The sequence below is a fragment of the Amblyraja radiata genome, chromosome 6 (genome assembly GCF_010909765.2).
Source record: "Amblyraja radiata isolate CabotCenter1 chromosome 6, sAmbRad1.1.pri, whole genome shotgun sequence".
NCBI classification, from domain to species: domain Eukaryota; kingdom Metazoa; phylum Chordata; class Chondrichthyes; order Rajiformes; family Rajidae; genus Amblyraja; species Amblyraja radiata.
The window spans coordinates 53,075,127-53,219,305 of record NC_045961.1 but is presented as its reverse complement, the minus strand read 5'-3'; the positions used below and the strand labels follow the sequence as shown (position 1 = coordinate 53,219,305).

Below are 144,179 nucleotides of genomic sequence, written 5' to 3'. Positions count from 1 at the left end.
CAAATTGACCAATCCCGTGCTTTGTTTTATGGTTTTATGAACTCTGGGTTCATGGGTGCCTCCTCATTACATCAAAGGACATTTATTGTCACGTACACCAATTGGTGTAGTGAAATTTGAGTTGCCATTGGCAGCACACCAATAAGAATAAAACAACATCAAAGAATTTAACATAAAACATAAAAACATCCCCCTACAATGGTTCCCACGGTGAGGGAAGGCAACAAAGTCCAGTCCTCTTCCTCTTGTTCACCCATGGTCGGGCCTATTGAGGCCTCTGCAGTCGCCGCGATAGTGGCCCGATGTTTCAGGCCCTCTCGCCGGATGATGGTGCTCCGGCGTCGGGAGAACACTCTCAGTGGCTTGGAGTGTCTGTAACGGCCGCTTCCTCCCCGGAGATCGCGGCTTACGAAGTACTCAGGCCGCGCTGGTCCAACTCTTGCGATCTTGGCAAAAGATCCCGGGCTCCGCGGTGTTTAAACTCAGCGCCGACCGCAGTTGGACGCTCCGCAACCACAGCTCCGCGATGTTAGAGTCGGCGGTCACAGCACTCCGGAGCTTACCACACGGCGACCCGGTTAAGGCATCGCCCGCTCCGCGACGGTGCTTCAGCGGCATGCCGCCGCCGAAGATGAAGTTCCGGCCGGTCCCGGCAGGAAACGCCGCTCCAGTCGCGAGGAAGAGGCGAAGATGCGGCTCGGAGGAAAGCCGCATCTCCGACCAGGTAGGGACTGAGAAATACAGTCCCCCCCCCCCCCCACATAAAAAGACTAGACCTCCAAAACAAAAACACACTAAAAATAAAAAAAGAGGTGAATAGACGGACAGTTGCAGGCAGGAGAGCCATACTTGACGGTGCCCCCTACTCGATCTTCATCAATAGCAATAGCAAGGTTTCCAAAGATAAAGGTAATGCTAATCTTGCTGATCATTTTGTTTTTCAATTGATTTAGAAAGTTATGATGTGTTGTGAACTGTTAAATAAAAATGATAAATAACAAATGTACAGCTAGGATTAGGGTCAGGGTCCGGGTCAGTCGGTCGTGCTTGTCGGTAGGCCGATGGATGCTGTGGAGGATCGGTCGGGCAGTTGGTAGGCCGGTGAGTGCTGCAAAGGGTCGGTCGGGCAGTTGGTAGGCTGGTGGATGCTGCGAGGGTCGGTCGGGCTGTCGGCCGGCCGGTGTTGCAGCGAGCAAGTGGGCGGACTGATAGAGCCGGCGCTATGGGGTGCTGAAGGCGGCCCGGGCGGTGTGCAAGGCTCCCCACCATCATCACCACGACGATCCAGAAGGGCATGCTGGCCGAGGTGGACTCACTGAGCGACCACATGTAGGGAGCCCGTAGCCGGTCCCAAAGCGACTCCAGCTCCAGCTGTGGGCAGCTCTGGAAGGGGGGGCGAGTTAGGGTTAGTATAGGGTTAGGCATTTTCCTCTTAGTGGAAGATGCCTTAGCCTTCCCCCAGCCTGGCACTGCCCCAGTCCCACTATGGGCGTGATCCCCCACTCTGCACACTGGCAGTCAGTGGGGTTCAGTAAACGGGGAACCCAGAAGAACTGCCCTCACCCATTAATTAGACTGGTTCAGGAGCCGGTCTTCTGCGGCAGTCTCATTCAAAAAACACAGGCAATTATATTAATTATATTATTATTGTATAATATAATTATATATGATTGCAGTCATATTCACAAGATAATATATAGTTTAAAATGGACTGCAACACGAAAATAGGCTTCCCATGGTGTAATATGGGCATTGAACACTAGATGGCGCTTTCCGATCTCATTTTCTAATTAGTATAATTAATTGATGTACAACTTTTGGCACTGACGAGTAATGACTTCCTTCTCAATTATATTTTATCAAAATCTGTGCAAAATTTTATGTAGTTCCGAGATATGGGTCACGAAAGTTGATTTCTAGACACATTTTTGATCTCGGCCCACAGCCTACATACAAAGACAGGTTTTGTTATGTATTATACCTGTGCCTGTGTTTTGCTGTAATGTTCGGAATATATTGTAGTAGTCGCCCTGATGCAACTGGACTTGAATCACTTTTGATGGTATAATTAATTAATGTACAACTTTTGGCACTGACGAGTAATGACTTCCTTCTCAATTATATTTTATCTAATCTGCAAAATTTATGGTGTGATCTCCCAGCAGAACCCTGAGGTAATTTTTAAAGAGTACAAGCTCATTTTTGGCAGCATTATACATGACATAGAAACATGGAAAAATGGGTGCAGGAGTAGGCCCTTCGAGCCAGCACATGGTGAGATCAGCCATGGCTAATCATCTCATAACAGTAGGTACACAAAAATGCTGGAGAAATTCAGCGGGTACAGCAGCATCTATGGAGCGAAGGAAATAGGCAACGTTTCAGGCCGAAACCCTTCTTCAGACGGGTTCTTCAGACTGAAGAAGGGTTTCGGCCCGAAACGTTGCCTATTTCTTTCGCTCTATAGATGCTGCTGCACCCGCTGAGTTTCTCCAGCATTTTTGTGTACCTTCGATTTTCCAGCAGTATCCTGTTTCTGCCTTTTTCCCTTGATTCCTTTCGCCCTAAGAGCTAAATCTAATTGACATAACTGTAAAATCATTATCTGAAAACCATAGGGTTGCTGAAGAAGGATCTCGTCCTGAAACATCACCTATCCCATGTTCTCCAGAGATATTGCCTGACCCGTTGAGTTACTCCCAGCATTTTGTCTTTTTTGTAACCCGGCATTTACAGTTCCTTGTATCCGGAGAGTTGTTTCTTCTGAGGTACACTAAAGTGGCTTAAGTAATTGCTATTTATATATGCATCGGCATAAGGGATGACAAGAAACCTGTCCATTTTAGACATCTGCTTCTCCGAGGCCAGATATAGTCAGTGCAGAATAATGCTTCCTCTTTATTCAATAACTTGATGTTGCTAGAAAAATTACATGTACATGGCACAATGTACAAATGTAAATTCTGTACATTAAGAATGCTAAATTAGTGCCAATTTGTGGTATAAACACGCAATCAGAAATAGGAGCGAGAATAGGTTGTGTGTCCTCTCAAGCCTGCTGTACCAACGATGGCTGATCTCAAGTCAAGTTTTATTCGTCACTTGCACATAAAGTGCAAGTGAAATGAATTTGCCAGCAGCGGTACAATTAAAAAAAGCACACACAATAAAAATTTACCCAAACATCCACCACAGCATTCATCACTGTGGTGGAAGGCTCCGGGAAAGGCCGCACCGATCCTTGCTGTTAGGCCACGGGGGAGGCGACATGGAAAAATTCGCCTCTCTGGAGGAGGCGACCGAAGCAGTTTCCCCCTTACCCCCCCACACAGAGAGACATTAAAAACACACATTAAGACACACTAAAAAAACAAAAAACTAACACTCTGCTGGCAGGGCTGCCGGCTAGCAGCGCCCCCACCGATCTGTCCTGAATGCCATTCCCAAAATCTTTGATTTACCCCGTGGTTTAAGAATGTTTGTTTCAGCCTCAAATTTGTTCCTGACTTGGCTTCACAGCTTTTTACAGTAGAGATTGCCAAAAGATTCACTACCCTCAGAGAGGACGCACAGTGGTGCAGCTAGTAGAGCTGCCGACTCACAGTTCCAGCCCCAGTCAGGTTACATGGCGACCTCCATTACTGTCTTTGTGGAGTTTGCCTCTATCACCATCTGGCTTTCTTTCCACATCCAATGCTGTGCAGTTTGGCAAATTAATTGCCTCTAGTAGGGCGGCGCCGTGTATGAAAAAGTTACTTTTATAACAACTAAACAGGTTCGCTTGATATTCGTTTGATAATCCATCTATCCCTACTCTTATTATTTCCTGTTAACCAACTCTTCATTCATAATAATGTTATCCTCAATTCCTGAGTCCTTAACTTTTGCTATAAGGAAATGGCAAACAAACTGAATCCATTTGCATCAGTCTACACAGCGGAATGCACCAGCAACTTGCTACAAATTCAAGAGAGCCAGTGGGGCAGAAATGAGTGGAATTGTTATTACAGAGAAGAAAATGCTTGGGAATCTGAAAGAACTGAAGGTGGATAAGTCATCTGAACCAGATACACTGCGCCCCCGGGTTCTGAAAGAGGCAGCTTTCAAGATTGTGGAGGCATTTGCAGGGATCTTTCAAGAAACACTAGTCAGGAGTGGTCTCAGGACTGGAAAATTACAAATGTTACTCCGCTGTTCAAGTTGGGAGCAAAGTAAAAGAGGGAAACCTATAGTCTGGTTAGCCTGGCTTAGGTGGTTGGTAAAATGTTAAAAAGTTTATTATTAAGGATAAGGTTTCTGAGTACTTAGAAGCACATGATAAACTAGGTCGAAGTCAGCATGGTTTTGTGAAGGGGAGATCTTGCCTTACAAATCTGTTGGAATTTTTTCAGGAAGTAAATGTAGAATATTCAAAGGAAAGTCAGTGGATGTGTAAGAAGGAACTGCAGATGCTTGTTTGCACTGAAGATAGACACAAAATGCTGGAGTAACTCAGCTCTGGAGGAAAGGAATAGGTGACGTTTTGGGTCAGACCCTTCTTCAGACTGAGAGTCAGGGAAGAGGGAAACCAGAGGTATGAAAAGGTTCAGGACAAGGCAGTGTCTGCACTGATGACCAAGGAAATGTGGAGCCCACAATGGCTGTGGAAGAGATGATAACGAAGGAATATATGGATGCAAACAGTGGAACTAGCAGGCCAACTAGGGTGGGGTGCAGAGAGAGAGAGAGAGGGAATGTGGGGGTACTTAAAATTAGAGAAATCTATTTTCATACCTCAAGGTTGTAAGCTGAAATATGAGGTGCTGATTGGAAATTGAATACAAATTCGAGGAACAGTACATTCAGAAAGTATTCAGACCCCTTCACTTTTTCCACATTTTGTTACGTTACAGCCTTATTCTAAAATAGATTAATTTCTTTTCTTTTTTTAAATCATCAATCTACACACAATACCCCATAATAAAAAAAACAAAAAAGGCATTTAGAAATTTTTGCAAAGTAATTAAAAATAAATAACTGAAATATCACATTTACATAAGTATTCAGACCCTTTACTCAGTACTTTGAGGCAACATTGGCAGCGATTACAGCCTCAAGTCTTGGGTATGACGCTACAAGCTTGGCACACCTGTATTTGGGTAATTTTTCCCATTCTTCTCTGCAGATCCTCAAGCTCTGTCAGGTTGGATGGGGAGCATCGATGCACAGCTATTTTCAGGTCCCTCAATCGATGTTCGATCGGGTTCAAGTCCGGGCTCTGTTGGACAACGACCCTAAGCACACATTCTGAACCACCGCACCAGTCTGAGATTCAGAATACTCTGGAGCAGGTTTTCATCAAGGATCTCTCTGTTTTGCTCAGTTCATTTTCCCCTCGATCCTGACTAGTCTCCCAGTTGCTGCCGCTGAAAAACATCCCCACAGCATGCTGCTGCCACGACCATGCTTCACCGTAGGTATGGTATTGGCCAGGTGATGAGCAATGCCTGGTTTCCTCCAGACGTGACGCTTGGCATTCAGGCCAAAGAGTTCAATCTTGGTTTCATCAGACCAGAGAATCTTGTTTCTCATGGTCTGAGAGTACTTTAGGTGGCTTTTGGCAAACTCCAAGCAGGCTTTCATGTGCCTTTTACTGAGGTGTGGGATCCGTCTGGCCACTCTACCATAAAGGCCTGATTGGTGGAGTGCTGCAGATATAGTTGTCCTTCTGGAAGGTTCTCCCATCTCCTCAGAGGAATTCTGGAGCTCTGTCAGAATGACCATCGGGTTCTTGGTCACCTCCCTGACCAAGGCTCTTTTCCCCCCGATTGCTCAGTTTGACCGGGCGGCCAGCTCTATGAATGGTCCTGGTGGTTTCATAGTTCTTCCATTTAAGAATGACGGCGGTCACTGTGCTCTTCGGGACCTGCAATGCTGCAGAAATTGTTTTATACCCCTCCCCAGATCTGTGTCTCGACACAATCCTGTCTCGGAGGTCTACGGACAATTCCTTCATCTTCATGGCTTGGTTTTTGCTCTGACATGCACTGTCAACTGTGGGACCTTATATAGACAGGTGTGTGCCTTTCCAAATCATGTCCAATCAATTTAATTTACCACTGGTGGGTTCCAATCAAGTTGTAGAAATATCTCAAGGATAATCAATGGAAACAGGATGACCCTAAGCTCAATTTTGAGTTTCATAGCAACTCGCATGTAAATATGATATTTCAGTTATTTCATTTGAATTACTTTGCAAAATATTCTAAACAACTGTTTTCGCTTCTTCATTCTGGGGTATTGTGTGTAGATTGATGATTAAAAAAAAAAAATTTAATCAATTTTAGAATAAGGCTGTAAGGTAACAAAATGTGGAAAAGGTGAAGGGGTCTGAATATTTTCTGAATGCACTGTACCAGTTGAGAGGGAAAGATAGATCAGCCATATTTGAATGGCGGAGTAGATGCAAAGGGCTGAATGGCATAATTCTGCTCCTATGATTTATGAACTTACAACATTTTATGTGGCATCTCATCAAATTCCATTTTAGATACCTAACACATTGCCTATGTCCAGTACTTCCCTTTAATGCATCCTGCCAGCTACATATTTGAAATACTTGTGTAATGTTTCTTACAGCCAGGAGCTAATGGAATCTCTCATTCTGTTGATTTGGGCTTTGGGTTGCATCGGTAAAGTTGAACTTGCAAGGCTTGGGGTTCAACTGGAACGGAGTTAGGCAAGCAGTGTCGAAAGAAGGGACCTGACCCGAAATGTCCCCTCCACCAATGTTGTTTGACCAGTTGAGTTTCTCCAGTAGTTTATTTTTTGCTATTGATTCAAGCATTTGCAGTTTCTTGTGTCTCCACTGATGTAGTGTGAATCTAATGAGTTGTCATTACATTCAAATTTTTTTTACAACTGCAGTGAACTGTTTGGTTCTCTCTGACTTGAATGTCTTATTAGGCTGCATTTTAGACAATTTTACAGTCAAAGACGTACGACTGGTGGTGTGTCGAATGGCCTGCTACCATGTTGTATGACTTTGACTGTATAATTACCTCATTATCTGACTCTTAAAACCATTATGAAGCACTAGTCAAGACCTGATGAAAATTCCTCTTTCAAGAACAAGCTATTCTACCTGACTGGATCTATTGATTTTGGAATAACTAACCAAGTTAGTACAGTTGATTTACAGGAGTCTCTCTAGGAGTAAAACTAGATTACTACTTTCATAAACAGCTGCTTATGCCAACTTTTGTGCTTTCCAGGAACATTGTCAATTGACATTGAGTCAAGGTATTAGTTATTTAGATAAACCAAAAGGTTAGAGACGGTTTATATGGCAAACCTTGGATGAACAGTAGGAAAGGTGGGAGAGAGAGGGGGGGTTTTGGGATGCAGGTCTTAAGCAACCAATTACCACAATTATCTGTGGTGTCCATGTAGAATGAGGGTGCACAGAGGATGCAGACTTCATGAAGTCTGAAGAATGTAAGGATATGGAAGGGCCTTGCTACCTGCTAAACTGAGTAACAAATTGGAGCTCCAGTGCTAGAGAATGAGGTGGGGAAGGCAAAGAGAAGGCCTGTGAATCTTCTTGGGAAGCAGCAGAAAACCTGCTGATCTTTCTACTTTTATCTATATCAGCACAAGGTGAAGTGTTGAACTTCAGTGGTGCATTTACCCTTTAAATGTGTTGCTGTGAAGCTAGTGCATGGAAAAGTAGAGGAGAGGTAAACATCTGGCTCCTTGCCTGAGCAAGGTCTCAATTTGCCCAGGCATGATGGGCTATCTTAAAATTAGCTGCTCTGCAATGTTCTTCCTTTGACACACCACCCGGCATCTGCCAAACTGCTACGCCTTCCTGGTTCTGGGGCCTCATTGGGTGATAATATTGATATAGCTTTGCAGTTTAGAACTAATATGAAGATTGTAGGGTTACATTAGAGCATTAAGTGACAACATGATGGCAGCATTTGAGTCATTTATTTTTCCGTGCTACTGTCCCAACCTGGCTATTTGTAGTAGTCATTTGATGTGTTTTTTGTTGCCTCATGCCAAATTTTTTGGCTGTACCAGGCTCTATTCCGATTGGCACAAACTGTTACACCCCTGTCCATCCCACTTATTAAGACTGTTGCATCCATATCACGTAAACAAATAAATCGAATAGCTGTATCATGGAATCTTCTAGGAATTTACAGCTTGTTAAGAAATATTAGATTAAGTTCCTGTTTATTTTAAATCTATTCAGCTTCCAAGGTTGTTTAGTCATTAGTAACCTCATTTAAAATGCAGAGTTGTTGATAAAATTTCCGTGTACCCTGACAAATTTCAGAAACTTACATTACATTTTAAGCAATTGAATGTGGCAGGAGCAGTTTATATTTGCTTGCAATGATAGCTTTCTTGTGTTGATACAAATTATGTGCTGTGTTTTAAAAAAACTATTCTAGGAGGATTAGTGTGCCCAGTCTTGTCAAACCTGCACTGATGTATAATTATAATGACTTCACATTGACAAGAGCATGAGCCGGGTGTACTTCCTGGTTCCAACAATTAGACCTTTAATAAGATTGCACTCACTGATGGGAATTTCACCTGGAAGGCTGCATTTGGTCATCAATGCTTTAACTAAAAAAGCCTGGCGTACCATATAACTGGGGTTACAGGTTATTGGGACTGATTCAAAGATCTGAAGGAATTCTTGTAACTAGTTTGCACAGTTGTGACAAGTTTGTGACTTTTCTCCTCCATTCATAAATGTAATGGAGACACAAAGTTTTTGTGGGTTATTGAAGGAAGAATTGCCAAAGGGAACAATATGACTAAGCAGATTTAAAAGTTTTTCTAATCAATCCAAGACTAGAAGGCTTAGTAGAACACAGATAGCACTGATGAGTTCCTGGAGTTTAGAGCTCTTAATCCTGCAGCTTCAGGAACTGGCATGCTGAGTAATGGGCAGGACTTTTTAAGAGTTTAAAAAAAAAGTGCATTGATCCAATCTGCAACAAAGGAAAAACATTTGCCCAAGATAAATATTACCAACTATCTGTTGTGAACCAACCACATTGAAGCAACAGCCAAAAAGCAACACCGATGCCTCTACTTCCTCCTGAGGAAAATATGGCATGTCTTACAAACTCCTACAGGTGCATCATAGAAATCATACTGTCGGGTTGCATCACAGCTTGGTTTGGGAATAGCTGCTCAAGGCTGCAAGAAGTTGTAGAGAGTTGTGGTTGTAGCCAGGTCCATCACCTAGTCCATGCATCTCTAAACTAAAATAATAGACATCCCGCCATTGCCTCTGTCTACACTTTACTTTGTTTTGGAGAAGCAGCCAACAAAATTAAAAACCTTTTCCACCCCAGTCATTCTCCTCACCCATGTTGAACAGAAGCTCGGAAGGGCACAATATGAGACACATAAACGGCTACTTGCCCTCTTTTATCAGGCTACTGAAAAGTTCAATAAGCTGGGGAAGAGTCCAATTCTTGGGAAGCTGCACCTGTCAGTGGCCTGCAGTCTGCTGATAAAGCTGAAATAGGAAACTTTGCTGTCACCACGTGCAGAGGGCACCTTGAACTGGGGGGGTGACAGTAGCTAGCAGTACACTTGATTTCTGCCGATTGTATCCCGCTGTAAGTTGTCTGAGTGAGCCTGTTTTTTTAAAAAAGTAGTTGATCCGAAAATCTGCTGGTCTGTTTCTAGTGACCAACTAGCTGAAATGTGTTGAGTCAGCATCTATTTTAAAGCTCTTGGCCTTGCTCTGTCTACCCAGCAGGTAATCAGCTGTTTGTGATTGGTTCTGGTTGATTACTGTGCAAACACCTCATAAGTGATTATCTCGCGCAGGTTGGAGTGAGTAGTGATTACATTTTGAAGTGGGTCCTTTTGACCAAGTTGAGGAGATCTAGTTGCTCAATGCTCTTTTGAAATTACTTAATATCGGGAGCAGCACTTGTTTTGGGTGGTAACTTATTCCATTCCCTTATCGTCCTTTGATAAAAGGAATATTGGTGGTAAAGTTTATTGTAATTTAGTGAGTTGATGATGTAGGGATCGTTATTTTGTCTTGTTTCATGGCAGTTGGTGCTCTGGGATTACGGAAGATTTGATTGCGTGATTGTGACATAGGGTGTCTGTTGGACGCAGTATTAAAGTTATAGCTGACACCCAAGGAACTCTGGTCGGAAAGAATGCAAGCAAAGGCGGCAGCATATTGTTGTTCAATGACTCATTAAATCAACGGCGGTTGACATATCCACATTGCAAGTGGTTTATCATCCCAGTTATTGGAAGTGCTGTTCAGTGTTTATTCTCAATTAAAAATGTTAATAAGCGGTTTTTGCTTGCCCACATACAACAAGTTTTCCCAATAACGTGATAAAGCAGTAAATTGGTGCCAATAATATACTAAATTCTTAATTTCTGATGTTAGAAAATTGGAGTCCTGCAGAGAAATATTCCTTTGCCACTTACCTATGCAGATAAAATTCAGTGACCAGTTATCCTTATCTTCAGAGATGCACAAAACTGCAGATGTTGGAATCTTACGCAAGGAGGATCTGAGAGGGTAAAGCAGCATCGGTGGAGGGAAATAGCCAGACGATGTTCCGCTCATCCTTGGGCTACTGTCACTCCCCCCCCCCCATTCAAGATTCCCCCTGCACATATTTAGTTGACCATGGGGAGAACATGCAATCTCTGCCAAACCAGCACCAGAGTCCATGATTGAACTTGGGTCCCTGGAACTGAGGCAGTATTGGCCGATCCTGGTCCAGATACTATAAAAAGAATATGCAAGCAATGGGATGGCTTGCAAAGATGATACCAGAGATTGGTATTGGTTTACTATTGTCATGCGTACCAAGATACAGTGGAAAAAGTTTGTTTTGCGTGCTCTCCAGGCAGATCGTACCATACACGAATACAATCAAACCTTGCATGAGTACAACATGTCGTGCAGAAGTAGAAAGGAAACTGGTGCAGTGAACTATTTTTTTAACTCTTTCGTCCAAGGAAGTTGATTTTGAGTTTCACTCATACTTTAGGGATTCATGTATTTTTTTGACTCTGAAAAAGCTGTGTCTGAAATTTTGTGGATTAGGTTTGAGCAGTTTGGTTTTGTGTGTTGCATGTGGTCGCATGTTGGAGATGGCACAGTGGCGCACCTAATGGAGCTGCTGCCTTACAGTACCAGAGATCTGGATTCAATCCTGAACTTGGTTGCTGTCTGTTTGAAATCCTATTAAATGCAGTGCAACGCTTGTAGTAGCTTGTATTAGTTTTGATTTATAATCAGGTAGTCATTTTGAGACAGATAGAAAATACATTTGTCTAGTGATTCATAATGTTGATGGCAATGCAGGTGCAAGCAAACTTATTGAGAGGTTGGACCTTGGTAAACTTGGCGTAAATGCTTCCGGTTGTGGGAATAAACCTTCAGTCAAGTGCAGTATCTCTGACAATACCTACTTATTGTACCTTCTGGGAAATTGAGCAGTTGTAAAGCTTGTTTGTTGCGTTTTTTGTTCATCTATTCTGAAAGCACATTATGTGAAGTGCTCACAGTTTGCCTCAAGGCTAAACAGATAAAACCCTTGCATGCTATCATTTTTATTTTATTTTCCATGATAACTTCTCCGGCCAATTAATTTTGTATGATTCAATGGAAGCTGGCAACAGTGCATGAGTAGCTCTAGAAGATTTGCTTGATTATTTTCTTGCTTGTCATGGTAAATTGCCAGTTAATAGCTGACTAAAACTGGAATTTGTTTGAAAGTGTCTTTTTTCTCTCTCTAAATTGGGGAGTGGCTGTCCACAGTATACCAAGATTGGTAAGATTTGGACTGTGGCTACAGGTTCTTGCCAATATGGAGCAATTGCTTGGATTTGCTGGTTTTTGTTTTAATGATCTCTCTAAGCTCATCTATGTAGTTCTGTTGGCAGTGGCTAGTTAAACACTGCCAGGACCAGTACAATGAAACATGGAGTAAAACTCATGTTCTAGCTCAGCATCGCTACCTATGGACGAAAATTGGCAGCTATGTAAAGACAGAAAATGCTGGCAAACTCCACAGGTTAGGTAAGATCAGCAGCAGAGTTTCTGGTTGATGGCCTTCCATCAGAATTGGGGGATGTTGCAGATAAGGCAATGTTCTGAGTTGCAGAGAAAGAGTATACTGGAAAGAATTAAAAGGCCCATTGGTGGTAAGATAGATTGACAGAAGCGCTGATGGTATCAGCTGAAAGAGGGTGAAGTCTGAAGGATAAGGTGTAACTGGGGGAGCTATTAATAGAGTCTTGCAGTGAGGAAATAGGCCTTCAGCCCAACTTGCACATACCGGCCAACAACTCCTATCTGCTCTAGTCCTACCTGTCTGCGTTTGGCCCATATCCCTCTAAACCTGTCCTATCCATGTACCTGTCCAAATCTTAAACGGTGCAATAGTATCTGCCTCAACTACCTCCTCCGGCAGCTCGTTTCATACACCCACCACCCTTTGTGTAAAAAAAAATTACCCCAAAGGTTCTTATTAAATATTTCCCCCCCCCCCTCACTTTAAACCAAAGTTTTCTGGTTCTCGATTTCCCCACCAGGTCAAGAGATACCGTATGTTTACCTGATCTATTCCTCTCATGATTTTATACACCTCTTTAAAGATCATCCCTTCATGCTCCTGCGCTTCAAGCAATAAAGTCTTAGCCTGCTCAACCTCTCCCAATAGCTCAGGCCTTCGACTCCTGGCATTGCCCTCGTAAATCTTCTCTGCACCCTTTCCAGCATGACACAACATCTATCCTATAATATGGTGGCCAAAACTGAACACAATACTATAAATGTGGCCACCAACGTCTTGTACAACTGCAATACCACCTCCTAACTTCTATACTCAATGCTCTGACTGATGAAGGCCATCCCATCTACCTGTGATGCCACTTTGAACGAACTATGTACCTGTACTCCTAGATTCCTCTGCTATACAACGCTCCCAAGTGCCCTACCTTTCACTGTGTAGAGGTTCTGCCCAGGTTAGTGCTCCCAAAATGCATCACCCCACATTTATGTGTTAAATTCCATCAACTATTCCTCAGCCCATCTGGCCAACCGATCAAGATCCTGCTGTAATTTCTGACAACAATCTTCATTAACTACAATACCACCCACTTTTGTGTCATCTTCAAACCTGCTAACCATGCCATTGAAATCGAAATTATACAGTGTCCCCCCACCCACCCCCATTTCAGGGCACTTACGTGGAGCTCGGAGAAGCAGCAATCAATCAGAAGCAGAGAGAAGAGACTATTGGCTTGAAGGTCTGGGAAAGAAGGTGAGTCAGAGGGAAAAACAGTTTTAAACTGAGGAATTTGGTTTGTTAATAGGTGAATTAGGTAATTTATCTGCCAATATAAGCAAGGTTGCTCTAGAGCCAGTGGGGGAGCGCGAGCCTTTGGCCTTGAGAGGGAACTGCGAGCCTTTGGCCTTGATAGGGAAGCGCGAGCCTTTGGCCTTGAGAGGGAAGACAATAGACAATAGGTGCATGAGTAGGCCATTCAGCCCTTCGAGCCAGCACCGCCATTCAATGTGATCATGGCTGATCACCCCCAATCAGTACCCCGTTCCTGCCTTCTCCCCATATCCCCTGACTGCTATTTTTAAGAGCCCTATCTAGCTCTCTCTTGAAAGCATCCAGAGAACCTGCCTCCACCGCCCTCTGAGGCAGAGAATTCTGTAGACACACCACTCTGTGAGAAAAAGTGTTTCCTCGTCTCCTTTCTAAATGGCTTACTCCTTATTCTTAAACTGTGGCCCCTGGTTCTTGATTCCCCCAACATCGGGAACATGTTTCCTGCCTCTAGCGTGTCCAAACCCTTGACAATCTTACATGTTTCAATGAGATACCCTCTCATCCTTCTAAACTCCAGGGTGTACAAGCCCAGCTGCTCCATTCTCTCAGCATATGACAGTCCCGCCATCCCGGGAATTAACCTTGTAAACCTACGCTGCACTCCCTCAATAGCAAGAATGTCCTTCCTCAAATTAGGGGACCAAAACTGCACATAATACTCTAGGTGTGGTCTCACTAGGGCTCTGTACAACTGCAGAAGGACCTATTTGCTCCTATATTCGATTCCTCTTGTTATAAAGGCCAACATGCCATTCGCTTTCTTCACTGCCTGCTGTACCTGCATGCTTACTTCCATAGACTGATGTACAAGGACCCCCTGATCCCGTTGTACTTCCCCTTTTCCCAACTTGACGCCATTTAGATAGTAATCTGCCTTTCTGTTTTTGCTACCAAAGTGGATAACCTCACATTTATCCACATTAAACTTCATGCATCTGCCCACTCCCCCAACCTGTCCAAGCCACCCTGCATTCTCATAGCAAGCGCGAGCCTTTGGCCTTGAGAGGGAAGCACGAGCCTTTGACCTTGAGAGGAAAGTGTCTTTGGCTCAAGAGTCTTCGGAGAGGAGACTGCCAAAAGCTGGAGAGGACGGGATGCGGTGAACACATGACGGGTAAGATGATTCAGTGTGATGCTTGCAGGATGTGGGAGGCCTTTGGCTGCTACAACTATGGTAAGTGTGTCCAGGTTCAGCTCCTGAAGGACCGTGTTGGGGCACTGGAGGAGCTGCTGGATGACCTCAGGTTGCAGATACGCGTCAGGAACTTCAACACATCTGCGACCGTAATGCTGACTGCTCTCAAGACACTGGCCATTCTCTCCACATATGCTGCCTGACCTGCTGAGTTCCTCTAGCACTTTATTTATTAGCACAATATTTCAGCATCTGCATTTTCTTGTGTCTCTTTTGCATCCTTGTCTCACATCTGAAATATCAGTAAACTGCAACATTATGCGGCAGTTCTTTCCTTCTTCCAACCAGGTTTCTGTAACCTCTATGATATTGTGGATCCATGTACTCATCTGCATTACCCACACACTCCCAAAATACTTGTTTAGTGCCTACATCGAAGCACACATTTCCTCCTTTATCCAGCATGGTCAAGCTTCCTCCCTATTCAAAACAATCTTAAAACCTTTGGAGTTGTGATCGCTAACTCCAAAATGCTTTTGCACTGTGAGAGTGAAGAAATTAATATATCAGATGCTGAATTCTTGAATCTGGTTGAACTATCTGATAGTTTTGTTGAAACTTGATGGATGTGACAAGCCAGTTCAGTTTCCTGATAAATTAATGGCTGCCTCAAATGGCAAACCACCAGGGTGCTGATTTGGTATTTGTTAGGTGGGGAATTAAACAATGTATATTGGGTTTTCAGCAAGAACCAGTTAACCTTGGAGCGGTGGAATGCAAAATGTGTGAAGTCAGGAATCTCAAGAAGAGACTCTGGATGAGTTGTTTGATGACTAACTGCATGCTGGTATCTTTCTTGATGTGTTCTCAGGGCCGAGAGTATGAATGGAATCATTGCTGCGTTTGATCATTGTAAGATTGCATATTGTGACGTGTTACTGACACTTCTTGCTGGGAATCTAAGAAATTCCTGCCCTCATTGCTGCACAGAGAACCAAATGTTGCCCAGGCTATTAATTGCCCCATGCCTTGGTGTGGAGTTGCAGAGCTAAGGTCTGCACCCTGGCTGGTGCGGTAGGTGTGGTTATTCCTGAGCACAGGTGCCACCGGCTCTCTGGGTTGATGGACTGCCATGAGTTAAATTGTCTCTTTCGCACCTAACATTGGATGTGCTATAAGTCAGGTAGCAATGTATGTAGGTAGCATTTGTTTGAGTACTTTAACCAGATGATATCAGACGTATGCACAATACTGTTTGAAAATAGTTGCAGTATGCAATGATTTCAAACTATTTACATACCCCCATATCTTTGTAAGATGTCAATTGTTTAAGTTTACTATTGAGAGATATGTTAATACAACTTACAAACTGCGGTTTGCAAGTTGTAGGAGGAGGGGGCTGTGGACCCCCTGCAGGACCAAAAACAAGACCAGTCAAAGGGCGGATGAGCTTCTAGCGAGCCAACGGTCATCCACACTTACGTAGAAGTTGCGATCACTGTCTTACATAGCATTGTAAGGAATGATGATAAAGCACACACACCAAAATCCTATACTTCCAGCAGCGGAAGTGCGCATGAACTGGAGGACAGAGATGTGTGGTGCGTCCGACACCATTCCCATTGGAAACCAGCACCACTACGTCGCTAATGTTTTCAACGATGATGATGAATTAATCTCTAACCTCCTCAATCACTCTACTGCTCTGGTTCCCAAACTCCCTACCATGTGAGTTTAGAGTCTCCCAAGTAGCTCAAGCAAGCCTCCCTGCAAAGAAATAGTGCCAGATTCAGATGTTTATTTTTACTTTAGAAGGTCTTTATTCAAACTATTAGGTAGATATATCAAAAATGTTCCTCTTGAATAAAATTCAAAAGGAAAATAAATTATTTTGAGTGATGTCAGTAACAACTAAATTCAGAGCATGTGACAGCACACGAGTGTAAACTATTTGTCTTGATTTATTTCTAAACATGCAGTCTTGCAGAATATTGTATCGACATATTTTGTTGGCCTAACTATAGTTCACAAGGACAACTCTGAAATTGTTTTGTAACTATGAATATACTGAATACTGAAGATTATTTTCTTGTGCTCATCAATATCTTTCCTTACATTTTAGGTTGGGATTGTTTGGCAGGCCTGGTCTTCAAAGATGGATTGTAAACCGCTTATTTCTTTTGGACGTCAGCTTTTCCGTCGTAAATACGTGGACTGCAGTACCGAAGAAACCAGACTTGCCAGATGCTTGAACACACTGGACTTGGTTGCGCTTGGCGTTGGCAGCACTCTTGGAGCGGGCGTCTATGTATTGGCTGGAGCAGTGGCCCGGGAAAATTCTGGACCTGCCATTGTTATCTCGTTCTTGATTGCAGCTCTGGCATCTGTGCTTGCAGGACTCTGTTATGCCGAATTTGGTGCAAGGGTCCCCAGGACAGGTTCTGCTTACCTTTACAGCTATGTTACAGTTGGGGAACTTTGCGCTTTCATTACTGGCTGGAATCTCATTCTTGCTTACGTAATTGGTAAGTGCAGGATTACTGTAGAAATATATACACTGAACATTTCACTGATGTTGAGGGTGGAGATTTGATGTCTGCATGATAGAAGAGGAATGGTAACTTTTTCAAAGAGCCTGTTGGGTAGGTTAGTGAGATACTGATATGTACAGACAAAGATCTTGGGTTTGATGACCACTGTTTTTGGACTAGTTCCTGGATCTCTGCTGCTGAGTGAAATTTAGCTGATCTGAATTAAATTTCAGGCAGTTCAACGACTTGTTAGAAAAGGTGAGTGTGAGTGAATATGCTTCAGGTATGTTCATCATGAATGGAGTCTTCACCCAACTTGTTTACTAATGCTGATTTAAGTTTTACATGAATAATTATCTCTCCTGTCTTTTGACCTTGCTCTTCCATTATCCTTTGAGTCCTTCTGCAATTCTGTATTACAACAACAGAATACACAACATTATGGCAATCACTGGAAGTTGGGAATAATGGCAGGTTGCACCATCTCCCTGCTAGCCTTCACCATGGCGATGGAAGTGATTATCCGAGCTTTCAAGTGGGTCGTAGGAGGATAGCGGCTTCAGTCTGGGCAGCGGCTACCTCCCATTCGCGCCTACATGGATGACATGACCACCCTGACCTTAACCATTGCATGTACCAAGCACCTGTTGGAAAAGCTTCATGCTTCATGTAGACAAGCGATTCCACATTGATGAAATGCCCATTCCGATGGTGTCAGAGCTGCCAATCAAGAGTTTAGGACGGTAGTATAATGCAAGCCTCAAAGACTCGGACCAGTGTGACAAACAGGGAAAGAAACATCAAAGGCCTTGCTAGCGTAGACAAGACCTCGCTTCCTGGTAAGCTGAAACGGTGGTGCCTGCAGTTTGGATTGCTCCCCCGTCTGATGTGGCCTCTGACGGTCTACGAGGTTCGCATCACAAAGTCGAGAAGCTGGAGAGGACAGTCAGTTCATACATCAAGAAGTGGCTTGGACTTCCACGTTGCTCTGGAGCTGCCTGTCTCTAACTTCACAGAAGAATAAAAATGCACCAAAGTGAGGCTGGACATGACCCTGACCGAGTCTCAAGATGAGCGGTATGAGCGGCTGCTCCCAGACTGGCAACTGGGAGGAAGTGGACCCCATCGGAGGCTGTACAGCAAGCAAAATCTGGTCTCAGGCATGGAGACATTGTAGGACAGGTGCAGCAGGGAAGAGATGGGATTGGACTCAATAAACAATAGACAATAGGTGCACGAGTAGGCCATTCGACCCTTCGAGCCAGCACCGCCATTCAATGTGATCATGGCTGATCATCCACAATCAGCACCCTGTTCCTGCCTTCTCCCCACATCACCTGACTCCGCTATCTTTAAGAGCCCTATTTAGCTCTCTCTTGAAAGTATCCGGAGAACCGACCTCCACCGCCCTCTGAGGCAGAGCATTCCTCAGACTCACAACTCTGTGTGTGAAACAGTGTTTCCTCGTCTCCATTCTAAATGGCTTACCCCTTATTCTTAAACTGTGGCCCCTGGTTCTGGACTCCCCAACATCGGGAACATGTTTCCTGCCTCTAGCGTGTCCAATCCCTTAATAATCTTATATGTTTCAATGAGATTCCCTCTCCCAGCCGCCCCATTCTCTCAGCATATGACAGTCCCGCCATGAACCTACGCTGCACAGTTATGCTTAATAGTGTTGGACATTCCCACCCCGAGAAAAAAGTTCTGACTGCCTGCCCTACCTACTATCTACTTCCTTGGTGTCCCTCTGATTATCCTTGACCGGACTTTACTGGCTCTACCTTGCACTAAACATTATTCCCTTATGGTAGACAAAAATGCTGGAGAAACTCAGCGGGTGAGGCAGCATCTATGGAGCGAAGGAATAGGTGACATTTTGGGTCAAGACCCTTCTTCAGACTGATGTGGGGGTGGGTGGGTGGGGGGGGGGGGGCACGCGGGAGAACATTGGAGGAAATGTGGGAGACAATAGACAATAGGTACGGGAGTAGGCCATTTGGCCCTTCGAGCCAGACTCAGGACAAGTCGACCCACATGGCACAAGGCAACATCCACGCAGAGAAAAAAGCTGGTAGTTACTGAGGTCCGTCAGCAAGAGGAGGCAGAGAGATGCGCAAAGGCAGTCTCAGTCCAAACAGGGCCAGTGGACTGCCTGGGAAAACATGGAGCATCGTAAGCTTACCTGGAAGGATCTGTGGGAGATGGAAGGAAGCCGCCTTAATTTCATCATCAGAGCCACCTACGATATTCTTCCCACACCCAAGACCCTAAACCAGTGGCTTAGAGAGGATCCTTCATGCTCTCTCTGCCAAACCCCAGCAATATTAAGGCACATCCTCACTGGCTGCAAAACCAGTCTTTTACAAGGCCGCTACACCTGGAGGTACAATCAGGTCCTGCTACAACTGGCGATAACCTTGGAAGGAAGGAGAGCTACCACCAATGCCCTCCCTCCCCCAACGCCTGGTTTCTCGAACACCATCCCTTTTGTAAAGGCAGGACAACTTCCAGAAAAGCCATTTGCAAGAAAGGAACTGACTTTCCTGGACATTGCCCGGGACTGGAAAATGCAGGCTGATCTAAACCAGAAGCTCATCTTTCCACCAGAAATCATCACAACTAATCTCAGACCGGCAACAGGAACGCAAATTGAGTGTAACATAGAAACATAGAAATTAGGTGCAGGAGTAGGCCATTCGGCCCTTCGAGCCTGCACCGCCATTCAATATGATCATGGCTGATCATCCAACTCAGTATCCTGTACCTGCCTTCTCTCCATACCCCCTGATCCCTTTAGCCCCAAGGGCCACATCTAACTCCCTCTTAAATATAGCCAATGAACTGGCCTCGACTACCTTCTGTGGCAGAGAATTCCAGAGATTCACCACTCTCTGTGTGAAAAATGTTTTCCTCATCTCGGTCCTAAAAGATTTCCCCCTTATCCTTAAACTGTGACCCCTTGTTCTGGACTTCCCCAACATCGGGAACAATCTTCCTGCATCTAGCCTGTCTAACCCTTTAAGAATTTTGTAAGTTTCTATAAGATCCCCACTCAGTCTTCTAAATTCTAGTGAGTACAAACCGAGTCTATCCAGTCTTCCTTCATATGAAAGTCCTGACATCCCAGGAATCAGTCTGGTGAACCTTCTCTGTACTCCCTCTATGGCAAGAATGTCTTTTCTCAGTTTAGGATACCAAAACTGTACGCAATACTCCAGGTGTGGTCTCACCAAGACCCTGTACAACTGCAGTAGAACCTCCCTGCTCCTATACTCAAATCCTTTTGCTATGAATGCTAACATACAATTTGCTTTCTTCACTGCCTGCTGCACCTGCATGCCTACTTTCAATGACTGGTGTACCATGACAACTTTATGCTTGAATATCAAGTTACCTGTTTGGAATGTGCAACTTTTCAGGCAGCTCCAGTAGCAAATGGGAATTTTATCACAGGGGTTTAGGGAGGTGGATAGGGGTGTTTTGACAGTTATTTGCCATCTGAAATTTGTTGTGTGATTGACAAAGTGGAGAATGGGCTTATTACATCTTTGATATTTCTGCTTTTAATGTCAATTGAAGTTAGTATTTCAGAGATAGACACAAAATCCTCCAGCGAGACAGGGAGCATCTCTGGAGAGAAGGAATGGGTGACATTTCAGGTCGAGACCCCTCTTCAGACTTGAAACGTCACCCATTCCTTCTGTCCAGAGATGCTGCCTGTCCCGCTGAGTTACTCTAGTATTTTTTGTCTATCTTTGGTTTAAACTAGCATCTACAGTTCCTTCCTACACACTTAATATTTCATGGTTTAGGCTTGTTTATCTTTGGTGTTAGCCCGCAGTAAATTGAGGCTGGTTGGCCTGTAAGGCTTTATCACGATGTAATTGCAGAAATCCATTGATATGTGAGAACATATGGGGATATGGGGAGAAGGCAGGAGCGGGGTACTGATTGGGGATGATCAGCCATGATTACATTGAATGGCGGTGCTGGCTCGAAGGGCCGAAGGGCCTACTCCTGCACCTATTGTCTATAACATACAACAGTGCAGCACAGGATCAGACCCTTAACTCCACAATGTCTGTGCCCAGCATGATGTTGATCCAACTTCTATCTGCCTGCATATAATCTGTATCCCTCGTTTTCCTGCATATGTGCACGTTCCGAAACAAAACTATTATATCTGCCTCCACTGCCACCCATGGCAGCACGTTCCAAGCACTCGCCACCCTCTGTAAAACAAAACTTGGCCCGCACATCTCCTTTTAACGGTAGAGTTGCTACCTTGCAGCCTCAGAGACCCGTGTTTGATCCTGATTACAGGTGCTTTCTGCACAAAATTTGTACATTCCCCCTGTGACCGCGTGGGTTTTCTCTGGGTGCTCCAGTTTCTTCCCACTTCCTGAAGGCATGCAGGTTTGTAGGTTAATTGGCTTCTGTAAATTGTCCCTAGTGTGTAGGATAGAACTAGTACACCAGTAATCGCTGATTGACACGGACTCTGTGAGCCCTAGGGCTTGTTTCCACTTTGAATCTCTGAACTAAGCTGCCTCCTTCTTAATCTCAAACTATCCTTGCCTGTTTGTATTCTCCACACTGATTTCACCGTCCACCATGTACTTTTCCTTGGTGAAAACAGATGCAAAATACTTGTTTAGAACTTGCATCCAAGCACACATTTCCTCCTTTATCCAGCACGGTCCAGCATTCACCATATTCAAAACAATCTTAAAACCTTTGGAGTTGTGATCGCTATCTCCAAAATCACAATCACAATAATACTTTATTAGCCAAGTATGTTTTGCAAGTTACGAGGAATTTCATTTGCCAAGTCAGTCGTACAAATAAAAAGCAATGGAACACACAAAACACATTTTAACATAAGCACCCATCACAGTGACTCCTCCACATTCCTCACTGTGATGGAATCCGAAAAAAGTTCAATCTGTTACCTTTGCTCTCCCGCGGTCGGGGGGCCTCGAGCCCTCCATCGACGGGATGATCTTGACTCCCATAGCCGGTGACGGGCCCTCCGCGTCGAGGCGATCAAGTCCTGCATGGGGGGGGGGGGGGGGGGATGTCTGCTCCCCCGCGCCGGACGATCTGACCCTGCATCGGGGCTGGTCGTTGTAGCTCCCAACATCCACGGCCTCTCCCTAGACTGCGAGCTCCCGATGTAAAGTCCGCAGGCCGCAGTTGGAGCGATCCCAGGCAAGGGATCGACTCCGATATAGGTCCACGCCCTGCAGTGGGGCCCAAGGTCAGTCCGAGGAGGCCTCCAGCTCCATCGATGGTAGGCCGCAGAGCGACCGGAGAATACGACCCAGAAATTTATTGCATCTCCGGCAAGGTAAGCAACTGGAAAAAAAAGTTTCCCCCGACCCCTCCACCTCCCCTAACATAAAACAACATTTACACAAACTTTTAACACACACTAAAAATAAAAAAAGACAAATAAGTAATCAGACTGTTGGCGAGGCTGCCAATCGTGCAGCGCCCCTGGTGGTATATGCTTTGTGAAGTGAAGAAATTAATATATCAGATGCTGAATTCTTGATTCTGATTGAACTATCTGATAGTTTTGTTGAAATTTGATGGATGGGACAAGGCAGTTCAGTTTCTTGATAAATTGATGGCTGCCTGAAATGGCAAACCACCAGGGTGCTGATTTGGTATTTGTTAGGCCTTGTGTGTTAGGTGCGAAATTAGACAATGTATATTGGGTTTTCAGCAGGAACCAGTTAACCTTGGAGCAGTGGAATCAGGGCTCAAAATTAACGGCTGCCCGGGTGCCAATGGCGACCTAAAGTCCCGCCGGGCAACCAAAAAGCCTGCCATTTTGCCCGGCTTGGCAAGCACCCAGGACACCTATTGTTCAACTCTGAGCCGGGCCCCCTCTCTATCTCTCTCTCTGTCACTCTCCGCCCGCCATCCGTGTCCGGGTCTCCATTCTCCGCTCGCTCCTTATCCGCCGGCATGACCCGCCGCCTTACACATGCGCACTGCCACGGCCTGCACATCCTCCCCCTGCACATGCGCACAACCATGGCCAGCACATCATCAGCCGCCCTGCACATGCACACTGCCACGGCAACTGGCCGACGCCGGGCACTTTCTCCCTCTCTTTGCATTGTGGGAGATCTGGCCGCTTTGCTGTCCAGTCGCCGCCTTGCCGCGACCGCTGAAAACCAACGCAGAATGGGGATGTTAGAGGGGCGGTGGAGAGAGGGGATGAGGGGAAGGGGAGAGAGGGGTAGGGGGAAGGGAGGGGGGAGAGAGAGGGAGGGAGAGAGGTGGGGAGAGGGGAAGAACGGGGAGTGAGGGGGAGACGGGTAGCGGGGAGTGGTGCAAGAGAGGGGAAGGGGGTGGTGCGGAGATGGGGGTGAAGAGGGGTGGGGGAAGGGGAGAGAGGAGGGAGGGAGAAGGAGGAGGGGGAAGGGGAGAGAGGGGGAAGAGTGGAGGGAGGGGGAGAGTGGTGAGGGAGGGGGAGGGTAAGAGTGGGGAAGAGGAGAAGAGGGGTAGGGGGAGTGGTGGAAGAGGCAGAGATGGGTAGGGGGTGGGAGGGGTGAGGAGAGAGGGAGAGGGGGGGAAAGGGAGGAGGAGAGGGGTGGGGAGGGGGTGAGAGAGGGTGGGGGGAGGGGAGGGAGAGGGGGAAGAGTGTGGAGGGAGGGAGAGGGGTGGGGGAAGGGGAGAGGGGTAGGGGGAGTGGTGGAAGAGAGACGGGTAGGGGCAAGGGGTGGGGGGAGAGAGGGGGAAGTGTGGAGGGAGGGGGAGTGCGGAGAGAGGGGGAAGAATGGGGAGGGAGAGAGAGGGGTGGGGAGGGAGATGGGGAGGGGTGGGGGCAGAAAAGTGTAAGAATGGGGAGGGAGGGGGAGAGGTGTAGGGGGGAGTGGGAGGGGGGATAGGGGGGAGTGGTGGAAGAGGGAGAGAGGGGTAGGTGAAGGGGGTGTTGGGAGAGGGGGGGAAGGGGGAGAGAAGTGGAAGAGTGGGGAGGGAGAGGGGTAGGGGGAGTGGTGGAAGAGGGACAGAGTGGTAGTGGGAAGGGGCGGGGGGAGAGAGGGAAGGGGCGGGGGGAGAGAGGGAAGGGGGTGGGGGAGAGCGAGAGGGAAGGGGGGTGGGAGGAGGAGAGGGAGGGGGAGGAGAGAGGGATGGGGAGGGGGAGAGAGGTGTGGGGGAGGGAGATGGGGTAGGGGAGGGAGGGGGAGAGGGGTGGGGGAGAGAGGGTAAAGAGTGGGGAGAGAGAGTGGAAGGGGGAGGGGTAGGGGCAGCCCATCTATTCCCCATTCTCTATCACCCCCAATCCTCTTTCTCTATTCACATAAACGTGATCACGCGCTTCGACACAGGCTGTGGGGGGGGGGGGGGGACTGGGGCTGGTGCAAAGGCATATGTAAATTAGATCCATTCCGATTGGATATCTGTGAGGAATGGCATTGTGACATCACACGATGGAGCGTTCACCAACATTCTATGGGTGAAAGCTGTTTTTTTTTTAACATTTTGAAATTTTGGGGGGGTGGGGGAAGGATTTTATTAAAAAATGTGTACATAAACACGACGAAATTTAATGAGGAGTGGATTTCAGAAGGTAAAAGTGAAATCTCTACCGAAATTGATAAAATCTCGGAGTTTCAGCGTGTGGTCTTGGAACCAAGGAATCAAAGGCCAAAAATCTAGTCTGAAAAAATATCTGAAAATGGAATCTGACACACGCACACACACACGCCCACACACGCGCGCGCGCGCACACACACACACACACACACACACAGTTTTAATATATAGATAGATATATATATATAAATAAAGGGTCTGAAAAAGGTTCCTGCACATCTTTGAAATGTGGAAAGAAACAAGAGCACCTGGAGAAAACCCATGCGATCAAAGGGAAAAGGAGCAAACTCCATTCAGACACCACCCATATTCAGGTCTCTAGCACATTTATGCAGCAACTTTATGGCCAATGTACTGCCCCATTGTCTTGAACTGAATTAAAACATACAGTAGCTGTAAAGGGGAACTTAGCATCACTTAGAGATTTAAGACTGAAAATGGATAGTTTTTTAGTAACCAAAGTTATCAACGTATAATTTTTTGTGTGTTGGAAAATAAAATATAGTGGCACAGCTGGTGGACTTGCTGCCTCACATACCAGAGATCTGTTCGATCCTGTCCTCGGGCACTGTCTGTGTTGAATTTGCACCTTCTCCCTGTAAGCGTGTGGGTTTCCTCCCACATCCCAAAGACGCATTGGCTTTGTAGCTTAACTTGTCTGTAAAATTGCCCCTAATGTGTATGGAGTGGGTGAGGAAAGTGGGATAACAGAACTTGTGTGAATGGGTAGACAATAATGCTGGAGAAACTCAGCGCGTGAGGCAGCATCTATGGAGTGAAGGAAATAGGCGTTGTTTCGGGCCAAGACCCTTCTTCAGACTGATGTGAGGTTGGGGGGGGGGGGGGGGGGGAAGCGAAGAAGAAAGGAAGAGGCGGAGACAATGGGCTGAGGGAGAGCTGAGAAGCGGAGGAGAAAGCAGGGACTACTTGAAACTGGAGGTAAACTGCCAAGCGAAATATGAGGTGCTGCTTCTCCAATTTACGATGGGCCTCACTCTGGCCATGGAGGAGGCCCAGGACAGAAAGGTCGGATTCTGAATGTGAGGGGAAGTTGAAGTGCTGAGCCACCGGGAGATCAGGTTGGTTATTGCGAATCGAGCGGGGGTGTTAGGTGAAGCGATTGCCAAGCCTACGCTTGGTCTCACTGATGTAGAGCAGCAGATGCAATAGATGAGGTTGGAGGAGGTGCAGGTGAACCTCTGCCGCACCTGGAAAGACTGCTTGGGTCCTTGAATGGAGTCACGGGGGAAGGTAAAGCGACAAGTGTAGCATTTCCTGCATTTGCAAGGAAAAGTGCCAGGAGAGGGGGTGGTTTGGGTGGGAAGGGACGAATTGACCAGGGTGTTACGGAGGGAGTGGTCTCTGCAGCAAGCCGACAGGGGAGGAGGGGAAGGAGAGAGAAAGCAAGGACTACCTGAAATTGGAGAAGCCAATGTTCATACCGCTGGGGTGTAAACTGCCCAAGTGAAATATGAGGTGCTCTCCCTCCAATTTGTGGTGGGCCTCACTCTGGCCATTGAGGAGGCCAGGACAGAAAGGTCGGATTCGGAATGGGAGGTGGAGTTGAAGTACTGAGCCACCGGGAGATCAGGTTGGTTATTGGGAACTGAGTGGAGGTGTTGTGCGAAGCGATCGCCAAGCCTGCACTTGGTCTCACTGAGGTTGATACGCTGAATAATCCAACCAGATTTTTGTTTGGAAGTGTAAAGAAATAATAGAAATTGCATTCATTGCAACGTGTAAAAGGAGATGAGATACTGTATTGTAATTTTGCTGCATGTCATTGTGGTATATATCATGTCTTGATTGGGAATATGTTTAATTTGTGACTTTATTTGAAGCAGAAATAATATGTGAATGCTTCATTGAGCATAATTCCGAATGGTAACTACGCACTTCGTCCGAGCACATTATCGCACGCGTCATGCAAGCCGCCTTAAATGACCACCTAAACTGTCATTTGGCAACCTGAAAAGCTGGCAACAGAGAGAAAAAGTTAAGTGAGAGCCCTGGGAATGCTAAGTGTGTGAAGTCAGGAATCTCAAGAAGAGACTCTGGATGAGTTGATTGATGACTAACTGCATGCTGGTATCTTGCTCAATGTGTTCTCAGGGCCGGGAGTACGAATAGAATCATTGTTACGTTGGATCATAGTAGGATTGCATATAGTGACATGTTACTGACACTTCTGTGCTGGGAATCTAACAGAAATTCTTGCCCTCATTGCTGCACAGAGAACCAAATGCTGCCCAGGCTTTTAATTGCCCCATGCCTTGGTGTGGAGTTGCAGAGCTAAGGTGCGGTAGGTGTGGTTATTCCTGAGCACAGGCTCTCTAGGTTCCTGCTCTCTAGATTGACCGCCATGAGTTTATTGTCTCTCTCACACCTAATGCTGGATGTGCTGTAAGTCAGGAAGCAATGTAGCATTTGTTTGATTACTTTAACCAGATGATATCAGCCGTGGGCACAATACTTTTTGAGAATAGTTGACATATGCAATAATTTCAAACCATTTCAAGCTCAACTGTTAGTAAGATGTCAATTGTTTATTTTACTGTTGTCAGATATGTTAATACAACCTGCAAACAGTGGTTTGCCTCATTTAGATAGTGAATGATGGTTCATTTATTCTCTGCTTTGCTTGCATTAGTCGAATGTCACAGAATTTTTCTATCACAAATGTTACAATGGACTGTTATTTAAAAAAAACTGAAATGCAGTAATATAATTCGAAAGGTCAGTTTGTCTACTTTCTCTAACATTGCTTTAACTATTACAGTCTACATGTGAAAATGATACATTAGATATAAATTCAGCTTAATTGAAATGTTTGAAACTCTTGACATAGATTCTTTGTGTTTAACATTCTCATAAGGAAATATTAATTCTAATTTCTGATGTAATAACCAGCAACAAATAGTGTTTTTTCTCTCTGATATAGGAACTTCAAGTGTTGCAAGAGCATGGAGTGCGACATTTGATGAGCTCATTGGTAGACGCATTGAAATATTCTGTCATCAACATATGGCAATGAATGCCCCAAACATATTGGCAGAGTACCCGGATATTTTTGCTGTATTCATAATCTTACTGCTAACAGGCATGTATTATTCTGCAGTACTACTTACTGATTTCAAATCTTGTGATTCATTTAGCTACTTTAAATGTGAAGTGACAGAATGTGTACAACAGACATTTAAGTAATTACAAATTTAATTGATGTGACATGACTGCAATACTCTATGGAAATTAAGCAAAGATCTTTTAATTTTCAAATAATAATATAATATATCTTTTATTGTCATTGCACGTCAGTGCAACGAGATTTAGTGTGCAGCTCCACTGATGTACAAGAAAGGTAAATAAATACAATACATAAATAAACAAGCTGAATTGATTGACGTGACCATCTGAGGGAGACTGTCCAAAGGGGGTGGGTGGGGGGGCACTCATCAGGGCCGGTTCAGAGCCGCTATAGCTCTTGGGATAAAACTGTTCCTGAGTCTGGAGGTTCGGGCGTAGAAGGCCTTGTAACGTCTGCCGGAGGGAAGTAGTTGAAACAGACCGTGGCAGGGGTGTGATGAGTCCTTATGGATGCTGAGGGTCTTCCTGAGGCACTGCGTGTGGTAGATGCCCTCCAAGGCTGGTAGCCCTCCAAGACTGCAACCATGTAGGTATTTGCATAGGGTCCTTACTAGATTATCATTGCAGGAATTGCTTAAACCTTAGGGACTAGTTTACTTGGCTGTTGTTCTGGAAGAGGAAGAGTTGTTTGATAACTTATGGGTATTATTAGCAGTACCACTATATATTGTCTGCCCATAATTGCATGAGAATATGATGAATCTCCCTTGTCTTTCTACTGAAGATATTTTCTTGATGCTGTTGAGATACGGAGTTCCATGATTTTTACTCCACTTGACCCAAAATCAGTAATACAGATAAGACAAAGTATTTCTTAGTTTTATACTTCTTGGGTCCACATCTTTAATTTGGCCCTGAATGAAGCAAGGTGTTGAGTATTCCAAGTGATTTTACTTTTATTTGATATTTCACCATTGTTGCTATATTAATAGTGCTCTCTGTTTGAATAGCTTCTGAAGGTTTGACGGACTGAATACAGTCTGGGTTTGGATTTAATATGCATGTCTGTGGACTCAACATCATCCTTGGTTTCCATTAAAAACAAGTGCTGGAAGAACTTGGCTGGTCAAGCAGCATCTGCGGAAAGAGAAACCATTAAATGATTCAATGGCTGCATAATTTCATCCTGTTAGACATCCCCTTTGTTCCACCCATTTCTCACCCCACCTTCTCAACTTGCTTTTTCTCTCAGTTCTGATGAGGAGCCTTAAAGGGCTTTCTCACGGTGCGACCTGACGCAAGACTTAACAAGAGTTTAACATCGTGGGAACCTCCTGCGATAACAGTACGGCATTCGTGGACCACCGAGGACCTCCGTGGCGCTAACGGCAGGTAGTCGTGTAACTTTGTACGGTCGGGAGAAAAGGAGAAAATTCAAACATTTTTGAATTTCTCCAAGAGTGACTTGAGCACTTTTTGGTGAGCGTTGCAACATTGTATGAACGCAGATGCCAGTGCGATATCCGTGCGATATCCGTAATGACTCTTGCGGGTACCGTGGGAACTCCTGCGAACGGTAAACCCGGAAGCTTGACAGAGGGGACATAAGGTGAGTAAAAAAGGTGGTCTCAATATCGCCAATGGACCATGTGTCCATCGAGGACGTCCCACCTAATTGTCATTGTTTGAGAATCTTTTTCACAGTAAGACTTGCAGAGATGCCTCTCAGAAAAGGGCAAAGAAAGGGGTCAAAGAAAGTCAGAAAGTTTTTAGCCATGCAGGTAAATGAGGAGGAGACTCAGCAAGAGAGACAGGTGGAGAGGCAAGAGCAGATGCCAGAGATACCACTGCCTGTGGGCTCCTTGGAGCAGGGAGAGGGTGATCAAGGTGGATTTGAGATTGCCTCCCCAGTAGCTGTTGCCTCCCCAAAAGCCTCAGCAGACGATAACATAAAGGGAAGATGGCAGAAGGTAAGGCCATATAACTTCAACAGGGAACAAGAGGGGGAACTGGTGGAGTGGTACCAATGCAATGAGATTCTCTATGACAAATCCAGAGAGGATTATAGAAATAGGGAGAGAAAGCGCAACCTGTTGGAGACGAAGGCTGCGGAGTATTCTTCACCTCTTGGTAGAAAATGAAATAAGACAATCAGCACGGTAAATGTGATACAAAGTCTTTATTCCTATTTGACAATATAAGAAGACGAATTCTGTCACATATTGAGAGGAGATGCATCACACAAAACATTTGTCTGTAAAAGGGCCTCGCAAACACGAAATACAACAAATGAGGCACGCGAGATTATTTAAAACACATTATATCATAGAAACATAGAAATTAGGTGCAGGAGTAGGCCATTCGGCCCTTCGAGCCTGCACCGCCATTCAATATGATTATGGCTGATCATCCAACTCAGTATCCCGTACCTGCCTTCTCTCCATACCCTCTGATCCCCTTAGCCACAAGGGCCACATCTAACTCCCTCTTAAATATAGCCAATGAACTGGCCTCTTCCATCCATCATCTTCCATCCATCCATCCATCAACCTCCGCTACAAGCGTGAACTCAGGCATTTAAAGGGACAATGCAATGTTCTAAACGGCAGGTTTTGCGGACGAACATCTTATAGGAAGCACTTTTCAGAGGACAACACTAGGAAGTCAGCTTATAACATGCAGTAGTGTTCCTGTGGTCGGCTACCCATCATTATAGCTGTCCTGCCATGGCACACTCCCCAATTGTGAATTGTAGTAAGCGCAGAGATGGTCTCTTTGCTCATTCACACTGGATGTGCCCGAGTTACCTTTCAAACGCTGCAGTGAGACCATTTTCAACTTGCTCGCACCATTTCTCCAAGCACCTAGTGTTACTTCCCCTGTGTCACTGTCCACTATGTCACCGTCCCGGATGGATGTTGCTGATCCAGCAGCTGCACCTCTCATTCGGATCAGGTTGTGCAGAACACATGCTGCATATACTATACTCTCCACATTCTTGGGCCTCTGCTCCATTGTCTTGAGCACCCCTAGGTTTCAATACCATACTATGCAACTGGATCCTGGATTTCCTTTCTGAAAGACCCCAGTCTGTGTGGGTGGGGAAGAACACCTCCTCGGTCATCACACTGAGCACCGGATCCCCTCAGGGCTGTGTCCTGAGTCCGCTGCTCTTCACATTGATGACACATGACTGTGTCGCCAGGTCCACTACTAACCATATCATCAAATACGCGGATGACACAACAGTAGTGGGCCTCATCCGCAATAACGACGACCAGGCATATAGAGAGGAGGTGCAACAGCTCGTGAGCTGGTGCAGCAGGAACAACCTTCTCCTAAATGTGAACAAAACCAAGGAGATTGTCGTCGATTTCAGAAGGAAAATTCAGCCCAGTCACACTCCACTTTTCATCAACAACTCAGCAGTGGAGCAGGTGAAAAAGATCAAGTTCCTGGGGGTGCATATAACAGACACCTTAAACTGGTCCACAAACATTACATCTCTGGCAAAACGAGCACAGCAGCGGTTGTACTTCCTCCGCAGGTTGAGAAGTTTACACCTCCACCCTCCCATCCTCGCCACTTTCTACAGAAGCACAATTGAGTCGGTCATGACCAGCTGCATCTCTACGTGGTGCGGCAGCTGTACAGCTGCGGACTGGAAGTGCCTTCAGAGAGTGGTGAGGACAGCGGAAAAAATCATTGGGATTTCTCTTCCTTCAATCATGGACATGGGGTACAAGCGCTGTCTGATTAGAGCTAAGGGCATTACCAGAGCCCCCACACACCCACAATTCGGACTGTTTATACTGCTTAACTCTGGGAGGAGGTACTGCAGCATGAAGAGCGGGACAACCAGGTTCTGCAACAGCTTCATCCCCCAGGCCATAAGATTACTGAACAATCAACAAAACCGAGGCTAGAACTTTTTAAATATCGACACTTTTTAAAAACTTTTTATATATATTTATTTTACAGAACCATGCACATGAGGCATTTTTATGGACGCACCTAGCACTTTTACTTTTACTATTTACCTGATTGGAGAGTCAAATGCAACAAAATTTCGTTCAAGGTGCACTGTGTCTAGGTGTATATCTGAATGACAATAAAGTTTTCATTCATTCATTCAAGCATCTAAATCTGTTTGCCAAGATGCCAAAATAATTTTCTACTACCCTCCTGGCCCTTGACAGCCTGTAATTGAAGATCCTCTGTTCCCTAGTTAGATTCCTCTGTGGATATGGCTTCATAATCCAGGGCCGTAGTGCAAAGGCTTCATCAGCAACCATCGCATATGGGATGTCCGGGCTGTCTTCTCCTGACAGAGGTTCTGGATCAGGCATGCCTGCTGTTCCACCTTCCATTTTCTTTCCAAGCCAGGTTTCTTTCCAAATCCGGCCATCACCAACACTTCCAGGTGTGCCCACATCCACATACAGGAAGTTGTAGTTATAATCAACCACCGCCATGAGTACAATTGAGTGGAATTTCTTGTAATTGAAATAATTTGAGCCACCGTGGTTTACGAATTGCCACATACTTGCCATCCAAAGCCCCACATGTGTGAGCAAAGTTCCACCTGTTTTCAAACCCCAGTGCAACTCTCTTCCACGCATCTGGTGTACTGGGGCATTCCATCACTTCAGCTGAATAAAATTGGATGATCGCCTCACAGGTTTCTCGGACAATACCACAGATGCTGTAGGTGGCGACAAGAAAGTTGCAAGATAGACTTTTATAAGAATCGCCTGAGGCCAAGTAGCGGAGGGTGATTGCTATGCGCAACCCTGGTTCCAGTGCCTTTCTCATTACAGTGTCAGTCTTCTTCAGCAGAGGTCCCAAATTATTCTTTAACTCATTAAAGAGCTCGGGTGAAATTCTGACAACGTTTTTGAATGCACTTTTATCCTCTTCGCACTTTTATCCTCTCCGTTGAAACATGGGCTTAACCCAGTGAGACTTCCTCTTAATTCTCTTTTTAATTAATCTCACCCTTCTGCCTTCACGCAAGCGTTTTCGATGCACGTTGCGCTAATGCATACAGCGCGTCAATGAAAATAACAACCAGCCTGTACTCGAACCAACTTTGTATAGGCATGTCTGCAAATGAGCCAATTCTACGAACGGAGGATATTTATATAGTGTGTGAAAAAAAGTGACATCATTTGTGCCACGTGATTAACTACACTACAGTCCACGATGTTCATTCACGATTAACGGGAAAGATCGGGAGACGGACAAGTCACTCGCACAAATGACAGAATTGCCGAGTACCGTGGGAACTCTTTATCTACCCCCCGTTATATCGTGCGGAACTCGTGCTGGACCACGACCACTTCACTCTGGTGACATCTTGCGTCAGGTCGCACCGTGAGAACCGGCCATGAGACTGACTTTTTCCACAGATTGACATTTGATTGACTTTTTCCACAGATGCTGCTTAACACACTGGGTTTCAGATTCCAGCATCTGTAATATTATTTCCTTTCCTTAGTTTCCATGTCAACCATATTACAGTTCAAACTTTTAGAAATTCTGTTAATTTGTATAATCTTTTGGATAAACATTTAGTATGTGTGTGGGTGTTCAGAAGGATTTTATAAGAGGAGTACTCGTTTTTGATACGTCATTTTCTTTTTGTGCAGGATTATTATCGTTTGGCGTGAAGGAGTCTGCAATGGTGACCAAAGTCTTCACCTGCATCAATGTACTTGTGCTATGTTTCGTCATGGTATCCGGCTTTGTAAAAGGTTCATTGAAAAATTGGCAGCTCAGTGAGAATACCTTTATTAATGGGACAAACAATACTGGCTCTGAGAAGTGAGTGGGAAAAATGTTACCTAATGATTAACTTGAAATGGAGAAAACATTCTGTCTGCCTTGTCAGTAAGAGTGAGGAAGAAGTAATGTGCGAACTAGAGAGAGAGAGAGAGAGAGAGAGAAATTGACATAAAAACAGAAATACTTGCAACTGCAGAAGGAAGCAAATATCACAAAAGCTATTGGACAAATCAATAGTCAATATGTGAGGGGTGAAGTATGAGGCCTGTGAATAGTAAAATGGGGAGGGAGATAGAAAATATGAATTATAGAATACAGAACTACAAGTGAGATACAACTTATAGAGGAAGTCCAAATTCAGCAACGTCAGAGAAACTTGAATAAATCAGTTGGTGCTTTATAAAATGAGTTGTATTGGACAACATTGATGACTAAAATTAATTGCCCAGAAATTGGTGTTCGTACCCTTTTCACTGTGCCAATGAGCACCGTGTTCATTGGCTTATGGCTGTGGAATTCTGTTACACTAAAGGCCTAAGAGGGTATCCCTGTACTAAACAGGGCTTGCACATTTGGGGCCTTTCCCATGTGCCTGTTACAATTGTGACATTGATATATGCCATTGGAGGCATCCAAAGTAATTGAAACTGAACGTGCTGCCAAGAAAGAGTCAAGTTTGTCACAATCCAAATAGTGCAGATCAATAAATGGCATGATGGAGCCTTGAAACAGGCCCTTCTGCCCAAATTGACCACGCTGAATATGTTGCTTAATCGGGCTAGTTCCATTTGCCTGGACCATATTCCTCCCAATCTTTCTTATCCATGTACATTCCAAATGTCTTTTAAAAGTTATAATTGTACTTCCACGTCCCCATCTACACATCACTCGCTGTATGGAAACCGTAGCCTCTCACATCTCTCTTAAACATAGAAACATAGAAAATTGGTGCAGGAGGAGGCCATTTGGCCCTTCAAGCCAGCACCATCATTCATTGTAATCATGGCTGATCGTCCCCAATCAATAACCCGTGCCTACCTTCTCCCCATATCCCTTGATTCCACCAGCCTCTAGAGCTCTATCTAACTCTCTCTTAAATCCATCCAGTGATTTGGCCTCCACTGCCCTCTGTGGCAGGGAATTCCACAAATTCACAACTCTCTGGGTGAGAAAGTTTTTTCTCACCTCAGTCCTAAATGGCCTCCCATTTATTCCAAGACTGTGGTTCTGGACTCGCCCAACATTGGGAACGTTTATCCTGAATCTAGCCTGTCCAGTCCTTTTTATAATTTTATATGTTTCTATAAGATCCCCCTCATCCTTGTAAACTCCAGTGAATACAAGCCTAGTCTTTTAAAACTTTCCTCATATGGCAGTCCCGCCAACCCAGGGATCAATCTTGTGAACCTACGCTGCACTGCCTCAATCACAAGGATGTCCTTCCTCAAATTAGGAGACCAAAACTGTACACAATACTCCCGTGCGGGACCTTATCAAAGGCTTTCTGAAAGTCTAGATACACTACATCCACTAGCTCCCCTTCATCCATTTTACTTGTCACATCCTCAAAAAATTCCAGAAGATTAGTCAAGCATGATTTTCCTTTCATAAATCCATGCTGACTTGGACTAATCCTTGTACTGCTATCCAAATGCCCCATTATTACCTCTTTAATAATTGACTCCAGCATCTTTCCCACCACCGAAGCCAGGCTAACTGGTCTGTAATTCCCCGTTTTCTCTCTCGCTCCTTTCTTGAAAAGTGGGATAACATTAGCTATCCTCTTCTGGGACATCTGGGAGATTGTTTGTGTTTTCCTTAATGAAGACAGATCCGAAGTACCTGTTCAACTCTTCTGCCTATTCCCTGTTCCCCATAATAACTTCACGCGTGTTTGCCTTCAATGGACCCACGTTTGACTTTGCTATTCTTTTTCCCTTAACATATCTAAAGCTTTTACTGTCCTTCTTTACATTCTTGGCCAGCTTCCCTTCCTACTTCATCTTTTCAGCCTGTATTGCCCGTTTTGTTTCCTTCTGTTGTCCTATGAAAGTTTCCCAATCCTCTGGCTTCTGGCTACTCTTTGCTGTGTTATACATCTTTTCTTTTAGTTTTATTCTATCCCTAACTTCTCTTGTCAGCCACGGTTGCCTGCTACTCCCCTTAGAATCTTTCTTCCTTTTTGGAATGAAATGATCCTGCATCTTCCGAATTATGCCCAGAAATTCCTGCCATTGCTGTTCCACCGTCATTCCTGCTAGGATCCCTTTCCAGTCTACCTTGGCCAGCTCCTCTCATGCCTTCATAGTCCCCTTTGTTCAACTGCATCACTGACACTTCCGATTTAACCTTCTCCTTCTCAAATTGCAGATTAAAACTAATCATATTATGATCACTACCTCCAAGCGGTTCCTTTACCTCAAGTTCTCTTATCAAATCTGGTTCGTTGGACAACACTAAATCCAGAATTGCCTTTTCTCTGGTCGGCTCCATTACAAGCTGCTCTAAAAATCCATCTCGGAGGCACTCTACAAACTCTCTTACTTGGGATCATGAACCAACCTGATTTTCCCAGGATACCTGCATATTGAAATCCCCCATCACCACAGTGGCATTACCTTTGTTACATGTCAGTTTTAACTCCTGCTGCAACTTACACCCTACATCCGGGCTACTATTTGGGGGTCTGTAGATAACACCAATTAGTGTCTTCTTGCCTTTACAATTCCTCAACTCAATCCACAGTGACTCTACCTCATCAGTCCCTATGTCTTCCCTCGCAAGGGACTGAATTCATCCATCACCAGTAGAGCTACCCCCCCTCCTCTGCCCACTTGCCTGTCCTTTCTATAGGATGTATAACCCTGAATATTAAGTTCCCAGGCCCGATCCTCCTGCAGCCACATCTCGGTAATCCTCACAATGTCATATCTACCAACCTCTAACTGAGCCTCATCTACTTTACTTCTTATACTTCGCGCATTCAAATACAATACTTTTAATTCCTTACGCATCTCACCTTTCACATCGATCCCTATTACACTTGGCCATACTCTCCTATCCCTTTGTGAGCTTTCTTTCCCGTTAATTCTGGGGTCATTAACTATCCCTTTACTCCCTTTCCCTTTAACTCCGCCCTTGACTATTCCATTTGACACCCCCCCCCCCCCCCCCCCCCCCCCCCTCATATTTAGTTTAAAACCACCTGTGTCGCAGTGGCAAACCTGCCTGCCAGAATGCCGGTCCCCCACCCGTTAAGATGCATTCTGTCTCTTTTGTACAGTTCCCCCTTACTCCAAAACAGATCCCAGTGGTCTAAGAATCTAAATCCCTGCCCCCTGCACCAGTTCTTCAGCCACACATTCAGGTCCTGTATCTCCCTGTTCCTGCTCTGTCCAGCACGAGGAACTGGAAGCAAACCGGAGATAACCACCCTGGTTATCAGCATTTTTCCGAGCTCTCTAAAGTCACGCTTCAGAATATTCATCCCCTTCTTTCTGACATCGTTTGTGCCAACATGCACTACAACTTCCGACTTTTCACCTTCGCCCTTGAGGATTTTCTGCACTCTGTCCGTGACATCCTGGGTCCTGGCACCAGGGAGGCAGCACACCATCCTCGAATCCCGTCTGTTGCCACAGAAACCCTTGTCCGTACCTCTCACAATGGACCCTTCCCCTCAAACATTAAACCTCTGTCCTTTAGCTTTTGGCTCCCCTACCCTGGGGAAAAGACTGGCAGTTCACCTTTTCTGTGCTCCTCATGATTTTAGACGATCATCCCTCAGTTTCCTACCTTCTAGGGAAAACAGTCATAGGCTATGCAGCTTCAGTCTCTTGCCTTCAAGCCATTTTTCTTTTCCAATTGGCTAGCTTGCCCTGAATCCCATATGATCTGACCTTCTGGACCAACCTACTATACCACCATGTAATGCCTTGTTAAAGGCCATGCTGAAGTCCATGTAGACAACATCTCCTGCATTGCCCTCATCAATCTTCTTGGACACTTCTTCAAAAAATAAAATGAATCAAATTTGGGAGAAATCATTTTACATGCTGACTATTCCAAATCAGTCTTTACCTTTCCATTATGATGTAGATCCTCATAATTCCTTTCAATAACTTGTCCACCACTGATGTAAGGCTCATTGGCCTGTAGTTCCAAGGGTTTCCCTGCCTTTCTTAAATAAAGGCACTGCTTTGACCACAATTTTCAGACACCTCACCCATGGCTATCAGTGGTACAAATATCTCTACCAGGGACCCACAATTTCTTACCTAGCATCTTACTATGTCCCAGAGTACACTTGATCAGGTTGATCTGATTGTGATCTCAACTCCACACTGCTATTTGCACTTGATACCAAGAATCTATCTACTTCTGCTTTTAAAGAATAAGGTTCAGACTTCCACCATCCTTTGAGGAAGAACGTTACAAAGACTCACAGCTAAAATTGTATGTCATCTATCTTAAGTGCGAGACTCCTTATTTTCGTTCTAGGTTCTTCCATAAGGGGAAACATTCTCTCTATCTTCACCTCCTCCGTTCTCGGGACTCATCGGGTACCAGTATCTTTCAATCTAGTCCATTGTTATTCTTATTTAACACCACCAGATAGATGCGAGCTCAGTCTGTCTAATATTCCATCATAAGGTCCATTCCAATTATTAAGGGCCTGTCCCATTTAGAAGACCTCCACCGCGACCTCTGGTGACCTTAAGCGACTAAAAAAAAATCAAGGTCGCGATGATCTACGACCTTCCTCGACTGTGTACGACCTTCCAAGACTATGTTGTAGACCTCCTACGACTATGTTGAAGACCTCCCTCGACTATGAAGAAGACCTCCTTCGACTATGTTAAATACTGGCTTCGACCACGTACGTTGGTCTCTGGAAAATTATTGTGAACAATACAAGCAAGGAAGGAACTAGTTTGGAGGATGTTAGTAAAAATACAACTACTGCTGTTTGCAGTAGCCCTTTTGCTTCAGCAGCCTTTTAAGAAAGGCAGAAGGGGAAGAGCAAGGGTGAAGAGGAAGTACAAGAAGAGGTCTCAATGGGTGAATGGAGATGATGTGATGGACTGTCCCAGTACACCAGATGACTGGAAGAGAGTGGTGCTGGGCTTTGACAAAAGATGGAACTTTAAGTAAAATGGACAAGCATGCCATTCTTGTCCCTGTCTCTGTACCCCTCATTTTCCTTTTCGTACAGGATGGCATTCTGCTGGAACCATTCCTCAAGGACCCCCTCCTGCTGCCTGGTGAAGGTGTAGGTCATAACCTTCCTCCAGCCCTCCCTTACCACCAATGGGGCATCTGCCTCTGATGCTGTGTCAGACACAGGAGAAAGGGCTGCTTTGCTGTCTTCAAATGAGGCAGTGAAGGATGGGGTGGTGGTCTCCTCCTCCAGGGGTGTCTCATGCAGGGTTACCTCCTCCTGCATTATCACCTCCTGTGGCATCACTTCCTGCCACTCCTGGGTGGGCAACACCTGCATGGCAGGTTTTTTTTAGGGTTGTGCCCTCCCCCTGAGCTGCTGCCTTTTTAGTGCCATCTCTTAAAACACAAGTCTCCTCCAAAAAACTCTCCAGCTATGAATGAACATGCCTTGGAGTGACAGATGTGACGTTCTGCTGTTTAAATAACTTTTTTTTCGACTGACCTTTTTTTCACCCCGGAGCTATTACCTTCGACCACCTACGACTAGCATCACGACCTACCTACGAGTAAAAAGTCAAAAAAAATGTTTTCCATGGCGACCTTTTTTTACTCGTGAACATTTTTTATCAGGCTGGAAAAAACACCGCGACCTACTTGAGGTCACGAGTATGCGGAGACCACTCACGAGCATGAAGAAGAATTACGAAGATCTCCTACGACCTCGTGGCGACCATGCTGCGAGTATGAGTGAAGGGAAAACTCGGCAGAGGTCGCCAATTAGGTCGTGAGAGTGGGATAGGGGCTTTAGTCTTGTAAACTTTCACTGAACTTACAGTTTAAGGAAGGATTTAATATTTAACACAATACTTTAGATGTGTTCTCACAATGCCCTCTAAAACAGGAACATAACACTCCTGCTTCTCTATTTGGATCTTCCAGCAATGAGCAATAACATTCTAATTACTATTTGAATTAGTTTTAGTGCTGGCATGTTATTTTTATAGTTCTCTGCAGATCCCATAGATTAGATTAGATTAGATTAGATTAGATTCGTTTTATTGTCATTCAGACCTTTCGGTCTGAACGAAATTTTGTTTCCCTGCAGTCATACATATAATTTTTAAAAATGGCAAAAACACACAATCAACACAAATTTAACATCCACCACAGTGAGTTCACCAAACACCTCCTCACTGTGGTGGAAGGCAAAATCTTAAAGTCTCTGTCTCTTCCCCCTTTGTTCTCCCTCTGCGCCGAGGCGACGGTTCAAACTCCGCGGGTGGTTGCTGCCTCCGCCGCAACTCCAGGGCCGAGTCGGGTCTCCGCCGCTGCTGCTGCTGCTGCCGCCGCCGCAGCTTCTGTGCCGAGCCGGGTCTCCGCCGCTGCTGCTGCCGCCGCCACAGCCTCGGGGCCGAGTCAGGTCTCCGCTGCCGCTGCTGTTGCTGCTACAGCTCCAGGGCCGAGCCGGGTCTCCGCTGCCGCTGCTGTTGCTGCTACAGCCCCAGGGCCGAGCCGGGTCTCCGCTGCCGCTGCTGCCGCCGCCACAGCTTCGGTGACGAGTCCGGTCTCCGCTGCCGCTGCTGCCGCCGCCACAGTTTCGGGGCCGAGTCAGGTCTCCGCTGCCGCTGCTGCCGCTGCTACAGCTTCGGTGCCGAGTCCGGTCTCCGCTGCTGCCGCCGCCGCCGCCACAGTTTCGGGGCCGAGTCAGGTCTCCGCTGCCGCCGCTGCTGCTGCTACAGCTCCGATGTCGCCAGCTCCGCCATTAGGCCTCGGCGCAGACGGAGACGGGGACTACGACCGAAGAAAAAGTCGCATCCCCCGAAGGAAGAGACCAAAACATGTTTCTCCCCCCCACCCACACACATACACAACTTAATAAAACAAAATTAACTAAAACATGACAAGGAACAAAACGAAAGAAAAAAACAGACGGACTGCAGGTGGGCCGCAGCTGTTAAGTATAGTACTTTTTATCTCTCATCATTTATATAATTTTTCACATCATAATGATAAAGTAACATTTTTCTACATTATATTGCTTGCAAGTTCGTGTCCGCTCACTTAATTATAGATCTGTTATGTACCCTCTGACCCCCTATGTCCCCCCTCCAACCTAATTTTATCTCTTGACACTGAGCTTTTTGCATGTTACTGCTTCAATGGATTGGTCAAACATCTATTTCTTTCCTTTCCTTTTCACAAACCCATGTTGAGTTTGCCTGGTTACCTTAATTCTTTTAATATTTACCTTTTTAATCTTTGCTAATATTTACCTTTTTAATCTTTAATTTTCACACGGCAGATAATGTTAACTAACAAGCCTATTTTTTTTTTAAACTGTTTTTTGTCTCTTTTTTCAAATAAACGTTATGTTTCTTTTCCAATCTCATGGAACTGTTCCCTAAATTGGGAGAATTGTAGAAATTTTAAACCAAAGCATTGGCTTGCTCCCTAACCTAGCCCCTCCTTTTGGGATCCTGGGATGAGGTCCATCAGCCCATATTTTCAGTTTTAACATCAAAATATAATAATAGGAGTGGTTTGCAGTGCTGTTAATTACAATCACTTTATCTTACTATCATACTTCTACTCCCACATATCTTAGCCTTTTTGTTTACAAACCTATTTCATTTAAAGCTAGTTAACTACACAGGTTCACCTTATTTGAGAATGTATGAAGAAATTTCTCTTCATCTAAATATCTTACTCCCTGTGACCTCTGATTCTGGACAATCCAGCCAGGTGAAACATTCCGCTGTCTCTGAAATCACTAAGGTAGATCTTGAGAAACAATACTTGGCACAGCTATTATATTAATCACGATCCCAGACTGCTCACTCATAAAATTAAATTCTTTAATTTTTTCTTCCAGTTTCACTGAAGGAGACGGTACCTGGCATTATGGCTCCGGGGGATTTATGCCATATGGCTTTTCAGGAGTGCTTTCGGGTGCAGCGACGTGCTTCTATGCCTTTGTAGGATTTGATTGTATTGCAACTACAGGTGAGGAGAAAACAAAGTCATGATATATGGATGATATTTGTTTTTAATTGGCTGCACGTTTCTGACCACTATCTGAACAAGTTTTTCTTTTGAAACTGTGCTGACCACTTGATACCCCAGTTTAATTTTGATAGAAGCCAAAGGATTGTTTTGTGCTAAACTGCCAGTGCTATTTAAGATCCAGCTTTTGATTCCTGAAGGATACATGGTGATGTAACTGGCTTGCATTAGGCTTCGGGTTACATTCCCCCCCACCACCCCCTCATCCCCATCCCTCTTGCCCTATAAAATACTATTAATAATTGCAACCTGGGTACTTTTTGGTAAAGAACTGGTGATAAATTTGAGCTGTTTGAACCAGACACAGTAAAGTCTATTGCAGGGTATCGAGAAGCATGCAGGAAATTAAGAGCTAAACTGTAACATTTCCAACAGTTAATACTACTTACCTGGGCTTTCCTTTCACTTGAATGTGGCTGTTGAGCTATTATGATGCACCAGAAATGTGCAGTCTAAGGTTTTACATTGCTTTTCCACTTTGTTTTAGGTGAGGAAGTAAAAAACCCCCAGCGAGCCATTCCGATCGGAATCGTTGCTTCCCTTTTGATCTGTTTTGTTGCCTATTTTGGAGTATCTGCTGCCCTTACTTTGATGATGCCATATTATTTACTGGACAAGAACAGCCCATTGCCAGTCGCTTTCAAATACATTGGATGGGATGGGGCGAAATATGCTGTTGCAGTGGGTTCGCTCTGTGCTCTCTCCACCAGGTATTTGCACAATCTTGTTTTCTTAAATTGGTCATTGATTGGATTGGATGCAAATGTTTCTTTAGAAATTTTGACATTTAGTGTGCATGAATAAGTATGCATTTTGGTCCTGAAAATTCACAAAATGAAACGGCTGAACAGTAAATGTTTAAGGAATCATTATCGTTCACTGCTAATTTTCCATTTAATCAAATGTTCGGGTGGTCAAAACTTTGAAACTGCTTAAACCATTTAGCTATGTTGGCATTAAATTCATTTCAGAGGCATGATTTGAAGTCTTTATTTTGTTTGGTTCTCGTTTGTTTGGAACATACATATAATATTGTTGTTAGTACCAGCGTATTTAATGTTGTAAAGTGGATAGAGAAATGATAAAAGCAGTCGGGTTCTTCAGTTAGTTTGAGCCTTTTGGGGAATATGGTAGCGTGCAGTGGTGGGGCTGATTGTTGTGCTGATTCCGCTATATCTTTTCATCACTAGAGTGCACGTTAAGAATTTCAACAAGGCATTAGACGTTTTTGGCTTGCTGCATGTTATTGCTTGCTTCTAGGAATTCAAATTACTCCCTTTACCCCTCCTAATGAGTCTGTAGACAATCAGGCTCAATAGAGAGTGCCACCATTTTGGTGCTGACTGTATTCCTAGTAGGCATTGACTTGTCTCTGTTCCTTTGAATGGGTTGTTTAAAGTTTTAGAAATGTTTTACTGATTAACATTGTAATCATCTTTTTCTTTCTGCTGGGCAGTTGCTGTGAGGCATATCTGTAAAAGACAATTGCTTATTACAGAGCTTGGCATGGCCTCAGCATTGTGCTTATGTTAGTGTTCATTAAATGGCTGAGTAAGATGATGCTGATTTCAAGACCATCACAGTCACGTGAAGATCCTGGCACCTGAAACATGTGACTCTTCCCCCTAACCTGCTGTCTTGAGATTTTATTTCAAGTTTTCAATATCTGCATTTTCTTGATTTTCTTTTAAATTCATGTTTTTTCTTCACCTTTGGCAGTTGTACAGATTTGATTGCAAACTTATAGACTGTCATTGCAATACTGCAGGGTTGTTCTGTTGGAAGTGACATATTTTGGCTTCCCTCAAGTGGATATGGTACATTGAAGAAGAGCAAGGAGAATAGGAGTGATAGGAGAGTATGGCAAAGTGTAATAGGGATCGATGTGAAAGGTGAGATGCGTAAGGAATTAAAAGTATTGTATTTGAATGTGTGAAATACAAGAAGTAAAGTAGATGAGCTTGAGGCTCAGTTAGAGGTTGGTAGATGATGACATTGTGGGGATTACTGAAACGTGGCTGCAGCAGGATCGGGCCTGGGGACTTAATATTCAGGGTTATACATCCTATAGAAAGGACAGGCAGGTGGGCAGAAGAGGGGGGGGGGTAGCTCTGCTGGTGAGGGATGGAATTCAGTCCCTTGTGAGGGAAGACATAGGGACTGACGAGGTAGAGTCACTGTGGATTAAGTTGAGGAATTGTAAAGGCAAGAAGACACTTAATTGGTGTTATATACAGACCCCCAAATAGTAGCCCGGATGTAGGGTGTACGTTGCAGCAGGAGTTAAAACTGGCATGTAACAAAGGTAATGCCACTGTGGTGATGGGGGATTTCAATATGCAGGTAGACTGGAAAAATCAGGTTGGTTCAGGACCCCAAGTAAGAGAGTTTGTAGAGTGCCTCCGAGATGGATTCTTAGAGCAGCTTGTAATGGAGCCGACCAGAGAAAAGGCAATTCTGGATTTAGTGTTGTCCAATGAACCAAATTTGATAAGAGAACTTGAGGTAAAGGAACCGCTTGGAGGTAGTGATCATAATATGATTAGTTTTAATCTGCAATTTGAGAAGGAGAAGGTTAAATCGGAAGTGTCAGTGATGCAGTTGAACAAAGGGGACTATGAAGGCATGAGAGAGGAGCTGGCCAAGGTAGACTGGAAATGGACCCTAGCAGGAATGACGGTGGAACAGCAATGGCAGGAATTTCAGGGAATAATCCGGAAGACGCAGGATCATTTCATTCCAAAAAGGAAGAAAGATTCTAAGGGGAGTAGCAGGCAACCGTGGTTGACAAGAGAAGTTAGGGATAGAATAAAACTAAAAGAAAAGATGTATAACACAGCAAAGAGTATCCGGAAGCCAGAGGATTGGGAAACTTTCATAGGACAACAGAAGGAAACAAAACGGGCAATACGGCCTGAAAAGATGAAGTACGAGGGGAAGCTGGCCAGGAATGTAAAGGACAGTAAAAGCTTCTTTAGATATGTTAAAGGAAAAAGAATAGCAAAGTCAAATGTGGGTCCCTTGAAGGCAGACACGGGTGAAGTTATTATGGGGAACAAGGAAATGGCAGAAGAGTTGACCAAGTACTTCGGATCTGTCTTCACTAAGGAAGACACAAACAATCTCCCAGAAGTACTGGAGGACAGAGGATCTAAGAGGGTAGAGGAACTGAAAGAAATTTTCATTAGGCGAGAAATAGTATTGGGTAGGCTAATGGGACTGAAGGATGATAAACCCCCTGGGCCTGATGGTATGCATCCCAGGGTCCTCAGGGAGGTGGCTCTAGAAATAGTGGACGCATTGGTGATCATTTTCCAATGTTCAATAGATTCAGGATCAGTTCCTGTGGATTGGAGGATAGCTAATGTTATCCCACTTTCAAGAAAGGAGCGAGAGAGAAAACGGGGAATTACAGACCAGTTAGCCTGACTTCGGTGGTGGGAAAGATGCTGGAGTCAATTATTAATGAGGTAATAATGGGCCATTTGGATAGCAGTAAAAGGATTAGTCCAAGTCAGCATGGATTTATGAAAGGAAAATCATGCTTGACTAATCTTCTGGAATTTTTTGAGGATGTGACAAGTGAAATGGATGAAGGGGAGCCAGTGGATGTAGTGTATCTAGACTTTCAGAAAGCCTTTGATAAGGTCCCGTACGGGAGACTGGTGACTAAAATTAGAGCACATGGTATTGGGGGTAGGGTGTTGACGTGGATAGAAAATTGGTTGGCAGACAGGAAGCAAAGAGTAGGAGTGAAGGGGTCCTTTTCAGAATGGCAGGCAGTGGCGAGTGAAGTGCCGCAAGGCTCGGTGTTGGGGCCGCAACTATTTACCATATATATTAATGATTTGGAAGAGGGAATTAGGAGCAACACTAGCAAGTTTGCGGATGACACAAAGCTGGGTGGCAGTGTGAACTGTGAAGAGGATGTTAGGAGGTTGCAGGGTGACCTGGACAGGTTGAGTGAATGGGCAGATGCATGGCAGATGCAGTATAATATAGATAAATGTGAGGTTATCCACTTTGGTGGCAAAAACAAGGGGGCAGATTATTATCTCAATGGGGTTAGGTTAGGTAAGGGGGAGGTACAGCGAGACCTGGGTGTCCGTGTACACCGGTCACTGAAAGTTGGCTTATAGGTACAGCAGGCAGTGAAGAAAGCTAATGGAATGTTGGCCTTCATAACAAGAAGATTTCAGTATAGGAGCAGAGAGGTTCTTCTGCAGTTGTATAGGGCTCTGGTGTATAGGGCTCCTAATTTGAGGAAGGACATCCTTGTGATTGAGGCAGTGCAGCGTAGCAGGGCTCTCGTTTAACTTTTTTTCCCTGTTGCCAGCCGGGCAACCTTGGCAGCTTTTTAGGTTGCCAAATGACAGTTTAGGTGGTCATTTAAGATGGCTTGCATGACGCGTGCGATAATGTGCTCGGACGAAGTGCGTAGTTACCAGTCGGAATTATACTCAATGAAGCATTCACATATTATTTCTGCTTCAAATAAAGTCACAAACTAAACATATTCACCAATCAAGACATGATATATCCCACAATGACATGCAGCAAAATTATAAGACAGTATCTCAACTCTTTTTACACATTGCAATTAATGCAATTTCTATTAGTTCTTTCCACTTCCAAACTAAAATGTGGTTGGATCATTCAGCGTATGATCAACCTGTGTCAATAAATCCTGGACCATGGTAACATATATGCTTAACCATGCACACTACAGATTGATGCAAGCATGTTTTCTGTGAAGGACCGAAAATTACCATAACATGGCCATAGCATGGGTCGTTATTGCTATTGGTACAGAAACACTCTCACTTCCCACATAATTTATCCACAACAAAATATACAGGTTGCAAGGAAATTTCTATAGGCATTTTATGATAATAGGTGTTAAAACCGACCATACCCACCTGACAGGTTAAACATTACACTAACTGACAAGAGATGGCCAAAGGCCATAACTGCAGCAAATATTCTTTTGGTTATATATTTAAAGGTGTCAAGACGCCACATTACCAGACATTCAGATTAGATGTATGTGTTGTGAACAGCAATGAAGATACCCAGTTTGTAAGCACAAGATTAAAAATAAATTATTGATAAACGCCATTTCCATCATTCCCACTTCAGAATTAACGTTAAAATTTCAACTGAAATATCTCCTGATCAAATTTGTGATGTATATGATCGACTGTAGAAGTAAATCCTGGATAAATCCAACGTATAGTTGTGAATGTTGCTCATTAAATAACTACAGTACTGATACTCCATATTAAGAGCATTGATTTGCCGTTAAAATGAATTATGTAATAACATGACAACGGCAGCAGTGACAATCGAACACTGCGGTTTTAATGTTTCACGTGTTCACAATATAATTAATCCATCTTTATGGACTAAAACAAATAATAACATTGGGAATTAAAACACATTTGATTGCATTCCGTTATCAAACATAGTCAGTGTTCGCTCTGAAGACATTTCCAGCACAATAGGGTCAGGGAGGGGGGTGTGTGTGAATCAGTGCGGGGTGGATAGATGGCGGGGGTGGGGGGGGGGGGGGGGGGGGGGCGGTTGCGGGTTAGAAGGCAGTCGGTGCAGAATGGATGGATTGAGGCAGGTGAATTCGTATGTGTTGGTTAGAGTAGGTAAAATTGTGAGGGGAGAGCAAGGGGGATGTCAGTGGTGTTGAATGGGGGGGTTCAGTACGGGATGGATGGGGGTAGACAAAAGTGCTGGAGAAACTCAGCGGGTGAGGCAGCATCTATGGAGCGAAGGAAATAGGCAACGTTTTGGGTCGAGACCCTTCTTCAGACTGTTCCCCCCATTCTTCTTGAATGGGAGGATCAGTACAGGATGGATGGGGGGTGATCAGCACAGGATGAAAGGAAGGAGGTTTGTCAGTACAGTGTGGATCGGAGGGTCTGTGCAGGATGAATGGGGGATCACTACAGGATGAATGCGTGGATTAGTACAGGATGGATGGAGGAGAAGTGCAGGATGGATGGGAAGGGGGGTAAGTACAGGATAAATTGGGGGACCAGTGTAGGATGGATGGGGGGGGTGGCAGGAGAATCAATGCGAGGTGGATAGGGTGATCAACGCAGGATGAATAGATGGGGGGGGGGGTAGATGGGGATCAGTGCGGGATGGAGAGGAGGGGTCCCAGGGTAAGGGGGGGCGTACAAGAGAGAGAGAGAGAGAGAGAGAGAAGGGGGGTGAGGTGGGGAGGAAGGAAGGTCAGCGCTCCTCGGACAACATCACCCCGCTGCCTTGGCCGTTGGGATTTCCTCGCCCCCTCCTCCGCCAGCCAACAGCAAGGTGCGGGGCCGAGCGGTGCAGCTCAAAGATCCTATAGCCATAGGATCTTTGGTGTAGCTGCTTCAGAAGGGTCGGAGCGAATGACGGGCCCCGAAGAGCAGCAGCAGCCGCGACAGCGGCTCCATTCCCTCCTCCTCCCTGATAGCGGCCGTTGCTTGCAAATCCGCTAACGGCGCTTTCAAAGCAAACCCTCCCGCACGCCGAGGCCTCCCCCTCCCTCCCTCCCTCCTCCCGGCCTCGGCAGGGGAGGGAGGGTTTGCTTTCATATGAGGAAAGATTGAAAAGACTAGGTTTTTTTTTGTATTCACTGGAGTTTAGAAGGATGAGGAGGAATCTTATAGAAACACATATAAAATTATAAAAGGACTCGACAGGCTAGATGCAGGAAAAATGTTCCCAATGTTGGGCGAGTCCAGAACCAGGGGCCATAGTCTTAAAATAAAAGGGAGGCTATTTAGGACTGAGGTGAGAAAAAACGTTTTCACGCAGAGTTGTGAATTTGTGGAATTCCCTGCCATTGAGGGCAGTGGAGGCCAAATCACTGGATGGATTTAAGAGAGAGTTAGATAGGGCTCTAGGGGCTGGTGGAATCAAGGGATATGGGGAGAAGGCAGGCACGGGTTATTGATTGGGGACAATTAGCCATGATCACAAGGCGGTGCTGGCTCGAAGGGCCGAATGGCTTCCTCCTGCACCTATTTTCTATGCTTCTAATATCCCTTGTGTCCTGGCTACTTCTATATCTCTGGACTGGTCATTATCACATCATTGTTTCTGACAAATTGGTTGCTCCACTTCCTATATATACTACAGTGACTTTGCTTCATTGTCCAAAGTGGTTTAAGACCCCCTGAAGTTGTAACAGCCACAGATCTCCATTCAATGCTGCTGTGATCTTTTCTTCACTTCTTATCGAGTCTACACACAAAATTAGAAATTGCTCAGCCAGAGCTGAACACACTTCTCGGCATCTGCATACAATGGTGTCTGTCTTGCGCTTTTTTGGCTTCTTGTGCGTGGTGGTGGAAAGATTGGTGAAAACAGGGCCGAGACGTGAACGTTCTTTCCATGACCCATGACCTTCATGACTTTCAATTACTAGCTCTATGACTGTGTCATGGGTTATGTGGAAGATTCTACCACATTCCCCAGATGATGACAGAATTAGTCTTTTTTTCAGCATTTTTCACCTTCAGGAATGGTCTGTATCTAATCAATCAAATGCTCTACATTTCACCCAGAGAGTTGTGAATCTGGAATTCTCTGCCTCAGAAGGCAATGGAGGCCGATTCTCTGGATGCTTTCAAGAGAGAGTTAGATAGAGTTCTTAAAGATAGCAGAGTCAAGGGATATGAGGAGGAGGCAGGAACGGGGTACTGATTGTGGATGATCAGCCATGATCGCAGCGAATGGCGGTGCTAGCTTGAAGGGCCGGATGTCCTACTCCTGCATCTATTGTCTATTGTCTATTTTATCGTCTTGCTTCTTGCAGTTCCACTTTATAGACAATGAAATACTTCAAGCATAGTCACTGTAGTAAATGATGGGGATGGAGCAGCCAAATTGTCACTAACCATATTATGATAATGATTTCAATGAAGACTGCTCCCACCTCACCTAAGCAACAGTTGTTTCCTGGAGAATCTATCACAAACCCTGCTTTGCCGCAGTGTGCCTCCTGTACTATGGTTGTGGATATGAAGTGCAAAAATATGTTGTCAACTCCAAAATCGATCTCAGTAAAGTTTCATAAGAAATTGCCATCACACCTCGAGTGCCGGATCCTCTAAAACACACTTTAATTCATGAACTTTTTGTTTGGTAAAGATCACAGAGCAACATTTACATTTAGAATCGGAGAGTTTGGCCCAACTCAACCATGCCGACCAAATTGTCTGAGCTAGTGCCATTACCTGCATTTCATCCATATCCCTCTTTTCTAACCTTGTACCTGCCCAAGTGTCTTTTAAATGATGTAATTGTACCTTCGTCTACCCAGCGGTGGGTTTACGTAACTTCCTCTTTTTTTGTTCCACTAAATCTGTGTTCTCAAGTTTTAGCTTCCCCTGTCCTGGGTAAAAGACTGACCAACCACCTTTATCTATGCCCCTCGTGATTTTATATACCTTTTGTAACGTCACCCCTTGGGCTTCTCTGCTCCAGGAAAAAGGTGCAGCCTATTCAGTTTCTCCTTATAACTCGTCCTCCAGTCACGGTAACATGGTTGTGGATCTTTTCTGCACCTTTTCCAGGTTAATGATGTCCTTTCTAATAGCTACGTAACCGGGACTCTGCACAGTACTCCTAGCGTGGTCTCATCGCTTGTGCAGCTGTAGCATCATGCCCCAACACTTACACTCAATGCCTTGATTGATGTAGGCAAACATGCAAGATGCCTACTTCACTTTGCCTGTGCTGCAACTTTTAGGGACCTATGCATTGGTATATGTGGGATAATTGACTGGGATTTTTATTTTCACTGTATATATTACTTTACATTTTATTATTAACTTTTGGTTATTTATTTTATATAACATTGGGGTATTTCACAATATTTTGTACATTTTAAAATTCTTGAAATTTTATTATTTAAAAGGCCAGTGTATTTCATTGCTGATATGTATTTGAGCTACTTGCTGTATAGAATGAGTTAAGTATGTGTTTGAATGAAGGCTTCAGATCCCTCGCGTCCCCGGGACTAGCTGCAGTTCGTACAGAGAGAGAGAGAGAGAATTTGAGATTTTAGAGAGAGAGAGAGAGAGAGAGAATTTGAGATTTTAGAGAGAGAGAGAGAGAATTTGAGATTTTAGAGAGAGAATTTGTGATTTTAGAGTAAAAAGAGATATTTTGGGGTAAAAACTAGCCTCTTTATTGCCGGGAAATACGGTGACCTTCAAACTCGCACGTCATTGGAAACAAGAGCACCTAGAGGAGACACTCACGGTTATGAACGTGCAAACACCACACAGACAGTGCATGAGGCCAGAATCAAACCTGGGTCTCTGGTGCAGTGGGGCAGCGGCTCTACTGTACTCCCCCACCCCCCCCCCCCCCCCCCCCTCCCCCCCACCCATCCCTTGCGAGCAGTGGTAACAATAACCATGAAGGTACTAATAGTAAAACCCATCAGGTTCACTGATACTCTTCAGGAAAGGAAATCTGATAACTTGTCTATACGTTAGACCAAACAAAGGTTGCTGTTTTATGGTTGTTGTTTGCAATTAACTGCTTGTGCCTTTGATTGTACAATACTAATATGGGATGGACTGTGTTTCTCTATTAGTCTTCTTGGCTCCATATTTCCAATGCCGAGAGTAATATTTGCAATGGCAGAGGATGGACTGCTGTTCAGGGTGTTGGCCCGAATCAACAAAAGGACTAAAACGCCACTTATTGCCACAGTAGTATCAGGGGTTGTTGCAGGTAAGGCATTCTAACAAACAGTGAATGTCAGGGAAGGTAAATGTATTGGGCCAAATGAACTGCTAGGAATGTTATTGAACTGCTAGGAATTTTTTCTCAAAATTATGAGCAGAGGCCTCCTCCAACTTTTAGTGTGCACTTGCTTTGGAAATCCTCCCTCAACTCACTGAAAAAATGTCTGATTCTGTGTGGCATTTCTTCACAGCAGTATTGAAGAATGATTGACCGCTTACTCAAATTCACATTTTGTCGCTTGGTCAGATTGTTGTGCCTGCCACAACCACATTTCCAAATTTACATTTCCCATATATCAACTTAAAAAACTGAGTTTGAACTCATTGGAAAAGTTGGAATAAATCCTCTTTTAAATCAAGTGCTTCTATTATCCTTTTGGTGTCCTTGTGTTTACCTTCCCTGTAAATCCAAGTCATTTGCTCTTAAAATTCACTTTCTCCCTTGCAGCCTATTAGGTTCAATGTTTCCGTTGCCAAGGATTGTGTTTGCAATGGCACGGGATGGTCTGCTGTTCAGATTCTTGTCTCGTGTAAGTGAAAGAAAAGCCCCAATAGTTTCAACCATTGCAGCTGGGGTACTTTCTGGTAAGCGTTTGAATGAAGTTCTAAGAACTGGACTGCAGTGGATTTTTGAGTCAATAACATTGCCCTGTGACTGCATAGCTAACCCGTGTGAGTATGGAGATAAGCTTCGAGCACAGAATTTGTTCAGAGTTATGTATTGGCTTTTACTCGTGTTTTAAAACAAAAACCCAATTTTATGTTCGCTCCAGATTAGCTCGTTAGCTAGGTAGCCTCAACAAAGAAGGCGGAACAGTATGCACAGTGTCTTTATCTGGTATCAGTAAGAACACTTTAAATTGTGAACTGCCCATCCATCTTCCTGTAGTGGTTGAGGAAATCCTGTCTGGCCGGTGGAAATTTGCCTTTGAACAGTGATGGTTTAGAATATCAGGGATTCTTAATTACCAATTATTTGGTTAGGCTTTGCTCGCTGATTGGGCTTTGGGTTACCTTGTATAGATTTACAATGATCCTTATGCATGTTAGAGTATTACAGCATGGAAACATGTCCTTTGTTCCAACTTGCCGACCAAGGTGTCCCCTCTACACTAGTTGCACCTGCCTACGTTTGGTCCATAAACCTCTAAACCTGTCCTATCCATGTACCGATCCAAATATCTTTTTTACCTGCCTCAACTACCCGCTCATTCCATATACCCACCACCCTCTGTTGTTGATGACATGTTTTCTTTTATGAAGTTTAAATATTGTAATTTTTGAGGCTCTGTTGTTGATGTAGCTCAACGTGAACTTTTTCTCACGCGCTACCAACTGCCGCATGTATCTGATATATACATTTTTTGGGGGGAGATTTACTCCATATGAGCCTGTAGTGGGTATTAAATGTCCAAATCTACTGACCACTGAATACCAGCTGATCTTTTTTGAGAGTCTGGCCAATGTTTAACCAATTCTGCAACTAAAAATACCTAGTGTCTTTGCTTTCTTTGGGACATTGCTATTACATAATGGCTTCTTTGGTTGGCTAAATAACTCCAAGAGGAAAAATAATTGTGTGTAGTGTGAGAGGCCCAAGTGAGATAAAACACCTATACAAACCTGTATTCTTGCTCAAAACACGTAGTGCTGGAGGAACTCAGTGAGTCAGGCAGCATCTGTGGAGGGAAATGGACAGACAAAGTTTTAGGTTGGTGCCCTTCTTCAGACTGAACACATTATTCCATCCACAGATGAGTTTGCATGCAGATGTGTCCAAGGAATAGGCAGTTTGCACAATTGCTATTTTGCCGTTTGTACTAAAGGCAAGGCTAACCTGCAGAATAAGGAAAGCTATGCTTGTGATGTGTGGAAACCATACACAAATTCTCTTGGATGTTATGTTAAAGTAATTGTTCTATTGGCAGAAATTTAGAATTTTATTACTCTCTTGCTGCAGCTATCATGGCATTGTTGTTTGACCTCAAGGATCTTGTGGATCTTATGTCGATTGGGACCCTTCTTGCCTACTCACTGGTGGCTGCTTGTGTTCTGGTGCTCAGGTAATTGAAATGTGTTTCTCTTCAGGGGCAAATCATCTGTTGTCCTTAATATAAATGCAGCTTAAGACCTCTGCCCTTTAGGTAAAGGGCTATTTTTTCACATAACAGACCAGTCTGTGAGGTTTAAGAGCAGGACTGTCATGCCTGGATGAGAAGGGGATGTAACAACACTGCCATTTTGCTCCTGTGTCCAGTACTGCACACTTCCTTTGCAGTTTGAGTTCAGCTAGCCATAAACGATTTCAGTTGACTTAGAAGGTTGACTTCAAAAAAAAATTGTTGAGATGAATAACATGGCCATTTCCTCATTGCAGATATCAGCCTGACCAATTTTCTAATGCAACATATCAAATGGCAAATACCTCTGATGATACAGATTTGACTGAATCAGCAAGCACAAGTGACTCTCAAGCAGAGGTTTTGCAAGGAAATTACGGATTATCATTGAATGCCGTGTTATTTCCTGAAAATATACACCCTACCCAGCAGTCAGGATCTTTAGTCAGTACATGTGTGGGTTTCAATGGTGAGTTTATTAAATTGCTTCTCCTTCCCCATATTTTGCACTCTATCTTTCACTTCGCTCTGTCTATTGTACTTGAGTTTGACTTGTTTGTATTTGTGTAATATTATCTGATCTAATTGGATAGCAAGATTCTGACATTTGCAGTTCCTTGTGTCTCCATTTTACTGCTGGATGGAATTTGTTCAGTCCAGTATGGTCTTGCACCCCAAGATCCCTCTGTTGATCCCTCTTGGGGTGCATAGTAGGTGATCCAGAAGATTTAAATCGCATGGGATCCAGCACTTGAAAGTGCCAATTGAAGTGGATAAGTAGTAAAGAAGGTGTATGGCATGCTTTGTTGGTTGAAGCATTGAGTATAAAAATTGGCATGTCATGCTGCAGCTGTATAAAACTTTGGTTAGGCCACACTTGGAGTCCTGATCGTATGTAGTCCTGATTGCCACACTGTAGGAAATATGTTTTGAAGAGGTTGCAAGTGGAGTTGCATATGAGGATGTTGCTTGGATTGGAGTGTGTTAAGGGCCTGTCCCACTTTCATGACCTAATTCACGACCTCTGCCGAATTTGCCCTTGACTCGTACTCACAGCATGGTCGTCACGAGGTCGTAGGTAGGTCGTAACAGACCGTGAATCTAGTCGTAGGTACTCGTGGCATAAAGTAGGTCGTGGCGTTTTTTCTAGACTGATGAAAGATGTCCATGAGTAAAAAAGGTTGTGAATTAGGTCGTGAAAGTGGGACAGGCCCTTTAGCTATAAGGAGAGGTTGGGAACATTTGGATTGTTTTCTGAGGATCATGGGAGTCTGAGGAATGAGCTGATAAAAATTCAGAAAAACCATGAGGCTTAGTCAGAATCTATTTTCCCAGGGCATAGGTTAAACGTAGGATGGGGAGAGTTTAAAGACTATTTGAGACACAAGTTTTTTTTTTTAAATGGTAGGTCCCCAGAGCGTACTGCCAGGGATGTAGTAGAAGCAGATATGATAGTAATGTTTAAGAGGAATTTCAATTAGACATGAACAGACGGAATATGTGGTCCTGACTGTGTGCGGGCTGATGAGATTAGTTGTGATTTGCATCAGGATTGGCGTGGTCATTGTTGGCTGAAGGGCCTATTCCTATGTGGTATTGTTGCATTTCCTTTATTGCTCTATTAAGACAGTTTAGCATGAAACTGCTAAAGTATCTCTGAAACAGCTTTTAAAGGTATCTGCTAGGCAAGCTGACCTGGACGCAACAGCCAGACCTGGGGCAAAAGCTCTCTCTCTCTCTGTGTCTCTCTCCCCCTCTCCCTCTCCCTCTTTCCCTCTTTCTCGCTCTCTCTTTCTCCCCCTCTTTCTCGCTCTCTTTCTCGCACGCTCGCTCTCTCTTTCTCGCTCTTTCTTTCTTGCTCTCTCGCTCTTTCTCGCTCTCTCGCTCTTTCTCTTTTAGATTATTGGCTTCAGAGGAGGCCAATTAATAGTTTTGAAAATAGCAAATACAGATTTGACTGATCAGAAACTACGGAATCCTATATTTATTTATTTTTAAGCATGCAGGTACAGCAGGCAGTGAAGAAAGCGAATGGCATGTTGGCCTTTATAACAAGAGGAATCGAATATAGGAGCAAAGAGGTCCTTCTGTAGTTGTACAGAGCCCTAGTGAGACCACACCTGTAGTATTGTGTACAGTTTTGGTCCCCTAATTTGAGGAAGGCCATTCTTGCTATTGGGGGAATGCAGCATAGGTTTACAAGGTTAATTCCCGGGATGGCGGGACTGTCATATGCTGAGAGAATGGAGCAGCTGGGCTTGTACACTCTGGAGTTTAGAAGGATGAGGGGGATCTCATTGAAACATACAAGATTGTTAAGGGCTTGGACACACTAGAGGCAGGAAACATGTTCCCGATGTTGGGGGAGTCCAGAACTAGGGGCCACAGTTTAAGAATAAGGAATAAGCCATTTAGAACGGAGATGAGTAAACACTTTTTCTCACAGAGTGTGGTGAGTCTGGAATTCTCTGCCTCAGAGGGCTGTGGAGGCAGGTTCTCTGGATGCTTTCAAGAGAGAGCTAGATAGGGCTCTTAAAAATAGCAGAGTCGGGGGATATGGGGAGAAGGCAGGAATGGGGTACTGATTGGGGATGATCAGCCATGATCACATTGAATGGCGGTGCTGGCTCGAAGGGCCAAATGGCCTACTCCTGCACCTATTGTCTATTGTCTATAATGGTAAAGGACTGAAGTGATGGAGATTTTTAAGACGAGGGTAGAAAGGGGGCCAGTTCGTTCCACAAATGGTAGAATCCAGAAAGTGGGGATAGTCTTGAACTGTGACAAAATAAGGCACCTCGCGCTTTACTCTTGCTTTTAGAATATAGTGCTTGCTCATTTAATACCAAAGCCAGATTTGCATGTCTGTATTTTTGAAGTAACATGCTTAAATTTATACCTGGCAAAGTAAAATATTTAATTTACATATTTTTGAGATGTGCACTGCTTTTCAATAACATAATCTGTGTAAAATGTGAGGTGCCTGTAATTGGATCGTTTTGAGAATGCTTTGTGCACCTCCAGAATATCTCTTTGCTGACTTTAAACAATGCACAATAGACAAGAATTAGGATTTTTTTTTAAACTGGTACCATGGATAACAAAGTACCAAATGATATCTTGCTTTTCTATCCCAACTTGAGCCAACAAAGAAGAATTTCACAAGTTCCCAATAGGAACACCACTAATGTACTTTGCTTTCTGTTGCAGGGTTATTTATTCTGATATTGTGCCTATTCGCTGTTTATGCAAAAGATCCTTTGTTGGAGGGGAAACCCTGGTCCATATGCTTACTGCTTGTAATAATGCTTCTGTGCACGTTTTTCACTGTCATCATTGCTAGACAACCAGAAAACAAAACAAAGCTCTCATTTAAGGTAAGCATTCTGAGATTTCTCTGTTGTTGCTGGAGTTGCTTGATCGATTTCTCTGAATTTAAACTTACCTCAATATATATTTTTGGTTTCATCTAATGATTTTTAGGTACCGCTCTTGCCCTACTTGCCTGTTGTCAGCATTGTTGTGAATGTCTATCTAATGATGCAGTTGGACAGAGGCACTTGGATACGGTTCGCTATCTGGATGGTAATAGGTGAGAAAGAAAGTATTTGTATCTTTGGATTGCAATTCTCACCAGTTTGTATTTCCTCTGAGAACATTTTGTATTGGTGATCTCGCTTTATAGCTGGGGGTGGGTCAAGCATCAAGAAACACGAGTTGTAGGGAAAACATTGTTTATTTGCTACTTTTTGCTTAGATTCCAAGACAACCTGGGTAATATAATAAAACTGAACTGCGGATGCTGATTTATACCAGATAGACACAAAATGCTGGAATAAATCAGTGGGTTTGAGTAAATGGAGTAGGTCAGGCAGCATTTCTGGAGAAAAATCACCTGTCCATTTTCTCCAGAGATGCTTCCCGACTTGCTGAGTTAGTCCAGTATTTTGTGTCTTTTATGTCCAACCCTATCAAATAAGTTTTTTTTAACTTTCTGATTGTAACGGTGGGATTATTTACATTAGGAAATGTAGCGATAATGAATAAATGATTGCCAGATGATTAAAAAAAATAAAAAATTTGGGGAATTATATTTCTTGTATGGCTGCAGCTTTCAGAATGAAGTTGAATTTCAAATAAGATGCCTTTTTATTTCCTTTTCTTGACAGGCTGTGTCATTTACTTTGTGTACGGAATACACAACAGCTCAGAATCTAGTTCTTCCAGGCTTCCCACTGACAGAACTGCAAGGGTCTTTAAGGACACAGTGAGTGTGTCAAATGGTGAGGCTGTACCTCCAGAGAAGGAAGCTTTCTTACACAATATCGATGAGGATCCTGCAGATAGTAGGAACACAGAGGATGATGTTTAAATCAACAGGGGTTCACATTCTTCTAATTATGTGTCTGGCATCTAACTTGAACATTTAAAAGTACAACTGAATGAATGCTACTTGCATCATGTAGGGAGGGAGTATATTTGTTCGAACATGCAGGTGAGGGTTTTGAGTACCAGTGAGCATTTGTGACTAAGGGTGACGTTGCTATGTTACTTCAACTCCTTGTTTTTGTATAACCTCCAAACTACTGGTGACATTATTTACACCAAGTGGTTCAAACAAAATGATCAAAATGATTTTAGAGCTATTTATTGGGTTTTAGGGACGGATACTGTTGGGGATACTGAACTTTTAGCTTGTGATTATGCGCACAAAGTGTAGGTGGATATATATTTTTGCAAAAGAAATGCTTTCTTTGGTCAAGTGAGCACTTGTAGAATAAGTTGATAGAACGTATAAAAGTATCTATTTTTACCTGGGCTTAGAATCTCTATGGTGCACTACTTTCCTTAAGCTTCAGTAGAGGATGCTGAATGTCACAACGTGGACAATCATTTCCTGCCTGTGAGCTACAATTTCAGACTGTTTCATTTGACTTGTTTAAAAGTTAGTTGCTTAATGAAACATTGTAGTAAATCCAGCAAAGAAAGCAATTTATTATGTGGGGACAGAATAAGACATTTTCTGATGCTGATGCTTTTGTTAAGTGTGGGTTTTTGCTATGAACTTTTAATTTAATTTATCATCCCTATAATTGGTTTGATTCTATAGTTCAGATTTATATAATATTTCCAGTGGGTAATGTTACATTGTCTTTACGTGTTCTTCTGTAGGTTCACATGGTGAAAGTAATCATATTACTGTTCTTCCGATAGTGCACCAATCTTTAGTTACAGGTGTATGCTTTTATTTTTATGTGAACGAATTTGGGCTTGAAATCTGTCTCATCAAATATTTCTCCTCCAGAGAGGAGCGACTTCTGTTGAATGTTAGTGAAAGCATTTACAATCTTTAAAATCAGCTGGTTAATTATTTGAAACAGCATTGACTACTCAATCAATCAATATTTCCTGTGGGGTGCAGATTAACAAAATCATTTAAGTTATTCCCACAAAGTTAAGGTGATTGGGGAAGGTATTAACTTAAATTCTGGAAATGTGACTCTTCTCAAGCACGAAATATCACAAGTTTATGACTAGAAATTAGTTTGTATGACATTATAACAAACAGTGAGAAATGGTATATTCACTGATCAAATGGAAATTTAACAATCTAGACCTTCTAGTTTTGTTGGCTTGCATTCATTTTGAAAATCTTCTTGGGATGATTTATCTTATCAAACATTTAACCAACCATTTCTGATGTCAAGAGATGTCAGCCTAAGGCTTGCAGTGAGGAGTCTACAGGCATTGTTATCAGGAAACTTGGGCTATTATGTTTTAATTAAGCCCAGGCATCATATGCATTCATATTTTTCCTGTCCTATCAGTGTCGTCTTTAAAGTTAAAGACATGGGCTTGTTATAAAAACTGAACTTTCATTTCATGTATCTGTTATTGCAAGCTTTATTCATTGATATAAATTTGCTTGAAAGCAGAAATTTGAACTCGAGAAAGACCAATGAAAGTACTAGGAAATGGTGTATACACAACACTATTATATCCAGTTTGGTAGACAACAGATCATTATAGTTAACTATCTTGAAAGCTATGTGACGGCAGTGGAATGTAAGGCAGATTCTTGTCATTATTTACAATGTGAACACCTGCAAAATTTAGGTTTAATCACAGACCACATTATACAACGTTGGGTTACAGAACTAGCAAGCTACTAAACCCGTAAGCAAATTTTCAAAGGTTGTGTCTGTAATAGCAAAAGATACTGAGCAAATTTTTGGCATCAGGTATCACTGGAAATGAATAATGGCAATGTCCCAGATGATGGCCATTGATAATAACAAAATGCCAAGTCCTCATCACTGAGTATTAGACCTATTTTAATCATGGATGGTGCTGTGTGTATAGCAACATGTGATGCATCACGTGCATCACGTCCTGGGGTCAGTGTAACACCGGGTGCAATTTATTAATAGTATTTAAAACTAGTCCATAATTCAATACCAGTCGCACAGGGATTCCATTCCTTAAAGAATATTAATGAATGATATAGTGTTTGAAAATTATGTTATGGTCATTGTATTCCATGCCAGGTGACAGATGTCAGGATTTATCAAATTCAAAATTGCACATCATTTTGGGATTTGCACCTGTAGCCCACGTGTTCATGGGAGTAAATAAATAAATAAAGGGAATTTGCAGCTGAAACAGGTGAATCATTTGTGAAAACTCATATAGGCAAGTGTTTCTTAATTAATAGACTGCTGGTAAATAATTCCCCATTACAAGATGATGTAACTGCACAACGTCACTGATTTTTCACTGTTGCTAAACAGGAAAATTGTGTTTTTAGCTGACGTCTTTGCTTCAGGTAGAGCAATGTCTCCTGTTCAAGAATGTGAGATGTGGGTGACTAAAGGTGAGGCAAAGAAATGGAAGTGCTGAAAAGGGAGATTTACGGAAGATGGAGATTTTTGAATGTGGAATTGTTGAGCCACGGCCGGGTTAAGGGAATGGATGAGAGAAAATGATAGTGAAAACATTAAATCAGCATTTTATATTTTATACAAGGGTTTATAATTAGTATGTAACTTATCAATTTAAACAATATGACGTTGAGGCCACATGTAAAGCAGTTTGCAGGGTTTCACAGCATGTTACTGAATGTATAAATCCATAAAGTGTAAATTCACACACGAGTCAAGGAGTAAGAAGGTATAATTCTGAGAGTAAGATATCGGGAGTTTTGCATTACTTCCGAGATAGAAAAGAAGAAATGTATTAATATCCTGGTGAAGAATAATTAAAAGGCCATTCCCCCAGGCAAGGACATTAATGACAAAGGTATAGGCAATTTAAAATTGTGGTGATTGGAGTACTTGATTAGATTATTGAACTACAAAAGGTTGTGTCATAGAGAGTACATATCAACATCTTTTAAAGAATAATGGATTACCAAAAATAGAAATATTTACAGTAGGGAAGGTCCTCCACCAACATTAAAAATACAATATATGAGTAAAGCGCATTCAGTGAGAGGGTCTGTTTCATGAACATTCGGTACTAATGGAATGTTTTGCTGCAGACTGTTGCATGTATTTGAAAATCACAGCAAATAATCAAAGATATATTTGTAAATTTGGTTCCAGTTTTTCTAAACGGTGATTAAATGTCTGCTTTTGGCAGTGCAGTGCTGAAAGTTAACAGTACTGAAATTGAATCTATTATTGATACATCCTTTAACTTTTAGTGCAGCATATTTTTGGGGTGGGCAGGTGTAACCAAAGGACTGATGTGTTGCGTAAAATGTGCACTGGGCAGGGGGAGTTTGCAGATCAGTGGATCTAGTCCCCTCCCCCGCTGTCTGTCGTGGCTGGCATGGTAGCATTTCTGCTTCAATCAGAACTATAGAGGTGAAGTCCCACTCCATAGAGGAGTGCACTTCTGAAGGCTGCTGCACTGACTTCACATCAGGGCCTGTCAGCCCAATCTGGTGGACTATTTGGATGAGTAGGACAGATGTATAGTTTTCTAATCGATACTCGTTCCTCAATCAACCACAATTGAGCTGTTTGCTGGTTAACATAGTCTATTTGAACATTTGCTGGTTGGTGTGAAATTGCTTTACGTATTTGGGGTTCTTGCTTCATGACAGTAATTGCACTTCAAGCTGCAGTGTTAGCTGCCACTCACTAGGTACATCCTGAAATGGTGTGATTCAGGATGTACCTAGTGAGTGTCCTCTGGTGCATAAAATTAGTGAATATGAGCTTGATTGTTTGTAAGATAAGTTGTGGTTTTCTTTTGTAACATAGGTTTGATATGATTTCTGAATTAAAACCTAAAAAGCACAGGGAATTACAATAATGCCTTGGGTAATGTATTTGGCATGTAAGTCTGGTTAATGTGACTTTGACACATATTTAATAGATGTTTTTAAGTTTTTGAAGCTTTAATAATAGATACAGTGCCCTCTATAATGTTTGGGACAAAGACCCATAATTTATTTATTTGCCTCTGTACTCCACAATTTGAGATTTGTAATAGAAAAAAATCACATGAAATAACCGCCAATAAGTTCTGCCCAATGGCGCTGCTCCCAAATTCAAACTATAACCAATGGCAAGGGACTGCATCCGAGCGAGGCACCCCCCGCCCCACCTTATGAACAAAAAAATCAATACACCGCACTAAAGACTTCGCACGCAAATCAATACACAGCGCTACAGACGTCGCACGTAAAGGTAATATGCACAATGCTGCCGGTTTGGCGCGCAAAGGTTTAAACAGATCGCTGTCGGCTTAGCGCCTGGGGATTTAAACAAAGAGCTGTCGGCTGCAGCTCTATGGGTTCTAAATATAGCGTTACCGGCCGCAGCGCTATGGGCTTTAAATATAGCGCTACCGACCACAGCGCTATGGGCTTTAAACATAGCGCTATGGCCATAACGCTATGGATCACAGATTGTTCAGGCAACATTCTCGTATAACAAGTGGTTTCGGAAAAAGAAGAAATAGTTGCTCTTCTGGAAAATAGAAACAGAAAAAAAAAAAATGTATAGATGCAGGAGTAGGCCATTCGGCCCTTCGTGCCAGCATCGCCATTCAATAGTATCATGGCTGATCATCTAAAATCAGTACCCTGTTCCTGCTTTTTCCCCATATCCCTTCATTCCTTTAGCCCTAAGAGCTAAATCTAACTCTCTCTTAAACATCCAATGAGTTGACCTCTACTGCCTTCTGTGGCAGAGAATTCACCAGGTTTACAACTCTCTAGGTGAAAAGGTTTTCCTCATCTCAGTCCGAAATGGCTTATCCCTTATTCTTAAACTGTGACCCCTGGTTCTGGACGCCCCCAACATCGGGACCATTTTTCATGCATCTAGTCTGTCCAACCCTTTAAAAATGTTATATGTTTCTATAAGATACCCTCTCATCCTTCTAAATTCCAATGAATACAAACCCAGTCGACCCATTCTTTAATCATACCAAAATAAAATCAGAAAATGGTGCAAAGACTTGGTAGAGAAAATCCAAAGGGACATGGTTATGCACTGAAATGTAGGTCAGAGATGAAACTGCATCCAATAAGGAAATCTCAAAGATAAACGCAAAGTGCTGGAATAACTCAGCGGATCAGGCAGCATCTCTGGATAAAAAGGATGGGCAACGTTTCGGGTTGGGACCCTTCTTCAGACTAAAAAAGTTCTTAAGTCTGAAGAAAGGTCCCCACCCGAAACATCACCCATCATTTTTCTTCAGAGATGCTGCCTGACCTGCTGAGTTATTCCGACACTTTGTGTCTATCTTTGGTATAAACCAGTTCTTTGTTTCTACCAAAAGGAGACTTTTGGAAATAATGAGCAGATTGAACAGTATCTGTGGAGAGAGAAACCTGAGATAATATGGCAGATAATAATAATAATAATAATAATAATAATAATAATAAATACTTTATTGATCCCCTCAGGGAAATTCAGATGTCCAGAAGCCCCCAACCAACAAACCCACAGATTCAAAACGAACGCAGACAGAAAATACATAGAATACAATGTGGACACTACCTGAGAGCAATAAATACTTAAAAAGACCAATAATTAACAATTAAAAATTAAAAATTGCAAAATGCGTCCCCCTACAGCCTAGCGGTCCGAATTATAAAATCTAATGGCTGCAGGGGTGAAGGATCTCCTGAACCGCTCCGTTCTACAGGGCAGGGAGAGGAGCCGGTTGTTGTTCCGAGTGCTCTTTTGACTCTCCAGAATTACATGGAGGGGATGCCCGGGGTATTTCAGGATGACCTGCACCTTGTGCCTCATACGCCTCTCAAGCACATCCATCCCAGAGTCTACTCTCCCCTCCAGCACTGAGCTAGCTCGTTTAACCAGTTTGACCAGCTTCTTGTTGTTTTTTGCACTAATGCTGTTGCCCCAGCAGACAACAGCGTAGAAAATAACACTTGCAACCACAGTGTTGTAAAACATGTGCAGCATATCATTACACACATTGAAGGATTTGAGCCTTCTGAGGAAAAAGAGTCTGCTCTGGCCTTTTTTGTAGATGGCTAATCTTAAAACGTAAGAGATTCTCATATAAATAGAATATACAGTGCCATCCATAATATTCGGGATAAAGACCCATCATTTATTTATTTGCCTCTGTACTCCACAATTTGAGATTTGTAATACAAAAAATCACATGTGGTTAAAATGCACATTGTCAGATTTTAATAGCCATTTTTATACATTTTGGTTTCACCATGTAGAAATTACAGCAGTGTTTATACATAGTCCCCTCATTTCAGGGCACCATAATGTTTGGGACACAGCAATGTCATGTAAATGAAAGTAGTCATGTTTAGTATTTGGTTGCTTATCGTTTGCTTGCAATGACTGCTTGAAGTCTGAGATTCATGGACATCAGCAGTTGCTGGGTGTCTTTTCTGGTGATGCTCTGCCAGGCCTGTATTGCAGCCATCTTTAGCATATGCTTGTTTAGGATGCTAGTCCCCTTCAGTATATAAAGGCATGTTCAATTGGGTTCAGATCGGCTGATTGACTTGGTCACTCAAGAATTGGCCCTTTTCTCGCTTTGAAAAACTCCTTTGTTGCTTTAGCGGTGTTTGGGATCATCGTCTTGCTGTAGAATGAACCCCCGGCCAATGAGTTTTGAGACATTTGTTTGAACTTGAGCAGATAGGATATGTCCATAAACTTCAGAATTCATTATGACAATGGGTACAGGAGTAGGCCATTCGGCTCTTTGAGCCAGTACCACCATTCAATATGATCATGGCTGATCATCCACAATCAGTACCCAGTTCCTGCCATATCTCCTGATTCTGCTATCTTTAAGAGGTCGATCTAACTCTCCTGAAACCATCCAGAGAATTGCCTCCACTACCTTCTGAGGCAGAGAATTCCACAGATTCACAACCCTCGGTGTGAAATAGTTTTTCCTCATCTCCGTTCTAAATGGCTTACCCCTTAATCTTAAACAGTGGGCCCTTGCTCTGGGCTCCCCCAAACATTGGGAACATGTTTCCTGCCTCGAGCGTGTCCAACCCCTTAATAATATGTTGATATGTTTCAATAAGATCCCCTCTCGTCCTAAATTCCAGAGTATACAAGCCCAGCCGCTCCATTTTATCAACAGTCCTGTCATCCTAGGAATTAACCTCATGAACCACTCCCTCAATAGCAAGAATGTCCTTCCTCAAATTTGGAGACCAAAACTGCACACAATATTCCAGGTGTGGTCTCATTTGGGCCCTGTACAATTGCGGAAGGACCTCTTTGCTCCTATACTCAACTCTTCTTGTTATGAAGGCCAACATGCCATTCGCTTTCTTCACTGCCTGCTGTCCTTGCATGCTTACTTTCAGTGACTGATGTACAAGGACCCCAGGATCTCGTTGTACTCCCCCTTTTCCCATCTTGACACCATTCAGATAATAATCTGCCTTCCTGTTTTTGCCACCAAAGTGGATAACCTCACATTTATACATATTAAACTGTATCTGCCCACTCACCCAACCTGTCCAAGTCACCCAGCATCCTCATAGCATCCTCCTCACAGTTCACACTGCCACCCAGCTTTGTGTCATCTGCAAATTTCCTAATATTACTTTTAATTCCGTCAAATTATTAATTAAATTGTAAATAGCCGCGGTCCCAGCACAGAGCCTTGCGGTACCCCACTAGTCACTGCCTGGCATTCTGAAAGGGATCCGTTTATCCCTACTCTTTGTTTCCTGTCAGCCAACCAATTTTCTGTACATGTCAATACCCGCCCCCCAATACCATGTGCTCTAATTTTGCCCACTAATCTCCTATGTGGGACCTTTCTGAAAATCCAGGTACACCACATCCACTGGATCTCCCTTGTCCATTTTCCTAGTTACATCCTCAAAAAATTCCAGATTAGTTAAGCATGATTTCCCCTTCGTAAATCCATGCTGACTTAGACCGATCCTGTTACTGCTATCCAAATGTGCCCCCGTTTCATCTTTTATAATTGACTACAGCATCTTCCCCGCCACCGATGTTAGGCTAACTGGTCTATAATTTCCTGTTTTCTCTCTCCCGCCTTTCTTAAAAAGTGGGATAACATTAGCTACCCTCCAATCAACAGGAACTAATCCTGAATCTATAGAACATTGGAAAATGATCACTAATGCATCCACGATTTCTTGAGCCACTTCCTTAAGTATCCTGGGATGCAGCCCATCAGGTCCTGGGGATTTATCAGCCTTCAATCCCATCAATCTACCCAACACCATTTCCTGCCGAATGTGAATTTCCTTCAGTTCCTCCGTCATCCTAGATTCTCTGGCCACCAGTACATCAGGGAGATTGAGTCTTCCTTAGTGAAGACGGATCATAAGTACCTGTTTAACTCATCTGCCATTTCCTTGTTCCCCATAATAAAGTCACCTGTTTCAGTCTTCAAGGGTCCAGCTTTGGTTTAACCAAATGTTTTCCTCTTCACATACCTAAAGAAGCTTTTACTATCCTCCTTTATATTCTTGGCTAGCTTACCTTCACACCTCATCTTTTCTCCTTGTATTGCCATTTTAGTTATCTTCTGTTGCACTTTAAAAGTTTCCCAATCCTCTGGCTGCCCGCTCATCTTTGCTATGTTGTACTTCTCTTTTATTTTTATACTGTCCCTGACTTCCCTTGTCAGACATGGTCGCCCCTTACTCCCCTTGGAATCTTTCTTCCTCTTTGGAATGAACTGAAACTGCACCTTCTGTATTATTCGCAGAAATACCTGCCATTGTTGTTCCACTGTCATCCCTGCTCAGGTATCTTTCCAGTCAACTTTGGCCAGCTCCTCCCTCATGGCTCCATAGTCCCCTTTGTTCATCTGTAATACTGACACTTCCGATTTTCCCTTCTCCCTCTCAAATTGTAGATTAAAACTTATCGTATTATGGTCACTACTTCCTAATGGCTCCTTTACCTCGATCAAATCCAGTTCATTACACAACACTAAATTCAGAATTGCTTTCTCCCCGGTAGGCTCCAGTACAAGCTGCTCTAAGAATCCATCACGGAGGCACTCCACAAACTTCCTTTCTTGGGGTTCAGCACCAACATGATTTTCCCAGTCTACCTGCATGTTGAAATCTCCCATAACAACTGTTGCATTACCTTTGCGACATGCCAATTTTAACTTGATTTTATATCCAGGCTACTGTTTGGGGACCTGTAGATAACGCCCACTTAGGGTCTTTTTACACTTACAATTCCTCAGTTCTATCCATACTGACTCTACATCTCCTGATTCTATGTCACCCCTCACAAGGGACTGAATTTCATTCTTCACCAACAGAGCTACCCCACCCCCTCTGCCCACCTATCTGTCTTTTCGATCGGACGTATATCCTTGAATATTCAGTTCCCAGCCCTGGCCCTCTTGCAGCCATGTCTCTGTCATTCCCACAGCATCATACTTGCCAATTTCTAACTGAGCCTCAAACTCATCCACTTTATATCTTATACTTCGCACATTCACATACAACACTTTAACTTTGGTATTCATCTCCTCTCTCACACCAGTTACTATCGGCCCTGACCATACTCTCTTATCCCTTCTCGAACTTTCCTTCTCATTAATTCGGGAGTCTTTTGTAACTTTCGCTGTACTCACTTCCCCTATAACTCCATCTTTATACTCTCAATTTGTCAATCCATCCCCCCCCCCCCCCCACTATTTAGTTTGGTTTATGCTACTACCATCAGCAGTTGTATAATCAATGAAGATAAGTGAGCTAGTACCTTCAGCAGCCATACATGCTCAGGCCATAACACCCCCACCACCGTTTTTCACAGATGAGGTGGTATGCTTTGGATCTTGGGCAGTTCCTTCTCTCTTCCATACTGCTCTTGCCATCACTCTGATATGTTAATTTTTGTCTCATCTGTTCACCTTTTTCTAGAACTGTGGTTGTTCTTTTAAGTACGTATTGGCAAACTATAACCCGGCCTTCCTATTTTTACGGCTAACCAGTGGTTTGCATCTTGCAGTGTAGCCTCTGTATTTCTGTTCATGAAGTCTTCTGCGGATAGTGGTCAATGACAAATCCACACCTGACTCCTGAAGAGTGTTTCTGATCTGTCGGACAGGTGTTCGTGGTTTTTTCTTTATTATAGAGAGAATTCTTCTGTCATCGGCTGTGTAGGTCTTCTGTGGCCTTGCTAGTTCCTTTGCGATTAGTAAGCTCAGCTCACCAGTGCTCTCTTTCTTCTTAATGATGTTCCAAACAGTTGATTTTGGTAAGTCTAAGGTTTGGCTGGTCTCGAACAGTTTTATTCTTGTTTCTCAGTCTCATAATGGTATCTTTGACTTTCATTGGCACAACTTTGGTCCTCATGTTGATAAACAGCAATAAAAAGTTTCCAAAGGTGATGGAAAGACTGGAGGAACGACTAGGTGCTTAGAGCTCTCTTATACCTGCATTAAGGAGGCAATTAAACACACCTGAGCAATTACAAATGCCTGTGAAGCCATGTGTCCCAAACATTATGGTGCCCTGAAATGGGAGGGACTATGTATAAACACAGCTGTAATTTCTACATAGTGAAACCAAAATGTATTAAAATGGCCTTTAATAAAATCTGACAATGTGCACTTTTACTACATGTGAATTTTTTTTCTATTACAAATCTCAAATTGTGGAGTAGAAAGGCAAATAAATAATTGATGGGTCTTTGTCTCAAACATTATGGAGGGCACTATCTCTGACTTAAAAATTCTCACCTTGTGTGTGTTTTAATATTTTCGCAAAAACAATATGATTTTTACATATTCTGACATTTTTCCAATCTAAGCATTGAACAGCTTCACTTAAGATTTTATGCTTTAGTTTGCAATTTATTGCTGATTAAAGTTTAAATAAATTAAAAAACTCCCTTTTAAAACGACCAGCTTCCAGTGATGGCGTCCAATGAGGTGGGCGGGCACGATGGCTGGGCTCGGAGCCCGTTTCACACACAGAATATTCCACAAGCTTCGAGTGACGTCAGGGGAAGGGTCGCATTTCCAGAACATTCCTCAAATGCTTCACCACCTCCCCAATGGTGGACCTGCTTCATTCTCACTCCTTGATGCTTCATTCTGACTTAGCCATCTTTAAAGATATGATGTCACAATGAGGTGGGCGGGCACTATGACACAGGTTGGCACCCGTTTCAAACACGCTCGCTCGGGTCCACGCCCGCTTGCGGCTTGGTGGGGAGGCTACTGCCTCGGGCTGAACCCGTCGATTGCGCCTGGGCTGGAGCCGAGCCTGGAGCTGGAGTGACCGGGGCCGAGAAAGAAGCCTCCGGTGGAACCAAGGACGAGTCAGGGTCAGGGACGAGCCCGGAGATGAAGTCGGGGCCTGGGCTGGAGCCCATGAGGCGGCCGTGCTGACGGCTGCAGTCTACAGCCAGGGCCAGGCTGAGTACAAGAACCAGGCCAAGTTCCAGGCCCTGGCGCTCCTCTGCGACCTGGGTAGGTGCTGCGCCAGGGAATGGGAGTGAAGTGAGGAGGATGAGGGAAATGAGGAGGGAGATGGGGTGGGGTATCTACCCCACTCCCTCTCTACCCTCTCTACCCCTCTCCCTCTCTCTACCCTTCCCCTCCCTTTACCCCCCCGCCCCTCCCTGTCTACCCCCTCCCTCTCTAGGGAATGGTGAGTATTGGGACATATGGGTGAGTGGTGAAGTATTGCGTTCGGGGTCCAGCCCTCCCCTGTGACGATGATATATAACACCGCAGTTGGTGGGCCATTGGTGCCAGATGAACTTGCCCAACAAAATAAAACATCTAACCCGCAAATGATATCTACTTCCGTTTTTAGTTTTGTTTACAAAAGCTGCTGTCACTTAGCCACTGATGAATAATACAAGTAACAATTATCTTCGGCTGTTAAGGCATATTTATCTCAGATCCCATGGAATTTCTCCAGAGTGAGGTTCAAATGGGCAAACCCATTATATGATACCTCAAAAGGGAACCCAAGTTCTTTGACATTATGTGACATTATTTTAAATTATCCCCTCATTCAGCTGAAGTATGCAGTGCATTGCTTCATGCTTTACATTTGCATTAAAAGAGTTGTAATTGGCTTTTGTTGTGTCTTGCTTTAAGCTTTGAAAGATTCTGAGTAACATAGTTGGGCTTTGGTTATTTAATGAGAAACTTAAAAGGAAACAACACTGACACAGTGGAAGGATTTCTTGTTTGATTGCTATTGGTTGAAACGAAAGTAAATTGTTTTTCAATGACAGTACAACTTTTTACTTGGTCAAATGGGAAAGCAAGAGTGTCATTGTAAAGTGTAAGTAATTCACAGGTGAGCTGGGCCCATCATGCCTTCTCACCCTGCTTTGCTGTGGTGTCCACTTAGTCATTGGGGAGATATAAATAGAGTGCAACCTACTGATCTATCTTTGGGGATATGATGAGATGCTCATGTGCAAGTGCTTTGACGAAAATCTTGCTGCCACTCACCACCTGTATTCACTGTTCATCTATCTGATCAAGAGCCATCGGTTTTCTTCCTGTGATTTTATCTAGTCCACTCGTTCCCCAACTAATTTTCAAACAGTTACTTTAGAAAAAATGAGGGTCACAGTTTATTGTGGAGTCAATTTTGTGTTCAAACCATATTTATTTTTCCAATAGCAAAGCAGGTTGGAATTGAGCAGTGAGGGAACTAAAAATATATGGATTCTAGTTTCTCCATGGGGAATGGGAAGAGATGCTTTGATGAAGCTATGCAAATGAACAGGGAACGTCATGACCGTCGTTCCTGCCACTTTTCAGTCACACATTAAACAAAAATAATATAAAACAATTAGAAGCTGGAAAACTGAAACAAAAACAGAAAATGCTGGAATTACTCAAATCGGTTAGTCAAAAAGAGAAATTGAATTACCATTTTAGGTCAAAATTTCCAAAATTTTCTGTTTTGCTGGCATTACATCTTAATGTCCAGTCCAGGCTGCTCGTACTTGGAGGCTTACTTTTAAATTCAAAGCAAATCCTTGAAATGGAAAAGGAAGGTAAACTGTCACTACAAGTGTGACTGTCAGGCCTATTAAAATCAGAACCAGTGGGCCTGTGTGGTTTGAGTTAAATGCAACACACCATGAGAGTGTTAGTTGTCTTTGCTGTCTCAGGTACTGGTCTGATGTTACACTCTCAAGAGTCAGATAACTGGACAGCTGGCACATCTGACGGTACCAAATTTGCTGCTTTCATATAGCAATACAGTACCTATATTCTGGTGATAATTGTTTGACCAGTGTTTACAAGATGTAACTTCATTTCAAATGATCTCTGAATATTTTCAACACTTGAATTTGGCTGTTGGGCTTTTTACCTGAAATCACTGTGAAAATGATTTGTGATGGATTTTGAAGTAATCTTGGTGCATAATAATTCTTGGACTAGGTACAGAATTTTCAAATATTACTTTTCACCATGGTGGAAAGAAGGTGGTTAGGTGTACAGGATATTGTAGTATAATGTTACGGGAAGAATTATTACAAATATCTTGACCTGCTAATTGTTCTTACTGTCTTTTTATTGTCTATATTCCACCTAATTGCCAGCTTGGTATTTAAGGCAAAGAGATGATTTAAAAAAGCAACAAATTCTAACAAAATAGGTAATATTGTACTTTTTCTAAAGTGGATTGTTTAGTGATATCATGTAAATAGCCTAGTGATTTCAGTCCAGAAATGGGATGGTTTTCTGTATATAATCGTATGGTTGAGGATTTGTAATTATGTAAAAAAAAAAACCTAAATTGTAAGATTTTTGTTTTGCCTTTCAGTAAATTATTGTCTGGCGCAATTTGCTGTTCTTCACGGGTATTAAAATACTTTTTTTTAAAAATCATTCTGCAGAATACTAAACATTCTATATACTAAATATGTATTTTGCATTCATCTGTAACAAATGGATTGTTTTGGCGATTTTGTTTCTGACTTTTCTGTTCTTGCATATTGTAAATAAACAGCTTTTTTAAATGGCATTTTAATTTGGCCATTTGTGTACTCTGCATTATTTACACATGGAAAATTATCTGGTAAAGGTGTTCCAATTGATGACAAATAACCAAAATACATTCTTAAAACTTGATTATAACTAATTTACTGCAAAGGCTTATTTCTCTTTGAACGCATTATTGGATTGTTTTCTGAACTACACTAAAACTCCAGCAATGGGACTTTGGTGCTGGACTAGCAGATTTTCTTTACTATTAGATATTATTTCAAATAATACTCCAACACATGTTTTAGATATTACACAGAAGGATAAAAACAATCTCGAGTGAATGTATGAAAAAGGAATAACTGGAGGAAATTTAAGAACCTGGGCTGCAGTGTTTTAATGGGATGCAGGAACTGGGGCCTGGTAAACCAGATATTGAACCATCAGCATTTCCAAACAATTGTATAGTGGATTATGAAGTTTCACTGTACTGCAATGCTTTTTCTTTAAGATGAAAGGGAAATGTGTTGACCTGCTGGTGTATGTTTAGTGAGGGGATATCCATTGTCGCCATGTGGATGGCTTCTGAGCTGACTGGCTGGAGAAGAGATACACTGGTCTGGTCCTGTAAAGATAGAGCTTGTAACTGACCAGTTATTCCTTTTTTTTAATACACTGCTCAAATTGCTTTTGAGAACAACCTATTTTAATTAATTCACACAATGTGAAAGCATTATGACATCTTTTGCTTTCCAAAGTAATCTAAGACTTTGAGCTATATTAAAAAAACCAGTTACTTCATGTCTATAAATTAACAAATTGAATACAATTTATTAAGCTACTTGCATGCGTCCATCTTTTATTGTGTAGGAACATGCATGTATACATACAGAATACAGTGCTGTATTACACTCAATTCTCACACAATCCTGGTCAATTGGCAGAAATAAATACAATTCACAGATCATTAAAGACTAGAACTAAATGACACTAGGCTTATTCTACATATCAAACTTCAATTTTGTGTGTCCACAGGACACAGACCCAATTAGTGTGGACATTATAAATACCTGATTTTTATTACTCTGTACACTTTTTTCAGATACTCATCAGATCTGCACTTCAAGTAATAGAAATGACTATTGAAATTGCCCAGAAATGAGTTTAATTTGCATATAAATAATCACATTGTTTCTGATCTCCTGTGGTTAAGATATGCACAATGCACTGTTGCTGCATCAATAAAACCTGTCATAGAACAGCTGTTTGTAATGAAAGCACGTTTGTGGTCCCAGATGACTCGATAGATGCTTACATTTCCAGTGTTGGAGTACCCGATATCCACAGATGCTTAAGGTAAAGCAGTAATTGGGTTGAGTTAAGGGTTCACACCTTGACGTATACTGTAGCCATCTAATTGGTTTTAGCAATTCTGGTCTTAAGAGGGTATTAAAGTCTGTCAAACTGCCACTTCTAAGACTGAATTGTAACTTCTGGGGTGACTTTTTTCTCAATGAACTGCCAATACCTACCACCCAGTTTCATACCACTATGTTATAGCGTGTTTTCGATATATGATGGATGGTATTGGAAAGCTCGCTGTAAGGTTCTAATAGGGTTGCGAATGGAGGAAGTGCTGTAGAAATGGAGCAGCAGTAAAGTGGAACCTTGTTCCTGCCTTTTGTGGCTGCAAGATTCACCAACATTCTGGTCTCCACCTTAGTCGAGCATGTGAATGTGTTCCCTCGAGTCTACCCCAAAAGATCCATTCCTAGCACTAGCTTGTTTTACAAATCCTTCCTTGCCTACAGTAATCCAGCCACTTCTAACATCCATCTTCAACTTCCTACAGTGTAACCATTGTTTACTGACCCCCACATATTCAACATATGCCATTATTCTCACTAGGGTCTCCTTCCTGCAGCAGTAGTACCATGGAGCACAAGGGAGAGGTAGCGACCACAGCTGACTCTTAATCCTTGTGATACATCTGGCCCAGGAGATAACATGATGAAACAAAACAGCAGTGAAGTTTATGCAGATGGACAAGCATCCTGCACCTCGAAGGCCATTGACAAACACGGTACTTCTGGAGCTGCTGCAACATGTGATGTTCTGGCAAGCATCCCAGCTGCACTGCACTCTTGTAGAGACTGGAGAATTCTGTCACGGGTTTGTAGGGCACAATGTTTCCATTGACGTCAGCTCTGCTAAGAATGACCATCTGCATGTAGCGCTAATGGTGAGGATGACGTGAGTGTATGGAGACATTCCCTGTGTTATGAATGTCATGCTGAATTGGATGCTTGATATCTAAACTTCGGTCCTTCATTGGCCACTAACTTCTCTGCAAGACACATTAACTACCATCCTGCACTTCTCCAGTGTTAGAGGGGTAATGGGCTGCTTATACCACTTGTCTCTCTCTTTCCCCCCCAACTCCAATCTTTTCAGCATCCACATATGGCCTTGTAGCCTTACAGCCGAGTTGGCACCTGCAGCCAAATTTGGAACCATCTCATCGACAACAACAAAAAACAGGACCTCTCAGTAGTTTACCTCTTCCCCCTGCAGAAGCCCTTATTGTTTCATGAAAACAAAAGATCAAGTTTTTAGAGTTTTGTTGGTGGATATTTTGTATTAAGGTTAAAGTAATCAATTTCCTATCCTTGGAATCATTGTTAATGGAAGAAATGCATGGAACAATTCACCTGCTTCTGTGCACCACACATCTACCAGACCTGGTGCTAACATTGAATTGAACTGGATCAACCATAAAAATCTGTTAAATTTGTCAAAACTATATTAAGAGGTCAGCCTAAAGAAGGGTCTTGACCTGAAACGTCGCCCATTCCTTCTTTCTAGAGATGTTGGCTGTCGAGATGAGTTACTCCAGCATTTTGTGTCTATTAATAGAGATCCATCAGTTTACATATGTATTAGATTCTCTGTACTTGCTGTCTCTGTGCTGATCAAAGAGAAGGATGATATTAAAGGAACTTTTGCGGCAGCTGCAGACCAAATGCATAAAAAGCGGCCAGTAACAAGGAGCCAGAACAGGGCAATATCCTGTATACATGGAGTGTCATATGATTGCAAAATGTGGGATGATCAAGGGTCAGAAGTAACTAGTAGTGCAAATGTGAGGTTTACAACAGGTTTGCAATCATGAGCCCTCATCTAATGCCATTTTCACCAGTAAATTTAATTAAACCTTTTAGTGCTTTGCAGATGGTACAAAACCTATAACATACCGTGGCTCCCTTTTCATTACATTATGATTTGATCTACTGAACACTCCCAGCTTATATATAGCATTCTTGCATACAAAGCAAAATTCCTTCTATTTGATCATACTTAAGACTTTATCCTAAATCTAAGGGACACTTAAATTCTTTTAGCAGCAATCTTCTCCAATAACAGGGAAGCTTGAATTTTCTAAACTAAGAATTATTTTCCCCCATTTTAAGTATTAGTAAAAAGTTGTTAATATTGTGGTTTGGTTGTTTGGTTGGTTTGGACAAAGTCTCAGAAGTGGTGCCTCTGGAAGTGATTTATCTGATAGATTGTGTAGGAAGGAACTGCAGATGCTGGTTTAAACCGAAGATATACACAAAATGCTGGAGTAACTCAACGGGCCAGGCAGCACCTCTGGAGAGAAGGAATATATGCTTCTCACATTACACATTCTGTATGTGTAATCCCCAATCAGCATTAAGTACTCCAGCCCACCAGTGAAGGTAACTATCTAGCACTGTATGACTCCAAAGGCACTGACAAAATTCACCAAGGTAGCCTCAGTATGAGTTCAGTTAAGGATGAATCTGGTAGAGTAAACCAAAATGGTTAGAATAATGCCACAGCGTCTTTCTAGCTTTCTATATTGAATCATTTAATGAAAGTGAACATAATAACTCACTGCATCTGAATTGCAATTCCCTGTGATTCCAACTTAAATTTTTCATTAAATGTTCCTCCTTGACAAATTACAGCTATCAATTTGGAGATGCACTGTATGGCTGCACCCACTGCTCTCTTGACAGCCTGTGTGGCCCAAATTCCGTTTTAAATTTGCAACGCTATCAATTGACTGTAAAACATAAACTGCATTGATATTTCTGTAAAATACCCCACAAAATTATAATTGCATTGTAAATATATTTATTTCCTTTTGTAATATGCTTTGGTACAATTTTCCAATTTATAGGGACTGGACAAGAATCCTCAACTAATTTCAAGGAGTAGCTAATTATGATTTAATTATTTTGTTATTATTTTTTGGTTGTTTCATTTAACAATTCCATTTCTCATCTGTTATTGTTTCCCAAACCTGTAATATGACTACAGTTTGGCTTTTAGAATTTTAATGCATTAGCTTAAAACTAAGTGCAGGCTGATTTTCTATCTCTGAGGCTCTTTAAGATTTCATCTCTTCCACATCCACATCCATATCTACAGCTGCTGTTGTCACTGATTTACTCTAGTTCAGCCCCAGCTGCTGTTTAAATGTCACAGATTTCTTTCTTGACCTTTTAGAAAACATGCTGACATTTTGTGAAGATGTAGCAAAAATATTTATTTTAGTTCACACTGACAGTTCCTTAGAATTAAGTCTGCAATATAATCTGTACAAGCAAGAGGCATCAATTTTCAGATTGTATCAATGGTTTTGCTTCAGTGACCCTTCAGGAAGAATTGTCTCCTGGCATTCTGTTTATTAATGCTAAATGCTCAGTACTTGAGGTTTTAAGTACTTTAGAGACATTTTGAGCCTTTGTTTCATCATCTGCAGAGTTTTCATTTCGGTACATTCAAGGGAAGTAGGAGTCTTGCAGCAAGCAGTGCATTTGCTTCCTTGATCAATGTTTCAGGACAGTAGGAAAATACCAACAGCAGATATAGGTCTTAGCTTACGAAACACAAACACTTTTCTATACAATAACTGATGCTTTGCTTAACAACGAGCACGTTGCAAAAATAATTTGCAACTTTTGAGGTGTACCTTTCAAAGCTGCTGCAGCGTTGAAGGCCGTGGAGTTCCATCTCAAGCCACTGATGTGCACTTCAGTGATCAGCAGCATTGCCAAGTGAGAGTAGACTGCATGACAACCTTCTTCCTTTACCCACTATAATGGGAATTTACTCAGGGATCACCACAGACTGTTTGGGACATATTTTAAAAGAGGCAACCAGCCAAAATATTTTGACAATTGTGTAAAAATATATAATTCTGCACATTTGTTTAAACACTAACAGCAAGAAGCAAAATCCTGAATTATTTAAAATGTATTACTGAAGGGAATACTAAAAGATAAATTTGGACATAGGTACAAATGTTTTGAAAGCCCATATGATCAAGGAAAATCTTTTGATTTTTGCATACCTGGTCAATAAGAGTCATTAACAGTAGGCCCGGGACTGTTTTGGAAGAGCTTTCTCAGAACGAACTCCCCAGGGTACAACTTTACTAGAAATAATGCACTGAATGTGCATTTAGGTCTGAACCACATCAGCAAGACCGACCGGAGATTTAAAAGCAATCCCTTTTGCTTATTGTTATCTGCTAACAAGCATGCTCAAAGTACAAATGGTGACTTCTCTTTGAGCAGAACCAAGCACTATATTCAGCAGTTAGAGCTGAGCTTCAGATATAACAGGGATAGCGATGGCCCACATATTTTCATTCTGATCCTTTTTCATCATCTTGGGTTGGTGCTCACTGCTGGAGGTGTGAGTGTGCCCTGAGAAGACTGGAAGTTCGAAGTTGAGGAGGACATTTTGATGGGACTGACGGGCTCACCAGTCTGGAGTCTCCAGACCAGCTCCTCATTCGTTCTGCTAAGCCGTTTCTTTTCCTTGCTTTCCTTCTCAACATAGTCGTGAAGCGTTGCATTTTCTTCAGAGAGTTGTCTGCAAAAACATGCAAAAAGTTTTTTTTTCCAGAATTTACTGAAAATCAGGAGTGAAAATAATTAAAATTAGGCCACTGGCAGGAACCATTTTTACTACGGAGGTGATTTCAGCCGTCCTTCCTCCGGTAAATTGAATTTGAAAATAGTTTAATCTGAAATTAAAGGGCATTTTATCTTTGGTTTGGCTCAATATTAGCTCAAGCCTCTTATAGAATCATAGATACAATCAGCATGAAAAAAGGCCCCTCGACCTAACTTACCCACATACCCCATCTACACTAGTCCCACCTATCTGCATTTGGCCCATCCTATCCATGTACCTGTCTAAATGTTTTTTAAACATTGCTTAGTACCTGCCTCAACCACCTCCTGGGGTAGAAGATTTCAACCTTCACGTGGTCCACAAAATTGCTGGGGAAACACAACCTCCACCCGAAGTTCACGTGGTCCGCCCTGTTTCGACGAATGCAATCAACCCGGCGTGCACAATCAAATAAGATTAAATAGAACAAGTTGTCCTACAACTTTAGGCTGCTCATTCTGTACACCTACCACCCTTTGTTTAAAAAAACAAGTTGATCTGAATCAGAGAAGAACACATACTACATAAATAATAATAGGTGAAATTAAATAATAGATGACATTTGAAAAATTAACTACTGCAAATGTTCTACACACTCCCAGCAGGTAATAGTGCTCTTGAGGATTCTATCGAGCACATTTTGGATGCAAAGCTTATGATTTTCTGTTCATTGAGATAAATAAAAAGCTTGCACACTTAAATTTCTGATGAAAGCCTCAGGGACCCGAAATCTACTTGTAATGAAAAGATAACACAAGAGACTGCAAATGCTGGAATACTGATGGAGTAGGGGAGAGAAAGCCTCTTTTCCCTCCACCCTGTCCCTTCCATCCTTAACTTAGACTCCGTTTTACATCTCACCCTTTCTTTATCTCACACCCTTTTGTCTCCTTTCCACCTTCAGTTTTATACACTCTCCACCCGTCTGTCAATCACCCTCCCCCCATCTGTACCCACCTGTTAACTTGCAGGCTTTGCTCCACCCCATCTCACTTTTCCAGCTTTCTCCACACTACCCAATCAGTCTGAAGAAGGGTCTGACTTGAAACGTCATTTGTTCAGTTCCTCCATAGATGTTGCCAGAACCGCTGAGTTACTCCAGCATTTGCTTTTTACTTATAAATGTTCTGCCAATTATCTACAGGATTTATATAGTCGCATTTTACAAGGAAGACTCGCCTTGTTAGGACAGCATTATTATCAATCCTGACTTTCAGGTCTTCATTCTGTTGTTGAAGTACTTGAACCTTTTCTTCTAATACCACGTTCTTCTCAGACTGCACAGATGACAGAAAAAGAACATATTTAAACACATCATTGTGAATATTTCACATAATGGGTGTCAAAGTCTTAGTTAAACATATAGCAAGGGACAAATAATAACATGATGTGGAGTGTTCAGAATATTGCATTGCAAAATATACTGAGCAAGTATGGAGGATTAACTCTGGGGTGGAAGATTGCAACCTTCACGTGGTCCGCCCTGTTTCGACTAATGCAATCAACTAGACGTGCACTAACGGAAGATCAAATCGAACAAGTCACTTTAGGCTGTGCACAACTTTAGGCTGTGCACGCCACACGAAAGAAGAAGAGGATTAACTCTGGAAACCTTCATTAACTAGTACCTCATCCTGGTAAATCATATCCATGATTTTCTCTCCATTATGTTGTGAATCATGGAAACCGCCAACAAGTATCAGGCTGAAGAAGGATCCTAATCCAAAACATTCAAGGGTGGCACAGTGGTACAGCAGTAGAGCTGCTGCCTTACAGCGTCAGATACCCGGGTTCAATCCTGACCTTGGGTGCTGTCTGTACAGCGTTTGCATGTTCTCCTTGCGACCATGTGCATTTTCTCCGGTGTATGGTGTTAAAAGTAATAAAATGTTTAGTCATATGTCTTCTGCTTTTGGTTATTCCCGTATTCTATTTTAAATGAATGCTTTTTCACAACGATCATGCATTTTCTCTCTGCATATGTGTCTGTTTCTCTTGTATGGGACAACAGGAGAGAAATGTCCATTCTGTTGTCATTAGAGTTGCGTTTTTCAAAGTTTACATAGCTATGTATTTTACTTTCTTAAAGGAACAGGGAGAAATAAGTATTTTTCAGCCTTTTACCAGCTTGAATAGAGGCTGTAAAGTCCAGATGCATTGGAACAATGCTGAAGATCTCCGTCATGAGGGAGACCATGAACTCGTACCAACTGTATTGTTGTTAGTGATGGTGTTCAATAGAGGATATATAGGTAAAATAATATAATTTGAAGAACACCTCAATTTATGCCCCTTCTTAACCTTGGAGAAAGGACTACATCCCCACCAAAACTGTTTAAATAGATGAGCATAGTTAGATGTTAGTTTAAGCATTTTAAGAATTCCTTCAATCTGAAAAACATTACAAGGAATGATTTGGCAGACAGTGAAAAACCAAAGAAATGTCAATTTTTATCATTGATGAGCTATGTCACTGAAATTTCAACAATTAAATAGATAATTAAAAACAGCCAGTCATAGAGTTGAAACGGGTCCTTGGCCTAACTTGCCCACATCGGCCAACATCTACACTAGTCTCACGTATGTATTGTCAATATGTCTTTTAAACATTGTGATAGTAGCTGCCTCAACTACCTCCTCAGGCAGCTCAATTTATATACCCACCACCCTTTGTGTAAGAAGTTGCCTCTCAGATTCGTATTAAATCTTTCTCACCTCACCTTAAGCCTAGGTCTCCTGGTTCTTGATTCCCCTACTCTGGGTAAAATACTCTGTAAAATACCCTATATAATCCCCACATGATCTTACAGTGCCCTCCATAATGTTTGGGACAAAGACCCATCATTTATTTATTTCCTCTGTACTCCACAATTTGAGATTTGTAATATTAAAAAAATCACATGTGGTTAAAGTGCACATTGTCAGATTTTAATAAAGGCCATATTTATACATTTTGGTTTCACCATGTAGAAATTACAGCAGTGTTTATACATAGTCCCCCCCATTTCAGGGCACCATAATGTTTGGGACACAACAATGCAATGTAAATGAAAGTAGTCATGTTTAGCATTTTGTTGCATATCCTTTGCATACAATGACTGCTTGAAGTCTGCGATTCATGGACATCACCAGTTGCTGGTTGTCTTCTCTGGTGATGCTCTGCCAGGCCTGTATTGCAGCCATATTTAGCTTATGCTTGTTTCAGGGGCTAGCCCCCTTCAGTTTTCCTTTCAGCATATAAAAGGCATGCTCAATTGGGTTCAGATCAGATGATTGACTTGGCAACTCAAGTATTTACCTATTTTTTGCTTTGAAAAACTCCTTTGTTGCTTTAGCAGTATGTTTGGGATCATTGTCTTGCTGTAGTATGAACCCCTGACAAATGAGTTTTGAGGCATTTGTTTGAACGTGCAGATAGGATGTGTCTATACACTTCAGAATTCATTATGCTACTACCATCAGCAGTTGTATTATTAATGAAGATAAGTGAGCCAGTACCTTCACCAGCCATTCATGCCCAGGCCATAACACCCCCACCACCGTGTTTCACAGATGAGGTGGTATGCTTTGGATCTTGGGCAGCTCCTTCATGCGTTGCTCTTGCCATCACTCTGATATAAGTTAATTATCATCTCATCTGTCCACAAGACCTTTTTCCAAAACTGTGGTTGCTCTTTTAAGTACTTCTTGGCAAACTGTAACCTGGCCATCTATTTTTGCAGCTAACCAGTGGTTTGCATCTTACAGTGTAGCCTCTGTATTTCTGCTCATGAAGTCTTCTGCGCACAGTAATCATTGATAAATCCACACCAGACGCGAAGAGTGTTTCTGATCTGTCTGACATGTGTTTGGGGATTTTTCTTTATTATAGAGATAATTTTTCTGTCATCAGCTGTGGAGGTCTTCCTTGGCCTGCCAGTCCCTTTGCGATTAGTAAGCTCACCAGTGCTCTCTTTCTTCTTAATGATGTTCCAAACAGTTGATTTTGCCAAGCCTAATGTTTGGCTGATGTCTCTACCAGTTTTATTCTTGTTTCTCAGTCTCATAATGACTTGTTTGACTTTCATTGGCACAACTTTGGTCCTCATGTTGATAAACAGCAATAAAAGTTCCAAAGGTGATGGAAAGACTGGAGGAAAGACGAGGTGCTGCATGAAGGAGGCAATTAAACATACCTGAGCAATTACAAACGCCTGTGAAGCCATGTGTCCCAAACATTATGGTGCCCTGAAATGAGGGGACTATGTATAAACACAGCTGTAATTTCTACATGGTGAAACCAAAATGTATAAAAATACACTTTAATGTGCACTTTAACTACATGTGATTTTTTTCTGTTACAAATCTCAAAATGTGGAGTTCAGAGACAAATAAATAAATGATGGGCCTTTGTCACAAAAATTATGGAGGACTCTGTGTACACCTCTATAATCCCCTCTATCACCACATCCTCTTGTGCTCCAAGGAATAAAGTCCTAGCCTGCTCAACCTCTCCCTATAGCTCAAGCCCTTGAGTGCTGAAAACATCCTCGTAAATCGTTTCTGCACCCTTTCTTGCTTAACTTTCCTATAACAGGGTGACCATAACTGAACATAATACTCCAAATGTAGCCTCACCAATGTCTTGTACAACTGTATTATAACCTTCCAACTTCTATACTCAATATTCTGACTGATGAAGGCCAATATGCCGCCACCTTCTTGGCCATCCTACCTAACTATGACGGCACTTTCAAGGAACTATGTACCTACAGTCCTAGATCCCTCTGCTCTACAATACTCCTCAGAGCCCTGCCATTGTGACACCAAAATGCAACACCTCGCACTTCTCTGCATTAAACTTCATTAGCTATTCCTCAGCCCACCTGCCCAACCGATCAAGATCCTGCTGCAATATTTGATAACCATCTTTGCTATCTACAATACCACCCACTTTGGTGTTCTCGGCAAGCTTGCTAATCATGCCAAATTTTAAAGGGCTGTACTTTTTAACCTAATCTAAAGGCCCAACGCAGACCAATTTTACATATTCAGTACAGCTTCAACGACATGTTTCAATGTTAAAACTCAAATTTTAGGACACTATTCTGACACACCCATCAAAATTATACAGATTTACAAACTGACAAATCTGATTCTAAACCATGTAAGTTTTATGAATAGTAATCCATTTTGTTTCTAACCAGTTTTTCCAATTGCATAATTTTCTTTTCTTGGTGATGGATTTGTTGATTTTTCATTTCAAGAACATGTTTTAAACTGTTCATGTCTTCCTCTAAATGCTGGTAAGGTGCCAAGGCAATCTGTGACATTGTAATAAAAAGTACAACATAAATATAGTAACATTTAAGATTAATTCATTTTTACTTCAGTTCTTTGAATCGAATATAATCATACTTGATAAATTATCTTTTGAAGCAACACCCTATATCACTGATGTTAAAATCACCTAAACGGGCTGTCCCACTTGGGCGACCTAATCTGCGAGCTTTGATGAGTGTCTTCGACCTTCAAACTAGCAGCATGGACGACACGTGGTCCAAGGAGGTCCCATGAGGCCGCTGGAACTCTCCTTCATGCTCGAGGGAAGTTCCCGAATACTCGTGACCTCAGCTAGGTTGCGGAAAATTTTCAGCATGATGAAAAATTTTCCGTGAGTAAAATTTGGTCGGCATGGTTCTTTTTAACTCGTAGTGCAGTGGAGTGTGGTCGCTATTTAGCTAAGGCAGTCAATGGCAGCCGTAGGCAATCTCCTTCTCTGACCGGGCATTTTGTTTGGCTCATTGGAGTTTTCAGGACCAAGGAAAACCTACCGGTAGGTAAAATGCCCGCTAAACTTTATTATACTTCTTAAAAGTGTCTCCACTCCTTCTCCCCCATTCTCTCCCCCTTCTCCCACCCTTCTCTCTCCTTCTCTCCCGCTCTCTCACCTTCTCGCCCCCCCCCCCTCCGGATCTCTAAAGGACTTACCGTACTCTGTGGCAGCCGTTTACCTTCCTCTTCATCGCGCAGACAGCGCTCCCCCGCTTTCCCTGGCCCCCGCCTTTGCGATGTGTGTGTGTGCGTGCGTGCGGTCGGTCGATCCAGCTCGCGGTTTTAACGCGGACGGTCGATCCAGCTCGAGGCTTTCCAGGCGAGTGCCCTCGAGCTTGAAGGTCGAAGACACTCTTCTTAACTTGCGGATTAGGTCGCCCAAGTGGGACAGCCTCTTAAGCCTAGTAATAGGTTGTCACTCAGTTACAATAACTTTCTAGAAAAAGGAGCAATGTAGTTCTGAAAATACTGGTTCTTAAAATAAGTGGTAGCATTATCAGTCATTGTTTTGGGAATCACACAAACTGAACCACAAAAAAGCAGTAACAGAAAGACTAACAGTCTATCTAGTTTAGCTCCAGTATTCTGGTCAAACTGTCTGATCACCAATTTCTCTCTGCTGGACATATCAATCCCTTTCCCATGGTATACTATTCAACATCCCTAAAGTGGGTAGTCAATAGACAATAGGAGCAGGAGTAGGCCATTCGGCCCCTCGAGCCAGCACCGCCATTCAATGCGATCATGGCTGATCATCCACAATCAGTACCCCGTTCCTTCCTTCTCCCCATATCCCCTGACACTGCTCTCATTAAGACCCCTATCTAGCTCTCTTGAAAGTATCCCGAGAACCGGCCTCCATCGCCCTCTGAGGCGGAGAATTCCACAGACACAACTCTCTGTGTGAAAAAGTGTTTCCTCATCTCCGTTCTAAATGGCTCACCCCTTATTTTTAAACTGTGGCTCCTGGTTCTGGACTCCCCCAACATCGGGAACATGTTTCCTGCCTCTAGCTTGTCCAAACCTTTAATAATCTTATATGTTACAAAGGAAACAAAGGACATTTATTATCACATACACCAATTGGTGTGAAATTTGACTTGCCATTGCAGTACACAAATAAAGATAAGACACAACATCAAAAAATTTAACAGTCAACATAAAAACATTCCCCCACAATGGTTCCCACTGTGGGGGAAGGCAGCAAAAGTTCAGTCCCGACCCCTGTTCACCCATAGTCGGGCCTATTGAGGCCTCTGCAGTCGCCTCTACGGCAGCCCAGTGCTTCAGGCCCACTCACCGGATGATGGATTTTTGGCGTCGGGTGAACACTCTCAGCGGCCCGGAGTGTCTGGAGCGGCCGCTTCCTCCCCGGAGACCGCGGCTCCGAAGTCCACGAGCCGTGCTGGTCGGAGCTCCGACCCTGGCGACCTCGACGTGAAATCCCAGGCTCCGCGGTGTTTAAAGCTCAACGCCCCCCGCAGCTGGAAGCTCCACAGACTGCAGACCACAGACCGCAGCTCCGCGATGTTGGAGTCGGCGGTCACAGTACTCCGGAGCCTACTGCACGGCGACCCGGGTAAGGCATGGCCCGCTTCACGATGGTGCCTCAGCGTGTGCCGCCGCCGAAGCTGAAGTCCTGGCCGGCCTCGGCAGGAAAACTCCGCTCCAGTCTGTTCGTAGGCCGCGAGGAAAGGGCGAAAACACGGCTCGGAGAAAAGCCGCATCTCCGACCAGGTAGGGACTGAGAAGAATAGTTTCCCCCTTTCCCCCCCCCCCCCCCCCCCCAACATAAAAAGACTAAAAGACCTCCAAAAACAAACACTTTTAACTAACTAAAAATAAAAAAAGGGTGAAAAGACTAACAGCTGCTGGCAGGGCAGCCATACTCAACGGCGCCCCCTTGGACAATAAGATTCCCTCTCATCCTAAATTCTAGTGTATACAAGCCCAGCCACTCCATTCTCTCAGCATATGACAGTCCTGCCATCCCGGGAATTAACCTTGCAAACCTCCCTGCACTCCCTCAATAGCAAGAATGTCCTTCCTCAAATTTGGAGACCAAAACTGCACACAATACTCCAGGTGTGGCCTCACTAGGGCCCTGTACAACTGCAGAAGGACCTCTTTGCTCCTATACTCAACTCCTCTTGTTATGAAGGCTAACATGCCATTTGCTTTCTTCACTGCCTGCTGAACCTGCATGCTTACTTTCATTGACTGATGAACAAGGACCCCCAGATCCCATTGTACTACCCCTTTTCCCAACTTGACACCATTTAGATAATAATCTGCCTTCCTGTTTTTGCCACCAAAGTGGATAACCTCCCATTTATCCATATTAAACTGCATCTGCCATGCATCTGCCCACTCACCCAACCTGTCCAAGTCACCCTGCATTCTCATAGCATCCTCCACACAGTACACACTGCCACCCAGTTTTGTGTCATCTACAAATTTTCTAATGTTACTTTGAAACCTTTCATCTAAATCATTGATGTATATTGTAAATAGCTGCGGTCCCAGCACCGAGCCTTGCGGTACCCCACTAGTCACTGCCTGCCATTCTGAAAGGGACCTGTTAATCCCTACTCTTTGTTTCCTGTCTGCCAACCAATTTTCTATCCATGTCAGCACTCTACCCCCAATACCATGTGCCTTAATTTGGCCCACTAATCTCCTATGAGGGCAAAATGCTTTCTGAAAATCCAGGTACACTACATCCACTGGCTCTCCCTTGTCTATTTTCCTAGTTACATCCTCAAACAATTCCAGAAGATTTGTCAAGCATGATTTCCCCTTCGTAAATCCATGCTGACTTGGACCGATCCTGTTCCTGCTATCCAAATATGCCGCTATTTCACCTTTTATGATTGACTCCAGCATCTTCCCCACCACCGATGTCAGGCTAACTGGTCTATAATTCCCTGTTTTCTCTCTCCCGCCTTTCTTAAAAAGTGAGATAACATTAGATACCCTGCAATCCACAGGTACTGATCCTGAATCTATAGAACATCGGAAAATGATCACCAATGCGTCTACGATTTCTAGAGCCACTTCCTTAAGAACCCTGGGATGCAGACCATCAGACCCTGGGGATTTATCAGCCTTCAGTCCCATCAGGCAACCCCACACCATTTTCTGCCTAATGTGGATTTCCTTCAGTTCCTCCGTCACCCCAGATCCTTTGGTCACTAGTACTTCAGGAAGATTGTTTGTGTCCTCCTTAGTGAAGACGGATCCAAAGTACCTGTTCAACTCATCTGCCATTTCCTTGTTCCCCATAATAAATTCACCTTTTTCAGTCTTCAAGGATCCAACTTTGGTCTTAACTAATTTTTTCCTCTTCACATACCTAAAGAAGCTTTTACTATCCTGCTTTATATTCTTGGCTAGCTTACCTTCGTACCTCATCCTTTCTCCCCGTATTGTCTTTTTAGTTATCTTCTGTTGCTCTTTAAATGTTACCCAATCCTCTTGCTTTCCGCTCATCTTTGCTATGTTGTACTTCTCTTTTATTTTTTTACTGTCCCCGACTTCCCTTGTCAGCCACAGTTGCCCCTTACTCCCCCTGGAATCTTTCTTCCTCTTTGGAATGAACCGATCCTGCACTTTCTGTATTATTCCCAGAAATACCTGCTATTGTTGCTTCACCGTCATCCCTGCTAGAGTATCTTTCCAGTCAACTTTGGCCAGCTCCTCCCTCATGGCTCCATAGTCCCCTTTGTTCAACTGTAATACTGACACCTCTGATTTACCCTTCTCCCTCTCAAATTGTAGATGAAAACTTATCATATTATGGTCACTACCTCCTAATGGCTCCTTAACCTCAAGTTCCTTTATCAAATCCGGTTCATCAAGCAAGACTAAATCCAGAATTGCCTTCTCCCTGGTAGGCTCCAGTACAAGCTGCTCTAAGAATCCATCACGGAGGCACTCCACAAACTCCCTTTCTTGGGGTCCAGTACCAACCTGATTTTCCCACCATATCTGTATGTTGAAATCTCCCATAACAACCGTAGCATTTCCTTTACTACATGCCAATTTTAACTCTTGATTCAACTTGCACCCTATATTCAGGCTACTGTTTAGGGGCCTGTAGATGTCCAATTGTGGTCTTTTTACCCTTACAATTCCTTAGTTCTATCCATACTGACTCCACATCTCCTGTTTGAATGTCACCCCTTGCAAGGGACTGAATTTTATTCCTCACCAATGGAGCTACCCCACCCCCTCTGCCCACCTGTCTGTCTTTTCGATAGGATGTGTGTCCTTGAATATTCAGTTTCCAGCCCAGGCCCTCTTGTAGCCATGCCTCTGTAATTCCCACATCATCATACTTGTCAATTTCTAACTGAGCCTCAAGCTCGTCCACTTTCTTTCTTATACTTCGCTCATTCTTATTCAACACTTTGACTTTGGTATTCACCTCCCCTCTCACTATTGGCCCTGACCTTACTCTCTTATCCCTTCTCGAACTTTCCTTCCCATTAATTCGGGAGTCTTTTGTAACTTTTCCTGTACTCACTTCCCCTTTAACTCCATCTTTATACTCCCAATTTGTCAATCCCTCCCCCCCACTATTTAGTTTAAACCCACACATGTAGCTCTAGCAAACCTGCCTGTCAGAACGTTGGTCCCCCTCCAGTTAAGGTGTAACCTGTCCCTTTTGTGCAGGTCACCCCTACCCTTGTAGAGATCCCAGTGGTCTATAAAGCTAAATCCTTGAGTTCGATGGTGCCATCATTACATTCAATTAATATTGACACAATTGGCTTTTATTGAAAGGATTCTGATTGGTGACCAGGTACATGTAACATAGAACATTTCAGCACAGGAGCAGGCCCTTTGGCCCACAATGTTTGTGCCGAACATGATGTGAAGTTAAACTGATTTCACCTGCCTGTACATGGTCCATATCCATCTATTCCCTGCCCTTCCATGTGCCTGTCTAAATGTCTCTTAAAAGCTACTACCGTATCTACACCAGAGTTTGATGTAATCCCACTGTCTCATCCTCTTCCTACACGCTAGGGGCAAATTGCAGAGGCTAAATGGCAGCGGTAGTGGATAGTGACCTGATACATGACGAGGGAATGGAATTCTTTAATAGTATCCAGATGCAAATCACAACTGTGTATCTGGATACTATTAACATCTATGTTTTTAAGTCACTTCATACAAAATGTGTATTGTTGGCAGGCCAGAAAATATGTTTTCGTTAGTATTGATCAAAATGTACAAATGCCAGAACTGCTGAGTGCTTCCAGCATTTTTTGCTTACATTTTAGATTACCAGCATCTGCAATTTTTTATTTTTTATTAACTATGTAGAACTCTGTCCAATCAGGAATCGTGTGTATCTAATGACACCACCCCATACCTCACTTTAGGCCCTTGTCTGCCACACCACAACTAGCAAGCTGCCAGGGGGAGTGCAGTTGGTATATTGTGGATTGACAGTGATGTATATCTACTGAAGGGTTTCGGCCCGAAACGTCACCTATTTCCTTCGCTCCATAGATGCTGCTGCACCCGCTGAGTTTCTCCAGCATTTTTGTGTACCATGTATATCTACTGTGCAGTTTGTCTGAAAGTGCAGAGTCTCTGAATAGAAAGTTACAACTCCATTTGTGGTAGCTGAGTCCTCAACATATGCCATGCCACTGGGGAGATACAACATGCAGAATCCAGGTCCCGGAATTAGCTGGTACCATGGAAAGTGTAATTATAAACATCAATGTACCAACTGCACTCTCCCTGGCTAGTTGTGGCATGGCAGACAGGGGACTAAAGTGAGGGTATGGGGTGGTGTAAGGCAATTAGAAATCTAAAGTGGCCCTCAGTTTCAATGAGCAAGGTGGTTACAGTGGTTCCACATTTAAGTAAAAGAAACATAGAAAATAGGTGCAGGAGTAGGCCATTCAGCCCTTCGAGCCAGCACCGCCATTCAATATGATCATGGCTGATCATCCAACTCAGTATCCTGTACCTGCCTTCTCTCCATACCCCCTGATCCCTTTAGCCACAAGGGCCACATCTAACTCCCTCTTAAATATAGCCAATGAACTGGCCTCAACTACCTTCTGTGACAGAGAATTCCACAGATTCACCACTCTCTGTGTAAAAAATGATTTTCTCATCTCGGTCCTAAAAGACTTCCCCCTTATCCTTAAACTGTGACCCCTTGTTCTGGGCTTCCCCAACATCGGGAATAATCTTCCTGCATCTAGCCTGTCCAACCCCTTAAGAATGTTGTACATTTCTATAAGATCCCCCCTCAATCTTCTGAATTCTAGCGAGTACAAGCCGAGTCTATCCAGTCTTTCTTCATATGAAAGTCCTGCCATCCCAGGAATCAGTCTGGTGAACCTTCTCTGTACTCCCTCTATGGCAAGAATGTCTTTCCTCAGATTAGGAGACCAAAACTGTAGGCAATACTCCAGGTGTGGTCTCACCAAGACCCTGTACAACTGCAGTAGAACCTCCCTGCTCTTATACTCAAATCCTTTTGCTATGAATGCTAACATACCATTCGCTTTCTTCACTGCCTGCTGCACCTGCATGCCTACTTTCAATGACTGGTGTACCATGACACCCAGGTCTCGTTGCATCTCCCCTTTTCCTAATTGGCCACCATTCAGATAATAGTCTACTTTCCTGTTTTTGCCACCAAAGTGGATAACCTCACATTTATCCACATTATACTGCATCTGCCATGCATTTGCCCACTCACCCAACCTATCTAAGTCACCTTGCAGCCTCCTAGCATCCTCCTCACAGGTAACTGCATCCCAGCTTCGTGTCATCCGCAAACATGGAGATGTTGCATTCAATTCCCTCATCCAGATCATTAATATATATTGTAAATAGCTGGGGTCCCAGCACTGAGCCTTGCAGTACCCCACTAGTCACTGCCTGCCATTCTGAAAAAGACCCGTTTACTCCTACTCTTTGCTTCCTGTCTGCCAGCCAGTTCTCTATCCACATCAATACTGAACCCCCAATACCGTGTGCTTTAAGTTTGCATACTAATCTCTTATGTGGGACCTTGTCGAAAGCCTTCTGAATGTCCAGATATAACACATCCACTGGTTCTCCCTTATCCACTCTACTAGTTACATCCTCGAAAAAATCTATAAGATTCGTCAGACATGATTTACCTTTCATAAATCTTTGTCCAATGAATTCACCACTTTCCAAATGTGCTGCTATCCCATCTTTAATAACTGACTCTAGCATTTTCCCCACTACCGATGTTAGACTAACTGGTCTGTAATTCCCCGTTTTCTCTCTCCCTCCCTTTTTAAAAATTGGGGTTACATTAGCTACCCTCCAATCCTCAGGAACTACTCCAGAATCTAAAGAGTTTTGAAAAATTATCACTAATGCATCCACTATTTCTGGGGCTACTTCCTTAAGTACTCTGGGATGCAACTTATCTGGCCCTGGGGATTTATCGGCCTTTAATCCATTCAATTTACCTAACACCACTTCCCGGCTAACCTCGATTTCACTCAGTTCCTCCATCTCATTTGACCCTCGGTCCCCTGCTATTTCCGGCAGATTATTTATGTCTTGATCATGATCAATTCACCTGTTTCTGACTGCAAGGGACCTACATTTGTTTTAACTAATCTTTTTCTCAGTTTTCTTTCATAATCTATTTTCCCTTTCCTAATTAAGCACTTTGTCCTCCTCTGCTGGACTCTGAATTTCTCCCAGTCCCCTGGTAGGCTGCTTTTTCTGGCTAATTTGTATGCTTCATCTTTTGTTTTGATACTTTCCCTGATTTCCCTTGTTATCCACAGATGCACGACCTTCCCTGATTTATTCTTTTGCCAAACTGGGATGAACAATTGTTGTAGTTCATCCATGCAGCCTTTAAATGCCTTCCATTGCATATCCACCGTCAACCCTTTAAGAATCAATTGCCAGTCCATCTTGGCCAATTCACGTCTCATACCCTCAAAGTTGCCTTTCTTTAAGTTCTGAATTAACAATGTCACTCTCCATCCTAATGAAGAACTCAACCATATTATGGTCACTCTTGCACAAGGAGCCACGCACAACAAGACTGATAACTAACCCTTCCTCTTTTACTCAATACCCAGTCTAGAATAGCCTGCTCTCTCGTTGGTTCCTCTACATGTTGGTTTAGAAAACTATCCCGCATACATTCCAAGAAATCCTCTTCCTCAGCACCCCTGCCAATTTGATTCGCCCAATCTATATGTAGATTGAAGTCACCCATTATAACTGTTTTACCTTTGTTGCACGCATTTCTAATTTCCTGTTTGATGCCATCCCCAACTCCACTACCACTGTTAGGTGTTATACCAAAGAATGTTATACCAAAGAATGTGCATTGTTGGTGACAGATTGTAACACACAATACAAGAAACTGCAAATATAGAATCTTGAGCGAAAAGCAAAGTGCTGGAGGAATTTAGCAGATCAGGCAGCATCAGTGGAGGGAATGGACGGACAATATTACAGGTCATCCAAGAAAGTGTTCCGACCCGAAATGTCGTCAGTCCATTTTCATCATCCACAGTTGCTGCCTGAGTTCCTCTGATCCTCCAGCATGTAGAAACAAAGAACTGCAGATGCTAGTTTATACCAAAGATAGACAAAAAGTCCTGAAGCAACTCAGCGGGTCAGGCAGCATCTCTGGAGAAGATGTGCCTCCCAAACTTTGTTTCGAACAATCACTTGTTTGGCAGCTGTGCAACTGAGCAATCTAATTTCACAACTGGCTTAAAAAAATCATTGGGCTTGTGATCTACATAACCTCTAGAGGTATGGTATACTGAGCCCACAATATATGTCCCCCTGCACAGCCAGTTTCTGGCCTGCAAATAGAATTTACAGAGCTAAATGAACAACAATTATGGATAACAGACACAATGTTACACAAGTGTTCTTGTGGATATAGTTGGTTTGTGACATGCAGAGAGAAATGAAAGATTAAGACATTTTCAGTGTTCCTTAATTACAAATACAAACTTGAGATTTATTTTACCTCAACTTGCTCATCTGTAGATTTTTTTAAGGCCTCTTCAAATCGTTTTGCTTTGTCCTTCAGTGAACGATTCTGAAATATTAATGTGTCGACTTGATCCTTCAATACAAAAACACAAAATTGGTTCAATAAATTGTCAAGACTATTCTGTTTTAAATTGATTCTCAGGGATAATGATTCCCAAATCTGGTGTGTGTCTTGCAAACTCTAACCATTAACAGCACATGTGTGTCCGTGGACTTGCAAACTCTGATCATTAGCAAGTGGGAGAAAACGTTTTGAATGAGGGAGAAATTACAAGGCGGTGATTACTTAAAACAAATGTGTAGAAATGTCTTCTCACAGAGGTTTGTAAATCCCTGGAATTCTCTGCCCCGGTGGGTAGTGGAGGTATTTAATGAGGAGGACTTTAAATTTTACTTTATATATAGTGGCAGATTATTATATCATTCAAGGAATCGCTCCCTCTAGCCACTAGGAGTGGGATGAGGACAGTGTGTCGTTTTATGCATGGGAGCTCTCCACGAGACATTCAAAGCCTCTCGAAAGATGAATCTTCATAACGCACTCTTGATTAATAGTTTCTTTATTGTCAAAGCAAAACAGTAAGATATTCACCCAACCTTCTTATTTGACTCGTACATTTTAACCTAGTCAAACTCCATATGTCTCCGCATAGCTCCACATGGTCGAAAGATATTCCTTCTCCATGCCTCCTCCGAACTAAAAAACTACTAGCTTCTGCGCAAGAATCCCAGCAGCAAACATACCTCCGACTACGTAATAAATCCCACCCACATAATTACAGGCAGACAAAATTTAAAGGCAAATGCCATAATTTATGACATCCAAAATTAAGCCAAATGGGCATTACACTTTAGGCTTTAGAAGTACAGTGTGGAAACAGGCCCTTTGGCATACCAAATTCACACCAACCAGCGATCACCCTGTATACCAGCACTATCCTATACACTGGGGTAATTTACCATTTTTACCAGTCAATCAACCTCAAACCTGTACGTCCTTGGAGTGTGGGAGGAAGCCAGAGCATATGGAGGAAAATCACATGGCGAACGTACAAACTCTGTGCAGTCAGGATCGAACCAGGCAACTCTACTGCTGCGCCACTGTGCCGTTCCAAAAATAAATATTTTGTGAATGATCAGGGAATTGAAGGATGTGGGGAATTGGCAGAGAGAAGGAGTGGTGAACTGGGACAGATCAGGCATGATCATGTTGAATTGTGGGGCAGGCTTGAGGGTTCTGCTGGCTTTTTAATCTGCTGGTCATCTGCCACTTGCACATCATGCTTTGGAAGGAAGACGCTTGAACTCAGAGTCATGCTTGTCAGAATATCATGCACAAAATAACAGTACAATTACTTTCATCACTACCTACATATTTGCAAACAAAGAAGAACATTGTTTTTGTAAAAAATCTGGCTCTAATTAGATTTTGTCTTAACTCCATGTTCCCAAAATGTAACTAACCTGAAGAGAAAGTCTTAGTTTTTCAAATTGTTCTTCTAAAGTTATCCTTTCAAGTTCATGGATGGTTTTTAGTTCTGAAAAAGAAAATGCTCCATGAAATTTTGCATCAAATTCTGTTGAAAGGCTCAAATCCGCTATAAGCAAGGAAGAGAGACAAACAGCATATGGAAACTGTGTCCACGAAGGAACTGCAGATGTCGGTTTATATCAGGGGTCTCCAAACTTTTCAGTATGAGGACCACATTATATATTTCGCACATTTTTGCAGGCCGTAGGAAAAATAAAGAAATGTCAGTTTTATAAATTTAATATATCTTTCTCTCTTTCTCTGTCTATCTCTGTCACTCTCTCTCTGTCTCTCCCTCTCCCTCTCTCTGGCTCTCTCTCTCTCTCTTTCTCTGTCTCTCTGTTTCTCTCTCTCTCTGTCTCTCTCTTTCTGTCTCCCTCTCTCTCTCTGTCGCTATCTGTCTCTTGCTCCCTCTCTGTCTGTCTCTGTCTCTGTCTCTCTCTCCGACTGTCTCTCTCAGTCTCTCTCTGTTTCTCCGTCTCTCTCTGTCTCTGTGTCTCTCTCTGTGTGTCTCTCTCTTTTTCTCTCTCTCTCTCTCTCTCTCTATTCAATTTCAATTAAAAAACTTTATTGGCATGATAAAAAAACATTGTTATATTGCCAAAGTATAAAACATGACATACATGTTTAAAATGCATAAGTATAAATACAAGTATACAGTGCATGGATAGATATGTCCCTGTACATAAACTCGCCTATAGCCCTTTATTGATTGCTACACGTTCTTGCAGCTGTAAGCAGTACAACACAATAGCAAGTTTAGCAATTCAATATTAATTTCTTAGTGTTAGTTAATGTCAATTAGTGTGTGCGTACATATGTGCATGTTGGTCATTCACCGTCTCTCAGGTAACCAGAGCATAAGCATGCTGTTACGTATTGTGCACCAAGATGTGCCGTATTTCCTTTGCCAAGGATTATACAATACAATACAATTACAATTGTATTGTATTGTATTGTAAGGATTATTCTTAGTTTTGATGTATCATCTAGTTCTTTAAAATCAGGGGTTGCCACACTAAGTTTGTCAAAGTATGCTTTCCTTGTTTTGTCAAATTGTTTGCATTTTAGGAGGAAGTGCACCTCTGTTTCAACCTCATCTATCAAACAGTGGCCGCATATTCTGTTTTCTCTTGGTTGCCAGAATCTTTGGCTTTTGGTTTCTTTATCTGTGTGTGTGTGTGTCTCTCTCTCTACATATCTGTCTCGATGTAAACTACCGTGGGCCCCAACTTCTCCAGTAGGATGGCGATGATGTCGGGGGGGGGGGGGTTGGAGGGAGGGGGTGGCGAGCGTCCCTGGAGCCGAGGGAGAGGTCGAGGGTAACTGGCGCGGTGTCTCCCCGCCCCCGGGTGTCAGCCGGTGTGGGGAACGGGTGCGGGAGACACCGCGCCTCTCCCTCCCTGGCTCCAGGGACACTCACTGCCCCCCACCCCCTCGACGCAGGGTGGCGATGGCCTGGCCCGGGGAGGGGGCAGAAAAGGAAACTTACCTGTGGAGCTGTCGGGTCCCTGATGGGGAAAAAAAGATTTTGACGGGAGGGGCAGGGCAAGTGGGGGCGCTGTTTTATCTCGCTTGCACAGAACCCGCTACCACAGAACCCGCTAAATAGCCCGCTGCACAGAATGTGTTAAGAGCTTGCTGCGGGTCAAATAAAATCTCGTGGCGGGCCGGATGTGGCCCGCGGGCCACAGTTTGGAGGCCCCTGGATTATATCAAAGATAGACACAAAATGCTGGAGTAACTCAGCGAGCCAGGTAGCATCTCCTGAGAAAAGTAATGGATGAAATTTCGGGTCAAAACGTTTCTTCAGACTGAATCTCAGTCTGAAGAAGGGTGTCGATCAGAAACGTCACCTATTCCTTTTCTCCAGGGATGCTGCCTGACCTGTTGAGTTATTCCAGCTTTTTGTGTCTATCTTCTTTAGATTGAGTGCTATACTTTAAGAGTGAATGCTTTGCTTTATGAGTTAACGTTGTTTCTCAGTTTCAACCCTGATATAGTTCAGATTTGTACCACCTACCTGATAAGGGAGAAAGGACTTGAGATCCAATGAAACCTTTTGTGCACCCTTCTCACTGAAGGGTTAGTGAGTGCCTTCACTGAATCAGTGCCAACACCAGCCTCTCCTCCATGACATGACATTTGGTCATTTCGCCACGAGGTATAGGTGAGACTGCGGTGAATTCAACAGTGACTCGCCCTCTAATGTTTTCTCGCACTTAGAAACATAGAAAAATAGGTGCAGTAGTGGGCCATTCGGCCCTTCGAGCCAGCATCGCCATTCAATATGTTCATGGCTGATCATCTAAAATCAGTACCCCGTTTCTGCTTTTTCCCCATATCCCTTGATTCCTTTAGCCAAAAGAGCTAAATCTAACTCTCTTGAAAACATCCAGTGAATTGCCCTCCACTGCCTTATTTTAAGTTCTTTCCCCCCCCCCCCTCTTAATTAACCCCTTTGTCCTCCTCTGTTGAGTTCTAAATTTCTCTGTCCTCCGATTTGCTGCTTCCTCTGGCTAATTTATGTGCCTTTTCCTTGGATTTTACACTACCCTTGATTTCCCTCGTTAGCCACGGTTGAGCCGCCTTCGCCTTTTTATTTTTTCGTCAGTCAGGGATGAACAATTTCTGGAGTTCATCCATGTGGTCTTTAAATCTTTCTCATTGCATCTCCACCGTCAACCTTTAAGTATAATTTGCCAGTCTATCCAGGCCAATTCCCGTCTCATACCCTCAAAGTCATTTTTTTAAGTTCAGGACCCTAGTTTGTCACTTTCTATCCTAATGCAGAATTCCACCATATATGGTCACTGTTACCTAAGGGGCTTTGCACAACAAGATCGCTAACTAATCCTTCCTCATTACACAATACCCAGTCTAGGATGGCCTGTCCTCTAATCGATTCATCTACATATTGGTTTAAAAAACCATTCCAGAAAATCCTCCTCCTCAGCGCTGCTACCAATTTGATTGGCCCAATCTATATGCAGATTAAAGTCATCCATGATAACTGCTGTATCTTTGCTACATGCATCTTTAATTTCCTGCTTAATGCTATCCCCAACCTCCCTACTGCGGTTTGGTGGTCTGTATACAACTCCAACAAGCGTTTTCTTCCCTTGGCTATTACGCAGTTCTACCCATACCGATACTACAGCATCCAAGCTAATGTCTCTCCTTCCTATTACATTAATCTCCTCTTTAACCAGCAATGCCACCCCACCTCCTCTTCTTTTCTGTCTATCGTTCCTGAATATTGAATACTCCAGCATGTTTAGCTCCCAGCCTTGGTCACCCTGGAGCCGTGTCTCCGTAATTCCATAGTCTCCGTATATCATATTCCTTAACTAGTAACTGCACATTCAATTAATCCACCTTTTTACGAATGCTCCTCGCATTAAGGCGCAAAGCTTTCAGGTTTGTTTTTCTTACCTCCCTTCTATCTTTTGCTTCTATCCTCCTTTTATGGGCCTGTCTCCTTGCCCTGAGGGTTCTCATCTTCCTGCCCTGTTAGTTTAAACGTGACCTTTCCTACACTCTCTTTCCCGTTAACTGTACGCATACGCTTCTATGTTGTTGACTATACCCCCCCACTGTTTAGTTTAAACCCACCCATGTAGCACTAGCACACCTGCCTGCCAGAATGTCGGTCCCTTTCCAATTAAGGTGCAATTCGTCTCCTTTTGTACAGGGCACCCCTGCCCCAGAAGAGATTCCAGTGATCTAGAAATCTAAATCCATGTCCTCTGCACCAACTCCTCAACCACACATTCAGATCCCCTATCTCCCTGTTCCTACCCTCATTAGCATGAGGTACTGGAAGCAACCCAGGGATAATCACCGTAGAAGTCCTGCTTTTCAGCCTCCTATCTAGTTCTCTATCCTCAATCAACTTGAGCCACAGTATAGTTGATTACAGAAACACTTTGAGATGACATGTTCCAATTACTGGCTTGCCCCGGAACTACTTACCCTTCCTTCCTCCCCACCGCATGGTGAAGTAAACTATAGAGTCATAGAGTCACAGACGCATATAGCATGGTAACATGACCTTCAGCCCAACTTGTTCATGCTGACCAAGATACTTAACCTAGCTTGTCTCACTGGTGTGCACCTGACCCATATCCCTCCAAACCTTTCCTATCCTACCCATGCATCTGTCCAAGTGATTTTTAAATGTCGGCACTGCATCTACAGTAGTTCCGTGTGATAAAGTTGCCCCTCAGTTGCTTTTTCAGTCTTTTCTCTCCCACTTTAAACCTATGGCCTCTAGTTTTTGACTCCCTTACTCTGAGGAAAAAGTCTGGATGTTCTTCTTAACTATGGCCCTCTTAATTTTATATCCCTCTGTAAGATCACCTCGCAGCCTCCTATGCTCCAGGGAAAAAAAATACAGCCTATCCAGCCTCTCCTTATAACTCAATCCTCCAGACCCAGTTACATCGTAAGGGTCTCGACCCGAAACATCACCAATTCCTTCTCTCCAGAGACACAGTCTGTCCCGCTGAGTTACTCCAGCATTTTGTGTCTACTCTACATCCTCATAAATCTTTTTTACACCCTCTCCATTTAATAATAACCTTCCTACAGCAGGGCCACCAGAATTGTGAACAGTACTCCAGATGTGACCTTATCAATGGATTTTACAGCTGTAACATGATGGTCCTCTCTGTACTTAATAATCCAACAAATGGACATAAGTATGTCAAACACCATCCTCGCCACTCTGTTCACACCTATGTCACCAGTTTAACGACACTATGTACCTTCACCTCCAAGTCTCTCAGTTCTATAACACTCCCCATGGCCCTAGCATTTACTGTGTATGTCCTGCCCTGGTTTTTCCCTATAAAATGTAACATCTCGTATTTATCCGAATTAAACTCCATCTGCCATTCCTTGGCTCATTGCCCAGTTCATCAAGATTGATTGACTGATTGAATTGGTTAATTAAAGGATATAGCATGGAACATTCACGCTTTTTCCATGTTATATCCACTTTTGCATCCGCTCCCGCCAAACCGGGGGACAATGTACAGAGGCCAATTAACCTACAAAAACGTGCACGTCTTTGGGATGTGGGAAGAAAGTGGAGTGTCCAGAGGACACCTAAGTGGTCAAAGTGAGAATGTGCAAACTCCACATAAACAGCACATAATAATAATAATAATAATAAATACTTTATTGATCCCCTCAGGGAAATTCAGATGTCCAGAAGCCCCCACCAACAAACCCACAGATTCAAAACGAACGCAGACAGAAAATACATAGAATACAATGTGGACACTACCTGAGAGCAATAAATACTTAAAAAGACCAATAATTAACAATTAAAAATTAAAAATTGCAAAATGCATCCCCCTACAGCCTAGCGGTCCGAATTATAAAATCTAATGGCTGCAGGGGTGAAGGATCTCCTTAACCGCTCCGTTCTACAGGGCAGGGAGAGGAGCCGGTTGTTGTTCCGAGTGCTCTTTTGACTCTCCAGAATTACATGGAGGGGATGCCCGGGGTTTTTCAGGATGACCTGCACCTTGTGCCTCATACGCCTCTCAAGCACATCCATCCCAGAGTCTACTCTCCCCTCCAGCACTGAGCTAGCTCGTTTAACCAGTTTGACCAGCTTTTTGTTGTTTTTTGCACTAATGCTGTTGCCCCAGCAGACAACAGCGTAGAAAATAACACTTGCAACCACAGTGTTGTAAAACATGTGCAGCATATCATTACACACATTGAAGGATTTGAGCCTTCTGAGGAAAAAGAGTCTGCTCTGTCCTTTTTTGTAGAGGGAGTCAGAGTTGACAGACCAGTCCAGTTTGTTATCAAGGTGCACTCCAAGGTATTTATATGTCTGCACCACCTCAATGTCAGCCCCTGCAGCGTTGACCGGCTGAAGGGGGAGCTTGGACCTGCCAAAATTAACCACCATCTCTTTAGTCTTAGTTGTGTTCAGGATGAGACAGTTCTCTTCACTCCAGGCACAAAAGGAACTGGTCAAGTTCCTGTATTCCTCCTCCTGCCCGTTCCTTACACATGCCACAATCGCTGTATCATCTGAATATTTCTGTACGTGGCATGGGTCAGACTTATAGTTAAAGTCTGCTGTATACAGGGTGAAGAGGAACGGGGCCAGAACCGTTCCCTGTGGGGCTCCAACATTGCACACCTGAGGTCAGGATTGAACACAGGTCTATAACAGCTGAGGCAGCTGCTCTACCAGGTGTGCCATTGTGCCACCTAATCCTGTCACAATCGTAGATAACGTTTTTCACTGTCCACTATGCCACCAATTTTAGTGTCATCTGCAAACGTACCAACCGCATCACCTACATTCACATCCAAATCATCTATCTATCTATCTGTCTGTCTGTCTGTCTGTCTGTCTGTCTGTCTGTCTGTCTGTCTGTCTGTCTGTCTGTCTGTCTGTCTGTCTGTCTGTCTATCTATCTATCTATCTATCTATCTATCTATCTATCTATCTATCTATCTATCTATCTATCCCCATGTGATCCTGGAAGTAGGCCAAAACGGTACACGATAGCACAACATTTTTGCACCACTTTACTCACCTGTGTCCTGTGGTCGTTTGTGTCAAGGTTCGTTCAGATTGATGTTATATTTCACAAGTTATTAACATTTTTAGATTTACAAAAGTCCAATGAGAATAATCTCTTCCCTGTGCTTACAGCTATGACGTCACAATTGTAGCCCTGCTCGCAACATTGTTGCTATCCAAGTACACTGAGTCTTGCTAGCCCCAGCAAGTGCAAATGCATTTTTATTTAAGTCACAGTACACTGAGTTCTGCTAGCTAGCAAGTACAATTGCATTTGGTTTTAAGTTTAAAAATGAAGGAGGGTAAATAAGAGAAATGAGCAGCCCCTGCACAGTTGAGGGCTATGGGTGAGTGGTGGAATATTGCGTTGGGGAAACGGGTTTCGTTGGGGAAACGGGTGAGTGGTGGAATATTGCCTTGGGGAATGGTTTTCATTGGAGGACCAGGCCTCTCGTGGGGGCTAGGGGTGAGTGGTGGAATATTGCATTGGGAGAATGGGTTGCGTTGAGGGTCCAGGCCTCCCATGTGACAGGGACCCAACGGGTAAACGGTACACAATAGCACTACAATTTTTGCACCACCTTATTGTCCTGTGGTGGTTTGTGCCAAGTTTCGTTCATATTGATGTTATATTTTACAAGTTATTAACATTTTTAGCTTTACAAAATCCACTTTGAGACCAATAATTGGGAGTTTCTGGCAGTTAGCAGGTATGAAGTCACAATGGGATCTCATTTACATAAACACTATTACATCGCAATGGAATCTCATTTAGCAGCAAAACTGGGATCGCTAATCTCATGTAAAAAAACAAGATTTTTTGGAAGTAGTTTTTTCAATGTTGGGGGGGTGGAATAGGGGAGAGGTATCATTTACTAAAAAAAATTGAGATTTTCCTGGGGGGGGGGGGTGAAGGGGTGGGATGGGGGAGGGGAGGTCCCCATTTCATTGTGGGTGGGTGGAATAGGGGAAAGGATTCATTGACAAAAAAAAATCCAGAATTTTCCTTGTGGGGTTGTGTGATGTAGGGGAAGAGAACGCCGCCGCTGCGCCCCCCCCCCACTTGGGGACGATTGATTGCCTCCGTGGAGCGCCGACGCCATTCCCAACATGAGGTTTCATTTACTTTGCCCGTTTACTTTACTGGCATAAAAAGGATACCCCACGGGTCCTCAGCGTGGCCTTACCAGAATTGTATTTATTTTTTCTTCACTTCACAAATTCCATTTTACATTCTCCAGGCCCACGGCCCTCTATCTCCCCCTCCTCAGGCTCCACGCCGCTCGGCCGGTCTCCCCTGACAGCCCCCACTCCGAGGACTGACAACGGGCCCACGATCTCCCCTGGCTCCGCACCGCTCGGCCCGTCCCCCCCGACAGCCCCCGGCCCAAGGAGCGGCACCGGGTGGGAAGAGTGCGGGGAGGAACCTTGGCCTCTCCCACCCCATTTACTGGAGAGAGAGAGATAGAGAAAGATAGGCAGGGAAAGAGACAGAGAGAGTGAGAGAGAGAGAGAGAGAGAGAGAGAGAGAGAGAGAGAGAGAGAGAGAGAGAGACAGAGAGAGAAAGAGAGACAGAGAGAGAGAGACTCTAGAGAGAGAGACAGAGATATAGAGATAGAGATAGAGATAGAGACAGACAGGGAGAGAGAGAGAGAGACCGACAGAGAGACAGACAGAGAGAGGGAGAGACAGAGAGATAGCCAGAGAGACAGAGAGAGAGACAGAGAGAGACAGACAGAGAGACAGACAGAGAGACAGACAGAGAGAGAGAGACAGACAGAGAGAGAGACAGAGAGAGAGACAGACAGAGACAGACAGAGAGGGACAGAGACAGAGAGACAGACAGAGAGAGAGAGATACACACACACACACACAGACCGAGAGGGAGACAAAGAGAGAGAGAGAGAGTTGGTACTGAGACTAACTACCCCTATTCAGTTAAACCCCATCCAGTTAAACACTGACTGGCCCCAGATCAATACTGACCCCCAATCACCAGTTAGAGTGAACCAAATTATCAAACAATGTAAAGAAACGTACTTGGAACATTGGGATAAAGAAACCAAAAGCCAAAGCAGATTAGAATGTTACCGTTCCCTAAAAAGAGATTATAAATTGGAAGACTATCTCTCAACTGTTAGAGACATAAAGCAGAGACAGACCCTCACCAAATACAGGTTAAGTGACCACTATTTGGCATTTGAAAAAGGAAGACAGAAGAGATTCTGGCAACCAAGAGAAAACAGAATATGCGGCCACTGTTTGCAGATGAGGTTGAAACAGAGGTGCACTTCCTCCTAAAATGCAAAAAATTTGACAAAACAAGGAAAGCATACTTTGACAAACTCAGTGTGGCAACCCCTGACTTTAAAGAACTAGATCATACATCAAAACTAAGAATAATCCTTGGCGAAGGAAATACGGCACATCTTGGTGCACAATACGTAACAGTATGCCATAACCTGAGAGACGGTGAATGACCAACATGCACATATGTACGCACACACTAATCGACATTAACTAACACTAAGAAATTAATATTGAATTGCTAAACTTGCTATTGTGGTGTACTGCTTACAGCTGCAAGAACGCATAGCAATCAATAAAGGGCTATAGGCCTATTGCAAGTTTATGTACAGGGACATATCTATCCATGCACTGTATACTTGTATTTATACATGCATTTCAAATATGTATGTCATGTTTTATACTTTGGCAATATAACAATGTTTTTTATCATGCCAATAAAGTTTTTTAATTGAAATTGAAATTGAGAGCAGAGAGAGACAGACAGACAGACACAGAGAGACAGACAGACAGACAGACAGACAGAGAGAGAGAAACAGAGAGAGCCAGTGAGACAGAGAGAGACAGACAGAGACAGACAGAGAGAGATAGAGACAGAAAGAGAGAGAGAGAGAGAGAGAGAGAGACCGAGAGAGGGAGACAGAGAGAGAGACAGAGATAGAGAGAGAGACAGAGATAGAGAGAGACAGAAAGAGAGAGAGACAGAGACAGAGAGGGAGGGAGGGTGAAGAGGAGGGGGAGGGAGAGCTGGGGATGAGAATGGAGAATGATACGGGTAGGAAGAGGGATGGCGAGGTAATGGAGGAGGGGAGGGGGAAAAGGGAGGAGGGGGGGGGGAGCAGTGGAGGTTTGGTGGAGGGGGGGAGGGAGGATAATGGAGGAGGGGAATAGGGAACTGAAGAGGGAGAGTTATTGCCATTTTAAACTTTTAAAAGTCAGCCGCCCCAGTTGGGGCTACAAACCGCACCACGTACATTCACATCCATTCATCCATCCATCCATCCATCCATCCATCTCGAACTCAAAAACGGTACACAATAGCGCTACATTTTGTGCACCACCTTACTCACAATTGTCCCGTGGTGGTTTGTGTCAAGTTTAGTTCAGATTGATGTTATATTTCACGTTATTAACATTTTTAGATTTACAAAACCCCAATTTGAGAAAAATTCTTCCCTGTGCTGACAGCTATGACATCACAATGGGATTGTAGCCCTACTTGCAACATTGTTGCTATCCAAGTGCACTGCGTCTTGCTAGCCCCAGCAAGTGCAAATGCATTTTCTAAAAAGTTTTAAAATGGGGGATGGTGAATAAGGCAAAATGAGCAGCCCCAGCGCAGTTGGGGGCTATGGATGAGTGGTGGAATATTGCATTGAGGGAACGGGTTGCGTTGGGGGACCAGGCCTTCCGTGTGACAGGAACCCAATGCGTCCCACTTGGTCGAGTGTATATATATATCCCCTTATCTATCTATATTTAAAACTGTGTGTGTGTGTGTGTCTGCCTGACTTGTGGCTGCCAGCCTTTAATTCATTGCTACGCCAACACCAGACACAGAATCGCCAAGATTTTTTCCATTTCGGTAGAGATTTCACTTTTCATTCCAAGTATTTCTTGCATTCCTGATTAAATTTCGTCGTATTTATGTACACATTTTTAATAAAATCCTTCCCCCCCCCCACCCCCCAAAACTTCAAAAAAAAAACTGCTTCTCACCCATAGAAAGTTGGTGAACGTTCCATCGTGTGATGTCACAATGCCCAATGCTCACAGATGTCCAATCGGAATGGATCCATTTACATATGCCTTTGCAGCAGCCCCAGCCCCAGCCCCTCCCTCCCACCCTCGCAGCCTGTGTCGAAGCGCGTCATCACGTGTGTGGGAATAGAGAAAGAGGATTGGGGGTGAAAGGGAATGGGGAACAGATGGACTGCCCCTACCTCTCCCCCTTCCACTCTCCCTCCCCACTATTTCCCCTCTCACCCCCCACCCCTCCCTCCACACTCTTCCCCCTCGCTCCCCTACCCCATCTCCCTCCCCCCCTCCCCCACACCTCTCCCCTCCCCACACCTCTCTCCCCCTCCCCATCCCTCTCTCCCCCTCCCCATCCCGCTCTCCTCCCCTTCTCCATCTCCCTCTCCTCAGCCCTCTCCCTCTCCTCCCCATCCCTCTCTCCCCCCTTCTCCCCACTCTTCCCCCTACTCCCCACTCTTCCCCCTCTCTCCCCTACCCCATCTCCCTTCTCCCCTCTCCCCACATCTCTCCCCCTCCCCTCTCTCTTCCCCTCCCCCACCCCTCTCTCCTCCCCCCTCTCCATCTCCTTTGCCAAAGACATTCTTGCCATAGAGGGAGTACAGAGAAGGCTAACCAGTCTGATTCCTGGGATGTCAGGACTTTCATATGAAGAAAGACTGGATAGACTCAGCTTGTACCCTCTAGAATTTAGAAGATTGAGGGGGGATCTTATAGAAACTTATAAAATTCTTAAGGGGTTGGACAGGCTAGATGCAGGAAGATTGTTTCCGATGTTGGGGAAGTCCAGAACAAGGGGTCACAGTTTAAGGATAAGGGGGAAATCTTTTAGGACCGAGATGAGAAAAACATTTTTCACACAGAGAGTGGTGAATCTCTGGAATTCTCTGCCACAGAAGGTAGTTGAGGCCAGTTCATTGGCAATATTTAAGAGGGAGTTAGATGTGGCCCTTGTGGTTAAAGGGATCAGGGGGTATGGAGAGAAGGCAGGTACAGGATACTGAGTTGGATGATCAGCCATGATCATACTGAATGGCGGTGCAGGCTCGAAGGGCCGACTGGCCTACTCCTGCACTTAATTTCTATGTTTCCCTCTCCTCACCCCTCTCCCTCTCCCACCCACCCCCCTTCCCCCTACCCCTCTGTCCCTCTTCCACCTCTCCCCCTACCCCTCCCTCCCCACTCTCCCTCACCCCACCCCTCTCCCTCCCCTGCCCCTCTCTCTCCACCTCCCTTCCCCCTCCCTCCCCCCACCCCTTCCCCTACTACTCTGACCCTCTTCCACCACTCCTCCTACCCCTCTCCCCCTCCCTCCCCACTCTTCCACTCTCTCCCCCCTCCCCCTCCCACTCTCCCTACCCACTCTTTCCCCTCTCTCCCCCCACCCCTCTCCCCCTCCCTCCCCTACCCCATCTCTCTCCTCCCATCCCTCCCCCCCTCTCCCCCCTCCCCATCCCTCTCTCCTTCCCCTCTCCCTCACCTCCCCCTCCCATCCCTCTCTCCCACTCACCTTCCCTCTCCCCCATCTCCCTCCGCACCTCCCCCACACCTCTCTCCCCCTCCCCCATCCCTCTCTCCTCCCCCTCCCCCACCCCTCTCTCCTCTCCTCCCCCTCCTCCCACCCCTATCCCTTTCTTCCCCCACCCCCCTTGCCTCTCTCTCCCAACCCTTCCCTCTCTCCCCACCCCTTCCCCCTCCCCACTCTTCCCCCTCCCTCCACACTCTTCCTCCTCTGTCCCCTACCACACCTCTCCCCCTCCCCGCTCTCCTCCCCCCTCTCCATCTCCCTCTCCTCACCCTTCTCCCCCTCCTCCTCCCACCCCATCCCTCTCCCCCCCACCCCCCTTCCCTCTCTACCCCACCCCCTTCCCTCTCTTCCCCACCCCCTTCCCCCTACCCCTCTGTCCCACTGCAACCACTCCCCACCCCACCCCTCTCCCTCTCCCTTCCCCACCCCTAACTCTCCCCCTCCCTCCCGTCTCTCCCCCCACCCCTTCCCCCTACCCCTCTGTCCCTCTTCCATCACTCCCCTTACCCCTCCCTCCCCACTCTACCACTTCTCTCCCCCCCTCCCCCTCCACTCTCCCTCCCCACTCTTTCCCCTCTCTCCCCACCCCTCTCCCCCTCCCTCCCTCCTCCCCTCCCTCCCCACCCCCTCCTCACCCCCACACCTCTCTCCCCATCCCCCTCTCACCCCCTACCCCACTCTCCTTTCCCTCCCAAATCTCTCCCGTTTCCTCCTCCTCCTCCCCCTCCCTCCCCTCTCTCCCCACCCCGTCTCCCTCTCCCCCCCTCCCCCCACCTGTGTGTTTGAAGGGTGGTTAGTGTGGATGCCGTAGCCCCCCCCCCCCGCAAACGCCGTTGGGGAAACAGACCCAACGGGTCTGCACTTGGTTTAGTATAACTATAAAACTCTGATCTTGGATGTGTGTGTGTGTATTTATTTATTTGATTGTGTATTTTCACATCTTCTCGAAAAAACGACGTGCGAACGCTAAAAAATTTACATATTCTGGTAGAGATTTACCCCCTGGTGTCCAAAATTGGCTTACCTGAAAATGTCTTATTTCTTGTCCATGGGACATTTCGCCCACACGTGCCATCAGCCCTCTGGGACTGCCCATATGTCTTCCTGCGCCGTGATGCCCACCGGACGCCACTCCAGAGGCCGTACGAGGGCCCGTTCTGGGTGCTGGAACACGGGCAGTCGACTTTTGTCCTGCACATGGGGGGCCGGCCGGAGGCAGTGTCGAATGACCGTTTGAAGCCGGCACACCTGGAGGTTGCCCAACCTCGGCCTCGAGGGCGCCCCCTTCACGGCTCACTCCGCCTGTCACTCCACCTGTCCTCCCGCCGGTCCCTCGACCAGTCCCTCCACCTATGCCTCCGCAAGCCCCACGATCGGCTGACTTCCGCACGCGGGCCGGCGGGTCGTGCGCCCGCCGGTGCGTTTCGTGCCTCTGGTTCAGGGGGGGTTCCTGTGGCGGCTCCCAAGGGTCGTGCCATCATACTGTCGAACCCCTCAGCACGGGAGTGGTTCAGTCCGGAGGCGGCCCTTAGCCAGAGGGTTTAAAGGCAGGGGTTTGGGTGCCATCTTTCTCTTGTTTGGTCTTCCCTACAACCGGGAGGAACATAATAAAAGGTGCCTCTCAAAACACTGGACTTCGTGCTTCCTTTTGAGACCCACGCACTACAATGCTTTATTTCTTGTTTTAGTTATTAGTTCACAAATTCTATCAAACTTTGAAATCAAAACGCCTCTTTTTCGCTGATGACGTGACAATGGATCTGCCTGCACGTTGTCTGCTCACCTCCCTCCTCCCCCCGTTGTTCAAACACCAAAGATCATAGCGGAAGACTGCGTCGGCCCAACCGGCTCTCTCCCCTTCCCCTCTCTCCCCCCTCTCTTCCCCTCCTCTCTCTCCCCCCCCCCTCCTCCCCTCTCCCCCCCACTCTCCCATCCCCTTGGCTTGGCCCGGGCCTCCCCCCCCTCTCTACCCCCCTCTCTCCCAACGGGTCCCACTTGGTCTAGTCTATCTATATATATTACTAAAACACTCATCTTGTGTGTGTGATTTTGCGTGCTTTTCATGACAGAACTACGCCAAAATGGTACAAGATAGTGCTAAACATTTTGGTCCACCTTACTCACCATTGTCCTGTGGTCGTTTGTGTCAAGTTTCGTTCAGATTGATGTTATATTTCACGTTACTGACATTTAAAAAGTTACAAAACCCCACTTTGAGAAAGATTTCTTAAAATCTGAACTGGCAGTTACCAGCTTTGACATCACAATTCCCTAGCTGCAATGTTGCTATACCAGGACAGTAAATGTCCTTCAGGGGAAGATTCTGCCAGCCTAACGCAGCACATATGTGATTGCAAAGCCACAGCAAAGTTTAATGACCATGTCGGTGGCACCTACATCACATTAAATAATTTAAAAAATGTTAGTGCAATTTAAAATAAGGGAGGGTGAAAAAATGAGCCTACCTGCACAGTTGGGGGGCTATGGGTGCGTGGTGGTATATTGCATTGGGGGAACGGGTTGCGTTGGGGGAATAGGTGAGTAGTGAGGCCTCCCCTGGGGGCTGTGGGTGAGTGGTCGAATATTGCGTGGGGGAACGGGTTGCATGGGGGACCAGGCCTCCCATGTGATGGGTCCACCTAGGTCTAGTCTATATCTATCTATATACTTTTAAAACTCTGTGTGTGTGTGTATGTGTGTGTGTCATTTTGCATGTGAAACGTATTTCCTCGAAAACAGGACGCAAAAACGCTGAGATTTTTACAATTTCGGTAGGGATTTAACTTACGATTTCATAAATGCACTCCTTTCTAGATTTGGTCAATTATTTCCCCAGATTTTGAATAAAATTGTTCACAAAACATCAAAAAAGTTTAAAATCAAACTGCTGCATGAGTCAGTGCCACCTCACAGATGTCCAATCACAATGGATCTCATTTACATATATGACATCACAATGGGACAGGTGTGGGAGATCGGAACCTTTACATGATCCCACTAAAATCAAACTTCTGCATGAGTCACAGATGTCTAATCACAATGGGACAGGGGTGGGAGATCTCTCCCCTCCCCCCCTCCCTCCCTTTCACAATGCCTTTGCACCTGGCCCAACTGGCCCCCCCCCCCGGCCCTATCTCCCCCCCCCCCCCCCCCCCCCCCCAGCTGCCAGGTTGTAGATCCCATTGGTTTTCATTTAATTTAATTTAATTATTTGTCACTTAACATCACTAATTCTTAACATTAACTTTTAATTTCAAAGACAGATTCAAAAAAATAAATTTGCTGTATTCATTGACAGCTTAGATCGGACCCGCTGTGTGTGTGTGTGTGGGGGGGGAGGGGTGGAGAGGGGAGAGGGGGGAGAGAGAGGAGGAGGGGGGGAGAGGAGGAGGGGGGTAGAGGTGAGGAGGGGGGAGAGGAGGGGAGGGGGGAGAGGAGGGGAGGGAGGAGAGGAGGGGGGGTGGTTAGAGGGGGGAGAGGATGGGGGGGTGGTTAGAGGGGGGAGGGGGGTGGTGGTTAGAGGAAGGGGGGGGGGGTTAGAGGTGGGGTGGTTAGTGTGTGTGTGACGCGGCAGGCTGCTCCCCTGAATTCCATAGAGCTGCCGCCAGCTTTCGTGCATGAGACACGCACGCTTCATTTCCAGAACATTCTGAATGCGTGAAGCACGGTTGTATTTTGCTCTCTCTGTCTCTCCCCCCTCTCTCTCCCCCCCCACTCTCTCTCTCCCCTTCCTTTCCCCCACCCCCTGCCCTCCCCCACCCTCCCTTCCCACAGCCATCAGGCTATTAAACTTGGCTCGGACAAAACTCTGATTATTAATAACCCATTATCTGTTATTTGCACTTAATTAGTTTATTTTTTCATGTGTGTATATATTTATATTATGGTATATGGACACACTGATCTGTTTTGTAGTAAATGCCTACTATGTTCTGTGTGCTGAAGCAAAGCAAGAATTTCATTGTCCTATCAGGGACACATGACAAAAGACGCACTTGAACTTGAACTTGAACTAAACCCCCTTCCCCCCTCCCCTACCCCCTTCCCTCCACCCCATCCCCTCCCAACCCTTCCTCCCCCCTCTCCCCCTCCCTCTTCCCCCCTCTCTCTCCTCCCCTCTCTCTGTCCTCCCATCTCTCTCACCCTTCCTCCCCCACCCCTCCACCCCCCTCTCCCTTGCCCTTCTCTTGCCCTTCTGTCTCTGTCCCTTTCTCTCTGTCTCTCCCCATTCTCTCTCTGTTGCGGAAGTCCACAACAAAGGGTCACAGTTTATGGATAAGGGGGTAATCTTTTAGGACCGAGATGAGAAAAACATTTTTCACACAGAGAGTGGTGAATCTCTGGAATTCTCTGCCACAGAAGGTAGTTGAGGCCAGTTCATTGGCTATATTTAAGAGGGAGTTAGATGTGACCCTTGTGGCTAAAGGGATCAGGGGGTATGGAGAGAAGGCAGGTACAGGATACTGAGTTGGATGTTCAGCCATGATCATATTGAATGGCGGTGCAGGCTCGAAGGGCCGAATGGCCTACTCCTGCACCTAATTTCTATGTTTCTATGCCCTCACTCTCTACCCCCTCCCCAACTCCCTCTCTAGAAGTGCCTGCGAGTTGGGGGCTATGCGTCAGTGGATAGGGCGGTTATGGGGTAAAAGGAGCAAATGAATAATATTAATATAATATCAAGGGGGGTAGTTAGCGTATGGGGGGGGTAGTTAGTGTGTGTGATGCCGCATGCCGCCCCGCCCCCCCCCCGCAACCACACTTTGGGGGAACAGACCCAACGGGTCTGCACTTGGTCTAGTATATTACTAAAACTCTAATCTTGTGTGTGAATTTGCGTGTTTGTGTGTGTGTGCTTTTCATGACCTGAATTACGGCAAAACAGCACACGATAGCGCCACAATTTTGCACCACCTTACTCACCATTGTCCTGTGGTGTAGTGTGTCAAGTTTCGTTCAGATTGATGTTATATTTTAAATGTTATTCACATTTTTACATTTACAAAACCCCAATTTGAGAAATAATTCTTCTCTCTGCACTGGCACTTACAGCTATGATGTCACAATGAGATTGTCGCCCTGCTCGCTACAATGTTGCTAACCCAGGACACTGGGTCCGGCCAGTTCAAGCAAGTGCAATTGCATTTTTTTAAAGTTTAAAATGAGGGAGCGTGAATAAAGGGAAATGAGCAGCCCCTGCGCAGTTGGAGGCTATGGGTGAGTGATTGAATATTGCGTTGGGGAACAGGTTGCGTTGGGGGAATGGGTGAGTGGTGGAATATTGCGTTGGGGAACGGGTTGCTTTGGGGGACCAGGCCTCCCCTGTTGGAGAACGAGTGAGTGGTGGAATATTGCGTTTGTGTGTTTGTTTACTTGCTTTTCATGACCTGAACTACGCCAAAACGGTACATGATAGCGCTACAATTTTTGCAACACCTTACTCACCATTGTCCTGTGGTGTGTTGTATCAAATTTCGTTCAGATTGATGTTATATTTTACAGGTTATTCACATGTTTAACTTTATGAATGAATGAATACGTTTATTGTCATTGCACAATACTGTGCAACGAAATTCCATTACATCTCCTCCGGTTAAAAAAAATACAAACACGACAACCATTAACACATATGTACACTTATTAGTAAATAATAAATAGGTATTTTAAAAGAATTTAAAAGAATTTAAAAGAATTTGGCGGCATTTCTTGGAATTACATTTTGCTTCCCCAGCATTCTATGTTGGAATTTAGCTCTTTTATCGCACATGGGTAGAAACTATTTTTTAGTCTACCGGTGCGAGCCTTCAGAGTCCTGAATCGCCTCCCAGAGGGTAGCAGAGTAAAAAGGTGGTTGGCAGGGTGGGATGTGTCCTGCTTGATATTTGTGGCCCGGCGTAAGCATCGGGCCCTATATATGTCATCCAAGGAGGGCAGTTGGGCGTTTGTAATGTTCTGCGCAGTTTTTATAATTCCCTGCAGCGCCCTCCTCTCAGCCACAGTACAGCTAGCAAACCACACCAGGATTCCATAGGAGAGGATACTCTCCACGGCGCATCGGTAGAAGGACAACAGCAGCGGCTGTGAGACGTTTTGCTCTCCGCAGAGACCTCAGGAAATACAGCCGCTGATGTGACTTCTTCACGAGAGTGACGGTGTTCATTTGCCATTTGAGGTCCTGGGAGATGTTTATTCCCAGGAACTTAAAGCCAGTGACTCTCTCCACCATGTCTCCTTTGATGTATAAGGGAGCAGGTTCCTCTCTCCTCTTCCTCCTGAAGTCAACGACCAGCTCTTTTGTCTTTGATGGGTTGAGTACCAGGTTGTTTTTGGTACACCAGACAGTCAGTTTTTGGACTTCATCCCTGTAGGCAGACTCGTCGTTGTTGTTTATCAGTCCCACCACAGTCGTGTCGTCCGCAAACTTGATGATCCTGTTTGTACTGTGTGTTGGTATACAGTCATAAGTGTATATTGTATACAAGATGGGACTCAGCACACAACCTTGTGGCGCTCCTGTGCTGAGCGTCAGGACTGGGGAGTAATTGGACCCCATCCTGACAGTCTGTGGGCGATCTGTTAAAAAGTCCTTAATCCATCCGCATGTGTTTGCATTAACACCCAGATCAGACAGTTTGTCCACCATTCTGCTGGGGATGATTGTATTAAATGCAGAACTAAAATCTACAAATAACATCCTCACATATGAGCCAGGACGCTCCAGATGTGTCAGTGCAGAATGTAGAGCTATGTTGATGGCATCCTCCGTTGACCTATTAGCTCTATATGCAAACTGATGCTGATCCAGGGTGGATGGGAGTGAGGACTTAATGTGGGCCAGGACCAGCCGTTCAAAACACTTCATCACCGTTGAAGTGAGAGCAACAGGTCTATAGTCATTCAAGCTGGTAATGGCTGTTTTTTTGGGTACAGGCACGATGGTAGCAGTCTTAAAGCATTTAGGGACAGTGCACGTTGACAGAGAGAGGTTGAAGATGTCGCTGAAAACCTCCGCTAACTGGTCTGCACAGTCCCGCAATACTCTCCCTGGGATGCCATCTGGGCCAGCAGCCTTCCTGGGGTTGACCCTGCGGAGTGTTCTTCTGACGTCCTCCGTACTCACAGTGAGTGCCAGGTCGTCAGTGCTGGGCGTGGCTGCAGGTGCAGGCTCCGCCTCATTCAGCTCAAAACGGGCGAAAAAATGGTTGAGCTCCTCAGCTAGCGAGTTGTTACTGCTGCAGATGATCGGCCCCCCCTTGCCCTTGTAGTTTGTGAGTTACAAAACCCCACTTCAAGTGCAGTGGCAGTTACAGCTATGACGTCACAATGGGATCTAATTTACATAAGAAAAAACTCGTCCCCGATAAAAGCACGCTGGACACAGACACGGATTGCGCCCAGAGTCCCGCTTCTCCCTCCCCTCCTGCGGATCAAGACCTCAGCCTCAAAAAGTCACTGACTGACCTTCAGTTATTTTAAAATGCCGCACGTGCGGAGTCGTGGGAAGGGGGGGGGAGAGGGAGAGGGAGAGGCAGCCAGCCGAGGGTGGGGGGAGGGAGAGGGAGAAGCTTCCCCGCGGGCCCTCTCGCACCAGCTCGAACCACAGCCCAGGGCCGTGAGCGCAGTTGGACACAGACACGGGCTAGGCCCGGAGTCATGTTCCAACCTCCCCCTCCCGCGGGTCCAGACCGGAATATTGCGTTGGGGGAACGAGGTCCAACGGGTCCCACTTCAGGTAGGGAGGGGAGAGGGGTTATGGACAATGTAACAAAGACAGGACTCCCAGTCCAATCAGAGATTTGTAACATTGTTGTAAGAAGAGAGAGGGACTGGCGGTGGGGACGAGGAGAGGATTGTTGTTTAATAGAGAGAGAGGAAGGGGTAGGGAGGGGAGAGGGGTTATGGAAGGAGAGAGGGAGTGACTCAGGGTAGGGGAACGGAGAGGGAGGGAGAGGTGAGTGGGAGGGAGAGGAGAGGGGAAAGAAGAGGGAGGGTGAAGAGGGGGAGGGAGTGCTGGGGGATGAGGGGAAATAAGCCACGCCTGCACAGTTGGGGGCTATGGGTGAGTGGTGGAATATTGCGTTGGGGGAATGGGTTGCGTTGGGGGAACGAGTGAGTTGTGGAATATTGCGTTGGGGGAATGGGTTGCATTGGGAGACCAGGCCTCCCGTGTGACAGGGACACAACGGGTCCCACTTGTTCTAGTATATCTATCATATACTTATTAAAAGTCTGATCTTGTACGTGTGTATATGTGTGTATAAGTAGTTGTCTTTACACTTTCGCGGTAATGATTACAATTTACATATTCTGATTGACATTTTTCCCCTCGAGGCCGAGACCACCTTCACTGAACATTTTATGCTTTATTTCTCGACTTCTTACTTACTTTTAATCAGTTATAAGTTTAAAAACATCAAAAAACTTTGAATTTAAAGCAACCAGCTTTCACTGATTACGTCACAATGGCTCGGCTAGCAGTGATCAGCTTCACTGAAGATTTCATCCTATATTTGACAAGTTATTCGCGATTAAAGCTTTAAAAATGCCAACTTTCACAATATTTTTACATATTCTGATTCTCATTTTTCCCCTCTAGGCAGAGATCACCTTCACCGAACATTTTATGCTTTATTTCTCGACTTATTACTGATTAAAGTTTAAAAAAATGAAAAGACTTTGAATTTAAAACGACCAGCATCAACTGATGACGTCACAATGGCTCGGCTAGCAGTGATCAGCTTAATTTATGTTCGGGAACAGTTTGAGTTGGAGAACCACGCCTCCCGTGGGGGCTACGGGTAGGGAATGGGTGCGTCGGGGGAGCAGACCCATTGGGTCTGCACTTGGTCTAGTATATAACTAAAACTATCATCTTGTATGTATGTATATGCCCGAAATACAGCCAGAACGGTACACGATAGCGCAACAATTTTAGGCCCACCTTACTCACCATTCGCCTGCGGTGTACAGTAGCAAGTTTCGTTCGATTTGACAAAGTATTTCCCTTTATAAACTTTTAAAATATAGCTAAAAAGTATCTTTTTTTATGCATGCCTTTACGTTCTCGAAATACAGCCAAAACGGTACACGATAGCACTTTAATTTTAGGGGCACCTTACTCACCATTTGCCTGGGGTGTGCAGTAGCAAGTTTTGTTCCATTTGACAAAGTAATTCCCTTAATAAACTTTAATTTACTTTATTCTCTACTTTACACTGTGAATCATTGCAGCAGTCATGCCTGCGCAGTTCGCTCCCGCTTGCTGGGCCCGTCAGCGGCGTCACCATGCAAAATGGCGCCGTCTCCTCGCTCGTGCGCAGTTGGGGGAGGGTTTAACCGTCAACAGCACAAGTTTGATCGCGGCAGTCGTGCCTGCGCACTGTGGGCCCGGCAGCCGCGCCTGCGCAGTTGGGGGAGGGTTGCTGGGCCGGGATCGTCATTTTGACTGAACATCGCCTCGTGTATGGGTGAGTGGTGGAATATTGCGTTGGGGAGGGGGACCCAACGGTTCCACATTTCGTCTAGTATATATATATATATATATATATATATATATATATATATATATATATATATATATAAGGAGCAGCAGTAGACCCAGCACCAATCCGTGTGGCACACGACTTGTTACAGGCCTCCAGTCTGAACGACAACCCTCTACCGTCATCTTCTGTTCCCTACCTTCAAGCCAATTTTGGATCCAGTTGGCTTTCTTGCCCTGGATCCCATGTGATGAATGGAGAGAAACAGTTCTTTCTACTTATTCACTTTGCAGGATCTAGACATTGTTGTCAAGGCCAAAATCTATTGCCCATCTCCAATTGCCCTTGAGAAGGTGGTGGTGACCCACTTTCCTCACTGTGATTCCTCTGATGGGAGTCTTCAACAACGGTCACGATAGAGTCTCAGGACTCAGACCTGACGATTGAAGGCATGGTGATGTATTTTCAAATTTGGATTATCCACCATCATAACAGTCGCACTGGTCCCAAGTAATACCTTCAAGTTTCTTTTCATGTTCGTCTTGAAGAATAGTTATTGCAACAGTGTGATTATTCTCCAGTTCTGTGATTGTACTAGTATGGATAGCTGTCATGTCTTCAATCTAATAAAATATAAGAATAAAACATTTGGTAACCACCACAAACCTCAAGTACACTTCAAGTATCTTTTATCTGTAAACTTTTCAAACTAATTTGGAATATAGATATAAAGGTTGTCCATATTGAAGACAATCAGTAGGAAAGAAAGCAAACTTAATGACAGCATTTATTTCAAGGGGGCTTGTATACAAAAGCAGGGATGTAATGTTGAGGCTCTATAAGGAGCCAGTAAGGCCGCATTTGGAATATTGTGAGCAATTATGGGCATCATACCGGAGGAAGGATGTTCAGGTTCTGGAGAGGGTCCTGAGGAGTTTTACAACAATGATCCCAGGAATTAGTAGGTTAACCTATGATGAGCGTTTGTTGGCACTGGGCCTGTACTCACTGGAGTTTAGATGAATGAGGGGGGTCCTCCTTGAAACATACAAAATAGTGAAAGGTTTGGATAGAGTGGACATGGAGAGGACGTTTCCACTAGTGGGAGATTCTAGGACTAGAGGTCGTAGCCTCAGAATTAAAGAACGATATTTTAGGAAGGAGATGAGGAGAAATTTCTTTAGTCAGAGGGTGGTGAATCTGTGGAATTCTTTTCCACAGAAGGCTGTGGAGGCCGTTAAAGAATATTTTTAAGGCAGAGATAGATAGATTCTTGATTAGTATGGGTGTCAGAGGTTTTGGGGAGAAGGCAGGAGAATGGGGCTCGGAGGGAGACAGAGATCAGCCATGATTGAATGGCAGAGTAGGCTTGATGGGCGTAATGGCCTAATTTTACTCCTATTCCTTATGACCGTATCATCTTATGACACAAAGTGCCGGAGTAATTCAACGGGTGAGGCAGCATCTCTGAAGAATATGGATAGGTGACGTTTTGGGTCTGGACCCTCCTTTGTCCATACTGACATTAGTTAACCAAAATCTCTATATAACTAAAAGTCTTTGTCTTGTTTGTGTCTGTGCGTGCATGTGTGCGTGTGTGTCTGTGCGTGCATGCGTGTGTGCGTGCCAATCTGGTAAATTCCTATCTTCTTCCAAATGCGAGGCCACAGCCTTCCCATTTTCACACATCCTACTCACATTTTTCCCCTGGTGGCGATAAACATCTCCCCCCCACCTCCCCCCCCCCCCCCCCCTCCTCCCCCCCCCCCCCTCCTCGGGGTGAACGCCGACGCTGCCCCCCCCCCCCACCCCCCGCGTTGGGGGACAGGGCCCAACGGGTCCCACTTGGTCTAGTTTCCCATAAAATCCACTAACCATCTGAAGTTCCAAAAGAATAACAAAATGTTCCAATGTGGCAATGCAGTGATTATGCCATGAAAAACATTTCAGATAGCAACACATATAGTGTTGGGGGAGCGCTAGCATCTGTTGTTTCTTGTGTCTCCATTAAGATGGCAATCCTGTCAATTGTTTTGATAAAGGACATACAAATATTATTCTGTTAGGTCTATATAACAGAGTTGGTTAGCAGACTGCTGCTTAAACGTTCAACTGTGTCTTCAACACAGCCTTTACAAATAACACCAATGTCCCATTTCTTCTCCAGTTGTTGCAGTATGCACTGAAGCAAGTGGTGTTTCACAAATGGTGCACCCACTTCACTGAAACAAGTGCTGCTACATGGCAAAGTCAAACTGGGAGAAAGCAAGAAACTGTGACACTTAAATGTTATAATACTTTGCTTTTATTGTCTGAACGAGACAAATATAGCTATTTCACAATTAACCTTCTTATGGTCAAAAGATTTTCAAAGTTATAGAGTATACATAGAACTTAGAAAAGTTCAGCACAGGAACAGATTATTTGGCCCACAATGTCTGTGCTGAACATGATGCAAGTTAAACTAATCTTATCTGCTTGCACATGATCTATATCCTTTCATCACCTACATATTTTATGTCATCTTCAATTCTTCCCAGAGAAGATAAAGTAGTACTTGGTAAAACAGTCTGAAGAAGGGTTTTGGCCCGAAACGTCGCCTATTTCCTTCGCTCCATAGATGCTGCTGCACCCGCTGAGTTTCCCCAGCAATTTTGTGTACCTTGGTAAAACATTGTTCTGTAATGTTTTTCATCTTCTCTCTCCTATGCTTTTGCTCCATCTTCAAAGAAATTGCTTTTTAGTTAGCAATTTTTTTTGTTCAAGGTAGCAATCAATGAAGTTGCCCAAATAGAAACGTAGAAAACAGGTGCAGGAGTAGGCCATTCGGCCCTTCGAGGCAGCACTGCCATTCAATATGATCATGGCTGATCATCCAAAATCAGTACCCCGTTCCTGCTTGCTCCCTATATCCCTTGATTCCGTTGGCCCTAAGAGCTATATCTAACTCTCTCTTGAAAACATCCAGTGAATAGGCATCCACTGCCTTCTGCGGCAGAGAATTCCACAGTTTCACAACTCACTGGGTGAAAATGTTTTTCCTCATGTCAGCACTAAATAGCCTACCCCTTATTCTTAAACTGTGACACCGGTTCTGGACTCCCCCAACATCGGGAACATTTTTCCTGCATCTAGCCTATCCAATCCCTTAAGAATTGTATGTGTTTCTATAAGATCTCCTCTCATCCTTATAAATTCCAATGAATACAAGCCCAGTCGACCCATTCTTTCATCATATGTCAGTCTCGCCACCCCAGGAATTAACCTGGTGAATTTACGCTGCACTCCCTCAATAGCAAGAATGTCCTTCCTCAAATTAGGAGACAATACCAAAACTGCACACAATACACCAGGTATGATCTCACCAGGTCCCTGTACAACTACAGTAGGACCTCCTTGCTCTTATACTCAAATTCTCTCACTTTGAAGGCCATCATGCCATTTGCTTTCTTCACTGCCTGCTGTACCTGCATGCTTACTTTCAGTGACTGATGTACAAGCACACTCAGGTCTCGTTGCACCTCCCCTTCTCCTAATCTGACACCATTCAGATAATAATCTGCCGACTTGTTCTTGCCACCAAAGCGGATAACCTCACATGTATCTACATTATACTACATCTGCCATGCATCTACCCACTCACCGAACCTTTCCACGTCACCCTGCAGCCTCATAGCATCCTCCTCACAGCGCACACTGCCACCCAGCTTTGTGTCATCTGCAAACTTGGAGATGTTACATTTAAATCTCTTGTCTACATATTTAATATATATTGTAACTGGGGTCCCAGCACTGAGCCTTGCGGTACCCCACTAGTCACTGCCTGCCATTCTGAAAAAGACCCATTAATTCCTACTCTTTTCTTCCTGTCTCCCAACCAGTTCTCTATCCATGTCAATCCCTACCTCCAATACCATGTGCTCTAATTTTGCACACTGATTTCTAGTGTGGGACCTTGTCATATACTTTTGTTAATGTCCAGATCCACTGGCTCTCCCTTATCCATTCTACTTGTTACATTCTCAAACAATTCTAGAAGATTAGTCAAGCATAATTTCCCCTTCATAAATCCTCGCTGACTTTGACCAATCCTGTCACTGCTTCAAATGCGCTGCTATTACATCTTTAATAATTGACTCCAGCATCTTCCCCACTGCCGATGTAAGGCTAACTGGTCTATAATTCCCTTTTTTCTCTCTCCCCCCTTTCTTAAAAAGTGGGGTTACATTAGCTACCCTCCAGTCCACAGGAACTGATCCAGAGTCTATAGAACATTGGAATATGATCACAAATGCAACCACGATTTCTAGACCATCAGGCCCTGGGGATTTATATGCCTTCAGCCAACAGTTTACATAACACCATTTCCTGACTAATGTGGATTAAATGAAACCTTGAAACCTTGACCTTGAAACCTTCCTACTCCTACTATCCTCGGTCCAATAGTATTTCCTGAAATTGTTTGTGTCTTCCTTAGTGAAGACAGAACCAAAGTAGTTGTTGAACTGGTACACAAAATTGCTGGGGAAACTCAGCGGGTGCAGCAGCATCTATGGAGCGAAGGAAATAGGCGACGTTTCGGGCCGAAACCCTTCTTCAGACTGATGGGGGGTGGGGGGGGGGAGAAAGAAGGAAAAGGGGAGAAGGAGGAGGAGCCCGAGGGCGGGCGGATGGGAGTGTGGGAGGAGACAGCTAGAGGGTAAAGGAAGGGGAGGAGACAGCAAGGGCTAGCAAAATTGGGAGAATTCAATGTTAATGCCATACGGACGCAAGGTCCCCAGACGGAATATGAGGTGCTGTTCCTCCAATTTCCGCTGTTGCTCACTCTGGCAATGGAGGAGACCCAGGACAGAGAGGTCGGATTGGGAATGGGAGGGGGAGTTGAAGTGCTGAGCCACCGGGAGTTCAGGTAGGTTATTGCGGACATAATCTCCGCAATTTCCTTCGCTCCATAGATGCTGCTGCACCCGCTGAGTTTCCCCAGCAATTTTGTGTACCTTCGATATTCCAGCATCTGCAGTTCCCTTTTGAACACTAGTTGTTGAACTAGTCTGCCAACTCCTTGTTTCTATTATAAATTCACCCCCACCGCCGTGTTTCACAGATGAGGTGGTCTGCTTTGGACCTTGGGCAGTTCCTTCTCTCCTCCATACTTTGCTCTTGCCATCACTCTGATATGTTAATATTTGTTTCATCTGTCCACAAGACCTTTTTCCAGAACTGTCCACAAGACCTTTTTCCAGTACTCTTTTAAGTACTTCTTGGCAAACTGTAACCCGCCCATCCTATTTTTGCAGCTAACCAGTAGTTTGCATCTTGCAGTGTAGCCTCTGTATTTCTGTTCACAAAATCTTCTGTGGACAGTGGTCATTGACAAATCCACACCTGACTCCTGGAGAGTGTTTCTGATCTGTCAGACAGGTGTTTGGGGATTTTTCTTTATTATAGAGAGAATTCTTCTGTCATCTGCTGTGGAGGTCTTCCTTGGCCTGCCCGTCTCTTAGCGATTAGTAAGCTCACCGGTGCTCTCTTTATTCTTAATGATGTTCCAAACAGTTGATTTTGGTAAGCCTAAGGTTTGGCTGATGACTCTAACCGATTTATTCTTGTTTCTCAGTCTCATAATGGCTTCTTTGACTTTCATTGGTCCAACTTTGGTCCTCATGTTGCTAAATAGCAATAAAAGTTTACAAAGGTGATGGAAAGAATGGAGGAAAGACTAGGTGCTGAGAGCTCTCTTATACCTGTATGATGGCGGCAATTAAGCACACCTGAGCAATTACAAACACCTGTGACGCCATGTGTCCCAACCATTATGGTGCCCTGAAATGGGGGGACTATGATGTACATGTACACTGCTGTAATGTCTACTTGATGAAACCAAAATGTATAAAAATGGCTTTTATTAAAATCTGACAATGTGCACTTTAACCACGTGTGGTTTTTTTCTATTACAAATCTCAAATTGTGGAATACAGAGGCAAATAAATAAATGATGGGTCTTTGTCTCAAACATTATGGAGGGCACTGTACCTGTTCAACTGTCTTTTAAATGTTGTTATAGAACTTTCACCTCTGGCTACTCATTCCATACACCCACTACCCTCTGAGTGAAAAGTTGCCCCTTAGGTTCCTATTAAATCTTGCCCCATCGCATCTAATTGATGATTCCTCTTCCCTGAGTAAAATACTTTGTGCATTCACCCTTTCTAATCCGACGGGATTACATCCATATTTTCTCTGTGAAAGCAGGTTCAAGAAGCCCTGTTGCCTTTTTGTAGCTTTGAAGACAATAGGTCTGAAAATGCTCAGGCTCCCTAACCATATGCAAGTCCCAGTAAGTCCTGGGGTGTGATTTGGCCAAGGTATGTAAGATCAGGGAATCATCAACTAATTAAAGTTGAAGATAGACACAAAAATCTGGAGTAAAGTCAACTGGATGGCAGACAGGGGGGTATATTGCACGTTCTTTTGTTCTTGATGATTAGGTGGATGGTGCGAGGAGGAAAGTTAATTAGTAGCACAAATAAAAATGATTTAAACTGGCCCTAACCACGGCAATAAAATGCAAAATACTGAGAAACTTCTGATATTCTATGCTCAACAGTAATTCAGTCCTGCTATACCAAGCTGATTCACTCCCAGATGACGAAGCTAAGCAGAAAAACAGTCCTGGCCCTGCATTACCTTATCTTGATCTTGTCACTTCCTCCACCAGAAAAAGTGGGTCCCTTGCTTGTCTTAATCCCCGTTACATTGGTGACTCTTAAATGACACCCTGCCAGATTTATGAGCTGGCGTGGTTGTGGATTTTAAATCCAATTAAGCTTTATGTTAATTATTAAGATGTTGATACGGACCTGTTCCTTGTGCTGAGACTGGATTTTCTTGAAATACACTGCATGTTCCTCAATGAGGTGCTCTTTTTCTGCAGTGTAATGAGCCTTCAACCTCTCTTCAAGGTCCCGGACCTCTGCTTGCTGTTGCAGTTGAAGCCTCTGTACTTCGATCTCAAACCTCCTATCCAGCCCTTGCTTCTCCTTTTGCAGCTTTTCACATCGTGCTATATTAAAGGCTGAAACAAATGTGATCGATCACTGAAGATCAGCAAAGCACTGGGATCATATATAATGACAGGAAAGAATATTAAGACCACCTCTGGATAAAATAGATGTCTAAAACATTAAAAAACAACAACATAGCAATCAATGCAATCATTACATCAGTTCTATTTAGTAAAATGCAATGGTAAAATAAAATGATCATTTCCAAACATGGCTGGTATTCGGAGCACAGATTTTGAGGTACCGAACAACAATGAAGTAGTGAAGGTTGCAGATTGGTTATGTGTGGTATTTAATGCAAGTGTCATTCAAGGTGAGGAACTGAAAGCATCACAAAAGAATCATCAGTATAAAGCAGTGTTTTGTTTTTGTACAGGCTGCAGACATCAATAAGCTTCAATATGTCCTGTAATCATTCAATCAACACCCATGCATCATTAGTTCTGAGTGTTAACTGTGATTATTGTGGGACCAAAACAAAACAAAGGTAACTTGGCTAATTTGTTTTAAGTGTACCAATTAATAATATTTTTGAACAGTGGTTGCTATCTTTTCTTCTTGTTAACCATTGCAGAAGTCTTAGAACAGCGCTTACCATGATATATCCCTCTCTCTGATCATAGTCTAATGGAACTCTTCTGCCCAGCACTATGAACAATGTGATAAAGAGTAGCATCCACTATGAATCCTCAACAGGGAAAAAGAAAGTTGGGCAATAACAAATGAACTGAAATGACGACAGTGGAAAGACTTACCAGAATGGCTTTACCATAAGACAATATCATGTGCTTAAGATTTTTAGGCAGCACAACAGTATATCCGTTCTTACACTTATAATAGCAAATTAATTGGCAGTTGATGGAACTTTGTGAACTGTTAGTTCTATTTGTGTTTTCAGTAAAGCCCTATGTGATGTATTTTTCACAGGAGGGTGAATGATCTTTCCTTGACAGCTCCTCAGGCACATTGGAACCTTAGTCAAAATTCTTTGAATACACAAACCCAGAAACTAGCATCTCAAACCTGTTATATCTTATAACTCATGGAGTTAAATTATGGAGTTTTATCACAGCTCAGAGTGTAGCTAATTTGCTATATTCACACATGGTATGATTGTACTTATGTATGGTATGATCTGCCTGCATATTGTGGAAAACAACGTTTTCCACTATCTCAGAACACACAATAATAAACCAATATCAATAACAACTCCTTTTCACCTCTCATCTCTGTCACTAATTCCACCCATCTGCCAATCACCTGGATCCACCTCATCTGTATCCACCTATCACTTGCAGGCTTTGTTTGCCACCGATCCCATCATTCTCAATTCCCTACTTATTTCATTGTAACCTATTCGCTCTGTCAACTCCACTCTGTTTCTCCTACTACTTGCTTACACCAAGGTCACTGTCCTATTGCTAATTAACCTGCCAAGCAGCCAATTGTGAGGGACCACGGGAAATAACTGTGTTGACAGGGAGAAGGTGCAAAATTCACACTGTCATTGTCTGAGGTCAGGATTGAACCATGGACACTGGGGTTGTTCAACCTGTCCTCGTAAATCAATACATTCATTGCAGGAATCAACCTAACGCAGCCTCTGTAATCCCGTAATCTCTTAAATACACGGAACAGAATTATATGCAATACTTCAGGAGTGATCTCACGAATGCCAATATGGATGTCCTGTGGATTGGAGGGTAGCTAAAGTTATCCCACTTTTTAAGGAAAGCGGGAGAGAGAAAACGGGAAATTATAGACCAGTTAGCCTGACATCGGTGGTGGGGAAGGTGCTGGAGTCAATTATAAAAGATGAAATAGCCGCACATTTGGATAGCAGTAACAGGATCGGTCCGAGTCAGCATGGATTTACGAAGAGGAAATCATGCTTGACTAATCTTCTGGAATTTTTTGAAGATGTAACTAGGAAAATGGACAAGGGAGAGCTAGTGGATGTAGTGTACCTGGACTTTCAGAAAGCATTTGATAAGGTCCCACATAGGAGATTAGTGGGCAAAATTAGGGCACATGGTATTGGGGGTAGAGTGCAGACATGGATAGAGAAGTGGTTGGCAGACAGGAAACAAAAAGCTGGGTGGCAGTGTGAACTGTGAGGAGGATGCTATGAGAATGCAGGGTGACTTGGACAGGTTGGGGGAGGGGGAAGATGCATGGCAGATGAGGTTTAATGCAGATAAATGTGAGGTTATCCACTTTGGTAGCAAACACAGGAAGGCAGATTACTATCTAAATGGAATCAAGTTGGGAAAAGGGGAAGTACAATGGGATCTGGGGATCCTTGTACATCAGTCTATGAAAGTAAGCATGCAGGTACAGCAGGCAGTGAAGAAAGTTAATGGCATGTTGGCCTTTACAACAAGAGGAATCGAATATAGGAGCAAAGAGGTCCTTCTGCAGTCAGGGCCGGATTTAGATGAAGAGAGGCCCTAAGCTGTTCCACTTGTGAGGCCCCTCCCAATCCCCCACGCCTACGACTAGAGGAAGATGGTCCACCAGATTGACACCGATTTGCAGCCGAGCGTGGCCAATGAGATAAGGGGCTGGAAAGCTGCGCTTCATTTATTTATTTATTTATTTATTGCCACTGCTAGTGTCGAGTTATTGGCTTAAAACACTATTATTCTGAAATGGAGGGCAAGGAAAATTACTGAAGGGTTGTTTAGAGACTACAGTGCGTTGTGACAGCATATGTAAGAAAGGCCTATGACAGTGTCAAAAATATTATACACCTTGCAGGGCTCTCACATAATTTTTTTTCTCTGTTGTCAGCCGGGCAACCTTGGCAGCTTTTTAAGTTGCCAAATGACAGTTTAGGTGGTCATTTAAGACGGCTTGCATGACGCGTGCGATAATGTGCTTGGACGAAGTGCGTAGTTACGTCGGAATTATGCTCAATGAAGCATTCACATATTATTTCTGCTTCAAATAAAGCCACTAACTAAACATTCACCAATCAAGACATGATATATACCACAATGACATGCAGCAAAATTATAATACAGTATCTCAACTCTTTTTACACGTTGCAATGAATGCAATTTCTATTATTTCTTTCCACTTCCAACCAAAAATGTGTTTGGATTATTCAGCGTATGATCAGCCTCGATGAGACCAAGCGCAGGCTTGGCGATCGCTTCGGACAACACCTCCACTCAGTTCGCAATAACCAACCTGATCTCCCGGTGGCTCAACACTTCAACTCCCCTTCCCATTCCGAATCCGACCTTTCTGTCCTGGGCCTCCTCCATGGCCAGAGTGAGGCCCACCGCACATTGCAGGAGCAGCACCTCATATTTGCTTGGGGTAGTTTACACCCCAGCGGTATGCACATTGGCTTCTCTAATTTCAGGTAGTCCTTGCTTTCTCCCTCCTTCCCCTCCCATTCCCAGCTCTCCCACAGCCTACTGTCTCCGCCTCTTCCTTTCTTTTTCATGTCACCCCCCTTGCCACACTTGTCGTTTTAATTAAGTTCAAGACTATGGGGCTGTACATTGGCCATAAAGTTGCTGCCTAAAAGTGCCAGAGACCCGGAATTGATCCTGAATATGGGTGCTGTCTGTATGGAGTTTGCTCCTTTTCCCTTTGATCACATGGGTTTTCTCCGGATGCTCTTGTTTCCTTCCACATTCCAAAGGTGTGCAGGAACCTATTTCAGACCCAACCCAAAACGTAATATTTTCCTTTTGTCCAGAGATCCTGTCTGACCTGTTGAGTTACTCCAGCTTTTTGTGTCTATCTTCAGTTTAAACCAGCATCTGCACTTCCTTCTTACACACACGATACTATACGATCGAACTTTATTAATCCCAGGAGGGAAATTGTGTGTGTGTGTGTGTGGGTATATATATTATACACACACACACACATATATATATTTATATAGTTATATAATTGATGAAGCCGAATTTTAGTTAAAAATATAAGAAGATATTAAATTGGCTTCTGGGCTAGCTTACAGCTTATATTTAGTCTCAAATTAGGCTTGCCTCAGGTTGCGGGTGTGTGAGATAATAAATCCTATAACATTGTCTCCCAAGTGACAAGCAGAGAAGAGCTAGATCTCTTTGAAGTAAGATGCCGTAAACAAAATGGCCAATGTTATGGGGAGGAGGCGAGAAAGGAAGAGAGAAACAGCTAGTCATATCTGTGAAGTAAGATGCCATAAACCAAAATGGCCAATGTTTATGAGGGACCAAGTGACAGAGAGGGAGCAGCGAAAGAGCTAGGGTGATCTCTGTGAAGATAAAATGTCGTAAACCAAATGGCCAATGTTATCTTGTACTATGTAAATAAAAGGCCTTTGATGTGATGCATTCTGTGGAAACCTTTTCCTGTACCTCTGACCATGACTAATGTCTGTGAAATGTGCTAAGGGGACAAAAAAACCCTATTTAAGGCAATGTAATTCTGTTGTACAGGGAAGGGGACCGAGGACAGTCGAGTGTCTATATTGGTCACTTAGCTGGAATTCTCGCTCCCTTCCATCGGCCGATGTTAAGTAAAGTTTTGAACTGGTCTACCAAACAGTTTGTGTGGTGTCTGTTTATTAAGAAGCGAACCTGGTTTAGTAGTTATAAAAGTAGCTTTTTCATAATCATATATATAAAAATACACCGTTTTGTTTTCTCGTTTATAACATTGTTTACAGAGTACTATGTTTACATATTCTGTTGTGCTGCTGCAAGTAAGGATTTCATTGTTCTAACTGGGACGTGAGAGAATAAAACAGTCTTGACTCTTGACTTACTCCGCTAATGTGTGGGAAAGAACTAGTGTACGGGTGATCAGTGGTCGGCGTTGACTCGGTGGGCTGAAGGGCCTGTTTCCACGCTGTATCTTTAAATTAAACGAAAGACACTAAAAACAGGTCAGACAGGATCTCTGGACAAAAGAAAAATATTAAGTTTTGGGTTGGGTCTGAAATAGGTTCCTGCACACCTTTGGAATGTGGAAGGAAACAAGAGCATCCGGAGAAAACCCATGTGATCAAAGGGAAAAGGAGCAAACTCCATACAGACAGCACCCATATTCAGGATCAATTCCGGGTCTCTGGCACTTTTAGGCAGCAACTTTATGGCCAATGTACAGCCCCATAGTCTTGAACTTAATTAAAACGACAAGTGTGGCAAGGGGGGTGACATGAAAAAGAAAGGAAGAGGCGGAGACAGTAGGCTGTGGGAGAGCTGAGAATGGGAGGGGAAGGAGGGAGAAAGCAAGGACTACCTGAAATTAGTCCTTGTTACATAGCTACCCTACAATACAACTCAAATGTTTAAAATTGACATAAACTTTGACCAGAATATCCCTGAATTATTTCAACAGTATTATTCATATCATATCATATATCATATCTATATACTTTTAAAACTGTGTGTGTGTGTGTGTGTGCGTGTGTGTGTGTGCGTGTGTGTGTGTGTGTGTGTGTGTGTGTGTCATTTTGATTTTGCCTTTGATTCGTTACTCCGCGAAAACCAGACGCAAAAATGCTGAGATTTTTACCATTTCGCTAGCGATTTTACTTTTACATTTGCAAATCCACTCCTCATTAAATTTGGTCATTTTTCTGTACACATTTTCAATAAAATCCTTCAAAAGACTTACTGTTTTCTTTAAATCAGCAGCTGCGGACGTCACAATGCCCTTGCGCACGTGGGTAGTTAGTGTGTGTGTGGGGGTGGTTAGTGCGTGTGACGCTGCATGCCGCCCCCCCAGCCCCCCCACCGCAACTGGCCGTTGGAGGAACAGACCCAAGCGGCACCCCCACCCGCTCTCCATTCAAGCAGATGCTGTCGCCGCCCGGCTCTCCTCCACTCCCCCCCCCCCGCCCCAGCCCGACTGTCACGCTGGCAGAAGCCACAGATCGGCTGGTCCCCACGCTGCTTTTCGCCGACCTCGCTGGTGGCCCGCAGGCTCACTCGGGATCACGCCCGCCCGCCCACTCTATCCTCCGTGTCCCTCTCTGTGTGGCTCCGTGTCCCTCTCTGTGTGGCTCCGTGTCCCTCTCTGTGTGCCTCCGTGTCCCTCTCTGTGTGCCTCCGTGTCCCTCTCTGTGTGCCTCCGTGTCCCTCTCCGTGCCTCCATGTCCCTCTCTGTGCCTCCGTCTCCCTCTCTGTGCCTCTGTGTCCCTCTCTGTGCCCTTCTCTGTGTGCCTCCGTGTCCCTCTCTGTGTGCCTCCGTGTCCCTCTCTGTCTGCCTCTGTGTCCCTCTCTGTGCCTCCGTGTTCCTCTCTGTGCCTCCGTGTTCCTCTCTGTGCCTCGGTGTCCCTATGTGCCTCGGTGTCCCTATGTGCCTCCGTGTTCCTCTCTGTGCCTCGGTGTCCCTATGTGCCTCCATGTCTCTCTCTGTGCCTCCGTGTTTCTCTCTGTGCCTCCGTGTCTCTCTCTGTGCCTCCGTGTCTCTCTCTCTGTGCCTCCGTGTCTCTCTCTGTGCCTCCGTGTCTCTCTCTGTGCCTCCGTGTTGTAAGATTTGAGAAGTTTTCCCTCATGCTACAATCAATAAAACCAAAGAGCTGCATTTTGAACATTTTTTATACGGGACTGGGACTGAGAGAGAGAAAAGCTGCGGTCAGTTTTAACAAGGGATGTCACAATCAGTGGGGCCCAAGATGGCCGCGGGACCTCGTGACCAGCCACAAAAGCGAAACCCCACAGCCCAGTCTCTGGGTTTCTGCAAAGTCACGGCCTGAACAATAGATGGATATTGGCCGTGCAGAAACCCCCGAAACCAGGTCGAAGTCCAGACACTGGGGCGCTGACATCAGCAGGCATCACAATGCCCCAAGCCGACCTACATAGTTAATCTCGTTAAGGGAGCACAATAGCCCATAGAAACCTACCTGGCCGGTGATGGGAAAACCAGTTAAACCCATCACCTCTTATCGAGAAACAAATTAACAGACCGTCTAGCCATCACCGGTACTCCCGGACATAACGCAGAACAAAGAGAGAGCTCGAAACCCATCTTGTAAGCAAAGAGATCCCGAGATCTGGCGGGAGATAGGACGGGTCAGGATTAGAATAACTGGCCACGATTTTGGGGTTTAAGAAAGGAAAAAGGAGGGAGACACAGAAGGAGTCACTGAATGAATCTGGAGACTTGCAGAGAGAGAGAGAGGACACAGGACAGCGCTTAAAAAGTACACGGTGTCTAGTGTGACACACACTCCGGCTGGAGTCCCCGCCACGTGGAAAGAAAAAGGAAAGCAGTAGGACCCCTGGGCGAGGTGAACCCCCGGGACCATCCAAAAGACCGAGACGACCGCCGACGACTCTTCCACAGCCACCTAATCGGAGGAAGCAGCACGACCAGCCAGTAACCTCAGTAATCGCCCCATGGTGAGCATGTACCCCGATCCTGCACATCCTGGACATAGTTTAGTGTAGAGGGGAGGGGGAGGGGGTTATATTAACGTGGGTGTAAGTGTAGATGTGCTGGCAAATTTTACGATGTGCCGTACGTTCCCCATCCCGCACTCGAGTATTGTATCGTAGTTATTGCGTCTATGATCCCGAAACAGGAACTGTAATTATGCATATGCCTTATAGAACTGTGTCAAAGTATTCATGTACCGTAGTCCCAACCGCTAAATAAAAGTTTTTTCCTGTTTAAACCCTGGTCTTCAAATCTGGTCTGGTTGAATTTTCTGCACTATCAACGCTCCTGCAACTAAGTCCAGTGTCTAGAACCGTAGGGGGTGAGTGGGTCGAGCCACTCACGGGGAACCAGTGTGCGCGGCCTGGTCGTGGAACCAGAGCAAACCACAGGGACCTTAGGTCGGGCGAAAGCTCGACGCAGAAAACCCTTACAGATTATGGCGACCACGAAGGGACGCTGGCAGCAGGATGATAGGGTGCCAGAAAAGGAGTTGAAGACTAGGGACGTAATGGACGAACGCATTGCGGACTATGTTTTTAGCAAGGTCAATATTACCAAACAGTGGATTTGTGATTTATTGGAGGACAAGCGCCCACTGGATGCAGCGGTCCGGTGGACGGCCAGCAAAGCCCATAAGAAATCTGTGGAGAAGGCGGTCTGGCTGACATGTTACAAAAAACAGGTCCAGCTCTTGGACCGCGTGATTGTGGCGCAGGCAGCCCAGATCAGGGACCTTCTTGAGGAGGTAGAGGAGAAGGCCGCGGGTGGGCACCGGTTGATTGAGGTTCTGGACTCCTTAAACAAGGAGCGCCGGGCCGTGACCAACCGCCACGAGGCCAGGGTAGAGCTGATGGAGTGCCAGATCACTGAGGCCATGCTCAGTGAGGGCAAGCTCAGGGAGCAGTGCGCTTCCCTGAGCCCCCAGCTGGAGGCCCAGGAAGAGAACCTCAAGGGAGTTAGGGCAGCCTACAAAATGGCTTTGGAGGACAGGTCGGAAGAGGCCGACCACGGGGCCTGCCTGCAGGAGATAGAGGGTCTGCGGAGTGCTTTAAATAAAGCAAGCGGGCTGGTCTACCTAATGAACCCCCCAGCGAGCCAGTCGTTAGCGGTTGCGAAGGTCCCGGTTCCGGCCCTCAGAAAGACCGTGGTGGCTTCGGCCCCCAGACTCCACGATCCCCCTAGCTACGAGGCATCCTGGGAAAGGGGTAGTGTAGGGGAGAGAGAGGCGGGGGAGCTCCCGGTCAAGGACTCGGCACCGGCGCCCATGTGCCTGGTCCTGGAAACCAGACGGGGACCCACCGCGCCGAATGGGGACGCCGGACCCATTCAAAGCGAGATCGTGGTGCCCCACAACTCCTAGCAGTTAAGGGCCATGATCGGGCATGTAAAGAAATTGTCCGAATCAGGGGACCCTTCGCTGCATTTTAGGCATGAAATAGGCAATCAGTGTGCTTAAGAGACAATGGTTACTGCGGGGCTAAATCATAATTTAAAAATCGAATTATATAGCAATGTTACAAAATTTTGAGATTAAAAAAATCAAGTCTGTAATTTATCCAATCAGATAAAGCATAAAAATAAGTTTAATTTGACACATAATTCACTTTCATTTCTCAAGTATTTAAAAAGTTATGGCCATTTTCATACTCGGAAATTAGCATCTTGTTCCCTATTGATTTTCTATGGACATAACAAAAAAGCTGTGATCGTGAACAGTCAAAAGCCCATAACTTTCTTAAAAATTAAGAGAACTGAATGAAATTTTCAGTTATCATAGATTGAAGCATTCTGAAACAAATATAAAATAATCTTACTTGGATGACCTGAAATTAAAGCATATAATTAGTTAGTTACCTAATTGTAGCTAATTTCAGACTTCAATTACTAGATCTAAACATCTATCCATTTCTTAATAAATGATTAACATTTTTAAATAGCCTAAATGTCCAAATAATATTCACAAATAATTCACAATAAAACATGATTTTAAAATCTCATTTACATTAATTTATTGGCCAAATGGAAGGAATTTAGTGTTCAATTGCTGTAAATAAATGCCCATTTAAATCAGCTTTCCAGTGGGTCCCTGTGAACGCGCTGGTTTAGAACGTTCACATTGCGGTAGATTTGTGCCCCAAATGCCCAGAAAAATACTGCGGGATATAATGGGCCCAAAATGAGCTACTCGCAATATTAAACTTTGTATAAAGGGATCTTTAGAAGCCCTTTTTAATGTAAAAATATACAACCTACCTTCAGCTGTCTGCTTTATGAGACCCTGCGGTTGCTGGCGGTCGCGGGTTTAGAGATTGATTTTTAAACTACTATAACTATTATACGAGGCCTTTAAAACTAATAATAGCTTTTGCGACGGGGTCTTCCAGCGATTTTTCGTTAATAATTAACTATGATTTTTAAACTACTATAACTATTATGCGAGGCCTTTAAAACTAATAATAGCTTTTGCGACGGGGTCTTCCAGCGATTTTTCGTTAATAATTAACTAGGCTGAACATCTTCGATTTGAACAGCCTAGAGAAAATCGCGTTTTAAACCCGCCCCCTCTAAACGGCGCCAAAATCGCGCACACCCGCAGCGGCAGATTTTCAACGACGCTTCAGGTAGGCTTTGCAACATACCTACATTATAACCATTTCGGCCCACGTAATGCAAATAGTGCTCCCTAAGTCATCAATTGCGTTATCCAATTCACATTATGGAAACACATTGTAACAGAATTATCTGTACTTTAATGTACCTGCATTTGCTCTTTTTTATGTACTGTTGATATATTGATCAATTTGCTACCTTTGTTGATTAATTAGTTTGGGCCATATTCATTCTCAATCAATTGAATCACCTTCCCCTTGACTCTTTATTCGTCTTACATTTTTGCATACAATATTTCCAAATAGTTATTTTGCTATTACTAGTTTTTTTTTTGCAGCATTTTTATTTTCCAGACCTGAATCAGTGCTTTACTTGCTGCTCTAGAAATATATAGATTAAGCCGTGTCTTGCATTCTCCAGTATGACATACATACAGCTTCCCTAAAGGGCCTGTCCCACTTGGGCGACCTAATCCGCGAGTTTAGACCTTAGGCGAGTTGAAAAAAATGTCAAGGTCGTGTTGACTCGTCGAAGTGGAAGACCTCCTACGACTATCTCTACGACCTCCTTCGACTATGTTGAAGACTAGCTTCGACTATGTACGTTTTAATCGAGGATGGTCTCTGGCCAATTGGACCACGAATAGTGGAGAGTGAGGACAACCCCCCCTCGACCTCAGTCGACCACACCGAAGACTAGCTACATGGAAAATGATCACATGCTAAAATGATGTCATGTTTGCTTTTTTTTTCACTATAAAAGGAACTAGTGAGGAGGAGGGCAGTGAAAATAGCACGTGCTGTATGCAGAAAGGCAGAAGGGAAAGAACAAAGGTGAAGAGGAAGCACAAGAAGAGGTCTCAGTGGGTGAAGCCCCTCTTTCAAAGAAGATTCAGGCTTGGACAGTATGAGAACCCGATAAATGTGCTAAAAAAAAGGAGGATTTGTCTGCTTTTAGAAACTTCACAAGAATACCACCTGAGCTGTTTAATGAGCTAAAGACAAACGTAGGCCCCCTGCAGAAAAAAAGGACACCTGTATGAGAAAGGCACTGGAATCAGGTGCTTCTTTTCCCTGTTCCGGTACTCCTCCGGATGGTATTCTGCTGGTACCATCAACAAGGTCACCCTCCTGCTGCCTGTTGAAGGTATAGGGCATAACCTTCCTCCAGCCCTCCCTCACCAGACACAGCAAAAGGGGTGGCGGTGGGGACATTGCCTACCTCCCTGGTCTCCTGCTCCAGGGAGCTCTCATGCAGGGCTTCCTCCTCCTGTGGCATCTCCTCCTGCCACTCCTCCTCCTGGGTGGGCAACACCTGCATGGCAGGTTTTTTGGAGGGTTGTGCCCTGCCCCTACGCTGCTGTCTTTTAGGCGCAGGTTCACGAGATTGATCCCTGGGATGGCGGGACTGTCACATGAGGAAAGATTGAAAAGACTAGGCTTGTATTCACTGGAGTTTAGAAGGATGAGGAGGGATCTTATAGAAACATATGAAATTATAAAAGGACTGGACAAGCTAGATGCAGGAAAAATGTTCCCAATGTTGGGCTTGTCCAGAACCAGGGGCCACAGTCTTAGAATAAAGGGGAGGCCATTTAAGACTGAGGTGAGAAAAAACTTTTTCACCCAGGGAGTTGTGAATTTATGGAATTCCCTGCCACAGGGAGCAGTGGTCAAGTCACTGGATGGATTTAAGAGAGAGTTAGATAGAGCTCTAGGGGCTAGTGTAGTCAAGGGATATGGGGAGAAGGCAGGCACGGGTTATTGATAGGGGACGATCAGCCATGATCACAATGAATGGCGGTGCTGGCTCGAAGGGCCGAATGGCCTCCTCCTGCACTTATTTTCTATGTTTCTATGTTAACTCACATATCTACTGTGGCCCCATTCTAGGATGGAAAAGATGTTAAAATGTATTTTAACACATTAATATTTAAGATAGTGTTTTAAAATGTATTATTTCTTTAGATGTATTTTTAATTATTAAATACCACCTCGTTGTTCTTAAAGAGCTACTTGTTGATTTCAACTGTTGTGACCTATTCTCAATCGACCTGCAGTTTTCGAGAGTTAGCCATCTATTCTGATCCAAAATCTCTCCCCTGTTGTAGAGCTGGGTGGAGCTTCTCTTTCTTGGTTGCATTATTATTTATTGAAAAGAGTCAGTGAGTTATCTATGTCTTTCAACTCCTGCATCAATATCTTGAGTATCCCAAGGACTACCAACCATATTTCTCATTTGAATATCATTCAAAGTTCACGTGTGAGCACATGACATCCCGCACTGCTTCACCACCATCTTTCTTAAACACTCTACTACTCAGATTTATCACCTAATTTCTCTCATAACCAGTATTGAATAAGAAGTTGCAGGAAAGGCTGATGTCATTGTCTTCTGTCCATGCTCCCTGGTTATCATTCCCATTCCCAGAATATGTCTGAGTCAGCCCAGTCGCAACTCTGATGTTGTAGCTGCCCAAAGCCGAGTCATATACCCACTCCATAATTATGTCTGCCCATATCCATCTCTGGCTTATTGCTTATTTTCAATCTTGCTTCAAATCAGCTGTTGCTGAAACCCTCATTCTTGCCTTCATTACCGCTAAGCTTAATACTCCAACTTCCTATACCAGAAAACTGCTCACATTAAAAACGTTGTTCATTTCTAAGCTCACTCTAAGTTTTGCACCTTCAAGATGGCCATGTGACCTCACTGCTAAAAAACATCTCAATATAAAGACTCTAAACCTCTATTGTCTTTCCTTAAGATATAGTCATAGAGCAAGGAAACAGACCCAAATTGTCCATGCCAACCAAGATACCCCATCCAAGCTAGCCCCATTTGCCTGTGTTTGACCAATATCCCTCTAGCTTTCCTAGCTTTTCGAAGTGTCTTTTAAATGCCGCCTCTTTTAAATATCCCCACCACACTCTGGGTGAAAAAGTCGTCCCTCAGGTTCCTATTAAATCCACCCCTCTCACCTTAAACATATGTCCTGTGGCTTTTGATTCCCTCACCCTGGGTAAAAGACTCTGCATTCACCTTATCAATTCTTCTCATGATTGTATACACCTCTATAAGATCACCCTCTGCCTCCTGCACTCCAAGGAATAAAGACCTACCTCTCCCTATAGCTCAGCCCCTCAAGTCCTGGCAACATCCACGTAAATCTTCTCCAGCTTAATGACATCCTTCCTATAACAGGGTGACCAAAACTGAATACTGTACTCCATGTGTGTCCTATGTATTGTACAACTGTAACATAAAGCACCAACTTCTAAACTTAATATCCTGACTAATGAAGGCCTATGTACCAAAAGATGACTGCCCTATCTACATTTCTCGCTACTTTCAGGGAACTCTCTCCCTGTACGTCTTGATCCCTCTGCTCTGCAACACTCCCCAGGGCCTTACTATTCACAGTGAAGATCCTGCCCTGGGTTAACTTCCCGAATTGCAATACTTCACATTTATCTGCATTAAACTTCATTAACCATTCCTCAGCCCACATGCCCAGCTGATCAAGAGCCTGTTGTAATTTTTGATAACCATTTTCAGTGTCCATGATACCACCTACTTCAGTGTCATCATATCATGCCTTGTACATCTCATCCAAACTGTTGATATAAACCACAACAACAATGGGCCCCGCACTAATCCTGAGACACACCACTCATCACAGACCTCCAGTCCGAAAAACATCCTTCCACCATTACCCTTTGCTTCTTTCCATGAAGCCAATTCTGTTTCCAGTTCACTAGCTCTCCCTGGATCCCATGCGATCTAACCTTCCGGAGCAGTCTACCATGTGGAAGTTTATCAAAGGCTTTGCTGAAGTACATATAGGCAGACATCTACAGCCTTGGCCTCTTCAACCTTTATTGCTGTCAACAACCAAAATACCCTTTCCTTTGAGATGTGTTGTTTGCATTTAAATAACCAGATAAGAATTTCAGTTTCAGTTCAATGGGCCATATTCTTTATTTTCTTTACTCTATTGTTTTTCAGGTTCTCCGTAGGCAGATTGAAAAAAAAGTTGTTTTTTTTGTCTTTACTTTTGGTTTCCATGTAATGATTTGTAGGTGTTTAAAACCAAAATAACAGGTTTATTATGACCTAGGGGTGCCACCATGCAGTATTTATATAGAAATGAAATTAAATGACATTCAAGATTATGCAAACTGATTATTTGAAAGCATGTTTATCTTTATGTTTTCATGAGTTATATTTCTAATGATTGCAATTTCCATCTTCTGAGAGCTTGGAACATACTGACTGTGGCCTAACTTGCAATCTCTGTTAATATTTTTCCATTAGCAACTGATTAGGAGTGTGTTTAAAACTGTACCATTCAGTCCCTCCCTCCTCAGCTGAAAAGAGACATAGTGCTATATTTAGTGGTCAGGTTTCTGAAAACGGAATTAGAATGTTCAAAGTTCAACGTGTAACATTTATAAAATTAAATAAGAGTCTCCGTGTTTTATACTAGTGTAAGCATTAACCATCTCCCAAATTAAACTTGATTTTCAGTCAGATATTAGTGAATCTTTGGAATACATCGCCGCGTATAGTAGTAGAGGCCAAATCATTTTAAAGCGGAGATTGACAGATTCTTGATTAGCAAGGGTGGTAAAGGTAATGGGGAGAAGGCAGGTGAATGGGATTGAGAGGGAAAGGTAGATCAGCCATGATTGAATGGCGGAGTAGACTCGATGTGCCGAATGTCCTAATTCTGCTCTTATGATTTATGAATTTATCAGGATTTATTAAGAATAAGGAGTAAGCCATTGAGAACGGAGATGAGGAAACACTTTTTCTCACAGAGAGTGGTGAGTCTGTGGAATTCTCTGCCTCAGAGGGCGGTGGAGGCAGGTTCTCTGGATGCTTTCAAGAGAGAGCTAGATAGGGCTCTTAAAAATAGCGGATTCAGGGGATATGCGGAGAAGGTAGGAACGGGGTACTGATTGGGGATGATCAGCCATGATCACATTGAATGGCGGTGCTGGCTCGAAGGGCCGAAAGGCCTACTTCTGCACCTATTGTCTATCATACAATAACCAAATTTTAATTTTCTTAGTAAATCTTTTATCACTGTTTTCTACAAATCATAGATAAATGGGAAACAATTCATCTCAGTGCTTTATAGTGCAAGGAAAGCTTATATACATATCTTTCAGATAGTCCAAAATATTTATCAGTCAGTTTATTATATCCAATGATTTCAGTATATTTTTTGATGTCTGCACTCAGTCTAAAGCAATGCTGCCTTATTTGAAAATAAAAGAGAAGGATTCATGTAGTATGTTAACATTTCAATCAAACTATTATATTAATGAATAACACCTGAAAAAATCACTGAGATGAAAGAAAACTGGAACTAACTATATATTTATGAAACAATGTTACTTAGCCTTAAGGGGCTGTCCCACTTGGGCGACCTAATTGGCAAGTTTGGAAGAGTTTAGGATAGTTTGAAAAAATGTCATGTTGAAGAACTCTTTCGACTCTGTAGAAGACCTCCTTCGACCATGTTGAAGACTAGCTTCGACTAGCTACGACTAACTTTGGGAAAATTGGACACCGAATAGTGGAGAGTGAAGACGACCTCCTTCGATCTCCTTCGACCTCCCTTCGACTATGATGCAGACCATCTACAACTACCTTTGACTACCTTCGATTACCTTCGACTACCCTCGATTACCTACGACTAACATGCCGACCTACTACAACCTACTACGACTGAACCTACGAGTAAAAAAAGTATAGATTTTTTCCATGGCGACCTTTTTTTACTCGCGGGCATTTTTTCAACATTTTGAAAAATACACCGCAACCTAGCTGAGGCCTTGAGTACACGGGGACCTCTCTCGAGCATGAAGGAGAGTTACAAAGACCTCCTACGACCTCGTGTCGACCATGCTGTGAGTATGAGTCGAGGGCAAACTCGCCAGAACTCGCGGATTAGGTCGCCCAAGTGGGACAGCCCCTTAGGAGCAGCAATGAAAGAGAATGCATCAGTTAAAAGGTTGCTGAGAAAATTACCTGATAACACCCGGGTATGAGTTTGTGCCACAACCTAGATGTAGTTCCGTCATCAAACTAACAAGTTGGATCTGTAAATTACTCCTAGTATGTAGGGAGTGAATGCGAAAGCGGGATAACATAGAACTAGCGTGAACGGGCGAAAGATAATCGGCGTGAACTTGGTGGGCCAAAAGGCCTGTTTCCATGCTGTATCTTACAATCAAGAGTGAGTCATAAGAGCATAAGAAAACAGGAACAGGAGTAGATGAGTGGATAAGTTATTGCTCCTTACAGTCCCACAGTAACAAGAAGAGCAGCTCCCATGCAATTAAAACTATTTCTGTAATTATACTTTTGTATGACCTCTACAGATAAAATATACTGTTAGAAGGCAGGCAATAAAGCTAAATTTCATCTCATTGTTTGACTTACCTACTTCGTCCCTGATATGAGCAAGCTCAATGGAAAGTTCTTTCTCTTTGATAAGGGCACTTTCATTCTGCAAATAAGGATAAGAACATTAAAAAAGGAACTGCTGGAAGAAAGCAATTTTAATCCAGCCAGCTCACGAAAAACAATGGTATACCTGACATGCAATCCACAGGCCAGCATAGATGAAAACTTATCCCTCCATAATCAACTAAGTTAAGCCTAGAACTAATGACAAACACAGTTTCTTCAAAATTTTACTTTAATGTATTATCAATACAGATTATAGTGATCTATTTTTTTTAAACGAGAGGAAGCATAATTATTGTTTACTGAAACTGAATGTAAAGTTATTGAAGAATGAGTAAGGGGAGTTACTTGTGGCAGCAAGAGGTTAATACATCACAGATTTAAGGACTATTTTCAAGTCTAAAATTAACCATAATGACCTTGTGCTCCTACAGAAAACCAAGATGAGATTGAGAAAGTAACTTCAAGAGGGAATGATAAGTCACCTCACTTATATCCCTCTAATATTCAAATCAAAATCAGCTGTGGCCGAGCCTAAAACTAAATAAACAAAAGTATTGTGGTTGCTCCCAATTAAAACATCTCTTTCAGATAGAAAATTACCAATTTACGTTATTACAATGAACAGAGCTGTGAACTAAATTGCGCCCTTTGTATACATCCTCCAATATTTACAGTATAAAAGTTAAATTATATATCAATTACAAATATATTTTGTGCCATAAAACACTTTGAAAATCATAACGGCAGTTCCTAAATTATTTTAATTTAGGAGGCAGCATGACTTGAAACGCCACCCTGTTTCAGTCGCACAAAAAGAAAGAATGGAAGTTAAATTACCCTCTTGTCCAGACAATCAAAGCAGTAGTGCAGCTTGCAACAGCACTGGCCCATTCTAGCAGGCCTGGTGAAATACAAGCCTGCTTCATTCAATCGGCCTTCTCCCAGGTCCTTTGCTGCTATGATTTTTAGTAAATGCTGCACACTGCTAACAGCTACCCCTACCTGTGTGTGACACCAAGAACTACCTTAGTTTTCTTAATATTTCCAAAGGCACAGAAAGGGAGAGGAGGGTACGGAAAGATTATCAACATCCTGCTGAAGGGGAAGTCACTGTTCCAGTGTAACCTGCGTCAGTATGAGGCTGATCAATACTCACGTTAAGGGTATGGTACTGATTCCATCACTCTTAAAGCTGACAACATTATGGCACTGTGGTGATTTATTAACATAGCACACAAAAAAATGAAAAAAGCCTATTGCAGTATAAAAATGATTAATTATATTAAGGAACTAATTCATTCCCGTTCTTCCCAGTAGCTGCCGTAGCTATCAAGCTATTTAAAATAGATCGTATATTTTAAGTAGCTTTTAGTTGTGCAGCCACTAGCTTCATTATGGTAATGCGTGGGGATACAATAACTCAAACCCAGATATGTTCAAGATATCTCTAGTTCGACGGTAAATAAGAGATAGAGCGGTATTGCGGAGTAAGGAAATCAATTCAGTTTGTTTCCTCACTATGCGTCTTATTTAGGTTGTAAAAGAGAAAATATTGAAACTAGAAAGCAGGATACATCAGAATCAGAGAAGTGAAAAAAAAGATTAATGTCTCATAGAATCTTTTTATTAAAATTAACCTCTGCCTAAAATATTAGGCCATATTAAAAAGGGAGGGAGAGAGAAAACAGGGAATTACAGACCAGTTAGTCTAACGTCAGTAGTGGGGAAACTGCTAGAATCAGTTATTAAAGATGGGATAGCAGCACATTTGGAAAGTGGTGAAATCATTGGACAAAGTCAGCATGGATTTATGAAAGGTAAATCATGTCTGACGAATCTTATAGAATTTTTCGAGGATGTAACTAGTAGAGTGGATAAGGGAGAACCAGTGGATGTGTTATATCTGGACTTTCAGAAGGCTTTCGACAAGGTCCTACATAAGAGATTAGCATACAAACTTAAAGCACACGGTATTGGCGGTTCAGTATTGATGTGGATAGAGAACTGGCTGGCAGACAGGAAGCAAAGAGTAGGAATAAACGGGTCCTTTTCACAATGGCAGGCAGTGACTAGTGGGGTACCGCAAGGCTCAGTGCTGGGACCCCAGCTATTTACGATATATATTAATGATTTGGACGAGGGAATTGAATGCAACATCTCCAAATTTGCGGATGACACAAAGCTGGGTGGCAGTGTTAGCTGTGTGGAGGATGCTAGGAGGCTGCAAGGTGACTTGGATAGGCTGGGTGAGTGGGCAAATGCATGGCAGATGCAGTATAATGTGGATAAATGTGAGGTTATCCACTTTGGTGGCAAAAACAGGAAAGTAGACTATTATCTGAATGGTGGCCGATTATGAAAGGGGGAGATGCAACGAGACCTGGGTGTTATGGTACACCAGTCATTAAAAGTAGGCATGCAGGTGCAGCAGGCAGTGAAGAAGGCGAATGGTATGTTAGCATTCATTGCAAAAGGATTTGAGTATAGGAGCAGGGAGGTTCTACTGCAGTTGTACAGGGTCTTGGTGAGACCACACCTGGAGTATTGCGTACAGTTTTGGTCTCCAAATCTGAGGAAGGACATTCTTGCCATAGAGGGAGTACAGAGAAGGTTCACCAGACTGATTCCAGGGATGTCAGGACTTTCATATGAAGAAAGACTGGATAGACTCGGTTTGTACTCGCTAGAATTTAGAAGATTGAGGGGGGATCTTATAGAAGCTTACAAAATTCTTAAGGGGTTGGACAGGCTAGATGCAGGAAGATTGTTCCCGATGTTGGGGAAGTCCAGAACAAGGGGTCACAGTTTAAGGATAAGGGGGAAATCTTTTAGGACCGAGATGAGGAAAACATTTTTTCACACAGAGAGTGGTGAATCTCTGGAATTCTCTGCCACAGAAGGTAGTTGAGGCCAGTTCATTGGCTATATTTAAGAGGAAGTTAGATGTGGCCCTTGTGGCTAAAGGGATCAGGGGGTATGGAGAGAAGGCAGGTACAGGATACTGAGTTGGATGATCAGCCATGGTCATATTGAATGGCGGTGCAGGCTCGAAGGGCCAAATGGCCTACTCCTGCACCTATTTTCTATGTTTCTATATTTTTATTTTACAGATGATCATGTATTACTTCAGATCTAGAATATTTGTACTTTACACCGAATGTCGCAATACTAAAAGAAAGGTTCATCACGATGAAGAAAGTTGAAGGTACGTATAGTAGAAAAGAAAATCAGGATGAGGAGAAAATAATGGGCAAAATGGAGGAGTATTCATGCCACCAGTTCTCACCAGGGCCAAATGTGGAGAGCTGAACAGTGACTCTCAATTCTGAGGGGCCGGGCAGTGTGGCATGGTGAGGCCCCAGAGGGTATACTCCCAAAGCCCTCAATCTCCAAATGCCCTGACAACATTTGACAGGAGGCAAGGCCATGGGCAGGCCTTGAGAGATGTATTTAATAGTTTTTTAAAATCCTTTGATCTTAAGAAACAAAACAAAATCAATTTTCAGGCCGGGGTCCATCTCTAAGCGCTCAGTACAATTAAAATATGAACTGGAACACCACAATGTAGGCGCAGGGCAGGTCACGTACTCCATCAGTCTTACAAAACTGCCCTGTCTGTCAGTCAGCAGCATCATGGTTGATCTGCCTCAGGACTTAACTTCTCTTCTATACTAACTCCCCATAACCCTCAATTCCAAATCTTTCAAAACTGTACCTATTTTCATTGTAAAGTTCCATAGCGATCTGATTTCCTCAACTCTCCAGTGTGAGAATTGCAGAGATGTACTGCCCTCTGCAAGAAAAATTCCTGCACACTTATCCTCAAACCATGTCCCCTTCATTCCAGACTCTCCAAGTCTTGGAAAAGTCTTAACATCTACCCTGCAATCAGAAGAAGGGTCCCACCCCAAAACGTTGCCTATCCATGCCCTCCAGAGATGCTGCCTGATCTGCTGAGTTACTCTAACTCCGTTTTTTGTAAACCAGCAGTTCCTTGTGTCTCCGTAGATAACTATCTCTGAAGCAGTGCGTAGCTACGTTCCATGCATTAATTGCTCAGAATACAATGTTAAGGGTCTGGAGCCTTCAGATGCAATGGAGAGAAAAGAGAGTGGGAGAGAGAGAGAGAGAGAGAGAGAGGTAAATTGGGATGGAAAAAGGAAGAAAGAAATAGGGAGAGGGAGAGGAATGAGAATGCTAACCAGCAATATTGAATTATAGTAAATTATTTGCTTATAACACAATCTAACCAACTCTGCTTTCACTGAAACCGTGCTTTTAAAGGCCAACACTGAAACAACAGCGTTTGTGCTCTTAGACTGCTGCAATCTACTGCAACTCCAAATACAGCCTCAGACATGTGCGTGGACTGGTGTCACTACTGGGGTCAAGGTCACAGCCGCTCTCTGCTTCCTTGCCTCAGATCATTCCAGGTTGTTGCGGTTCAACTCTGCAATGTTTTTGCTCCTTAGGGAACTCTAC

The 144,179-nt window shown here is 43.9% G+C and overlaps 2 protein-coding genes across 3 annotated transcripts in view; one reads left to right on the top strand and one right to left on the bottom strand.

Annotated features, from left to right (window-relative positions):
* Positions 1 to 60,326, top strand: part of slc7a1 (solute carrier family 7 member 1) — a 62,088-nt gene extending 1,762 nt beyond the window's left edge. The window contains exons 2-12 of one of the 2 annotated variants that reach the window (XM_033022848.1): positions 16,658 to 17,060; positions 27,625 to 27,783; positions 33,419 to 33,593; positions 41,590 to 41,720; positions 42,268 to 42,490; positions 51,996 to 52,132; positions 53,508 to 53,610; positions 53,925 to 54,136; positions 56,878 to 57,044; positions 57,151 to 57,259; positions 57,837 to 60,326. In XM_033022848.1, coding sequence (XP_032878739.1) covers positions 16,691 to 17,060; positions 27,625 to 27,783; positions 33,419 to 33,593; positions 41,590 to 41,720; positions 42,268 to 42,490; positions 51,996 to 52,132; positions 53,508 to 53,610; positions 53,925 to 54,136; positions 56,878 to 57,044; positions 57,151 to 57,259; positions 57,837 to 58,039 — 1,989 coding nt within the window. In that variant the 5' untranslated portion in view covers positions 16,658 to 16,690 and the 3' untranslated portion in view covers positions 58,040 to 60,326. Of the gene's footprint in view, positions 1 to 16,657; positions 17,061 to 27,624; positions 27,784 to 33,418; positions 33,594 to 41,589; positions 41,721 to 42,267; positions 42,491 to 51,393; positions 51,534 to 51,995; positions 52,133 to 53,507; positions 53,611 to 53,924; positions 54,137 to 56,877; positions 57,045 to 57,150; positions 57,260 to 57,836 lie in introns of both variants that reach the window. The other variant, XM_033022847.1, reaches the window with a different exon arrangement.
* Positions 60,327 to 72,924: 12,598 nt separating this feature from the next.
* On the bottom strand, positions 72,925 to 140,801 carry mtus2 (microtubule associated scaffold protein 2). Its single transcript, XM_033022845.1, has 9 exons — positions 140,535 to 140,801; positions 139,668 to 139,734; positions 123,000 to 123,214; positions 116,657 to 116,762; positions 94,441 to 94,514; positions 92,951 to 93,049; positions 83,295 to 83,414; positions 79,291 to 79,388; positions 72,925 to 78,027 (listed from the first exon to the last, which is right to left on the bottom strand). Exons 1-9 carry the CDS (start codon positions 140,586 to 140,588, stop codon positions 77,817 to 77,819), a joined length of 1,044 nt encoding a protein of 347 aa, XP_032878736.1. The 5' UTR covers positions 140,589 to 140,801; the 3' UTR covers positions 72,925 to 77,816.
* Positions 140,802 to 144,179: the final 3,378 nt, after the last annotated feature.

Coding starts and splice junctions, on each gene's coding strand:
- mtus2 (XM_033022845.1), bottom strand. CDS start 140,588: ATGGGCCAGTGCTGTTGCAAGCTGCACTACTGCTTTGATTGTCTGGAC. Junction 94,515..116,656: donor ACATGAAAAGAAACTTGAAG/GTATTACTTGGG, acceptor TTTCTTTTTCAG/AACTAAAAACCATCCATGAA. Junction 93,050..94,440: donor AACTAAGACTTTCTCTTCAG/GTTAGTTACATT, acceptor TTTGTATTGAAG/GATCAAGTCGACACATTAAT.